Raw genomic sequence first — 136,410 nt, forward strand, 5'->3', positions numbered from 1 at the left:
AGAGTACAACATTACTCTCCCAAGATAGGATGCTTCTGTACTTCATGTTTCACCCATATGAGCTTGTTTGACTCCTGCAGGGGCAGAAGGCACAGAAAATAGCAAAAAAAAAAGAGCTTTGCTATGGTAAGCTTGGCTGCATACACATCTCTGTGCAAGTTAGGGACCACCACCATCGCTTACAACATTAGTTTAGCACAGCATGGCTGCTGCAGGTCTAAGAAATCCAGCTCAGGTGGCTGGTAAAGTAAATTCACTGGTGTTTAGGTTCCTGCTTCAACCATTTTAAGGGCAGCTTGCAGATCAAAAGGGTCTTGAAAAAGTGAAGACACAGGTTATTTGAAATACAATGTTGGTTGGAATAAGCCACTGCGGGGTTCCTTTCCTAAGGCAGGCCCTGCGTCCAGGTGTTGCTCTGAAAATGAGAACAAAAGAGGGAGGTAGCAGAGGATGAACAAAACCCCCCAAAGTCAAGGGAAGAATGAGGAGGAAAAGAGAAAAGGTTAATCATTCCATCACCAGCCTGAGCAGGGCATTTGTTCTTCCTGTATGAAAAGTCCTTCCTTTGCCATCCAAAACAATTACCTGGCATTTAGCTTGCCTTCAGCCCTTTCTCCCCATTTCAAGCATGTAATTATTTACACCAGGTGCATTGCTTCAACCCAACTCTTACAACGTCCCCATTCACAAGTAAAGGATTGTAATTTGCCAGCCTTCACTGAAGCTTCTTTGTACAAATCTCCTACCCTGGGTGTAACGTTACATTGACAAGAGGCATGGCACAATAGAAAGGGAAATAGAATTTACCCATTGAACAAAGGGTATTAATGCTCCCTGCCTCTAACCCCAGGTGACCGTACAGAGCTGCCTGCAGGGCCTCTGGTGACAGAAGGCTTGGGTCATATAAAACCTGTGAGCATGGCAGCAGTGCTGGCTGCTACATCTGCAGCAGCCCACAGCTGGGTGCAGCCATGCTGCTTTGTGCTGTTACTTCGGGTAGATGCTGCTGGCATTACTTGAAGTTGAAATTAATGAAAGATTTTAGCTGGCAGGGTCCTCAGTGCTTACGGTGAAGCAGCACTTACCCCCTCCCTCCCCAGCCACTAACAGAAGATTGCCCCATCGCTGCCTGATTTACACTGCGTGGTCTGGCCTTTAATGCATGGAGCTGCCCCAGACTCTGCTGATGGCTGCATTCAGGGTCAGGTGCAGTAATAGAAATGCTGTGAAAACTCAGGTGTCGTGGCACCATCTCATGATGCTGCCTCTTTGTTTCACTGAAGCTCCTGGAATTTGCCTGTTGCACCCACAACGGGCAGGACCTGTCCCTTTGTGTGCGGTCAGGAACCATCCCCGGCCAGGGCTGATCCATGACAGATGCCCTTGGGCTCTGTAAAACAAATAAACAGTACAACAATAACGAGGGGAAGGTGAGAAGAGGGATTATTTCGGTTTGCAGCTCTGTCCTTTGATTTGGTTTAACGTAGCAAGTCCAGGCATGGATGAACCAGAAGATGAAGGGAATCTGAGCGCTCCCCCCTTAGCCCTGGCTATGCAGTGTACGTGCCGCTGCATGCAAAGGTGCTTGTAAGCGCAATCCCTTTTCATGATCTAAATCAAAAGTGTCTCCTGTCTTTCCCTCACAGAAAAGATCCCAAGGTCATGGACCACACAGAGATGCAAATAAAAATACTGAGATGATGATGCCAGATAAACACTGACTCTCCTATCACTTCTCATTGCTCCTCTTCCCTGGAAAGCATGTGTGATAAGCTAAATAATAAAATGTGTGTGATAAGAGTCCTGGATGCTACAGGGGAGAAATTCCTGCTTATTCAACTTCAGCCTACATTCCCCAGCCCCTGCTGTTTCATCTAGACTTTGAGTGGAGGCAGGGGGAGCCCCGGTTGCTTCTTTTCAGAAGCAATTTTAGTTCCCAATTCATACGCTGCATACTCTGGCCATACTTCGTGATCCTGCCCCAGATTTGCCCTTTTAAAAATGGCAGTCCACTGTTTTTAGTCTGACCACCAACCAGGAGGCCAGAGGCCAGAGGAAGGTGCAGCAGGGAAGGGCCACCACACAATAACTCACATGCCGCACCTGGAAAAGTGGTGTACCCCAAGAGTCAATGTAGGGGCTAATACTGCTTAACCTCTTCATTTCCGACCTGGGTGACAGGAAGGAGTGCCCCTCATCAGGTTTGAAAATGGCATGAAGTTTGGAGGAGTGGTTGACACCCCAGAGGGCTGTGCTGCCATTTAGATGCTTGAAGATTTCCCACCACAAAACCTCTCCCGCACTGACAGCTGCATGGCCATTAAACCAGAAGCTAAAGGCAGCGTTGTAGGAGAGATTCCCAGGGGTGAAGGGAAGGTTCGGTTGTGTTCCTGCACATACACAATTTGATTTTTTGTATTTTCTCCATTTATTTGGATTTCTAATCTATTGCAAAATGAAAATTCAGGGGAGGGCAGCAGTGCTGAAGTTGCTTCCTCTGAACACACCTAAAGCAGCAGCTTACAACAAACTTGGAGAACATTATGTTGCTGGCTGCACCGGCAGGAGGAATGCCCTAAAGCCTTTTTTTTCCTGGCTTCCTCTGACCCACGGACTGGAGGATGAAGTGGGCAGATGTTTCAGATGGAGACATGACATCACTGGGTTTTTATACCCTCCATCTGTATGAACTGTAAGACGTAAGTGGTGCCAACCATAATTATTCCTGAAGAAATTAAGGTATGAGCAAGGCATGTGCACAGCTTTCAGTATGGGAGAAGTTTAGCTTCCTTCTGAGGTGTATGAGGATCTGTCCCTCCTTCCTATCACCTCCTCACCTTCTTTGCTTACCTATTTCTCCATGGTTTCCCCAGGTCACCCCCCAACTATCCTTAGAGGTTTTTCTGAGATGCTGAAGAGCACAGAAATGGGTAAAAGGTTGCACTGCAGCATTCTTGAAACCTTCGGGTTCACTTGGGTCCCAGGCATGACAACAACGTCTGTCTGTCCCACCCTACCACCTCTCACTGGCTGACTCTCCCAGAAGAAGTGCCGTTTTACAGCTCCAAACTGTTCTATGCGATTCTATGTGAAGAGCGAAATTAGAGTCATCTCCCCTTGGAAATGCTTTGACATCTCTAGCCGAAAGCTTTTGCTCAGTAATAAGCATTGCAGACTGAAGGTGTAGGTTTACCATATTGCAACACCCTGATTTTTGGAGCATACTTCAAATGCAAGTTTTTTATCAGAGACTACAGATTTAGCTTGTAGAGAAATAGGAGATCCCCAGATTTTGATTTTCTATTAATTTTCTATTAATTCTATTTGGTTTTCTATTAACTTTTTATTATTTTTTTTCCATTTTTTATTCCATTTCCTCTGCTATTTTTTCATCATTCTGCATTATAATCTGTTGAGGTGAATAGTCAGTTCTGGCCTCTTCCCATTCATTACATGGGATTGTTTTGTTTTTCATTCACTTGTTTCTCTCTTTGGTGCTTTTTGTTCTGGAAACCATCCACTGTCTGCTAAGAGAAAGAGAACACAAGTGCCGCATTTTAACCCTCACATTTTTGTCCAGATTTCTACTGCTGAGATGTCTGGACCTTATCTTCATACCAGCCGCATTTTCTGTTGCTCAGTTCTGCAGCAGCCAGACTTAGTGGCAACAGCCCAGATCCAGCATTCACCACTAACCCGGAGAAAGAGGCTGTCCTATTCTAGGACATCTCCCTGAGAACAGGCAGACAATTATGTGAAGTACAGGAGGAAAGAGAGTGAGAAAACTTCAGTAGTGACAATCTCTTTTACCAGCATTTACCAGTTTCATTTATAAAAAGGAAATTACTGCAGGAAAATCCTGTGTTCACATCAGGCTGGAAAAATCCCTCAAACATAGTGTCCTTTGACTCTCCCTTCTGCAACAGTTGGGACTCGGTCTGAAATTCAAATTAACTTTCATACCCAGCCTACAATTCCACTTTGTGCCCCAAAGCAAAATTTCCTGCATAATTGTGCGTATTTAGGTCACTTCTCCATTGTTTGCTTCTGCAAAGAAAATAGCTGATTTGCTAGTGGAGAAAATTCCTAATATAGTTTTCAAAAGCACTTTTGCAATTAGAGATTGTGCTGCTAAATGAGACTGGAACGTAGGCATGCATTTGCTTGGGTAATGCCTTGAGACTTTTTGTCTGTTTTTGACAGCAGGGTGACTCATTTAAACACAGACCATATTAAATATTTATACAGTTTGCCAAACTAAAAAAGTTTCACACTTCTACCAAATATTAACCATAAGTATGCAGCATGTGTAAATGTTAATCTAATTAACATTTAATCAAGAGAAATAACAATTACCACCTTTTCCTGTTCAAAGGTTCTCTTCACTGCAATTTTTCCCTACACTTAAGTTGTGTGAACTGGTTTTGTTTCTAAATTTCTGCTGTGAGAAGTATTCCATTAGTACCTTCTGTTTATGTTTGACTGTAAAGCACGGGCCACATGCACGGACAGATCCATATAAACATTTTAACTTGTGCAGGTATCAAATGAAAACAAAACATTTTGAGCTGAAGTGTAATGAATAAGAAAGCTCTCTAGAATGCTCAGTTAATTGGCTTAGACCAGGGATCTATGCGAAGTGATGCCTTTATGTGTGCATCTTTTAATGAGCATGACTCAAAATTGTATTTTCTTAGAGACCTTAGAGACCATCTTAGAGACCCATGGTCTGGTCTTCTGGCTTCCTAAGTATTTTTGCAAACATGCTGCCTGAACAGGTCCAGACAGTTTGAACACACCATGCGAAGGCCCGATCAGGGCTGCAGTTCAGGGCAATGACACTAAGGTTGGGGGGTGGAAAGCCAAAAGCTGCATGTAGATTTCTAGGCATTAATTAAAAAGTCAAATCAAACCTCTACCACTCCCCCCCCCACCCCCCCACCCCCCCCCCAGACGCTTGCAAGGGATAACAAAGCATGGCAGATCTACCTCGGGATGCTGGGGGAGAGAGGAAAAAAGAATCAGGTCAAAGCACACAATATACAAATCCTTGGGATGCCGTAGGGCACAGTATGCAATGACCTCAGACTGGTTTGAAAATCGATTAGAGGCAGCCTTCAGCTGTATGGAGTCAATGACCCTATCTATGCATGGCAAAAGGAAAACAGCTACATCTTCCCTGAGCCAATACGTACAAGGGTTCCTGGCCCAAGATCCTCACCATGGCTTGCAAAAGGGGCCCAGCTATTCTTCTTCAGACCAGGAGAGGAAAACATTGGCTTTCTTTTCATAAAGGATGGATTTCCATGAGATCAAAATAGATGAAACCCAGTTCTCCTCCTCCCCTTGGAAAAAATATCACCATCTGTGCTAGAGGTCACAATGTAATAGACAAAGAACGTGTGTAATTCTGGAACTACAACTGCCTAATGAAATACATGTCAAAAGAGACAGCTGGCCTGAAGGCCTGGGCTGCCCACTGTCTTTGTCTTAAGGACTGGTGGTATGGGGTGAGCTTTATCTAGTATATCTTATTGCCAATGCCTCCTTTTTTTGTGCTTTAACTTGCATCCTTCAGGATTTGTAACTATTGTCCAGTTAAAGCTGTTCTGCTTTGACAGTGTAAGCCATGACCAGCGCATGAGAAAGAAGGGTTTTGCTCCTGGTGAGTAGAGGATTCAAACTCCATTGAATGTGATTTGGGTAGCAGAGGAGTGGCAACATTAAGACTCATGATACTCCAACAGAAAAAATGAGTCTTCTTGTGTTACTACTTGGGAAAGACTGCTTCCAGTAGCTGTTTCCATCATCCTTGTCAGAGAAGGAGAATTAGTAAAGATCTTGGTTCAGTGACGTGCATTGAGTCTGCTCTCTCCATCATTGCTTAAAGCACAAAAGATATTTATGCTAACCATATAAACACATTTTTAAGCTGATAAGGATGAAGAAATTGCACCAGAGTGTGGTCAGCTGGACTAGAGAAGTGATTATCCCCCTGTACTTGGCACTGGCAAGCGTGCACCTTGAATCTTGGGCCCCTCACTACAAGAAAGACATTGATATGCTGGAGTGGGTCCAGAAAAGGGCAACAAAGCTGGTGAAGGGTCTGGAGCACAAGTCTGATGAGGAACAGCTCAGGGAACTGGGGTTGTTTAGTCTGGAGAAGAGAAGGCTCAGGGGGAACTTTATTGCTCTCTACAACTGCCTGACAGGAGGTTGTAGTGAGGTGGGGTCTGGTCTCTTCTCCCAAGTAACAAGTGACAGGACAAGAGGTAATGGCCTCAAGCTGCTCCAGGGGAGGTTTAGACTGGATATTAGGAAAACCTTCTTCACCAACAGAGTTGTCAAGCACTGGAACAGGTTGCCCAGGGAAGTGGTGGAGTCGCCATCCCTGGAGGTATTTAAAAGACATGTAGATGTGGCACTTAGGGACATTGTTTAGCTGGGAACTTGGCAGTGCTGGGTTAATGGTTAGACTTGATGATCTTAAAGGTCTTTTCCAACCTAAACAATGATTCTATCATTCTATGAATTGGGAATAAGGCTGAAGACCACTACTTCTATAAAATTGTAAATTGGAGCACAGGGATTACCTTGCTTAAAAGCACACACTCTTCAAATGTGAAAAACATGACAGACCAGCACCAGTTCACCAGACTAAACACATTTTCCAGGCACTAGTGCAAAAAAAAAATAATCTTTTGAAGTCAAGCAATACTGAAGTCATAAAGATAAAAAAGGGTCAAAACCAGCTCCATTAATTTTCTTTGCCTTAACTAATGCAGACTGTACAATTGTGTCTTCCTTTGTTTCTCTTTCTTTTCTCAGAAAAGCCCATAGCAATGACAGAGGAAACGAATTGTGGGTTCAGTGCCACAAACATATGAATGGGCTTACTTTTAAGCACGCAAGAAGCTCACTGGCTTCAGCTGGGATGGAATGTTCAGCATATGCTGCAGGGCTCTGCCAACGCAGAACCTACTTGAGTGGAAATGGACAAAATGTCTATGCATGGTCAGATAAGCTGAGACAAGGAATTCACACTACAGCAAGAACTAGCTGCCTGTAGACACAGTAAAAAGCATTTAGCTTTTCAGCAGTGCACCTAAGAGCCTCAAATCCTATTAGACCAGATGGTATAGAAAGAAAGCTTTCACTATTCCTAATACAAGAAGGTGTAGAAAATGCACAGAAGATACAAGAGGGAATATTACAACACCGAGAGAAGTTGAAGACTTTTACAGAATAGCCCAGCAGCTTCAGGCTAAAAGAGATAGTTAGGGAAGAGAAATCAAAGGGATCAGGTGTATGTGAGAGGTGGCAGAAGGAATGTACTTCTCTGCATGCAAAGCAAGAACCAACCACAGAACAAGACCCAACCGATTTGTGCACACAGGGAATATAAAAATTAGGATAAAAGTTCCAGTCTATCCAGGTGATAAAGTGAGTATAGCCCCTTATCAAATTTTAATATGAAACCTCTGATGAGCTATCAAAAGCCAGGCTGTGGCCTGGAGCAGCTTTCTTCTAGCACCGTACTCATGCCCATGCCAAGGTTTTCAGACACAGGTAAACTGAGACTCTCACCCTCAGCTTAGCATCTGAAATCAGGGTGAGGTTCAGCCTATTAGGCTGGCCACCTATTAATGTCTCCTAACAGAACAATGAAGTTTTCGTACTGAAACTCATGTAAGTTTCACATCTCAAAGCAATACGCTAATATATTTCTGTAATTAAATATTTACATGATTTCAATTCATGTTGTCCATTTCACCATTTTCAGTAAAGGCCCTCTGAAGTCAGCCTTCTGTTTTGTTGGGTTTTGTTTGTTTGAGTTTGTTTCCCCTCCCTGAAACTGATTCCTGATACCCTGCCAGTCTCCAGCTCATTACTGGGAGTCAACAGTAACCAACTAGAAGGTGACTTCACTTACTCCTATACCAGTTGTAGTCTTCTAAGATAGCCGAATGTGAGCATTAAAATCTCCTAAATAAACAAAACAATGCAACAACAGCAAAAAAATCCAAGACAGTTCCAAAGCGCACACTTCGGGATACTTAGTATGAAGCATATTGGGATTAAGACTGATTTAAGTAGGCCATGTAACTTCATATTCTTCAGGTGAGACTCCCACTATATCCGTGACGGAAGTGAGCACTACAAAACCAGGAGCTGACTCTTGCAAAGGCACACTTTGAAAGGCTTCTGGCCTTTTGGAAAAACTCATTTGCCTAAGTAGGAAATGCAGGTAAAAAAAATAAAGCAGAGTTACAAAAGACCTGGAGGACAGCCATGTCCAAATGCCCTATTCCTACTGTCTAGATTTTAGTCTAGAGCCTCCACAGATTATTTGAAAAACAGAGCAGAAAAGCTTTTGTTTCAGTAAATGTTTTTGGTTGTGTTTTTTTGCTTGTTTTTTGTTTTTTTTTTTTAAATGTTTGTAACATACAATTGTAACAATTATTTTGTTGAAGTACATTATACACAGCTGTTTTATCCTGTACCTTCTTATAATTTCTGGGACAGGATTCAGGTTTCAGAGGAAGGTGACTGTTCTTACCAAGCTACACTTGGTATTCATGGGCCAGCATCAAGCTCTACAATTTTAAAGTAGAGGGGATGAGCCATGATGCAGCTTTGGCAAGATGATACTTCCAAAAGAGAACCATCAGGACTAGACAGTGTCACAGATATGTCTACTACTAAGGAGCAGAGATGAAGACAAGAAAACACATACAGGTTACATTTATTTTATATTTACTTCACAACTGCTCTACTTTACAAATAATAAACTGGTTTAAATGTCTATTCAGCAAACTTTTAATTCAAGACACGTCTAAGCGTTAGGTCTCAGCAAAGCCTTCAGTCCTGTTTAATAGAAGGAAAAATCTGGCTAGCAAATACTTTCTTAAAATAGAAGGCAAAAACCAGAAGAAGTTGCTAATTGGGAAAAGAAAAGAAATCTCTCAGTTGTGGCTTGTAAAGATAATCTTTGAAGGGCTGCAGGTAATCATAAGCTCTCCCACTTTCAGTAAAAACATTGGAAAGTTAACAGTGAAATTGGGAAGCGCAAATTAACTGTGTCAATATATGAATTCTCATTATATTGAACTTACAGTCCTGCAAGCTCACAAGCGAGAGACACAGACCAAGTTCACTCAACTCACAGAGCCTCCCTCATGAACACGTACTTGCAGAGGTAATTATCTTAGTTCTTTCTATCAGTAACTGTAAGCAATTCTTCTTGCTACTCTTTGCCAAATTCACCTTCATTCCTTCAGAAATTCGTATCATAGGAAAATCTTATATTCTTAAAAATTGCTGAAATTAAAATTGAAATCAGTTAAATGATTTAACTGTGCTTCAGGGTTCTACCTCTTTTAATTTTGCCCATGCAAAAGCAGTATGATTAAATTTAGCCACAATGAATTGTGTCTTAAATCAGCTAAATATTTTTACCTAAACAGCTCCAATGATATTGTTACATGTCAAGAATAAAAAAAAATTAATTTCAAACCACTAATGCTATTCAGAGGTATGCTATTCTTTGGCTTTGATGAAAAAGACACTAAAATGTAGATTTTCAATTAGAAGGGATAAAACATTTATTTTAGAAACTTTGAGCTAGAAAACAAAGCAATACACTTTGTCTCTCATGTTTGCTCCACTAATGTGAACAAAGATAACAATCACTCATACCATAGCAAATTAAGTTTTTTAATCCACAGAAAATATTCCTTAATTTTGCAAAACAACTCAGAAGTTCTGTTTTTTAATCCTTAAAGGGATGGGGCTGAATCCTTAGAAAAGACGAGTTTGCTCCAGGTCACAGGTGACAGCAGAACACCCTCCTGTCCCCTCCCCTAGTTCAATTTGTATAGTCCATGTCAGCATCTGTCTATAAAGATTTCCAGGGAAGACAAATGTGAACAGATAATACATAGGCTCATTTTCCCTCAAAATCCTCTAGAAGTCTATCCTGTATTTCCTGGTCCTGAACCAGGGCAAAAGATACAAATATATTTTGCTTCTCTGTGACATGGTTCTTTCAGAAGTTGGGCACCCTGAGCAACCCTTAGCTTTCCCAAAAGCCCCAGACCAGGCAGCCTCTGTGGAATGCCATGGCTGGAGCCAAGTGCATGCTGCATTATCTTGGAATGTCAACGCTTAAGGGAAAAAATAATGAAAAGGGGAATTTTGATCACTGTAATTAAAAATGATCAAAATAAGCTCTCAATATTTCATTTTAATATAACTAACTTGAATCAGAAAACTGAAGGAGGCCTGACTAAGTTTGGAAATTAGTGATGGTAAAACAGGTGTGAAAATGGTTTATAGCATACCAGTCAAATACACACACATGATGTAATTGCCTGTTTTATTTGGTGGAATCACTTTTGTAGATTAGAAATATTTCCAATTCCCATTTTCTCCAACGCAAGCCTCCACCACTGACAGGCATAACGCAGTTTGTTCAACTGATTCCAAACCAAAAAAAAAAAAAAAAAAGAAAAAAAAGAAAAAAAAGAAAAAAAAGAAAAAAAGGTACAATCTCAAAAGTTAGAAACTAAGTTCACACATTTTCTTTGGGACCAGGAATCTGTACATAGTACAAAATATACATTTATTGAACTTTCTGTAAACACACAGTTTGAATTGTGTAAAACTGTAAATAGTGGGTGAACTACGTGGAGAATAATTTATTATATATTGTTATACATTTTACTTAAGGAAAATAGTTATGCTCTTGTATATTACTCTGTTAAATTTATAAATTCCATAATGAAGCTGTGTAATCTGCAAACATGCTTTTCAAGCTTAAATCTCTCAATTCGTAACACATTTATACAGGTCATCAATGAAAATAGTTACACTTTCCACAAAATAGATACAAAGAGGTCATGAATTTTCTAAAAAGACAGGCACAGCATGTCACTACAAAGGAGACTCTAATGATAGGATGTGGAGTCAATTCTGTGAGAAGACAGGTGAACACTCTCTAATTCAGCATGTTCGTACATGGTCGTAGTAACAAGACAGATGCTGGAAACCAGGATCTCTGCTTCGAAAGATTTATAAAGCAGCCACCCTGGAAATCAAACCTCACACTTTTCAAATATCCAGTATTCCCTGGCTAGGAAAATTGAGGCTTTCATCTTGTATTAACCCTTCACTGCTAGTAATTTAGTTTTCCGAGTAGTGAACTACCCAGCACAATTTGCCAAGGACATTTGCATAATTCAGCACTTACTCCAAAAAACTAGATTCCTGGCACCAAAGAGATCCAGTTAATAAATACAACTTAACTCTTGTACTCAAAGTCATTGCAAATCACACCATCAGCGATAAAACGCAGGATAGGAAATCCCATCTTCCAGCACCAAACTGTTGCATGGTATTAACCTGCAGAACACATGCTAACAGGTACTGCAACATCTTGTGTACTAGGGACTCTGTTGAGTAATGCCCAGTTTCCAATTTAAGAGTCTGGAAATCTCAAATTGCAGCAGACGTTATCAGTCTAGCTTCAAACACTCAGCAAGAATAAAAAGTCCCCCTAAAAATATCAACAAAGATCCCTTCAGTAGGTCCATCATTGGACATGGAAATAATGCTATGTAAATTCAGCACCTTTATTCCTAGATTTTTAGGGTCTCATTGTTTTTCTATCCTGGATAACTCAGTTTGTATTTCATCCTTTTATTTATTCTTTACAGCTAAAAGCACTACATCAAAGACCAAACCTCTTACACCATGTCCTTCTGACCTTTTACAAGAAAAAAAATGCAGACTTAATAATTTCATAATTCTTTAAAATGCATCTCCAATCAACCTAATACTCTGCTTTAACATTACCACCTTCTTCACTTTGGCTTTGAAAAGCTTTTCCAAAACCTAAACTGAATAAAGATTACATTTTGTTTTCATTCCAAAGTGGGACAGTTAAGGCTCCAACAATACATGTGCAAACTATATATTGTGAGTGAGGCTCCATCAATGTCAGTGGGATGCAAAGTTAAGTATGTGCCCAATTTTCCCAATTAAGATATTTTCTGTGGAAATTAAGATATTTTTCTGTGGAAAATATCTTAATTTGATTTTTTCCCTGTTTGGAAAAAAATACTGTGCTTCACCCTGAAAATGAAATTGCCTCTTCAGTACTTCCATTGCTCATATTGGGTTGAATTCAGTAATGCATATGAAATTAAGCTGTGGGCCTTAGTCTTACAGTCATACATGTACTGCACTGACAGAAGTATAGAATATTTTGTGACCAGCCAGTCTCAGTTTTCTCATTTTTCTTCTCAAGTAGATTTCTCTTTTTTTTTTTTTTTTGGGGGGGGGGGGGGGGGGGAGAGGGGGAAAGTAGATAGTGATATTTTAAAAAGGATTTGGGCAGGAATCAGTACAAGTTAAGTGTGAAAATCTGGCCAGCCATAAGCCAATATATATACTCTAGGAATCAGACCTGTCATTCCACCTCTGCTGCAGTTTTGACACTTTCAGAATAGAACTATTAATGTTATAAAAGGCATTTTTAATGTTAAGCCCACTTCCCCAAATTTTGGGGTTACAATGATTAGGGGTTTTGTCACTGCTGCATTTAAAGCAGGCCTCCCCAAAATCCCTTCCTAAGACACTATATAACACTCCTGTTCTCTTAGCTTGGAAGCAAAGACTATAGAAGGGCATCTACATGAGGATATCTGGTTCAATCCTGCTCAGAGGAAAGCCAAACACATAAAGCAAGGACTATGCATACAGCCTAGGTCAACAACTCTGACACAGTCACAGGAGATTAAAGCTCCAGACATTTTTCCACATATTAAGTAAATAGCAGAATTATTTGCACATTTTTCTGGAAATAAACCATCAGCGATAAATAACATAAACTCAACTTCCAGCATGTTGTATATTCCTCCAAAGGATTTAGTGGTCCATGAGAATAAAGACAAGCTTTAAGTTTTCCTACAGCTTCCTGAATTTCTTTGAACAAATGCCATGACCCATGTGACTGCTACCTCATTTATGAAGCAGCATTACTAAGCAAAATAAGGCTCAGAGTACTTCAGAAGGTGCATGCCTGTGTCCACAGACACCTGCAGACTGCAAGCACACCACAGAGATAGCTCAGAAAGAGCTCACCAACAGATCAGATTCTCTGATCAGTATTTCAGACAGGTCAGTCAAAAGTACTTAGCGCCTGTTAACTTCTGCTCCACTTCTACAGCCTACAGCAGCAATCACTTTCATTTTATGCACTGCAGCATCCTATAAATTCATGTGTGGAGCCTCTTTTTACTATTTAAAGAGTTAAAAAACGTGTCCAGCCAAGCAGACTCTACTGCTAGACCCTGTCCTAGTATTATATACTGGCTCAGTATATTATTGTATTTTATAACTTGTATATATATATTATACAGTATATACTAGCTCAGGATATGATCACCTCAGACACACCGTAGTGGTAGGAACAAGGAGCTACACTAGTTACCCAGGAGATGTTATTTCCACACCTCATGAAGCTTGGCACAGAGTAACAAATCTGTTTTCTACATGAAATATCAGGTACAGTTCTGTAGCTCTAACAAAGTTTTGCCATTTCTGAACCTATACAAGGTACATCAGGTTTATATTAAAATACCGTATTTGCCAAACGATGAGGAAAAGGGTAACATTTTACTAATGGTTAGCCCATTTAAGACATGGCCAAGTTTAAATATACCAAGTAATCTGTGTATAAAAGCAATTCAAGAAGGGGCAGGTAGAGCTGAAGGTGAACATCTCGGAATGATGAAATCCTGATGTACACTGAACCAAGGTAAACTGTAACAACCATATCATTAACCTTGTGGCAGCCATGCTGTCTATCCCACAGGACAGAGGTACTTACGTCTAGAGAAAACAGAAAGTAAGTTTGTCAGCATGGAACTCATACACAAGATGACATTAAAACCAGTCTTATGATTCCAATTTTAAGAAAAAGAATGTTTATGAATGCAAAATATTTGTCTTGAGTATAGAGTGAAAAAAGGTCTGCAAAGGCTTTGATACTCCCTATACAGGTCAATCACTTATCTGCTTTTAAGGTGTGGATTCCCAAACTGTGGCAGAAGGGCTGGTGCAACATTTCCTTTGCTCTCAGTCCTGTCTCCCCAACCCTGCATCTTGCCCTCAGACCACCATCCAGTGCCTGGATTATCAATTTACCCATCTGAAGAGTAGATTTTTGCCTTTCTCCCAGCTGCACGGCCACATAAGCATGAGTAGTGTCACAAAAAGGCCAGAAGGGGAAAACTGAGCAATAGTTTAGTCTTCATTATAAGCTGATCATGAAACCATATCCTTAGTTCATAAATTACTAAAAAATGAAATGCAATAGGAAGTGTATCCTATCCCAGTGTATCAAATTAAGATGGGATTCTTATCAGGGAATCAACTGAAAGGAAAACTGTTACCCAATTTTGTTAAATCACCATTTCAAGTATCCAATTCTTGAACTGAGCAAAATGGCTCTGATTTTAACCTACAGTTAAAATAGTACCAGCTTTGCAACAAATAACTTAATGGACATTAAAGTCAGTTTATCATAAGTACATGTTGAAATTATTTGCTTTAGCATCTGCATGAACTATTAAGGTAAATGCTACCGTTAACTCATCTGCTGCTTAATATTCATCAGGCACCTTGCTAGTATGACACAACCTAGGACTACCACAGTTCGGTGTAGTTTAACAACAAGCATATGAAATTCCTTTCTCCAATTTTGACTTCTGCTGGAAGATTAAAACGAGTGATGACCATGCATCGAGGTCTTTGTGGTACCAGCTGAAAGGCCCTGGCTTCATAATTTGCACTGGACCTGCACATTTATGCCCCATCACATGTCAAAGGGACTCTACAGACACAACCAGTTTACAAAGCCTTGCAAATCTAGGACCCTACTTAATGTAATTACATTTAGTTAATCCAATATTGGTTTTAAAAAACATTTTAGAAGCTTCTGTCTTGAACATATTTCAATGCTGAATTAGTGAGAATTATTTAAAACCGTTGTCTATAAAGCAGTACAGGTATTCTCCCAGAATGATCAGTGAAACATTTAATCTGACTATAACAAAACACACAGAAACTGAAGCCAGTGAAGCTGTCATATGTAGAGGGAAAACAAAGCTGCATGGCATATGAAGCAGAGTAGCTTTACAAATGTAATTTCCTTTTAAAAACAAGCAAATTGGGACCATCCTATTTGAACATGTATTTAAAAATACATCTTTTAACATCACACAAATTTCATTTTTGTCACACAGGAATCTTTTTCCAAGAGGGAAATAAATAGCACACAATACTTCAAAAAAATCGCTGCCTTGCCCCTGAGGTGCTAATGTTTTTAGTATTTAAAAAAAGTTTCTGGTGCAAGAACTAGATGCACAAAGGTGCAAAAGTGCCTTTTCCTTTTCAGAGCAGTGAAAAGTACAGCTTGCCTCTTTTCTAGGATACCTGATATACTTAATCCGTACATTTTTAATCAAAATCTGTATCTAAAATGGCAGTGTTTATGCATACATAGTAGATTCAGTGCTCTGACCTAACAAAATGCTGAACATAGGCGGGAGAGAGAAAGGCCTGAAACGGGCTTTCTTCTGCTACCCTCAAACCAAGTAACATCGCCTGTAGCAATAGCAGAATTATTTTCTTTCTAACCTTTAGGAGACCTCCAAGAAGAGGCTCCAAATACAACATTTGTCACTGAGACAGTTTAAGTGATTATTGTTTGAAGTATGGCTTTTCACACCACAGTTTTCCTTCAGATTTTAGTCTAAAACTCAAAGGTTCCACAGTCCAGTTCAAAGTTTTGCAGTTTCCAAAACTAAACTTCAGTCTCTACGTAAAAAAGACAGAACTTTATCTGCCTAGTCCTAAATTAAGTTTAGCGTTTTGCACTAATACACCATGTATTATCAAATATGCTTGTTAATTAGGTGCCTGTGAAGCTATAAGTTAACATTATTGTAGTTTTGCACTCTACAACAAAATTAGACATTTTAAGCATTTATTCATAGGTAGGTAAGGAACTGGTTCTTTAAGCAAAAAATGCTATAAATTTATAAATACAAATAGTGCTCATGTTTTCTTCATTCATGCTTGAACAGATTACAAACTGAATACAATGAAGTTACGTTTAAGCACCCCACATAGACAAGAGGGATAAAAGAAAAGTTTGCTGGTATATACTATACTTAGTTCCAAGACACTGTAAGTTACTTTTTCACTGTTCAGTTGTTCCCTAACTCTGCATTAGTTTTAAGGCTATATATACAAATATGTATATTTCAAAGTTAGGGAAAGACAAATATAGCAAAATGCATTGTACTACATTTTCCTATCAAAAAAGTAATTATACACCAAGTTCTGATTCTGTTTAACTGCAGTAAATGTTACAATCTACTTGTTTTACTGATTTTCCTTTTTGGGAATCTGCCTACTAAATGAGTAAACTACATACTAAATACAATATTCTCAACCAAAAAGACAATACAAGGTGCACGAAACAGCAGTTTTGCAAACACGACTGACTCAAAAACTTAGTTTTTGTATGCTTAATGGGAAAAAGCTAAGCTTAAATCAAATTAGTTTATTATCTTATAAAATTTTAAATTAGAATTTTAAACAACGAACAGTTAAATATTGTCAACATGCTATATCTCAAATCACAAGTACTGTTTAACCACTAGTCTCTCATTCTAAGTGGGTCAATTAAAAACACACACCATAAAATGTTAAAGATTGTCAGGCTTTGACAAATGTGTTTTTATCAAACAGTAGGCAAATTCAAACCAATGCACACCTTCAGTGGGGAAAAAAAAAACCAAATAAACCACCAAAAAGCCTGAAAACCCCCACACTTTTAAAAAATAGGGTAATGGATTAATCCCACATCATCCTTTAGCATATGGCTATGTCTTGGGCAATAATCAAAATCCTTCCCATTTTAAAAATGGGCTACCAATTAATAAAAATATTCTTCCACAAGTAAAATATCATCTACAATGGCACTGACATTTTAAAAGGCAGGAAAAAAGGAATTACACATTTATGGATAAATTTCTTGTTTGTTAAATCAAGCTTTATTGATAAAATGGAATTCAAAGTTATTTTACTTGGAACAGCAACAGACCCAGCCAATCAGGATTGTAAAAATGCTGCAGACTCCTACTGTGTGTAGAAAGCTGCCTGTTCATGCTCAGTGATTAGTAGTTTCAGGTAAGGGTTAATGAAAAAAGAGGTGCAGAGAATCAAGGCATTCTAATCCCAAGGTAGGTATGTAACACGATACTATTAATGGGGCATGATTTAACTCCCACTGAAGTCAAAATCAGAACTCCCTTTAACTCAATGTGAGAGCAGGAATGCATCCAAGAATGGATTCATGTTTGCTGAAGAATGTTCACTACTCTTAGTTACGTTTCCATCGCCAAGCAAATTCACACACTGCAGTTTCTCATAAGTTGCCCACAAGACAGCTTTCATATAAAACAAAAAGTTGTCTTTATAGTTTTGAGCACCTCTTGAACACCTAGCTGGCCAGGCTGCTGCTCCTTGCAATCGAAAACCACAACATGAATTAAAGGGATATATATTGTTGCATCACACAAGCCAAACATTTCTTCTAACCTTTATAGTGATTTAAAGCAGTTCATAATTAAATATGAGCATTTTGTACAAGACAATTGCACTTTACAAAAAACAAAATCATACAACATAAATTGCTGGAGTCTGATTTACAACATTAATTACGGTTTGAAATCACGTTTACAGAAGTCTGTTTTACAAAAAAGATCAGTTCCTGGGCTAGATGTCGCACTGCTGTAGTCCTCTCACCAACACATCATATTCCCTTCTTTAACCAAGGTTGAGGATGGATGTTAAGAAGGGTCACTGAGGTTGGGGTGCACTTTCATTTGAAGGATGAAACGTGATTTCCACAGCTAGATGAGCAGTTTTACCACATATCATCAGTTGAGGCAGAATCCTTAAAGAAAAAAGAAGGAACCCTTTAAAGTCTGGAGTGCCCATATTTACAGAAATTTCTGCATAATCCAGACTGAAAAGGGTAAAGACTTAAATCACTTTAGGAGACTCTTTTCTCCCCCCTTTCAGAAATAGCATTTAAGTATCTAAAGCCCACATATGCTTAATTTATGAAGCATTAGTACCAACACACTTTAAAATCTTACCAAGTGATTTAGGATAGCCTTATTAAGCCTCAAAATAATATCCCAGAACATCATTCAAAAACATTCCCAGAGTATTTAGAATAAAAAATAGTCCCCCTAACTACACAGGTGTGTTAAAAGAGCAGGATGTGCCTCATGCCATTTGTTATTATCAATACCATCTTCTGTGTTTTCAGCCCTCCCTCACTGCACAGGAAAATAGAGCCATCAACTGACACCCTGTTGTAATTCAGATCAATTTTAACACTTATAATTTCAAGTTAGAGAAGTGCATTTATGGCAACTGCAGGAAAACCTAATTTTGGATGCTAATAAAACTGCAAAGATATGCACCCAACATAAGAATATTTGAAGTGAAGACATGACACGCTCTAAATCGTAACTGGATGGACACACTATGTGGCATAACAACCATGCAACCAGTACCTGATTACCTCTAAAACTTGGTCCATTTGAGCTCGCTGGGCAATTGTGGATTTTGTGTAACTACCACATCCCTGAAAAAGTGTTTAACAGATTCTAGTGCAACTAGAAGCAAACTGCTTCTGTACAGCAATCCTGATTGTTTCAGCATTACCTGCTACTTCCCCTAAGTAATTAAGGGCCAAAATGGGCTTTAACAACAGCATATGAGGGTGCTTCCACAGTTACACTTCCCTATAATTAGTAAGATTGAAGGTGGTAGAAATACTACTCTTCTTCAAAAGCACTGCCTGATTCCTGTGAGAGAAAAAAGGCTAATTAAGTCTCTACCAAGCCACATATGACCATTTCTTAGCACTAAAGTTATGCACCTTTCATTCAAACTTGCACACACAATTCATTACAAATCATAAAGAACAGATGGCACAGAGGTACAGTAAAAAAACTCAAATCACTAAAATTACCCTTTGCAAAAGTACGACCTCCAGCTTTTTCTTCTGGACCAGAATTGGCAAAGGAGAGCAATTACATGAAAGACCAAAATGGTTATGTTTGTTTCAGGTGTAAGATGAAGAACAAAAGCAGTAGCAAGTAAAAACTCGGGAGCTGCATGCCAACTATTCAGTATGCAAATTTCTGTATCCAAGTTGCCAATATCATCACAAAACTAGTAGTTTGTATACTGTACATTTACAGAACAGTAACATACTACAGAATGTATTTTGAAGGTAAAGCATCTTTCAGCCACTATTTAGGATTATTTATGCTAAAGAGATAATGAGAACTGCCAAATAAACTAGCGCCCTGTTGTAAAGCCAACGTACAATTCATTATGTCTGGATGCATTTCACTTACATCACATCTAAGCATGTAATAATTTTTGCTGGTAGGTAAGAGAACTATTTAATTGTTTTATGAAAAACAGCACTTTTTGTGACAGAATATTGTTTCCAGTGATCTAACTGCAAACATATGATCACTGTTTGTATTTTAGTTTGTCGATATTTGTCACTTCTGCCACTGACAGGAAAGAACCTAAACTGTATGCTTGTTGCAAGTTGCTCTATGCTTAAGAATAAAAGCACTTATGCAGTCCACTTGGAAAATTAGTATATCTTTAAAGGTGATAGTTACAAATTTACTTAACCTACAAGTACAGCCATTTTATTATTGGTATTTGGGGGAAAATGTCTCCCTTAAGAAGGAATAAAACCCCATACATGACTGCACCATTTGGCAGGAAAGCATTTGGAAACCCAGACAGAAGACAATGAAATTCCAGAGAACAAATGAATCAACCATATTGGGGGTTTCAGACTATGATCAGCAGAAGGCAGGAGAAAACAACTAAAAAATATAGTCCAAAGAGTACAACACTGCTACTGCTTCTTTGGGGGAAGCAGTAACTAGCAATATGTTTCTTTACAAAACAGCTAAAATAATTGTGTGTGTGGTGAAGGTAATGTAAGAGAAAGGATACTTACAGTATCATCATTCCTGTAGGGGTTCAGTCTATTATAAACGGCTTCAATCACACTCCGTCTAGAGCAAAAAACAAACCCACAAGATTTTAAGGTGGTGCCATTTTTTTTACGTCAAATTCCCTAAGTACAATTTTTGCTTAAAATGTAAACTTTAGAATGTTTTAAATTCACATAGCCAAGTTCACTGCAAGTTAGCCCTTAGTGTCATTAAACACTGGAGACAGTTATGGCATCCTTTAAAAGCTTTAGGTTCAAGAAAAATAAGGCTGAATACCACTCAAAATTCAGCAGGAGAAGAGCACAATCTGACATCCAGGTGAGGCTGCAGTGCTGCCTGATGCTACACTTCCTGACTTTTGAGAAAGGGCATCAGAAAACTTGATGGACATTGAATACCCTCGTCACTTGTGTGTCTGATGAACACTCCAGTAGTACTTAATATATTATGGCACTTTAATAAATAGTAAGGCTTTTTATTTTCTGGATGCACAAAAATTGCATTCTGAAATACATTTTTGTTCGTATCACATTTCAAAATGTGCTTTCCATGAAGCAGTATGTCCAATACTCTCCTGCCACATTTCTCAAAAAAAATGTAAAATGCAAACAGCAGTTCTATGTATTGTATCTTCAGTCTTAGCAGAATTCCGTCTGGTAAAAAATACACTTAAAAAATTCAGGAATTTTGTCAGCTTCGTCCTTTAAAAAAAATTTGCTTAGCATATTTAAGGTAGCGTGGAATTAACTTTTATCTCTGGGATTCTTAACTTTTCTAATATTGATAGATATATTGACAGGAAAAAGACTGAGAAAATATTCATAGAGAAAATGCACTTAACACGTAAACAAGAAACACTTCATTCGTTTTTGCTTTGTTTGTGACACACGGTGCAAAGGTTTTCTTTAAAACTGACACTCAAAACCCCAACAATGTGAGGCTGAAGGAAGAGGAAGCCTTTGCCTTACCAAGGTAATAAGGAAACAACCTTGGAGAGGGAGCAGGGAATAAAAAGGGGAGTAGGAAGGAAAGAGGGGAGTAAAACACAGGAATTACAGATTGGAATTTAAAAGCAACTTTCTTCCAAATCCCTTTCTGCAGAACCAAATATGACGCAGTACCAGACTACAACTGTGATACAAAACCAGCTTCAAAGAACAACCTTTTAACTGCTCATGAATGCATGCAGTGCAATCACAAAGGAGTGCAGCAGAAGAAAAAAAGCAGATGACAGGCTTTATAATAATCTCATAACACTAAAATGTCAGGAACTACCATGCAGCAGTAGAAACATCACAGTGCATCTAGCAAATGATTATATGGCATGGAAGAAGAGACTGAATTTAAAGCAATAAAACCAAGCAATTACACACAAAGTACACTGCACATAAAACTTGAAAGTTTCCCTTATTTTTCAAGCAATATGTATCTTTGATTACAAATAAAAGGTTTCTTGAAAAGCATTATTTTTCTTCCAAATTGACAGTAGTGCTTTGAGCTAAACTAACACCCAATTAAATCTACACGTCTATCAATCCCTATTTAAACTAGCATCTCTAAGACACAAAATCCAATGGAAATCAGTCACTTCAGCACCACCTCACAACCATAATACTAGTGCTAGCCAGAGGAGACTGAGAAAAATCAATTTGTATGCCATACTTCATGAGTAAATGACTCATCAATAGCTCAAAAGTACAGCAACACATCCTAAATAGATGCTATTATACACAAAATTGACATCTCTTCCTGGTCAGTCAATTCATACAAGAACAATTTTATTCTGTAGAAGTCATTTTACAGTTATTTATTCAATTACATACCTAGAGTCTTCATGTTTTTTGTGTTAACAATACAAAAATCATATTCTGAAGGATTAAAAATAAGTCTGTAACATATGTGCCCAATCCATTTTAACACAGCACAGGTTCACAAAAAATCTTTTGAACCAAAAAGCACTTGGCCTGGGTGTGCAAATGAGCTAAGCGCATTGTTTCCTTAAAGACTGAACATCTATTTGAGAAGCCACAAAGCATCAATGCTGAACACCTTAAGGACAAAGCCAGCCCATATAAGGGTGTAAATTTAGCTTCCAACTTTTTTCATAGACTTCTATCTAGTTTTCAGATTTGTCACAGCAGAGAGATACAAAAGCAAACTTTAGGCAAGTACAACATTGCTTTAGCTACAGACAAGAAAAGAAAGCTGCCAAGCAAAACATTATACGCATGTCACTTCTTGTCAAAGTGTGGAACTACATACCCAAGGAGCTATTATGTCAGTGAATTATATCTGCACCTTCAAATGTAACCTCCCACCCAAAAAAAACAGTTAATTACAGAAAACAGACACACTCAGGCCACCCTTAAAAAAACCCTTGGTCCTTCCCAAAGCAACAGTTTGACATTTAATTTTAGTAGCGATTCAGTTAACTCTGTTCTTATGCTTGTCCTGTCCATTCAGAAAAACTGAGTAACACAAATTGAAGAACAGATCATAACCTTTTGTCCTCTACCCTTTTTCCCCTCCCCCCGCTTTTAAGAGTGGCCTTGCAGTTAAGTTTTGATTTAAATGAAAAACCACATTTATACCGATGTGAACTCACTTGCTTGCCAATTCACCCCCTGGCGGGAGGTTTGGGATGCTCTCAGTGGCTAATGTACGCATCACGTGGACTAAGTCTGGGACTCCTTCACCCTGCTTCTTTATGATCTCTGGGAATCAGAAGTACTTTTTTTGTAAGTGCAGTCCAAATTTAACTTAAAAAGATTGAAACACTCAGTTTTATAAAAAGGCAGCTTAACTTTAGTAAATATATATACATATATTAAAAAAATATGACAGACTATATTCAACATGGTAATTGTTAACTTTGGTTTGGTAAGAAAAAGAACATGTAACAGATTTGACATACATTCCTAATTGTTAACATGCACACTGGTTTTAGAAGTACATAGCTACCTAATAAAAGCAGGGAAAAAAATCTTTAATGGCTTTTCTGCTATACATTAGATATAACAGAAGATGCAGTATCTTCCCAGCAGAATACCCTGCGCTTTATCGCCGCAACAGAAGGTAAAAGACTATCACCATCTTACAAAGCATAGCACTTTCGAAAACCAAAAAGTTAAGACAAAAATAACTCCCATGACCGTATGTGTGTTAGCCAATACTCATACCTCACTGCATTACAGCAACAAGCTAATTTAAGAACTATTACATACAAGTTAAAAGCCGGGACATCACATCTAAGAGACAATTCTGTCCTCAACTCACTTCAGGGATATGTGAACATTGGGCAGTTGTTAAAACCTGATCCACTCCAACTTCTGGGTGAAGAGAATCTGTACTGTACCCACAGTCACATTTGCTAAGAAATTTAGTCTTTATTTTTAGCCTTTTTTTTTGGTAAGCACACAATTTTATTTGAACTCAAGAGACCATACCACCTCTGAGGACTTACACTTTAAATAGGGATTTTATGAAATTTGAGGAACATTGGTTTCTCTGTAAACGTGAGCTCTTAGAAACTGCAAGACAGATGAATTTTTAAGATTTGGCACTTTTGATCTTCAAGGGAATACTGCAGCACACACCATAATGTGCACATACATGCACACATACATACATATATGTAGATGCACACTATTCTTCATGTAATAAAGTATTTATGGAGCTTGAAGAGTAGCTGGAATTCATCAGCACCACTTTTGAAGAATAACATTCAGGTTTTTTCCCTAAATGATAATTCCAGAAAAGCATACAGAGTTTTTATTTTAATAATTTGATTTGTGAGATAAGGCACATTAAAAGCGTTAAAAACCAACATGTACCCAGTCCTTTTTTGTTAAAAAGAAAAAAAAACAAAACCAAAAAAACAAAACCAAAAAAATCAACCCACAATTGTGACTTACTTTCTGTACATGTAAGTTTTTCAGGGCTGTCTGTGTTTTAAAAAGCATCAGCTGTATTTTGCAGTCAGACTGTGTAAATTATTTGCCAGGTACAGTGGAAGCACTGTCTAGGCCTCAACAAGTGTCAAACTCCGCAAACAAAAAGCTTTAAGATATTTACTTCCAAACCTACTTTTTATATAAACGACACCACATACCATAGACACCTCAAAAATTTGCCATTTCCTCAACATCTATAGCCAAAATTTGTTTTACCATCTAGTATTCAGTAAACAAACTAACACTCTTAAATCTCAATAAAAAGCAAAGATCTCAGATTTGGTTTGCCAAGTTCCTTTATTGTGCAATTTTGAACATCTAATATATTCTACATTGTACTAGTGCTAAAGTTCTGCTGTACAAAAATAAGGAATTTATAGTTTACCTATACTACACAGTTTCACAACCTGTAACTGCAGTACATTTAACATACAGTCTCCACTAAATGAATACATTTATATTTTGATAAAACTACAGATACAGACTGAATGAACACTGAAGACACAACAAATGGAGTCGGTCTGCTAGCTGTGTTGAATTTATTGGAATTATCTTCTTTTAATACACCTTGTAACCCTCCCCCCAACCTTTAATTTACTTTTAAATCTTCTACACATTTTCATGGCATCAAGTACTGGAAAAATGTACTTACAACCCTAAAATAAAAGATTCAAAACATATCAGCTTTTTGATATTCTATATGGGAATCCTACACAAAGTTTAAGGAAAAGCCAGAGCTTTGATTTTGTGAAAAAATATGAGAAGGAACATATAATGGCTTACTTAAAATTATTTCTCTCTGTAGGTATAAATATTGCAAGGATTATGTATTATGGAATGTTTTTATGTAAAAAAAAATAATAGAAAAAAAAAGCTTAGACAACTTTCTTTTTAGAGTCCACACATCAATAACACATATTAGTGCAAATAATAGCAACACATTTTGGAATGACTGATTACTTCTACCATGAAATTCACACGATACTTTAGGAGTAACACTGATTTATTGCAAGTAATGGTACAAAGATGCTTCTCCACACTTGCTGCTTCTTCCATTATTATTTATTGCAGCTATGAATCCGGACCACAAACACATCAGAATTAGTAAAAGGAGAGTCCTAGGTGTGATGGTTAAGTAGAAAACTTTCCACATTTCTAAGCCTGAATCGCCTCTCTTTATTCAAGATGACCACCAGTACTAAACCCCATTCAGTCTTAAAATTTGCACTGCTTCTTAAAAGTATCAACTTATATTTTAGGTTGAGGGAATAAAAGAACAGCCAGGAAAAAAATAAAAAAGCACATTAGTAAGCATCAAATCTCATCACTTGTTGGACTACACTGAGTAGTGAAATGCATAAAAATACATGATATGCATTTTCAGTTTAAAGTTGAAACAGAAACTTGGTGAAATTACAGATCAGTGAGATCTTTATAAAAGTACTCTTTATATTTTCTAGTTCCTTCAGCTGTAGATTATGCTTTTAAAGTTAAGCACTGCCATTCTTAAAGTATCCTAGGATAACAGCAAGATTGTTCATTGTAGTGTTGAAAGCTTCAGATGCTGTAGCAGCCCTACCTCACTAGCCATACTGCACTATCCACTTACACCAGGAAACAATTAACTACTAAGAATTACTAAGTTCAATGTAACAAGGTTAATCAATTCCTGGTCTTAAAGTTCTGCCTTATTTCAGCCTCTCAAATTCCCTCATGAGTAAGACCTAAAAGGCCAAATTCTCCATTCAGCTGACATAAATCACTGACGGACTGAACAGTGTTTAAAACATATTAATTTAAATAATATCTTTGTGCAAGAATAGATAAGAGATTGAGGGTATCTCTAAAAACCCTTTTGGGGAAGTACAATATATTCCCTCAAACTCTTCAGACATCATCCCTATAAATTAGTATTAAAGTGCTTTACAGAATCCTTCTGCCTCTACACATGTATCAAACTTTGCTCATTCTTGAAATTCTGTTTTGTATAAATGCAAAGTACTGGCAGCCAAATTCATTGTACAGTTCCAGTGTTTAGGTTCTTCATGTACAAAATGAAGTGTGCGTACAAAAATGTCAGCTTTCCTCATCATATATTCCTCAGGTACAATAAGGCCAGCTGAAGATGCAGCCTTGAATGTGTTTTCATATTGTAGGTCATGGGTTTGTCTGAATTCAGACAAAATATCTAAGATACAAAGGTAACACTTGCCCAAATGAGGAGAGTTAGCATGCTGTGAATTAATGTGTGACTTTACAGCACACTTGCTCTTCACAAATTCTGTGGGTGGGCACACAGCTCTTCAAATGCCTGGTGCAAAACTGCTCACTGCTTTGAAATGGAGAAAGCCATCTGACACTGAACTCAAGCAGGGTTACCATGCCCTTGGATATTCCTGCTACGCTGTCAAAAAGATTCACACTATTGCTTACTGTGCACCAACTTCTATTAGGGAAGTGTTAGCTTAAAACACAGAAGCATCTTTCTAGACCTTTGTTCAGGGGCAGAACAGATGTAGTTTGCCAAGACATGGCGAATGAAGCCTTTAAAAAAAGGTGGTACTTTCTGAAGGAACACCTACACAGGTAGAAAGTGCTTTAAAACTGCACATTGATTTATCTGAACCCAGAACTCCCATGCAGGCAAGTTCTCTGTGAAATTTCTGAAGCTGCACTGTCATCTTCATGGAAGTTAAGGAGGGGAAAAAAGCACACAATAAATTCCTCTGGCCTACTAATCACCAATACCATACTTGTGAAGAACTCTGTGTATTGTGCCCTGTGTGTTATTAAGGACTTGTGCAGTAAATACACATAACTAGACTTGTAACATATGGGTCTAGAGGAGTCCACATCAAAAACAGACTTAACCTATGTAAATAATGCATACAGCTTGTCTTATGTTTCAGAAACAAACTCCAAGCTGTGGTTGTTTTTAGATATCAAAAGGCACTATAAATACAAAGATAATGAGAAATCTTTTAAATCAAATTGATTTCAAATATCATTTTCAGTTAGGTCACCCAAAATTTGTTAAGACTTGCAGTTTCAGTTTAAAGCTTAAGAACTCCTGCAATACAAATCTGAAGCAAAATTCTGCAGTTACTGCCAGCATAAGATGAGCTCCCAGCTTTTGTTCATCATGAATGCTTAAAGATTAGCTTTGACAGATTTCTGACGTACTTTCAAATAAATGAATATGTTAGCAGGTGTCTTAAAGATGACAGCAATCAAGCTGTAACCCTACCGTAACTGGATAATATTATGACTAACTGATTTGTTCATAACTATCCAGAAAAATGGCACTGAAATTACCATCTTCACACTTTGCAAGATATTCCGATTATTTAATTTAACTCATTTAAAAGGAACCAAGATTTACTGGTCAGAAGTTAGTGCTGTCAATTGCCTCATGAAGAACACAGAGCACAAATGCATTATTTCTCTGCTGTTCTGAGTAACTTTCAGAACCACAGGCTGCGGCACTTGCATAGCAGATTTTTTCAGGACATGCAGCAGGACTATCTGAGTGCCTTTTTCAGGGATGCACACTAGATGGCCAATGGCACTTGAAGGTCTATTAAAAAGCTTGAATGTGTTAAAAGTTTAGTTGCTGGAAGGGGAAAGGGGCCAGGGGGTCTGTTTAGAAACAAAGTTACTTATTTTTTTTTAAATGATCCACCTTCTACTCTGCTTTCCAGGTACTTGTCCAACTCTGCCTCTCTTTTCACCGCCTCTGGTGATACCTTTGGTGCATTCGGAAAACAGATCAATATCACACTCATGTTGTCTCGACTTCCCTGGTGGAAAAGAAAAAATTATTTGAGAATGTATAGACGCCAGGCTAAATACATATCAAAGCATTTTACACACAAAAATTCACAAGTCATAAGGTATTAGAATACAACTTTTACTACTATGGATTAATATTATCGTTCTCCTTAATTTCCTCCTACCGCCTAAAAAAACTCCAGAAGTCTGCCCACTTCTTCAGCACAATTTAAGCCACTTTGTTCCTTGATCTTTTATGGTCTGAAGACTACATGAGGCCAATGACACACAGCCCCATTGTCTCTGAAAAACAGACATTACTAAGGAGTGCTGTATAATTACAAAGTTGTGTTCCATCTTAATTTAAGTACTATGCAATCCTTTTCGGAAAACAGCTGAATATCAGATGGGTAAACAAAACCATTATCACTTAAAAGCTCTAAATACAGAAGTGCTGAATTGAGACAGTGCTTCCACCTAAAACCACAGCTATTATTTTGTTTGGGTTTTTTTCACCTCTTTTTTCCTCCCTTCTCATTTAAAACAAAAAAGTTACAAGGGAGAGAATCTGTTAAAAGACCAGCTGGAAGGGGCCCAGGCCTTTACAAAACCATTCATTGAAATGAAAACATTTAAAACTCCAAGTAAACAGAATACTAATACTTGAATATGTTAAAATACAAACACATTTTGCTTATGAAAAGTAACAGTTTGCTTTCAATATCCCTGTGCTCTCATCTACACGCATGCATCCATATGCTTAACTTTTAACACCAATTAAATCCGCTGAGGTAAGCAAGAACAAGCCAGTGTTCAAAACAAGTGTATATGAGCGCATGGAGAGGTACTGACAGTTGGCTACTGCAAAGCTTACAGCATCCATAAGCCACTGCTCCTTCCCAGGTTATTTGTTTTTGGGATTACCAGATGAAAATTGTAAACAAAAATATATGTATTATCAATCTGCCAAAGTGCTAGAAAACAATAACGTTTTTCCAAAAGGCAAACAATGACCCTCTTAGCCATGTTGCAAGAACGGAGATGCTGTCTTGTCTCTCTAGTATCAAAAATGTTGGCTTTTTTCATAGAGCACATACTGGCTTGGGTTGGAAGGGACCTTAAAGATCAGGTAGTTCCAACCCACTGCCATGGGCAGGGATACCTTCCACTAGATCAGGCTGCTCCAAGCCCAGTCCAACCTGGCCTCAAACACTGCCAAGAATGTGGCAGCCACAGATACGCTGGGCAACCTGTGCGAGTGCCTCACTACCATTACAGGGAAGAATTTCTTCCTAATATCTAAATCTATTCCCTTTCAGTTTAGAGCTATTATCCTTTTTCCTTCACTACTTGCTCTTACAGAAAGCTTTCCTTTGGAAAATCGGATGTCAAGCTATGAAACTCTGTAACTGCACCATCCTGTAACTTACTAATACAAAGTATAAGTTAGACAAAATTACACAGATGTGTTAAATAAAACCTTTCCAACATCTTCTACCTGAGCTAGTTTCAGAGTTGTACCACATGAAGCTGAATAAAAAAATATAGTCATAAAATTAGAATAAAAACTAACTTAGGAAGTCAGATCTTCATATAGTCAAGAAAAAATTTTAAACTGCAAAATGTGAAGTCACGGTTCATTCATTCTGCATTTATACTGCTGTAGTTATGACAGTAACGTTACTACTATATGCCCAAGAAAGGAAGGGAAGATTAGGAAGGGAGAGAATATTCTCTAGCCTGCTTAAGTCTTAAGAGTTAACCTTAAAGTATGCTGTGAAACAAAAAAGAGCAGTTACTGTCCTTGGGCTTGCCCATAAATTCTTATCAGCTTTTAGTTTCCCAGCGATCACAATGTAACTGCACGTGATTTTAAACTCATTAAGCAAAACCACCCAGAAAGCTGTACTGTTTCTGTCGTTCTTCTCTGTCACCATTTTTGTGGGAATCATGGTAATTACCATCAAAGTCATGTTAACATAAACCATCGGATACTTATAGAGTGGACTCCACACTTATTCTGAACTTGTTCATAAACTTCTAATAGTGAAAACACAGTAAACTTCTTCTCTCAAGTCTGGCTACCTTGTACAAGCAGGTGTCAACTATCTCATTGCAAACTTTCTCAAGGTCATCAGTGACTTCAAGTCTGGATCTTACAAAGTCACACAGCTCTTCATTTCCCATAACATCCCAGATACCATCGCAAGCCAGTATGATGAACTGATCATCTTCTTCTGATCTCTCAATTTCATAAACTTCAGGCTCAGGTGAGACTAGCTGTTCTGTAGGACCTTTCCCATGGACACACTTGTAATCAAAGTCCCCAAGTGCCCTTGAAACTGCAAGAGAGCCGTTCACACGCTGAATCATTACAGAGCCACCTGCATTCTGTATACGCTCTTTCTCCAGTGGATTACTTGGTTTGTGATCCTGCGTGAAGAAGTGAACCTTCCTGTTTCTACAGAGCAAACCTCTCGAGTCTCCACAGTTGATGAAGTATGTATGTTGGGGAGAAATCATGACACCCACAGCTGTTGACCCACTTCTGTCTGCACCATGTTTCTTCTCAGAGATGACTCTCATGTGTTCATCAATTTGCAGAAAACCTGTTCTGATGCCGCTCTTTACACTTTCCACAGATGGAGGCCCATCTGGCCCTTTAAAATCCTGGTTGCTTGTGATGTGATCTAATAAATGCTCACAGCAGTACTTGGCAACCTGTGATCCAGCGTGCCCATCATATACAGCAAAAAATGACCATCCATCAAGTCCATTTGGCAAACCAATCACAGCTGTATGTGCATCCTCCATTTCAACTCGCCAGCCTTGCATACTACTTAGACCGTAACGAAGCCCATTCCCTTGTCCCTGGGCATTATGCTTCTCCATCTTTGGCTTGTCTAAAAATGCTCCCATGATGGCCTTCCTTCAGTTCTAAAAAGAAAAAAAAAAAAAACTTTTTTAAACATTCTATTGGAAACTATTAAATAATAGCCCAACTAATGCTAAGATGCCAAAAATACACATATAAAAGGTGACTTTTCTGTGTCTCAAGTAAAATTTGCATTGTTTTCATCCAGTTTAAACAAGGACACTGCTACTAGCTGAACTGCACTTTTGATATTTTAAAAGTATTTTCAGCTGTTTTACTTGAAAAACTCACATTCCACTATCGTTCATGGTTCTGACAAACGCCTCTTGCCTAAGTATGTATGAAATCAGTTTGAAAGAGGACTTATTAACTGGCACACATCTGAATAGCTGTGATTACCGAGCCAATGAAAAGTTCAACGAGTCCAGGACAGTGGCACTCCCTAGATTCCTGCCTGCTGGCCATAAAGTCCTGGCTGACACTCCACTTCTCCAATGGAGATGTGGAAACAAAAGCAAATTGATTAGGTTTGGGGGTTTCTTGGTTGGTGCTTTTTTTTTCTTTTTTTTTTTTTTTTAAACACATAAAATGATCTGAATCATCAAAATGATGCCAGAGTCTACATAAAGGAAGAGGCAACACTGGATAACTAGAAGCAGGACTCGGAACACAGCAGCTGTCCCTTTAGGCATCAGCAAGCCATTAGTTTGTCTCAGCCATCTTGTGAAAGCTCATCCTTAGATTTTCAGTTAAATTACACAGCAAGCTTCTCAGATGTCTGCGCTGCAGATTTACCTAAACCCTTAATGTATTCAAACTTCACTGCCCCTGACAAGTCCATGGAAATCTGTTTGGAAATAAAATCACATGTGTTGTAAATTCATGCTTCTTTATTCAAGTCAGACCAAAATGTTGCACACCCCATCCTCCTGCACCTCCCTTCACTGGGATATGATGCAGCAAATATTCATGCTTAAGAGAATAAGAATTATTATTTGCAGGTAGCGTAAACTGATTGGTTTATCTTCATGGCTTTCACACCCTAACCATCCAACCCACCCTTCTAATCCACATCAGTTTATTTGTGCATTCATTATTAAAAAAAAAATCATACAAACTAGGTCACACATTTTACATACTTGCAAATTCGGCCCTGGGAAGCATCAAAGAGTGTGCAAATCACTGTTACACAATACAAGGGAATGGAACAAGATTGTGAGCTTTTCTATTTGAAGACAGTGGACAAAAATTAAATGTAAGAAGAGTCTCTGAAAGAGATTTTACCTGAGGCCCCAACTAAGCAGCTGCTCTAGCACAAAAAATACTAGGAATTTTAGAAGGTTTTAACTTCAATGTGAAACACATTTATCAGTTTTCTAAGTGATAACACTGCTTTTTGATAACATGCTTTTACTGCAATACAGCTCCAGCTATGACACTGTATATCCAAAAAAGCATTTACATCTTCCAGCCACTATCAACCTTTCAAAAAAAAAAAAAAAATCTGTGTTAGAATAAACAGTCAAGAAATGTTTATATTTGATCTCACCACAAAAATGATTCAAGTGTGAGGCATAGGGACTGGATATACACTCTTTGGCTCACATGCTTTGTTAGCAAAAACAAAGCCACACGTATTTCAGCTGTACAGAGAGATGTCAGCAGCAGTACATCTCTGCTACCTCTCACCCCCAACCCCTGCTCTTAAGTTCTGTGTTCTCAAGCAAACACATAACACCGATGCCCACACAAACTGTAATTAGCCAACAAAATATAGTGTTCGCTGGTCGTGGATCCTAAGCACATGCACAAGGTTCACATTACTGCAGTTGCTAGGAAAAAAATATGACTTAAGACTTTTTTATCTTCACATGCAACTCTAGTGAAGTCAGAGTGATCAAAATAATTACAGAATGCTGCCATAAGTCAAATGGGGAATTATTCTACAGAATAATAGACTTTTTATTAATTCCATGACAGCAGCAGAATTTAAACTAACACCCAACACCTTCTTATTGTCAAAGAGACCATAAAATAGAATGCAGATACTCAATTTTTTCTCCTTAATTTAGAGCTCAAAAAGCAGGATCTGCTCTGGCAATCACCACATTTTTGTGAAGCATTTTACATTATTGTGTTTAAAACAAAATAGAACAGCATTAATAACAAGATAATTAAACTGACCACAAGCACTGACAAATTTGGACTAAAAAAAAGGCAGTTTTCTTTCTCATTTATCACATCACTAAATACATAATATTCAGAGTTGTGCTTTCGAAGCTATCTGTCCCTCTCAGTAGTTTGTCATGTAAACCACAATTAAAAATACATAGTCGGGTCATAAGCAGTTGCAGCAACTCACACAGAGCTGCTGGCACACTTCAAAAGTTAAGAAATCCACTCTCCATTTAAAATCAAGTTGCTTTATCCCTCCCCAGAAGGTAAACTGAAAGTGGTTGCTATTCTAAATTAAGCCTAGTTGGTGAGATGTTGACACCCTTCCAGGGCGCAAATGACCCACCACAGATGCCCATACAACCAGACAGAAGGATAACCACAATGTTGTCATGTAACTTCTACTTAGGAAATTATTCACAGCCCATAAAGTATTCAACTTCTGAAAACAGCAATAACAGACTGCAGCTGTCTTCTCTGCAAACACTCTAGCTGACCATACTTCCACCAGAACACAGGTCTAAACCTGTAAGAGAGTAAGGTGAGGTTTTCAAAACCCTCATATGTACCTGAAGAGAAAGTATAGCTTACTCTGGGACATGATGAATATGTCAAGCCTTTAGTTTTAGCAGAACTTCAATTCTTGTTCAGAAAAATGTGAGTTTAATATGACCAATCTGTGAATTCTTATTAATTGGAAGGCTACCTACTACTTCTCCCCCCCATACCTTCATGTGTGGCTAAAGTCTGAGGAATTTAAAGAGTCTTGGTTAAAACAAACAAACAAAAAAGCACCACAACAAACAACCCAAACGCACCCCACCCCCCAAAAAAAACCCACAAACCAAAACAGGCCACCTTAAGACATTAGAAAGCACTGCCTCCTTCCTGCTAATGGTACCTTTTAGGCTGCTTTGGAGTACGTATCTACAGAAACATCTTTCACCCATCAGTCTCTACCTAAATCGCTGGTGTGTTTCTCGTTCTTTCAGGAGGTGGTTTGTGCACTGTACTGATTTAGTTGAAACAACACCTTTAGTTACACATATAACTGTATGCAAATCAGACTAACAGCAGTGCCAGCGCCTAAGTTACAGCATGACTTTATGTAATAACATGAAAGAGAGAAGTCAGACCCAGAACAGTTTGCCTGCACAATGTGCAGTAAAGCAACAGATTCCCCTCTCCCGTATTTCTTTAGTCATCTTCCTAAACAGGAGTCCTCATCTTATGACCCTTCTTCTCAAATAATTTTACTACCCCTCCCCATTGCGCTGCTTAACCCAGCCACACATTTCTGCAGTCATGTTAGAAAACTGCAGTCTTGTAGAGGGAGACAGAACCAGTCGTCCACTCTGAAATGCTCAGCTTTCGGGCTGTTTGAACGATGCACATACATACTAAAGAAGACATTCTTCCTACACTTATTAATGCCAAAGTAAGAGAAAATGCACTTTAACATGAAGTTTAGTGGCAAATGTACACCACATACTCTTAAAACAGAAGAGCTTTCAGCAGTCAGTTCCTGGATTTTGGCTCTGAAGAAGAGAGGCTTCTGAACAAAACTTAAAAGTGAAAACAGACCCCTACATGTAAAACCGACAAGTAAATATATATATTCAGGGGACCCATCTATGCATCTATGAGTACATCTAAACCATGACCTCTGAAACGGTGATTTTGTGGAGATCAAACTGAAGACAGTCTCTATAGCAAGTGCACCAAAAAAAAAAAAAAATCAAGTAGCAATTTGCAGACAGAAAAGTAATACTGTACCGGGCCTACAAAAATCAACACAAGTAACTAGATCTTGGATGAAACACAAGAGTGCCAAAATTCAAAGGACTGCAGCATTAGAAACAAAACTGAAATAATGAATGGAGCATGCCAAAGAGTCAGCAGCTAAACTCCTTGAAAATAGATGCCACTGGAGAACAGACTGGCAAAGAAAAGGAGGGTAATTAGTATACCAGACCATGGACAACCACGGACAACCACAGATACATCACTGGAATGCATGAAACCTCTTTGCCCCTTTCATTTGTTCCTCAAATTGTGCTATCCAGACAGCACAAGTATAAGGCCTCCTGATATACACAAAAATAATTTTGGCTGTTTTGCTATTTGCTTATTCATTTATTTGCATGTTCAAATGAAGATAAATCTTAAATTGCTCACAAATGACAGTTATTGTAACTCCATGTACCGCTGTAAAAAGACAATTTATTTTTCCAAGGAATTCAGACAGGGATTTGATCGCACTGCCCAAGAAAACCAAGCACCACCATTTGAAACTTGTACTTCAACAATCTGTAATTTAATAATCCTTTTAAAACAATGTTTGAGTTATACTCCTTCCACTAGCATAAGCTGCTTATATAAACCACACTTAAGTCATGGGTGCTTGTTCAAACTAAGCTGAGAAATGTCCCCACACTCCTATTTCCTAGAACAATGCTCCAACTGACATTATGCCCTGTGTGCTGTAATGAGCACCATAAAGAAAGATTACAACTTTTACTTGAACTACAGGATACAGATCAAGTCATCAAATTATACAGAGTGCTACTGAAGGGGGGGGCGGGGAGGATAAAAAAAGAGCATTTGATCCCTTCAACTTCCATCTGATTGTGATACTACCCCCCCACCTTAAGCAGACTGGATGCACTAACCAGTCAGCACATAACTGCGCAAATTACGTGGAACCATGTTCAGAAGCTAGTGCCCGTTGGATGAAAAACTGACAGTACTTAGTGGATGCCCCACATCAATTAATGTTAACAAACAACATGTCAGAGATCATCCAGGGATCAGAAGAATGACTAAAATAAAACAGAACACGCAGATGAGGAGACATAATTACACCACAGTCATGGGCTGAATGAAGTCATGAAAAAGCTTCTTGCCAATGAAACTATTTAAAAGCTATATGACTGAGTTCTGGCATTTATGGTTCAACAACATCAAAGTACTCAAAACTACAGCTGATCTTTCTGAATGCGTACTTTCAGACACAGAAATACATGGCCAACTAGAAAATGTGAACTGTCTAGGAAAAGAAGTAGAAGAAAATACATAAATTAAGCTATTTTAATAAACATGGACTAACACACTATTTCCTCATCAGAATTCTTGCTTCTTGGAGATGCAAGTGTAGTCTGCACTATAATTCAGCAACACAACTGTGAATAGAAGAACATAGAAAGAAACTACATATATTGGTAAGAAAGTTTGTAATAATGATTCTTCTGCTTTAGGACAGATGTAGGAGCTATGGCATGTGGTAGACAAAGGGAACAGAAAAAGGTAGATAGCTAGAAACATTAATTTAAAGAAAGTAAAGAGAAATACCCAAGCTCTCAGAAACAGGCCTTCAGACAGGCAAGAACGTCTGTACATGGACACAAGTGATATCAGCCAAAAAAACCCCACAGATTTTGAAAAGCAAGTTAATGACTCTGTGTGTACAAAGTAAAGTATGAATTGTTTCAACCTTTACCCACTTACCCTCCCTCTCTCCCTGTAATTAATATGCAACAGTGATTACACATACAACTTCATACCACAGCAGAAAACACTAAATCACTGTACCTCTGACACAGACAACTGAGCTCTGACCTCTTGATAGCTGCTCCACAGGCACTGCCATTTCACTGAGACAACTTGTTTTGTGAGTTTTGTTTTTTTCAGCATACCTCCACTTAAAATCTTTTCTCCTTGCTAAGAGCTGACAGATTTATGAACGCTTCCTAGTAGTAAGTGGCAAAATACTTTATCCCATTTGTTTTCCTATAATTATAATTTATTTTTCATCTGTCTGTATGGTAAGGTAGGTAGGACTTAGAAGAGCATTGCTGAAGTCTCCAAAAGTCTTCTGGAACACAGAAGGTAACCATTTCTAAGTTAACACCCTCCCTCCAACAGTATGTTTCAGCTTTCTTAAAACACCTTCTTCTGCTCCTATGTACCTTTCCTGCAGACACCTAAACTTGCTTCAAGGTTAAACTAGGAGCTGCTATTCTCAATATGAACGTACACTGTCCAAGTTTCAAACTCTCTTTGAAGGAGATGTACGTAATCTGAGTTTTGAAAAAGAAAGCCCTGGACATTGAAACAGGAAATTCATCTAACAAGCTATTCCTGAGGAAATCTAAAACACGGTGATGTAGTTTCAAGATTTCTTTATGGAGATGTTTTCATTTACATTAAGGAGGACATGGAGTTGTCAGAGCAAGTCCATAGGAGGGCCACGAGGATGATCAGGGGGCTGGAGCACCTCCCGTATGAAAACAAGCTGAGAAAGTTGGAGCTGTTCAGCCTGGAGTAGAGAAGGCTGCGTGGAGACCTCATAGCAGCCTTCCAGTATCTGAAGGGGGCCTACAAGGATGCTGGAGAGAGACTCTTCATTAGGGATTGTAGTGCTAGGACAAGGGGTAATGAGATCAATCTTAAATAGAAGTTCAGGTTAGATATAAGGAAGAAGTTCTTTACTGTGAGGGTGGTGAGGCACTGGAACAGGTTGTCCAAGGAACTTGTGAATGCTCCACTCCTGGCAGTGTTCAAGGCCAGGTTGGATGGAGTCTTGGGTAACAAGGTTTAGTGGGTGGTGTCCCTGCCTATGGCAGGGGGGCTGGAATTAGATGATCTTAAGGTCCCTTCTAACCCTAACTATTCTGTGATTCTCTGATTTTGAAATATAGTCAGTTACTGAAGAAAATAACTTCCTTCCAAAATCACTAGGACCACTGCTGGGAACAAAAATTATTACATTGATTTTGAGAGGAGATACAACTTGCAACCACAAGTATCAATTACTCATCTGGATTGAGAAGACAAATCACTATTTCTTGGCCCAGACAGAAGTCTTGCTTCTAAATATTTGCACTACAAATTTAGAGGTGGGAAAGCATAAGGAAAAAAAATTAAAACAAAAAACCCCACTAGACAGCAGCATCAAAGTACAAGAAGCCAAATCACTTTAAAAAAATGCATAGACAATCCAAATGGCATTAACAAGTACTATGAAAATCAATGAAGTAGCTCTGCATAAATTCATATGCTGCTGTCTGAACAGCATGAGAATGAAAAAGCCAAGGTCCTTGCTTGAAAGCATTAATAAGCAGAAAACATGCCCATGCTGGTGTTCAGCTCAGCACCTTTCTGGTTATACTTAATTTTCAAAAAAATTTCTTACTTAAAAGTGTTGAAAGATAAATAAAAGATACGCATTTTAAACAAAGAGATTAGAAAACTTGTGCTAATAGCACACAAGCTCCTGCAGACCCAGCCAAAATTCAAAGCCCCATTGAAGCAAGCACTGTAAAAAGGAACTAAAAGATTCAAAGAAGCTGCAGTCTATGTAGACAGAAGCCAGGAAAAAGGCCTTTCTTCATTCTATGCATCAATGAGATGCAGTAAGATTCAAATTTTGAAAAACAAAACACAATACGAACAAGTGAAAAGAAGAATTCCAACCAAACTGCTCATGTCAGAAAGAATATACAGTGCTATGCAGCTATTCCAACAGAATATGCACAGCAACAGTTTCAGCAGAAAAACACATGGGTGAAAAGGAAACAAGACAGCACAGAAAAATGGAGTTATAGTAAGTCATTAGAGTTTAATTACATTTTTTTCCAGTACTTGTAATACAGAGAGTACTCTGCCACTGTCATCTACCATCATAACAGAATAGTAGCCCACTCCTAGACATCATGGGCCTAATGGACAATTCTTGAGTACTAGCTACTGTAAATCCAGGAACTGAACAGATCTGAATATACCAAATGCTTAAGTAGCTGAATCCCCCTTGTTTTGTTTCTGTTCTTCTGATCTCTCGTTTACAGCTCAAAGCCTCAGCATCTTTGTTCACTGCTAGTATTATCAACCAACCAATACCATTTAAAAAAAAAATAAAATTAAAGCTTCATAGAGTAGTGCTTTATTTAGTAGAAGAATCGCACAGAGGAAAGTGAAGTTACTGGGCAAAACACATTTAGACCAGAATGATTGATTAGAATGACCAGAACTGTTCAGGTTGTTCAAAAGCTACTGGAATGAAGTCAAGCTATTGCAAATCTGTCTTTGTCAGGTTTTTACCTGAAGTGTTAAAACTAGGAAGAAGATGCTATATGGAAAAAGGTTCCAATGGGACTATTCACTGAGACTCCGAAAAACAAATGGAGGCTTAAATAACAGTTATTTAAAAAAACAAGAGAACACCAAGTGCATTAATCAAACCATTTCTGAAATATGGCAAAAAAATTACTCACTCTCTCATCTGCGGTGATGAAGTTCAGCAAACTGCCACTTTTTTTACAGTTGGCATGATTCGGTATTGTCACCTTTGGTAACATGTACAAACTCTTACAGAATCCCACCATCCTTCTGTCATACTGTTTTACTAATAACCTTCCCACAAACATTTTAAAATCTAAGTTAATATAGTCCCATATACCTTAAAGAAAATTGAACGCATGGAATCATCACACCATCTCCTCTTCAGTTTTTAGTTTTCAGTTTTTAGTTTTCAGTTTTTAGTTTTCAGTTTTTAGTTTTCAGTTTTTAGTTTTCAGTTTTTAGTTTTCAGTTTTTAGTCTTTGCAGCTCCAGCTGTTCACCAAGGTCACTGTTCATTAAAAATAATTATTTAAAGCTTTCAAACTTCAGATCTTCCTAGCTTCAACAGTAAGCATCAGCCACTATTTCTGATATGTCTTACTAGTAATTTATTTATCACTATGGAAGAATAAAACCTAAATGAAAATGTTACTAAAGATAGTATTAGTTAATACAGATAGCTTGGGAATAAAATATTCAGAGAAAACACAACCAGCATGCATGTGCCCAGTGACTAGAAGATGTTTGCGTGAAGGCTCCAAAATTTTCTGTTTAGCCAAGTACTCAGTACCAGAAAAATAATTCAAAGACAGACACATAAGCAATTGCCCATATCCTTCATTTTAGATGAAAATATTTGTGGAGTTCTAGTTCTAATCTCAGCAACATTACCACTATTCTAGTGAGAACATAAGAAAAGCAGCATAAAGAACATAAAAGGCCTGATGACTACACAGGGAAATAATGCAGGAATAAAATAGGAAATGTTCTGAAGTGTACAGCTGTAACCCGGCTTTACTTGCGAGAAAATGACATCAGAACTATGCCAGAATCACATTAAGACCTGGAAGTCAAATCCTCAAAGCTTAGGAAAAGCCAGAGTTTGTTCATTCGTACACACACAGAGCTTTTATTTACAAAGCTATTTTGCCCTCATGTACCCAGCATTCCTATCTCATTAAAAGAAGAAGGAGATAGGATGACTGCTGCAATAAAGTCTAGTTCCCCTTCCCCCCACAAGGCTACATAAAAAACCAAGGGAAAAATCCTACTGCTTTAACCTTTTATGCATACAGTAACTTTCATGACAGGCATTCTTCTGAATTTCCAAATTCACTTCTATCACTATCAGTGCAGAGTTGACTGATTTGCCCATGATGAACAAGGCAGTAAGGTGCTCTCCTGAGTCCAAGGTTAAGACCACTGCAGCTCGAAATATTCTGGCCACCAAATGAGGACATTGACAAATTTATCTGTTCTTCAAAATACAAGCACTACTAATGACAGCATTTCCTAAGCATACAGGGCCTCGTTCTGCAGCCTCAGAATGGTTCTTTACAGAGAGAAGAAATACTGTATTTTTAAGAAGGGTCTGTCCAAATACTTACTGTAATTAGACTACGGGAACCAACAAATTATTTACTCATAGAAACTGATTCTTTCTTCACAAAATGTTCCTACAATTTAATACTAAACACTTACATGCCCACATTTTTCTGCATTGTGGACCCCTTTCTGAAGGCTGGGATTTACTTAATTTAGCAGACAGCTGGACAATTCCTTAAACTCATTTCCAAACAGAAAGAGCTTAAGCACAGTTTACAGTTCTCATGGCTACTGCATTTAATGGTATTTTATAAGTAAAAAAATCTACATAATTTTATGCACAAATAGCTATGATATATGGTTAAGAAAAATACAGACTACCATTCAAATTCCAGATGAAATTTACAGTTGGCAGTTAAAATGAACTGTATACACAGGTACAGAAAATCTATCAAGTTACATCTGAGACCCAAACATGAAAGCACATTTCATCCTCTAGGTCACAATCCAGCAAGGCATTTAAGCCTGAGAGCAACATCATACATCTGAGCAGTCCCACATAATTCAGTTGCATGTGGTGTATCAGTATAAGCACATTCAAGTGCTTTGCTTTATTTAAACTGCAGCTATCAGAATATAAGTCATGTTACATTTGAGTTCCTTGGGTTTGTAAACTATTATCTTAAAGACTTTAGAGATCTTTTTATCTATGAAAATATTTTTACCTGAAATGAGAACTAAGATGTTAGCAATAAAGAAGCTAACATACTTTTTCCTCTATGCGTAAACTGTCAGGATTACTCTACATTTCAATATTGAAACCTGATTAGCCAGGCTTTTTTTTTGCTTTGTATCACTCTTAGATGCTCTTCTGCTAGCACACTGCTGTAAAGTTTACATTCTAAACAGTGTTAAGTGTACTGCATCGGAATGATGTGTAGATGAAGGCAGTTTTTATTCTGTTATTTTAGTCACATATAAACATCTTTTCAGAAGAGCTGTTTAAAAAAACTAAGCAATTGTTTCACGTATTTATAAGCACTGTGCTTTGTAGACTTCAGTTAGCAAGCTGAACTAGCCATTAGTTAATTTTACCAGTACATGAAAACAAACAAACAAACAAAAAATAAAATGAACACTCAGTAAAACAAAGGCTTACTTACTTCAAACAGAAAAAAAATAACACTGACTTGACAGACATCTGTAACTTAGTATGCAGTTTAATATAGAGGAGTTTAGCATACAGAAATACAGCAAAGCAGACCTTCCACAGCAGACAGAAATATAGAAAAGCAGGCGTTATACCAGATCGAAATATAGAAAAGCAGATCTTGCAGCACTGGTTTAACGCCAGTAACAGTCAGATACTAGCTGTAGCCAGAAACAAAAGTCAGTCTACTCACGCTCATGGTATCATGCTTGCTTTCTTCTCCTGTCCCAGTTACAACTTCCTTGGTAGAAACATTCCTCCTAGTCTTAAGATTTAAATTATTTACTCTAGCAGTGCTCCATCTTAATAAACCCTAATTTGTTCCAGCACAGACAGCAACAGAGGCAACCTAAAGAAGCTACAAGGAGATAATGCTATCTCCACTGTGATCCACACCACATCATGGCTCAAATACATGAATCCTTCTTATGCAAGGCCTAATGGCATGTGCACAAAATGCCATTGAAAAAAAAATAAATAAAAAAATCACATTTTAGGTACATTCCCTGGATCTTCTAAATATCCCAAGAACACTGGTGTTTTTTTTCCGGGATTACATATTGTTAACACAGACATTATAGTTTGCAATTTTCCATTCTTTCAGCGAGAAGCACTGTAGTTAAACATGCTTAAATTTTATAGAAGTTTATTTCTTACCCTAGTATTTTTACTGATATTTGGATCACGTGACTAAAACTAGCGAGAACACTAAGAATTCAGCAACAAAGCAGCACACAAAAAGAGCTTTCTTTTCCAAAGAACAAATAAGACTACAGGTTGCATCATCTAAAAAAGTTACAGATGACATACAAATGTTAAAAAGTGAGGTACAATTGATGAGAAAAGATGAGCAAAAATTACAAAAGGCCACACTGCAATAGCAAGAATGTTGTTTGGCTCAGGTGTAGCTATAAGTCACAATTGTCTTGACTTCAAACATTGTTACTAATCAAGTCTTTGAAGTGAGCTGGTTTGCAGAGACTATGAATACAATTATTTTACAGTACATCTCACTCCAAAATTTGATTATTTAATACCACAACCTGCATTATTCAATCACTTAATTGAAATGTAGTTCTGCTGAGCCAATTACATCGGAAAAAAAAAAGTATTTTTACATCAAAATAGTCTTGAACATGTAAAAATTAAGTAAATAGTAATGACAGTATTTTAGTAATAATTACATTATTGTGAAATGACTTATATTTGGGTCATCTGGTGAAAGCAGCTGTTTTATATTCCTAGTTCCACTAAAAAGGAAAAGTGCAATAAGATCCCCTATTGACAGCTGCATTCAAAAACATACCAGTTACATAAGTTTGCAAATTATTCTGTGCCAGAGTTAAATATCTAAGCATTTTAACGACAGCTCTTAAAATGCTATCTCAGCAAGAATGACTCAACTTCACTGCATAAATTGTGCTCCAGATAAGAAGCAACCAGCTTGATTTTATAGAAAAAAAAAACATTTTTTTTATTCTGCTTTAACTCGAATTGCTCTGAGTTCTGCTTGTTTAGACCTGCAAGTTTCACCAGTCATTTGGCATTTCCATCTCTCAGTTTCAAAAGTATCTCAAGTTCACCTATAGACAGTTAATACTTGGAAAACAGGTATAGTTTTCTACTGTACATCATGGGGAGAGATTTACCAAAAAACCACCAACCAAAGCACTAAACCCATAAACCAGAGCTAGGACTTGCCTGTATCTGAGAAAAACACTCTTCTGCGCCAGATTGTGAGAGGACAGACCAGCTCTCTCCAGACAAGCTACATTCATCTGAGGGTTTTATCAGGAATCTGTCCATGAGGAAAATATTAATAACTGGCACAATGGATCAGCAAGTCTTAGCCCAGTCTCATATACAAAAGATAGGTCCAGAAAGGCCTGAAGAGAAACCTTTAGGAGTTGTCCCCCAACAAAAAATGCTGGTATACCTATCAGAACTGTTTTCCTTTCCTTCAATTGCTACTTTGATTTAATAGTTAAAATGTAAAACATCCCTGACCCATGTTTCCCTCCCCCTACCCTGTGTCTCTGATGTTATTCATAGAGAAACTATGAATAGTAACAGGAGGGAAACTATCAGAGAAGAAATGCGGCTAGAACTTGCATGATTTTTTGTCATTTGTCAATTCACAGAAGGTCCTGAGTACCAGCAGCTGTCTTTAATTTCACTAGCGCTTCACAAATCCTGCTTCAGCCACCTAACCACTAAACCAGCATAAATACAGGCTCAAGAAAGTGCTACATCAGCTCCTATTTGGAAAGTAATTTCGTAGAATCACAAGAGTTAGAACTTCTACTTTAGAATGTTTCTACTTGGTCTGATGTTAAACATCACAACCTAAGGAAAACGTATCAGCTACTGCTCTCATGATCTAGAACTGCCTTCTGCTTAAAAACAACTAAAAAATTCCTTTGTATGACACACAGGACCTTAAACCTTAAGGCTACCATGCTGGCCAGCTGACTGACCAGCACCTTCTCATTGAGGAAAGGTACTACTAAAAAGAATAAATTAATTCCTCACAAGTACTATGGTAAACCTTAGTTTTGCAACTGCAAAACTTTGCCATACACAGTACTGAAATATTGTAATGGTACTAAATAAATAAAAACACCTTATCGAACAGATGTCTACAAAATCAATTCTTTTGAAACTATTAACCTGCAGCCAGTCTCAAGGCTGTATCATATCTACTATGACATAAGCTAATATAATAAAAAGGTTAGACATATGCTCAGAACCTCTGGCATTTACCACGCAAGACCAATTATCCAGTACATCACTGGACAACTTTTTATTCGAGGAAAGCGTTTTACTTCTATCTACTTTGAACATGCAGGCTGTTAGATCACAGCTCATCAGTGTAACCTTTGCTCACGACACTGCTTTCAAAGACAGAGAAATGTCTCTCAAAACTTTAAACACGTGAAAGGCATTGGCAAGGGAAAACCGCCCGCTGCATAGTAATGTCACTATCTGGGGAGTGCTTGATGCTCCGACCCTCGCTAGGGTGGGGTGCTTTATAAATAGATGCGTGTTGGTTGTTTTTTGTTTGTTTCCCCAGTGGCGTGCCCCAAGCGTTTGGGCGGTGATGGGAGAGAAAATTGTTTATAGCCATTATTAAATGAACTCTGAATCGGTCACGGAAATGGGGGAGGGGGTAGCTGCTGCTACCTGAGCCAGGCCCAAAATCCTCTGCTCACTCTTCTCCACCCCTGCCCAGCCCCGAGGGGCTGCCTTGCCACCCCCCCCACCCTTCGGTCAAGCCGCCTGCAATGCAGGGGCTGCGCAGCGTGGCCAGGCCACCTTCGGCCCTGGGGAGGTGTGGGGGGACAATGGCTCCTAGCAGCAGCATCCTACATCAGGTTCGAACCCGCACCGCCCCCCTTCTTATTTCCCTCCTTTTCGCAGCCTCGACCCGGTACCGGCTGCTGATGCCGGGGATGGCGCCTGCCTCCTCACCAGGGCTACCGAGGAGCCCCCACCCCCTCTGGGCCTGCCCCCTCCAACCGCGTCCGCCCCCACATGTTTACAGGCCCCATGGCCCGGGCGGCGGTGGACGCGGCCCCCTCCAGCTCCGCCGCCGCCCCTCACCCGCCTCAGCCCGGCCCGCCTCAGGCCCCGCACTGCGCAGTGCTACTTACCTCCCGGCCGCGGTGGACGGCGCCGGCTGCGGCGGGCAGGGCCGCGCTCCCGAAGGTGCGTGGGGGCACGGAAGCCGGGGGCAGGCGGGGACGGCCCCGGTGGGGCGCCGACGGGCGGGCAAGCCGGGGGAGAAGGGGAAGGAGGGGAAGGAGAAGGGGAGGGGGGCACCCGGCGGGCGGCCTTGCCTCAGTTCATTCACAAGCGGCGGCTGTTGAGGGCGGCTCTGTGCCCAGGGGGAGCCTAGCGCTCATCTCGCCTTCACTCCACTCCCCCCCTCCTCGCTACCCGCCGCTCGGCCGCCGCCGCCCCCCCCCCCCCCCCGGCCTCCGCGGGCCCCCTCCCGCCGCCCGAGCTCCGCGTCCACTCGCGCCCCACCGCGGAGCGTTCTCCGCCCCCCGCGGACGGACACACACATACGCGCGCGCACTGCGCCGCCGCCTCTGCTTCCTCCTTCCGCGCAGGCGCGCCGCAGAGGACGGGGAGGTGGGAGTGGGTGCTCGCGCACGCGCTCCTCTTCGCCCATTCCCTCCTCGCCGTGGGGGCGTGTCGGCACGCGCCGGCTTCCCCGCTCCTCAGCCCCACTCTCCTCCGTTAGCAAAACCTCAGCCAGCACCAAAGCGCGGCAAACACCGTTTTTCACGGCAGAAACCCGCCTCTGGCGCAGCGGGCGGGATGCCCGGATGTTAGGGCTGCAAATGCGCGGGGGATAGCGGTGGCGCCGTTACTGGTATTACATCACCCTCTGCCCCGTGCCCCCTCCGTGCTGCGCCGCACCGAGCATGCGCGGAGGAGAGGCATGAGCTTGGTAGGGGTAAGGGGCGAAGACGTCAGCGGCACTGCCCTCTTTCCTGAGGTGGGCCGTGGAGGCGTGTGTGCTCGGTCCCGATCCCGGTGCCGTGCTGGTGCTGGTGGCGGCGGTGGCGGCGGCAGCATTATTTCATTGCCGCTGCTCGCCTGAGGTCGAGGAAGGAGGCAGGCAGCGGTGCCCAGGTGATATCGCCCGCAGTGGTGTGCCTCGTCTCCTTGAGGAGGCAGCGGGCGCGGGGAGGAGCACTTCTTGCTTCTCGGTGGGGGTGGGCTGTGGAGGAGCCGCCCTGCTCGTGTTCCGTTCCCGAAGCCGCGGGCGCAGCGCCACAGGGATGCGCTGGGATATCCTCTTAGCTGACTAAACCAGATCTCTGGAGGCTGCCCCACTGGAAGCAGAACCGCTGGCAAAATCAGCAGCGGATTACCACTAATGAACGCATAATGGGTTTAATAATCTATTAATCCCGCGATTTTCAGTGACCCTTTGATGAAGGCTGGCGCGTTGACAAAAGGGACGGGAGTGTATTCAGGGAGCGGCTTCCCCGCCAGCCTGCAGATAACAAATTCAGAGAAGAAGCTGTTACACAAGCCTCTATTTTGTTTGGGGGAGCGGCAGGGGGAGGACGACGAATGCTGGGCTGTGGGAGAGGATACTCAAGGAGGCTGCGAGAGGGGTGGCTGGGGGGGGGGGGGTGGGGTGGGGGGACGGACGACGACGGACGACGATGGACGACGATGTCCTCCGTGCGGCTAATTCCAGCCCGCTAGGGTTAAATCATGGGTCTGGGTTTTTTTTTTTTTTGAGGTGCAGTGAATGCGAGGAGTGCTTTTAAAGAGAGGATTAGGAATGCATGGTAGTTTTTGAGGGTGTGAAGAAAGAATTGCTTCCAGAGGGAGAGAGAGTGAAGAGGACCCCCGAGGTGAAGTGGGTACTTAGCTAAAGAATCAGAAAGGTTGTCTGCTTTAGATAGTTTCCATCGTTAGCAGCAGTCAAAAGAGTAAACAGCCCTGTGATAAGGTTTCCCTAAACGGAATGTCTGGAAAGCCCCAAATTGCTGGTTATGTTCCCTTAGCCTTTGGAGAAAACAATCGGTGCAGCTTCATCCCGAGTGTGCCGCCGGCTGCAGGCAGTTAATCGAGGGCTCTTGTGCAGGTAGGGCTCCAAAAACAGCAAAGCCCTTCCCGGAGATAGCTAAAAAAGCTGTAACAGATACAAGAAAACCTCACCCTTGTAGGGCTTTCCTGTAACAGATAAATCAACTCTGTTTCTGTGTGATTACAAAATCGCCAGTTTCCATTGCTGACTGTGACGGAACGGTATGTTGATATCCCAGTGGCGTTTGTTAGCTTGGTACTGAACACCACTCGGTCGTGCCCGATGTTGTGTCGTTTGTTCCAGACCTTTGAATTCTAGTTAAATGCAGCAAAGTTTGTTAGCGGAAACAAACCTTTAGGGAGATTTAAATGTAAAATATTCTGAAAATACATTGTAGGAGAGCAGAATGTATACCGTGTATTCCACAAGAAAAACGAGACTTTGGAAGGTCATGAGTAGGTAATTCCCGTAATCTTAATCAGTGCAATTTTGAACCTCTCTTGGTATCCACAGGTAATTGGTTATAATCTGGATGCAGTTCAGATTTTAAAAACTACATTTCCCTCCTATCCCCAGCAAAAAAAACCAAAACCCTTCTACAATGTACAGCCAAGGCAGAGGTTATGCAGGCACGTGCCATGTGTCTTTAACGTCTGCACTTACATTTAATTTTTTACCCTCTTTTTCCACTTTAATAAATCTCTCCTAAGACTTTGAGTTGTATTGTGGATTTCATTTAGATTTTGTTACCTTCAGCTGTGTTTTTGTATGGTTTGTTGTGTTTTTTTTTTTTTTAAGTAAAAGTGAACGAAAACATGGCCCAGGTTTGTTTGTTGTTTTTTTTTTTTTGTGATGCCCTAGTTTTACACTACTGGAATGTAATGACAGCAGGGAGTTTGCTGCTGTCATTTTGTATTTACTTTTTTTCTTGGGAAATTGGATGGAGTCAAATTACCACAGTATTTTATTAAAGTGTAGCTTTTATTTTAGTTTGTTGGTTTTGCCTGGCCTGTTGTACTGGCAATGAGAATAAATATTTACAAGAAATTCAAACATCACCTTTAATTAGGATACAACAGCTGTGTATGAGGCATGTCTCTAGTATGCATCTTTGTAGCTGATAAGACTACATATCCCAGCATGCAACTATACTTTCTCCTTAGATGTAGATCCAAGACTGGATACAGTTGTCCGGGACCTGTGGTCACTAGTCGTTACAGTCAAGGAGGCTGTAACAAGAACCACTGTTTCAACCAGTGTTGAAACTTTCAACACTGCATCATGAACCATAACTGAATTATTGAGAAGATTCTTATTTCACTGTTTGGAACAAGAAAATCCTATTAGCACAATAACGCATATTTAAAATGACCTGCTCTTCTGTGGTATATTTTTAGAGAATATTATTTTTAGAGATTTCTTTTTTCCCCACTTCCTGTTACAGCTTTAAAAAAGTCTTTAAATGGATGGTATTTGCCAAGAGTATTTCTAAACAAAATCTATGTATCTAAATAAATGCATATTTACCACCTATGCACACTTGGTTATTGCAGGCAGGAGGATGATTTTGTCCAATGCATTCATTAAAACTGTCAATTTAGAAAATTTCACACTTTTCCGGATAAAGCTGTTCCCAATAGCATCACTTCCCATCAAAAAAGAATATGGGACTGCAGTTGCTACTGGTATCGAATGGCAGTTTACTTCCAGTGTAGAATCAGTTTCCATTGCAAGGGCCATATTCTGTCTGAGTCTGCTGTAATCTCTGTGTTGGTATTGCCCAAAGCTCCTTTTAACTCTTCAAGTTTTAATACCAGTTGGTTAAACTTCTTTTATTACAAGGCATATCACGAGGTATGGGAATTTTGACTGTATGTTCTTTAAACAGGGGACATTTAGTACAAATATTAACTGTCATAGAATCATGGAATAGTTTGGGTTAGAAGGGACCTTCGAAGGTCGTTTGTCAAATCTTCCTGCAATGAGCAGTGATATCCTCAACTAGATCAGGTTGCCTAAAACTACATCCAGCCTGTGCTTGAATGTCTGCAGGGATGGTTGCATTCCACAACCTCTCTGCGTAGCCTGTTTCAATATTTTATCACCCTCACTGTAAAAAATTTCTTCCTCACATCCACCCTGCATCTCCCTTCTTTCAGTTAAAAACTATCACCCCTAATCCTGTTGCAACAGGCCTTGCTAAAATGTCTCTCCCCATCTTATAGGTCCCTTTTAAGAACTGAAAGGCTGCAGTAAGGTCTCCCCAGAGTATTTTCTTTCTCATTCTGAACACCCCCAACTCTCTCAGCCTTTCATCATAGATGTGTTCCATTCCTCTGATCATTTCTGTGGCCCTCCCCTGGACCTTTTCAAACAGATCCATATCTTTCCTGTACTGAGGATTCCAAAGCTGGTTACAGTACTCCAGGTGAAACTGCAAGATTTAGATTTCTTGATTCCTAATTGAAGAAGCTGTACTTCTTTCAGTGTTTCACATGTAGTTCATTCAAAAGGTCAGAAAAAGCACAACCTTTAGGTTTCAGCTTCCCTTACTTATCATCCCAGTTTCCCCTCTCTGTGTTGTCTGATGTAGGCAGGAAATAGTACATTTGAAGTTACTCTGCACTCTAAAGAGCTAGTAGACTGGGGGGTGTGTGTTTTGCTTGGAGTAGGAGTTGTATCACCTAACAATACTTATCTAAATATTAGCTATATAATTAAGCTGTTGTCCAGGCTCTCGTGGTCCAGTGGAAGGAGGCAGGCGCCTTCGTGTGGTTGTTACTGCAATGCTTACACTGGTGTCCGCAGCAGGTTGGATGCATTGCCTTCTGAAGGTGAATTTTCTCTCCTATGGTTTTTGTGACTACAGAAGATTCTGAAATGACCACCTAGACTAAACCCTTAATCTTTAGGTGGCTGAAATTAATTATCTGTGGTGCTTAGAGGTTATCTAAGAAATCTCAATATTAATGATATGCATGGCTTGTCCTAGTGTGATCATGAACTTGCCAGAACTTTATACTTGACTTGTGAAATACTAATGCCCTGCCCTATCTTTTCTCCAGTGTGCTGTTCCTACTTTTGGAATCTAAACGCCAGATGGATAACTTGCTGCAGGCTTTACGTCTTCTTGTTACTATTCCCACAATGCATTTGTGTGATGAGGTGTAGGTACCTGGGAAGGCAGTGTGCCATTGGAAACTCCATAAAATGCCAGTACTGTAGCTATGATTAATAATCACATGATGTTTAAATCATCAGAAGTACACACCTAGGGTATATCCTGTAACCAAACCGAGTTTACCTGAGAGATGGCACAAAGACTTTGGTCTTTTGAAGAACATGATATGCAAACATCCCACATTCTTGAAGTGCAGCAGTTCTGATACAATCCACTTTCTGCTGAAGTCTTGTAAAGTGTGCAAACTGCCACACTTTGGACCTTCCAAGATAAAATTTATGCTCTCCTGGTAGCTTTTTAAAACAAGTTTCAAACCATTAGCACATTTGTCAAAAAACAAATGCTAGTAATTTTCAATCTACAAAATTAGGTACAAAATTATTAGGGCATCGCAACATGGTTTTCTTACTCTAGCAGCGAGAGAAAGAAAGCAATTCTTGGTCATGAGTTTTATTTTTCCAGTGAGAATTGGCTGAAGCAATTCAGGAGAATCAGCAGGAGCAAAGTACAGTAAAGACCAAACTATCACTAGAGTGGAAATCCTTTTATGCTGAAAATTAATATAAAGCTTTATTCTAGATTATTGCTATTATTTTTGTCCCACTATTTTTCTCTTCCATTTTTCTATGTGAAATACAGGAAAAACATGGCACTCCCAATTTCTTCAAAATTTTCTGCAAAGATGTCCAAAGTAAGATGACAAAAATTCAGGCAGCTCAGGAAGGTAACTGCGGTTTCTCTAGGTTCTCAGATCTGATCAAATCACCTGCATTTCACATGCTTCTTTCTGTGTGTAGCAAACTGAAGACCCTGTAGCCAGGAAACTTTGCTTTTCATGTGGAATGGCAAAATTAAAAAATAATTTCAATATAGTCTACGAGCATTTTAAAGAAAATGAAAAATGCGGGGAAAAAAGAGAACCATTTAAATACTGAGTCCCCCTCCCCTTCCCCAGAATTTCAGCTGCCTCAGTAGTTGAAATGGAAAGGTCTTGCCTTTTTGTCCTGTTTGTCCTGAACTTGTCTGGTTTGCCCCTTTTTATATAACATGTCTGATGCCTGAAGAAGTGTTGGCATGGCCTGCTACAGTAAGCCAGTTCATTTTGGCTGCTGTGCATCTACCGCATTCATGATGGTACTATGTAAGTGGTCTTGTTAGGACTGTCTGCTTTGCTTTTCAGTGCAAAAACCATCAACCAGCTTGAAGCAGCATCAGTAAAAAACAGAAGTTGGTTTGAAGTACTCTAAGGGCTGGGTTGATCGACGCATGACAGGACTCCAGCATAGGTACCTTTCTGCGGTTCTTTCCAAGCTGAAGGGGATACACCTTATTACATCTTCATCTATCAGTGGTCAGTGCTTACATCTTCATGTTCAATTGCTGAAAGTTTAATTTTCTTGACAACATCTTCTTTTGCTATAAGACGAGCTGTGAAGTAGAAAACAACGAGAATATTTTATCAGCTAGGCTTTAGCCCATTCTGTTCACTAGATGGTTCTGTTTTAAAACTGTGAGGGTAAATGTAAGTTGCTGTCTTCATTTGCTATTAGTAGTCTGTGCATGAAGGCCTGTATCCTCACTGAAGCTGGGGACAAAGCTTCCATTGACCTCAGCGTTGCAGGATCAAACCCTTAGTCATTAGCATATTGTAAAAACAGCTGTTATTCCAGCCAATTTTAATGGACCTGCCTACAATTGTCAGTTGTTTAATCTAAAAATTAGCTTAGAAATCACAGCTAGAATTACATATCAGACTGTTGATGCGTAAGAATACTTCATACTGAGTCATCGAGAGTCTTGTGATGTTCTTAGAGTCTTATAATTATTAACATTCGAGCAAGAGATTCTGAAATTTGTTAAAGACTGAAATTTCCAGATGTGAAGGAGATTAGCTCTGATGAGAGGATAAAATTTATATTCTGTAAACTTAATTTTTTTCGTATTACTAGTCCTTTTTGTTAAAGTAGCTGGATGTCGTTGCCTTCTTTGTACAGCCAAACACAACTTACTTTTTGCTATGTTCATTGATGTAAGTCTGCTGAATCAGTTGTCTCTTAACAAACCTGTTACTTGGGACACAACTGAGGAGATAATTCCCTGTGTGTGTTAATTAAACAGTTAAATTACACTAAAAGCAGCATGTCAGAATCAAACAGCCAATGTGTGGAGATATTTGAAATCTGAACCTTACTTAACATTTTTCAAAATAGGTTTTCCATAGTGCCAAGGATTCTGGAGAGTCCAGGATTTAAAGGTTAATCCTGTTCTGGAGCTGGATTTTACCACTTACACCTTTTTTTAGTTGACAACATAACTGAAGTTTAAATTTAGTTTCATTACATAGGTGCTGATGTGGTATGACTGTCAAAAGTAGAGACATCGTTTCATGTTTGCTGGCGTAAAGGACATGATAAAAATGGATATGAGATCACAAGCTATATTTGATGGTTTTCTTAGAAAAGCAAAACAAGTATAATTTGGATTTTTAGCATTTTTGTGACAACCCATGATGGTGTGTTTCTTTACAGATGGTGCAGAACAAAATACTAGCAAAGCAATACCACTGTGAAAAGAATATGCTTGTTGTGCAGGTCAAGGTCAGAGTTTCAGGAGGAGGAAACTATCACAAAAAGATGAATTGCAGGTCACTTTAGCATATGTTCTTTTGTAGAACATATAAGTGCAAGTCATATGATACAGCTTTGTCTGAGAGTATTACTAAAATCATGAATGCTACTTAGAGATGATCCAAGTCTCCACCCTAAACAGAAAGGTATCCTTCCATTTTGGGAAATTTCAGTTAATCCACTGGATTAGGAGGCCAGCTACTTTTTGAGAGGTTTGGGAATGTGTTTTCTTTTAAAGACATGAAATATGTTTTCTTGATTGTTTCAGTTTATTGTATATCACTCATGTATTTATTAAGATAAATCTGCGTTTCCATTATATTTGTGTGTGTAAAGGCATACATTATGTTTTTACAAACACATTTTTTAACCTTTATAGGAATAATCAAAATATTTGGCTAGTGCTTGACATTTATTGTGTTGCATTCTCATTACTCCCTTGTGATGTTTCTGTGATGGGGCTGCAGAGCTGATGGACAGGGGTAGAGCAGTTGATATCATCTACCTGGACTTGTGCAAAGCGTTCGACACTGTCCGACACAACATCCTTGTGTCTAAATTGGAGAGACATCAATTTGATGGATGGACCACTCGGTGGATAAAGAACTGCCTGGATGGCCACACACAAAGAGTTGTGGTCAATGGCTCAGAGTCCGGCTGGAGACCAGCAACGAGTGGTGTCCCTCAGGGATTGGTGTTGGGACCAGTCTTGTTTAACATCTTTGTCGCTGACATGGACAGTGGGATTGAGTGCACCCTCAGCAAGTTTGCTGATGACACCAAGCTGTGTGGTTTGGTTGATACCCTGGAGGGAAGGAATGCCATCCAGAGGGACCTCGACACGCTTGTGAGGTGGGCAGATGCCAACCTGATGAAGTTTAACCATGCCAAGTGCAAGGTCCTACACCTGGGTGGGAGCAATCCCAGGCACAGCTACAGGTTGGGCAGAGAAGAGATTCAGAGCAGCCCTGCGGAGAAGGACTTGGGGGTGTTGGTTGATGAGAAAATGAACATGAGCCGGCTTCAGTGTGCGCTTGCAGCCCAGAAAGCCAACCGTATCCTGGGCTGCATCAAAAGGAGCATGACCAGCAGGTCGAAGGAGGTGATCCTGCCCCTCTACTCTGCTCTCGTGAGACCTCACTTGGAGTATTGTGTGCAGTTCTGGTGTCCTCAACATAAAAAGGACATGGAACTGTTGGAACAAGTCCATAGGAGGGCCACAGGAATGGTCAGGGGCTGGAACACTTCCCGTATGAAGACAGGCTGAGGAAGTTGGGGCTGTTCAGCCTGGAGAAGAGAAGGCTGCGTGGAGACCTCATAGCAGCCTTCCAGTATCTGAAGGGGGCCTACAAGGATGCTGGGGAGTGACTCTTCATTAGGGACTGTAGTGACAGGGCAAGGGGTAACGGGTTCAAACTTAAGCAGGGGAAGTTTAGGTTGGATATAAGGAAGAAGTTCTTTACTGTAAGGGTGGTGAGGCACTGGAATGGGTTGCCCAGGGAAGCTGTGAACGCTCCATCCCTGGTGGTGTTCAAGGCCCGGTTGGACAGAGCCTTGGGTGACATGGTTTAGTGTGAGGTGTCCCTGCCCATGGCAGGGGGGTTGGAACTAGATGACCTTCAGGTCCTTTCCAACCCTAACTATTCTATGATTCTATAATTCTATGTTTTACTTTATGTCCAAAATAAACAATATAATACCTTGTTAGAGCGAAGATGAGGAAGAGGAAAAAAGCTTGTCTTACAACCATGAGAAAAATGATGAGGTGAAAAGGGAAAATAGTGGCAATGTTAATTCACAGCAGCCTGCTGAAAACAGGATTGAATCATTAGCTCACTCTACAGAGGTCACAAAATTGCCATTCTGTGACATAAATTTCAATTAATATAGACAGTGTCTCAACACAAAAGTAGCGGTTGCCCTGAGCTGAACCCATGTTACATGAGAAGCTCATGACCAGTAACAGCAAACATGAATTTTCCTGCAAGTGCAACCTGAAAAGCAAAGTTACGTACCTGCAAAGCACTAAGCAAACATTTCATTCTGCTGCTCTCTAGGCAGAAATTGTGAATCCTCAAAAATAGCTGATGTGCAAATGCTTCATTCTTCCTGTGAAAGCAACCTGCTGAGAAACCTACAGTAAAAACCACCACCATCCTAACGCAATTTCTAGTGTTGCTGACAAAAATGAAGTTTAGGATCTTTTCTGAACATGAATCCTAGAAGCATTGAAGTTTTTCCAGTGCCTTTCAAGTTAAACTCAAGATTCCCACTGACATCAGTGAGTCTGGATTGGGTTTATATTTCTTATTTGCTGGGGGAAGAATTAGTACTGTCAAAACAACTTCCATCAGTTTAAGATGGAGTAATGATACAGCAGTTGCTTTTCATAAAATCATAGAATAATTCTGGTTGGAAGGGACTTCTGGGGGTCATCTAGTTCAAGTCCTGGCACAAGATATGTACAGTGAGATGGACTTACTTAGGTCTTTGTCCAGCTGAGATTTTAGTATCTTTGAGAATGGAAATTCCACCTCTCTGGGCACCTGTTTCCAGTCACAACTTCCTGCATTGCCGTTTATGTCTGTTGTCTCTTTTCTTACCATTACACACCTTGAAGAGTCTGCAGTTGAAGACAGCAGTTAAAATCCTCCCTTTTCCTTCTTTTCTTACAGCTCAATGAAGATGGTTCTCTAAGTCTCTTTTCATCTTGGTGCTCCTCCAATGCACTGTCTCCAGTATGTTGAAGAATCTACTTACCCAGAAAAGGTACCAGAATTGCTTAAATAGCTTTGATTTACATACTTGTAGCTAGTATTTTGCCTGTGGCTGTGACATATAACATTTTTTAACCTCATTAGAAGACTCAGCTATGCAAAATAAAACATTACTATATTTTGCAACTCTCTTGAACCTCTTTGTGTTGACACCTGCGCTACTATACACAGAAAGCCGTATGGATCCTCAACAAAGGCTGCTTTTACTGAGGCTTAATGTCAAGTAAAAGTTGGCTTCAGAAAGCGGAATAGGTGAACTGCTTCTCAAAACACATATACATCTTGGGTTTGTGTTCCTGTAGATTTTAAACAAAACTTCTTGCAGCATACCATCCTACACACTTTGAAGAGGAATAGGGCCCTCCTGACAGGCCTGTATCTCCTGTCCTGGGCAGTGCAGGAGATTTGCTTAGATGCTGGTAGTATTGAAAGTGGTCTTAGAGCTGCCTTTTCTTGGTTTTAGTATCAGAAAGAGACTGTTAGAGTACCAGGTGCACCAAACTTTCCCAATATCAGCATGTCCTACCCTTCAGCCAGTTAAGAAAGCACTAGGCTCTTATTTACCTTTTTGACACTCGGAATTTTCTGAGATGAATAATTAGATCAGCTTTTTGTTTTATTGTGTTGCTGGAATGGAAGCTAATATTTAGCCATGGTATTTCCTTACCGCTGACTCCTTAAAATATGTATTATCTAAGCAGGACTACTGCCCATGACTTTTGCTAACTGAGATACACAGGGAAAAAACCCATCCACAGTAGCTTATGCTTCTAGAGCTCCTTGCAGAACATCATCATTAAAATGCCGATCACAGGGTTCTGCTAAGAGCCAGGTCAGGCTGTGATTAGATTTTTAGGCCATGTTCATTTTTGGACTTTTTGCCTAAGAAATTCCACAGGTTCACATGCTTGATTATGCAATTACTTTCATGAATTCATTAAAAATCTCTCCCCATGCTCAGTTTATAGGCCCAAAACTGATCTTTTTCATAATTTATGTTCTGATAGTAAAAGGTTAAGAAACTGAAATCTGGATTTTCCTCTTTAAAATGTTGGCAATGGTCATTCTCTGTTATTTTGTGTTCTACTTTGGTAGAACCAGCAGAGGGTGCCTGAACTAGAGAGCAAGTCCGAGATTTGTGCTGGAATTCATAATGTAAGTGTAAAAAAGGAAATAAACTTTAATTTCCTTCTCTATTAAAACCAAAGAGGAGTATGTTAATGAAAATGAAGATTGAAACTAACTGTGTTAGGGAAACTGAACTGTTAAAAGCCTGTCAAAAAAGTAGTGCTAATAATGAAGAGAAAAAAGTATCTGGGGACTAGGAAAGGATTTTTCATTATCTGATTCTGTCATTGGCTAACAGCTACTAAAGGACTGGTTTCCTGTGTTTACTGAACACATAAGCTACTCCATAAGATACCTCTGTGTAATGGGACGGAGCAAGAGAAAATCTTTCAGTGTAGGATTCAGAGCAGGTTCCTAATTTATGTTCCTTGGCCACTCCACAATGGAGTTAGTTTCTGCTGACTACAGTGGGTGCTCAGGGAGGCAAAATTCAGCAGAATCAGACTTTTGGACACCACCTTCTCCTCCTTCTGTCCCTCACTTAATATTAAATGTTGCAAGAGAAAGTTTTTGGTAGTTCCTTTCATGAACAGTCTTTTCGGTACCAGTACAGAGAGTCCATGCAGAAAGAAACATTTACAGATTCATCACAATATATTTAAATTGAATAAATATTGTTTTACATTTCTAAATATGTAACTGGAAAGTTCCAGATGTGGAAGGGGGACTGACTTCGGTGACCTTGGAACCCTTAGCTCAGGAGGACAGATTCACAACAGGGGTCTAAGAATCAGAATGTACATATCAGTGACAAAGTCTGCCTCTTCTTCACCATCAGAAGAGGTTTGCTCTACATGAAGAAAGCAATAAATTTTTTTTTTCTTTTTAAAGAAAAACATTAAATACTTCCCTCAGTTATCCACCTATGATAAGATTCAACTAACATGGTTTGTTCAGCTATGTTCTAGCCTTACCTATAGCTATTCCTCTGAGGAAAAGTCCTTACATATTTGTATCTTGATGACTTCTAATATTTCACTTGTTTGAATAATCATGAGGCATTATGTAGAAGTAATGTCACACAATGGCATTATCAGCAAATGGAATTTTGTTCAACCTACCTGAACGTATTCTGTATTTCTGTTATTCGTATAAACACAGGTGATGTAGTCACACCCCTTAATGTAAACTAGCAAAAGTATGTTATGAAAAGGGAAAATGGGTAATACTACTCAAGGAATCTGGGTTCCATCACTGCCCCGTTGTGCTAAATAAATCTTATCTTCATATAAATGGCCCATCTCCTGCAGCAAAGACTGGAGTTTTTCTGGAGTTTTTCATTATTTCTCTGAGTAAAATTGCTTTTAATGTCGATAAATAGAAGGAGAAGTCAAAGTAGTGTGGTCTAGAGGAATGAGCAGAGCTCAAGCAGGCAGACCTGAATAAAATTCACCCTTCTGTGAAGGAGAAATCTGGAACACTAAGTCACAGTGAAATACCTGGTTAGGTCAGTGTGGGAGACTTGATGCCCAGGAGCTCTTTGTCTGGAGGTAAACTTCCTTTAAAAAGTAACATGCCCCTTTTAAGCAGGTACAATTACTGCAGTGTCAGTAAAAGCTTGTGGAGCACTTTGCAAATGAAAAGTGAAGTTAAGCGTTTGTAATCTAATTGAAAAGTCATGGATCTGCAATTTAGAAGAAGGGCAGGGCCAAGTGTCACTGCAGGTGGCTGGGATCACTTTGGAGTTCTGCAGCTTTAAACACAAGTGTCACACTGTGTAGAGGGTGGGAAATGGCTCTTGCCTCTTACATTGAGGAAATCCTTTCCAGGGGATGCCACATAAAATCACTGACTAACAATTAGGAATCATCTATTTCTGTGTCTGAAGATGTTTCCTGTATTTGTCCTGGCTGTCTGAATAAGAATTGTCTTGCCACGGTGTGTTTTTATATTACTATTTTGTGTTTTTTTGTGATTCTCTGTTGTTAGATGTTTTCCTATGGTTTTCTGAGGGAGGAAACAGTGAGGTGTAGGGTGAACCCAGGACAGGAGGGAAGAGGAGGAAAGAATTATTTATTCACAGTTACACCACTTTAACTTGGTATTTACTTAACAGTTGCAAAGACTTGTGTAACCATCTTTACTATGTCTTTGCTAGTAAGTAAAACAATCTTTGGACTTTCTATTCTTGAGACCAACTGGCCTACTCTGGCTTGTGTCTGCAGCTGATGCCGCTCAGACATACATCACCATCCTTGGGACACTGTTTATGGGCAAAGCCATACCATGAACCACAATAACTGTTTAAAAGTATGGATGATCAGCTGCCACTGTCTGACTCCTTGCCTTAGCCCTGTTTCATTTACTGGTATAGATGGAGCTTACTCTGGCAAAAAAGTGATTTTTCTGGTTTACCTTCTATTGCTTGGGAAGAGGTTGTACTGAACTGTAATGCAGTGGCCAGGAAGGCAGCACTGACAGCTTTATTTACGGTTTTAAAAATGGATAGCAGACATGGTAGCTCAACTTGCCCTAATTAGAACTAGACTTCAGGTTTTGAATTAATGGGAGCTCACACACAAGACTTAAAACAGACTGAAATGAAAAGGATGCAATAAACAAGTAAGATTAAGGAGAGATTTGAGCATTGGAAAGATGGAAGTTATTTCCTTCAAGTCTCTGTAAGTAGCCTCAGTAAGGAGGGGGGAGAGGGGGGAACTGTGTGTGAAAAATGATGAAGATAGAGCAACATGCTAAAAGCTGAAATGAGAGATAAGGGTACGTAGGAATGCAGAGACTTAAGCACACAAAAACTCAAGGCCTTGAACTCAAGAAGGTAATGCTGAAAGCAGACACCTTGTGCTCTGTCCTGGGTTCAGCAGTAGCAGTCATTTTTCTCCTTCTTAGTAGCTGGTCCAGTGCTGTGTTTTTGACTTCTCAGCCTGGTATGGAGGTATGGAATACTTCTTTGGCCAGTTTGGGTCAGGTGTCCTGTCTCTGCTTCCTCCCTGACAGAGCGTGAGACTCAGAAAGTCCTTGGTCAGAGTAAACATTACTGAGCAACAACTAAAAACATCGGTGTTATCAGCGTTGTTCTCAGGCTGAAAGTCAAAAACTCAGCACTGCACCAGCTACTAAGAAGGAGAAAAATGACTGCTACTGCTGAATCCAGGACATGCTCTTTGTAAGAAACATGGAAACATGTCACTGACCTAGTGACAGAAGAATTGTACCTCAAACCAGCATTGATCAAAATTATTATTGCATTTAAAAGGCTCAAATGGCTGTCCTTTACCTCAGATTATTTTTTCAGTTTTCAGTAAATGTTACTACAAAAGAGACATTTTCTTAAATAATCTGTGGCGGTTAAACCAGGTATGAAATAAAAACTATAGAAAGATGGTACTTACCTACTGTCTAATCAGATAGATGCATGTAGGAAGGATTTTTGGCTCTCCATTACATTTATGTGGGACTGTCTTTGCCTGGATGTGTGTTTGTTGTTCTCCTCTTCTAGCAACACTAACCCATATGGCATAGGTAGCATTCTGAAGCAGATAGCCTTATTTCACTTGCACTCATTTTATGATGGGCTCTCCCTAAGGTTTTATTTTCCTAGATAAAGCAAAGAGCTTTTCTCCTTAGAAGCTGTTCTGTTTTCCTCACAATGGATAAGGAAATATAGGAAAAGGGAATATAGTGCTCTTGTACTTACTGCTATTCATTTTAATGTTATTGTACCCACATAATTTAGTGAAGTAAGAGATTTTTCAAATCTATTTTACACAGACACTGAAATAATCTCAGGTAATTGCTCTGGAACTTTATTTACTCTAGCACAGATCGAAGAAATTGCATGGTGGTACTGTGGAAAATATTCATACTCATGCTCCTGCAGTATTATTACCAGAGCTGGCATCAAGTCATCTGAGGCCCTCTTGTGAACAAAGAAGAAGCACTTCACCCATACATCTCTGAAAATGTACTCATTCTATAGAACTATAGAATGGTTTGGGTTGGAAGGGACCTTAAAGGTCATCCAGTTCCAACCCCTTGCCATGGGCAGGGACACCTTCCACTAGACCAGGTTGCTCCAAGCCTCGTCCAACCTGGCCTTGAACACTGCCAGGGATGGGGCAGCCACAGCTTCTCTGGGGAATCTGTGCCAGTGGCTCACCACCCTCACAGGGAAGAACTTCATCCTAGTATCTAATGTAAGTGTATCCTACATAAGGTCTGCATGCTTTTCTGTTGAGTGCCTGGCAAGGAGGCAGGAATTATTATGGGCTCCCCTTTTATATTTGTACCCTTTGATGTGAAAGACTTTTAAATATTCAGGTAATAGAGAGTTTTTCTTGTCTGCACATAAACACTAGCAATGCAGTGGTGAAGAGCTGTAGGTGACCCCTGGGTTTTTAGCACTCGTGGGTCTCCAGCACCACGAATTTTGGAGCCCAGGGTTTAAACCCAGTGTCTGAAACGCTGGACAGAGCAGGTGTATGTGAGAACCGGGTGTGCCTCTGCAGGCGGCGCCGCGGGAGACATGTCCAAGGGCAAGACTGCTGCAGGAACACGGGCGGGGAAGGGCTCCACGCTGCAGAAGAGGTGCGCATGATCTGTGCCCGGAGCCGGGGGTGCTGCAGTTAGGCTGGGTGCCGCCGCGGAGCTCCGGTGTGACCAGAATCGCTGCTGTGCCCAAGGGTCAGCCGTGAAGCTTTCCCCAGTAAGGCCGGCACTGGCTTTTGATCTCTTGACATCAGACGTGCAGCGGCCAGCGTTGTTTACAAGCAGAGAAAGGCAGGGCAACGCTCCCCTCCCCTCCCCTGGGCCACGTCCAGGGAATATCAGAGCGCCCGAACCCCGAAAGCGACCTTCCCCCGTCACACGCATGGCCTCTCCCCGGCAGCCTTGACTCCTCCAGCTCCGCCAGCCCTGGCCGCCTCGGCCTGGACACCGCACGGACAGCGGGGCTGTCCACCCTGCCCGGCGGGGAAAGGGGGTGGAAGGGGAAGCGAGAGGCGGGGAAGGGGCCGGCGCTGCTGTGGGGCCGGCGCTGTCTCCAGGCAGCGGGGCGGCTCCCTCCGCGTCGCGGCCCTGATAAAGGGGCCCCGCGGGCAGGTCGGTGGTGTCGGCCATGGCGTGGGGCTGCGCTCTGTGTGTGGCGCTCGCGGGCGGCGCGCTCCTGGTCCTGCTTGTGCAGGTGCTGCGCTGGCTGCGGGCTGATGGCGACCTCACTTTGCTGTGGGCCGAGTGGAGGGGCAAGAAGCCAGGTAAAGCTGCCCGCCGGCAGCCGCCGGGAGCATGGCTGTGGCCCTGGGTGGGGTGCGGTGGTGGGTCTGTGGCGACCCGTGAAGGAAGAGGGAATGGCGGCATGTGGGGAGGGGAGGAGAGGGGACCTCAGCGATGGCGATGAAGTCTCCTCAGGCTCGGTAGAACCAATCCTCAGCAGCTGGCCGGAGGCTCCTCGGTAGAAATAACCCCAAAGCATAGTTTTCCTGCCGTTATGCAGCCAGGTGTGTGGTGTTTATCATGCCAGTAAAGCGGTTCTAAAAGCAGCTTGAGAGAGTAGTGAGCTCCAGCAGATTTATGGGGAGGGCTGGTTTGTTTGGCCAAAAAAGGCTTGTTTTGTACTGTTCCTGGGCAGATATCCAGTTCTGGCATGAGCATGCGGAGGAACTGAGGCTGCTTGGTTTGAGCACGTGATTGACGGAGAGTATTGAAGGAAGGACTGATACGGGCGTGTAGTGATAATAGTAAGATATATTGCTTGCTGTATTGTGCATCTGCTGTTGGTAGCCACAGTCATAGTTACTGCATCTTGGGCTTACAACCAAGTGACCCTCTTAAAACAATAAGGAACTTATGGGCCCCTCCAGATTTTGTGTTTGAGGGATCAAAGGATAACATCCAAAGTGACCATTCACTTGACTAATTTGACAAGAGAACTAACATTTTGAATTGTCCAACGGTGACCTGTCTTCATTATAATAGTAAAAATCATGCTCACAGCTCAAAAAAACCCTGGCCCAGGTGGAGACCCTTCCCCTGAGCATGCGTAGGAACTAGAAATATCACACCAGTACTAAAATTATATGTAGATTACAAGCAATCACTGTAACTGGGATTGTACTACCTTTTGTAGTAGCTTTTGTGTGTAAGTGTACAGAAGAAAGCCAGCACTGGTGTGCTTGATTTGTGGAACAATCCATACTTGGGCCTGGATAAACAGTATCTCTCCTGAGTGTGTGGAATTGGTTTACTTCACGCTGGGCACAAATCTGTTTTTTGGACAACAATAGGGTGAGGGGTAATGGCTTTAAATTGAAAGAGGATAGATTTAGATTACATGTAAGAAAGAAGCTCTTTACTGTGACGGTGGTGAGACACTGGCACAGGCTGCCATAGAAGCTGTGGCTGCCCCATCCCTGCCAGTGTTCAAGGCCAGGTTGAATGGGGCTTTGAGCAACCTGCTCTAGTGGAAGGTGACCCTGCCCATGGCAGTGGCATTGGAACTGGATGAGTTTAAGGTCCCTCCCAACCCAAACCATTCTGTGGTTCTGTAGTTCTGTCTCTTGTGCTGTAAACCGTAATTATGGAGAAAGGTCTTAATACAGGTTAGACTGGTTTTCACAGTATCACAGTATGCTAGAGATTGGAAGGAACACCTAGATAATGTTACACAGGAATGTGTCCAGGTGGGTTTTGAATGTCTCCAGGGAAGGAGAGTCCACAACCTCCCTGGGCAGCCTGTTCCAGTGTTCCGTCACCACGTTTTATTTCAATCCTTCAATTCTAGAAGGAGATTTCAGTTCTGGATTGTATCACTGGCAGGTGCTGTATTGCTTCCCATCTTCTAAATACTTGTGTGGACAGGAGACAAGGGTTTCTGGGTGCTGGCTAACTTTCCTTATGGGTTGTGTATTTCATTACGTGAACAGCAGTCACTCTAAATGGTGTGCTTTTCACAGGCAGAGTAATATTATCAAGACAAGGAGAATCCTTTTATCTGTGAAAGCCTACATATCTGAAAGCCAACTCCTAAAGCTGGGAATAATGGTATGATTCTTTAGGCCTGTGGGGACGATGTTCTCCTTTAAACGTCCCCACCCCAAAGTTTTCTCATAAATGAAAAGGACGTGGCAACCTTGTGCTATAGGAGCTATAAAATGTTGGGAAAGAACCCTAAATAGAGCTACAAAAGCATTTCCTGGTTTAGTTGCAGAACTACTCTGTTCAACCTCTTGTGTGCTATACCCTGTAATACAGTAGTTAATGGTTAGTATAATATGTTTTTATTTTTTAATTTGGCAAGGTTAATTTTTAAACTTATTTTCAGTAGCAACAGGACATTAATTGTGGAGCAAGCTGGTGGTTTGATACTTGTTCTACATTGGCATTTGAGCTAGTTTTTCCGTTATGTTAGCTCCCCGTAACTCAGTGCTTAGTAACTGTCAGTGCTGGGGAATCAGTGGAAAACTTTCCTTATCTCAGTTAATTATTCTGCCCACACAACAAGATCCTGAATAACTGCAATGAAGCTGCCCAAGACAGGTTGGGAACAGTGAAACTAAGTGGTAGAGGGGAGTGGATTTGTTTTCAGTAGCAAGAGGAGATAGATGAGTGTGGTAAGCAGGGTTCAAAGTATGTCCACGTATCGTTTTGTTCACATAGTGTTTTGTCTACATGGGTTTTCTGCCAAAAAAGTAACAGGAGAGGTGAGCCCTCATGTTTCTTGTGGTTAATTCGATGAATTTGTAATGTATTGGAATAAAGCTGTAGGAAAGGGTGTGTGAATAGGATTTACAGACAGCAGCTGCTTGGTATAATGAATAATACTGTGATCATTCCTACAACTTCAGCAACACCCCTTTCCACTTTGCAAGTTTGTAACCTTAGAATACAGCTCTCGCTTAGACAGTGATTGTTGTTGCTGTTACTGTTTTGGGAAAAAAAAAAAAAGAACCCCAAACCATCAAAGCTTGGTTTTAGGAGGGGTTTTTCTGTGGCTAAAATACAGTCAGCTTAAAGATGAACAGTACTCACTGTCAGTCCTGCAGACTCCAGCTGAGCTGTGATAGTCTTAAGTGCTCTCTCCTCTTGTCAGAAGGGTAGAACATTTTGGTGCTGGTCTCTTCATGGGATTTGTGTCATTAAGAATCTGAAAGTAGAAATTTGAAACACACTGTGGTGTAGAGAGAACCAAGAACTGATTACTGAAGTAAAGCAGGAAGTAAAAGCACTTCCAGCCTGTGGCTGCAGTGAAAAAGGAGTACTTCTGCTAACTTAAAAGAGTGGGTAAATTTCAGTGAGCTGAAAAGTGCTGTTCTGGCCTTTTTTTAAGAATAGAGCTGGCTTTAATTCTCAGGAACTGCATTTGGCTCTGCTGTTTGAATTATACCATGAAAACTGTCTTGGTATACCATTGTTGGAATGCTCTTCTCTACAGACTTGAAAAATGGAAGAGCTCCTGTCAGTGCTCTGAGTACTTGAGTCAGATTTTCAGTAAAACTAGCATTCACTAATCTTGAACACATACAGGTGTTAGGCAATGATGTGTTCTGGAAAGTGCTCTGGTATTAGTGATCATTCATCATAGAATCATCAAATGGTTTGGGTTGGAAGGGACATTAAGGATCATATAGTTCCAACTCTCCTGCCACAGACAGGAACACCTTCCACTAGACCAGGTTATCTAAAGCCCTGCTTTGAACACTTCCAGGAATGGGGCATCCACAAATCCTTAAATCATGTTCTAGAATTAAATGGGTGTTATTCAGGCATCTGTTGTATTTGATTATTTTGGATGTGTGTCTGGAAAGCTAAGCCTCTTCCCAGTCCCCAGGTGTATCAATAAGTGGGGAACATTGCAAACAAGGGGAACAGGCATATAAGCAGAGGAGTAAAAGGAGTAATTTTTACTACCAGTTGAAAAAGCATGCCTGGGCAGAGACTATGAGTACATGGAAAATTCACACATGAGCTTACACCTTGGGAGCTCAGCGTACTGTACTCTGTCCAGTGCGAGAACTAACCTGCATCAGATACAAACCAAAGTGGATGAGCACCCTTTTGGTTTGTTATGGTTGATTGTCTTTGTTCAGAGAGTTCTATTCTGTTGGCAATTACTTGGGAACGTTTTTGAGGTAGAATGTTGTTGCGAAAGGTTTGCATAGGCTTTTGTTTGTATTTGTGATACAGTAACTGTTTCCTGTCATTTTCAAGAATTCTCTTGTCCCTTTTCCTCTGAAGCTCTTCTTGATGAGGTTAGCGAAAATGCTGTGTGTGGATGGCTTGCAAAAATGCCGTGCTACTGTCAGGTCAATAAGCAGTGTTTATTCAGGTTAACCTTGGAACAAAGTTCAAGTGGCAACAGAACAGCTATGAACAATTTCACAACTATGTGTGACCAAAGCATGAAGAAGTCAGGATTTTGTAATAGGCCCTCCAAACAACTATATTTCTTAAAAACATTATCAGATTATACCCTTGCAATGACTTTGTGTTTCTTCTAGCATTGGCAGTGTGTGAACTGTTGTCTTGATTCTTTCAATAGAAAATGAACTGCGTGGAAAGGTTGTCTGGGTGACAGGAGCTTCAAGTGGAATAGGAGAAGAACTGGCTTACCAGCTATCAAAGATAGGAGCCTTGCTTGCCATCTCAGCAAGAAGAGAGGATGAGCTTGAAAGAGTGAAGAAGAAATGCCTTCGTAAGTACAGCTTACTACTTCATGAGAGAAGTTTTGCTCTTGCTGTGATGAAGTTGCTGCAGAGTTACTAACCCACATATTGCAGGAATGAATTTTATGGTGAAAGTGAACTTTATACATAGCTTCACTGTACATATGAAGCTGGTGTTTTCTTTTTGTGAGTGAGAAGCCCTTGTATAGCCTTGCATTATGAGTTCCTTCATAAGCCAGTGTTAACTAAATATGATCATTTGCAAATGGTCTTGTAAGATACTAGATTAAGAAAAGGAATAAAAACTGTGGGGAATGGAGGAAACAGTCTCATGGGTATCTTCCTATTAAGAGCCAAGCCATATGGCTGCATGCTGATAAGAAGTCTTCTTTCTTCAGGTTTTTGCCTGTTACAGGCAGACTGGCAACTGACTTTCCTTTTTGGAGAAGGAATTCATAGAAATGTTCAGAAAAACTTGTTCTGAGCAAGTGCAAGAAAAGATCTGAGGATCAAGAGGAACGAATGTAAAGCAGAATGTTAAACTGTTCCAGTTATCTTTCATGTGCCTACTGAGTCGGTAGGCTTTCCTTTCTCCTATCTCTTTTTCCTTTTGGTTTTTGTGCTCAACAGTGAAGGAGATAGTTAATTCATGCTGATAAGCAGAGGTTTTGAATGTGATTAACATACCTTTATCAATCTGTTTATCCTCCGTAGCTCAGTATGCAGTGTTTTATAGTGTTTATCACAGTTCATTCCTGGTGATGTTAATAGAATGTCCACAGTCTGCTTGGAATGTATGCTAATGAATAATGAAGTGTTTATCTTGGGTTAGCATCTCAGTATTTCTAGAAATCTAAAAGTTGGCATATTCCAAAAATCTGTCAGGGAGCTTTCAAAACCATGCAGCTCCTTAGTTTTATTTTTTGATGCTTAAAAAGCTCACTCAAGTAGTTAGTTATTATGTGGTTAAGTGGTAGTTTGTCAGGGCAAAATTCCAGTGCTATATGGTGCAATGTTTCGTGGTCAGTAGAAGTATACAACTACATTTGTGCCTGTGGCTGGTTTTGACATTGCAAAAAAACACTAGGTAGGCTGGCAGGAGTCATAATTCTGGCTATGCATTTTCAGACAACACTTGTATGAGAGTGCGATGTGCTAAGGAATACTCAGAAATAGTATCTAAATACATGTGAACCAATTTATCAGAGATGATTTCTGCCTCTGCTGACTTTTAAGTGACCCTGTGAAATGTCTTAGCTATGGTATATACTGGCTTTACAGTCTTACATAGCCATGTGTTTTGCAAGTATATGCTACTGAACTGTAACTATAGGTCAGATTAGCTGTATTGAAACTCTTCAGTGGCATAGTTATTCCACATTTTCTATAGCCATCCTTTAAGTAGTGGAAGGGAGTAATTGAGGCCACTTCCCCTCTTATCATTCTCAAGACTGTGTAAACCCAGCTTCAACCCCTTTCTTTGATTATTGTGTGCAGTAGCCCCCTTAGCCATCTTAGTGGCCCCCTATGCTACCTCCAGTTTATCAGTATTTGTCTTGAGCCAATGGTGTCTAAAATTGCACACAATACTCTAGATGCAGTCTTAAAATGCTGCGTAGAGGCACTTAAAAATCACCTCCCTCAATCTGCTCTCGCTAGTGCAGCTGACTAACATCTATAATTGCCAGAGCTAATTGCTGAATTACACTCGACTTGCTGTTGTCCTTCCATCTGGACATCACGTCTTGTCTGGAGAGCTGGTAGGTAGCCATTTGGGTGTTGGCCTGCAGTACTGCATAGCATTACTCTGTCCCAGGTGTGAAATTTTGGATTTGATGTACTGAGCTTAATGAGGTTTGTCAGACCATTCTTGCAGCTTGTTAAAACACCCCTGAAATGACGGTTGTACCTTCCAGCACAGCAGCTGCTCCTTTGAACTTGATGTTAACTGAAAGTTTGAAAACCTGTGTTTTGTTCTATCATCTGGGTCATTAATCAAGACATTAAAAGATGCTGGTCATGGAGGGATACCACTGGCCACTAGTTAGACTTTGAATGGTTGGTTACTATTTTTTTTTCTCTGGTGATCCAGCCTGTTTTTCACTGGCATTGTAATCCACTCACCTAGAACGCTGATATTTCCCCAGTATAGCTTCCAGGATGCTGTGGAAGGCAACATAGAAAGCTACTTAGTCAAGGTGAAGAACCTCCATTGCTCTCCTATTGTCCTCAGAGCCAGTCATCACATAAAGCAGTTAAGTTGGTCAGGCATTACATGTTCATGCTAAATCTATGCTGGCTTTTCCCATTCACCTTCTTGTCCTTCATGTACTTGGAAATTGCTTTCAGGAGGAACTGCCACATAATTTTGCCAAGGACTGAGGTTAGGCTGCGTGATGGCTGTGTGAGACTTGGTTTTCTCCAGTTAATGAGGGGCTACTTGACTTACCAAGTACCTTCCAAAGATGAGTGACATTGGTCAGCTCTTTTGAATCTTGGATGTGTATATTGCCCTGCTTGTATGTGCAGTTTGTCCCTAACTTGGTCTTTCTCTGACACTGGTAGTATTTCTTTCCCCCAGAGTGCAGGAGACGTGAGAAGAGATCTTGCCAGTGAAGACTAAGGCAAAGAAGAGAATGAGTACCTTGTGTTTTTCTGTGCCCTTTGTCACTTCCTCACCATCCTATTCAGCAATGACCTCCCTCTCCTTTCTTCCTTTTGTTGGTGCTGTACCTATAAGTCCTTGTTGCCTTTCACATTCCTCACCAGTTTCAACTCTGAGAATTGATCTTCTTGATCCCATCCCTGCATGTTTGGGTAGTGGGTCCATGTGCTTCCTGGGTGGCTTGTGTCTGCTTCCACCTGCGTGTTTTGTTTTTGCAACTGAGTTCAGGAGTATGCTGTAAGGTTTGAGTAGTGCAGGATGGATTAAGATTGAGCTGCAGCATGTAACATCAATTTGAATTTGGCTGAATTATAGGGCATAATTTGAGCTAATGGGCTTTAACATGCCTGCTGTAGATGCTGTACACAGCAGCAATTTAACTAGGGGATTTTTGTATTAATGTCAGAAACTAGCACATATATCTTGGTCCAAATTTAGAGACACCGCCCTGTGATACATGTTTACGCATTCTGCACTGCTTAAAAGCTGAATGAGAGAGAGAGAAGGAATGTACCATAAAAGTACATACCTGTTGAGTCATGCATATGCCAACTTAACACCTCATTGCACTTCTGCAGGAGGGAGAGAAAACAGCTTGTGTAGCTTGCATGGTTCCTGCAGGTGGCTTCTCTGTTTCCCCCAGCCCTCTCTGAAGCATGAGTTGAATTTCACCAGTAATGTTGGAGGCTGTTTTCTCTCAAAAGCCCTAAAAAGTAAAAAAGTAGGTGGGGGAGGTGTTCCTTGGTTTGACAAAGCTCAAATAGGATTTAAATATGGATAGGCCCAATGAATGACAGTCTGTAAATTGTGGAATTACATAGTAATTGAGGTTGGAATGGACCTCAGGAGGTTATGTTGTTCAGCCTCTGCTAAAAGCTCATGATCTATTAAAGGGCATTATACAAAATAGAAATAAAAGGTAGAAAAAGAAGTGCTGAAGAGCTGGAAAATAAAGGCCCTATGCTAAGTAATACCAATCATGTTACAAGAAACTGCTAACTTGGATTAGCATGTATATTGTTAATCTGCAAGCCTCTAGGGGATCCTGGGGGAAGGAGGTGTATGCTTGATGTTGTAACAAAATACTATTCTAAGTCAACATTACTTATGCAGGTTTTGAAAAACAAGTTGGTTTTGGGTGATTATAATCATTTTTTAATTAAAAAGTAACTAGAACTTAATGGACCATAAGCAGGGAAGAGGCAGCCCTTAATTGCTTTAATAGGAGAATATCAGAAGGTCTGCTGCTTGGTGGCTGGGCAGTTTGATCCCAACCAGAAGCCATGTAGTGTAGAACTGCTATGTAAGGAGACTTTAAAGGACCTCCAGAAAACATAAAGCTGTTTCACAGCTAAGTGAAGGTGGCCATTGTTCTGGTTAGACTGAGCTTTGAGAGCTCAGTTTCAGGTATGTTGCGCCTGAGAGCTGGTGGCTGTGTGAAACTGACACTGCAGCTGAAACACATAGCTAAAGGGTGTTTGCTGAAGTATGTTAGCATTTGTGTAAAATGATGAACTATAAGGTCTGGAAGCAAGTGTTTTTCTGAGTTATTGTAATTGATCCCTTAAAAGCATTGGTTTGGTAACAGGCAGAAAAGGAAATGGAATACTAGGGGTAAAAGGAAAGGAGAAGATAACTTTGACGATGTATAAATTGGAACATGCATATTCCTTCAACACTGTGCACAGTTCAGGTCATCTGCCAGATTAAAAACAGGATGAGTGGACAGTACAAGTATAGAGAAAGGATAACAAGAATGTCAGAATTTTTGTAAAAGCTGCCTGTGAGGAATGACTAGAGCAAAGATTCCTCACCCTAGACAAGAACTACGGAAAGTGATAGAGATGTACAAGTCTGAGTGTGTTGGGGATGGAAGTCATATTGGACTGCGGATTGCTCCAAAAGAACTGTTCTTCTGGTTTGATATTTCTGGAAGTTTCCTACATCATGTAAAAGAGCATTTCATTCCTTATCAGCAGTCTCTGTCTCTTCCTTTGCTCTTTTCTCCCCTGCCTGTATAACTTTATTGGCTGAGTTGATTATGTGGTCTTGTTAATCCACAGCAGAAACATGCCTTATGTTAGTAGGTTTTAACTGTGCAGATCTGCTTGAGATAGCATGAAGTAGAGTTGTGTCTCTCAGAGAGGAGGTTAAACTACATGGATTTTAGTGGTGTATTTCTAGAAGAAATTGAGGGGAAGATGGACATGGAATGGTTGGAGGGAGCAGTAAGTGAAAATACTGGCAGCTTTAAACCAGACAGATGGTTTTATTTTAACTAATAGCCTAAATACTAATAACCTTTGAACAGAAGCAACTAACAGATTTAACTGACTTCCTTATTTGTACATCACTGTAAAGGTAAAGTTCAACCTTACCTGTTTATGTGAGAAGTAGTCATCAAAAAGTCAGAGCCCTTGGCTCATGAAGGAGGGCAGTTGGTTAAAGGGGAGTAGGTACACTTTAGTTGTGGACAGGAATCAATTCAGAAACAGAAGTAGCACTATCAAGCTAACATAAAAAAAGTAGAAAAAAAGAATCCTGTTAAATGTAGCTTAAAAAAACCCTGAAAAGATAAACCTTAAAGATCTTATTTTTGTGAGTCATCTGCCCCAAAACGCCAGGGTCACACATCATTGCTTAGGAAATATTTTCTGTGGAAAAGGTCAGTTGTTCTGAAGGGACAGTGGTAAAACCACTCAACATGGAGGCTTGCTGACAGCTGACTTTTATTTCAGGAGATGGATATATTGAAAGCTGTCAGTTAAACAAAACCCTTTTCCTTCTACCTCCTCCAGTAACTCTTCAGCGGTCTAACTTCTCTGGACTCTGCCTCATAGCTACTCATACACATGCTTGACCAGCTAACATACAAGCTAAGTGCCAAGGTTGCCAGTACATCATGCTTCTGAACGTCTCAGTGAAAAATTTCAGTTACATGTTGCTCCCAAAAATTGTAATTTATTTGGGGAATTGAGTGAAAAGCTACACAAGGTCAAGCTTTTCAGAAGCAAAAACATAATGGTGAGAAACAAGACTTGTTAGGAACAGATTAAAAATGAATTCTATGTGGAGATCAAAATGAAAACAAAGCAAGTATTTCATTTCCAGCTCAATGTTATGGCTTCTTTTTTTTTTTTTAGTGAAAATTTAGTATTTAAAAGCACATTACATTTCCCACAGTTGTTACATTAGTAGTCTTACTGGTTCCCATTTACTTTCTTTGTTTTTAGAGATTAGCAGCTTGGATGAAAAAGATATCCTTGTTCTGCGTCTTGACTTGACTGATAGAAGCTCTCATGAAGCTGCAACCAACAGTGTTCTTAAGCATTTTGGCAAGGTAGGGTGTGCTTTTGGGGTTAAACTTTTTTTTTCCCCTATGCCCTATACTTGCATTTATGTTCATGTTTCACTTCTATTCTGTCATATGGTAAATTCACTTGCCAAAAAGTACCTGAATTTTCATCCCTTCTGTTGCTTGGTTATAGGTTTCAACAGGTTTTGCAGAGGTGCAGCAATGAACAAATAATAACTGGTCATTGCCGAGAACTAAAAACTTGATGTCACTGAATTTCTGGGCCAACTGGAGCAATTTAGGGCTTAAAATTGTGTTTGGAAGTCAGAACATTTATTTTGTGATTTCAATAAGGCATGTAATTTGGGCTTAGAACCATGTGGAACAAAACTGGTTGTCAGGCACAACTGTTTGCCTTCTTTGGTGCAGAGTTTTCTTGCTTGCTAGTCCAGAGTGCAGAGTTAAGGCAGTAGCAGTCAGATCTAGCCAGTATTAAAAAAATAATGTACAAAACTTCAAGCTAAAGCCTTTAGATCACTTGATTTTACTGTGAAATTAGTGGCACCAGATTTGTTTCTTCTGTTCTTTACTTTAGTTGGTTTCTGCTTTTGCATGAAACTTTTCAGAGGTCACCTTGCAGGATCCAAATGTTAAATGTTATTTGCTGCAGTGCAGTAAGGTTAAAAAGATGTTGTGTGGAAAACAAATATTCAGCTGCCAGTGTTCTTGTACTAGGAATTAACCTTGTTTGGCATCAAACACTGTATTCCTGGTGTGTTGACTCACTCAAAATGAGCCAGCCTTCAATTCAAAGGGGATATCTAGTCGGGGAGGGGGTGGGGAGGGGAGCAACTGCTGAAACTTCGTCAGCAGCTGATACCTCTTATTGGCGTACGGTAGAGATGACACCAGAGGGAAGGGAACAGCCACTTAACAATTGCTTGAGAAAGCACAGGTATTAAAGGAGATGTGTTCTCTTAACTTATCATTGTATCTTTCCTGAGATTGATGTTTTGGTCAACAATGGTGGACGTTCCCAGCGCTCCTTGTTTGTGGATACAAACCTGGATGTCTATAGTGCCATAATAGAGCTCAACTACCTGGGTACAATCTCTTTAACAAAACATGTCCTGAATCACATGATCCAAAGGAAAAAAGGAAAGATTGTTACTGTGAGCAGTGTGATGGGTATCATGGGAGCTCCCCTTGCCTCTGGGTACTGTGCCAGCAAGCATGCTCTGCAGGTAAGTTAAATTTCTGAGGTTAACTAAATCTTGTGTAATAGACCAACATAGGTCAGTGCCATAGCAAAGGACTTCATTCTGCAGAGAGAACAGAAGTGTCACCTGTAATTGCACACAGCATTATGTAATTTCTTCAGGTTTTGAAAGTTGTTTGGAATTTATTTGTGCTGAAGTGTGAAATATGTCTGCTCCCAGTGTAAATTTATTTTACTAACTAAAATTCAAATGTCATCTTAGTTGGGCTTAACCACTACATAGTTAAATACCAATGAGAAACCCAAGACCTTAGCCTCTGGCTTTCAGATGAATACCTAAATCTGTGGATTATTCTGTTGCATCTAGAAACCCTAATGTTCTCATCTTAATTCAGTTGGTGAGAGTTTTAAGACTACTGGCAGTCTTTAGGACAGTAAAGCGAGAATGGTGAGTGGTAAAGCAGACTATTCAGAGATTAGAATTCCTGATCTGGTGGGGAACATCTGAATGAGTCTTCCCAACAGTTCTGAATCTTGCTGTGGTGTGAAGGACCAGCAGCGCATTGCCGCTTAGGGAGTTAGTCCTGTGCATAACGCTTAACTTTCAGTACTGCTTGGAGAGAGTTTTTGACAGGAGTCTCACTTGTGCAGAAAAACATTGAAGAGCTCAAAAAAGTATCTGGGGAAAAAGACTGCCTGCATCACAGAGGAATTGCTTATTTAAACAGCAGATTTGTTCACATGTGTCTTTCATCACTGTTTGATTTCTGGCTTATGTACGTTTTGATCTCGGTAAAATAAACTCTCGCTGTTCTCAGGTTTGAAAAAACAGCACTTTTTTACTTCCTGCTGGGTTTAAGCACATAATCTGAGTAAATAACATTGCTTAAGCTATGGGATCAATGGCCTTTGATGGTTTGTCTAACAGCAATAAAAATGTAACAACTGGCTGACACTGCAAAGCCACCAGTCACTTGGAAGAATGAAGAAGTAAAAGACAGTGACAGGTATCTGCTAATAAACAATTTTCAGTTAGTGATGGGGAGAGAGATCTGCTGCTCTACATTTGAGTGCCAGTGGTGAAATTGCCCATTAGAGGTCAACTTTTGGGTTTAGTAGAAGTATGAATTCCCCTTATGCTCCTTTATTTATTATGTGTTCTTCTGGTTGAATTATCTTTTGGGTGTGGTGGGGCTGGTTTAAGCATGGCTCATCAGTTGCAGAGCACAAGGAATTCACATGTTGCTGTAAAAAAAAAACCTAAAACAACTCGGAACTCTGTTGTTAGGGTGGAAAATATGGGCAAAGCTTTAACGGGATAGTTTCTGGCTTAATTAAAGTAAGCTAACTGAACTGCTTGTCTTTTTGTTAGCTTCTACCCCTGCTCAGTAACCAGGCCAGACCCCAAGCTTCCTTTCTTGTTTTTCTTTCAGAGCAGTTCTGCTGTACAGAGTTGCAGGTGTTAAAACGTGATTTGCAAAGTAGATTTCAGAGAGGCTCTGTCTGAGAGTCTCTTGTCAGTCTGGAATCATGGCTGATGTGGGCGTGGAACCCCCAAAAACTAGAAAGGCTTTTTTTTAAACATCAAACTTCACCAGTAAATTCAGGGAAGGGAAATCTGTCGGAATGGGAGGCCTCTCCAGAAACCCAATGCTCAGCTCTGACAATGACCAAGGAGAAATGTCGAGAGAGAGTAGGGGAAAGATGTGACAAAGCATAAAGTGATGCTTTTCTTGTTGCTTTTTCCCAGCATGGGTCAGCCCATATTCTGAGATCTTACTGAAATGAAGATTGCATTTTGGCCACCAATTATTAAATATGCAAGCCTATCTGACATGAATTCATCTATTATGGTTTTGGGTTTTCTTTAATTCATGCTTTGGAGTTCACCACAGCCAACACAGTTACTGCTGCAGTCTTATACAATCTTAATCATGCCTTTTATGAAAAAAGTCCCTTCTTTCTTCCTTTTGTTTGGCTTTGGTTGTGGTTTTTGGGTGTTGTTTAATTTCTTTTAAAGGGCAGTTGGAGGAGGAAGGAAGGAATTCTTTTAAGAATTAAAGTTTGTTCTTGATACAATTGTGCTTTGATTCATGCCAACTGGAATTCTTGATGACAATGTTCTGTTGATGAAATTACCCTTTGTTTCGGTTCTGGGAGTGCCGTAAGAACACGAGTTGAGGCCATGGGAGTCTGCATGTGACTGGTGCAGCTTCTCTCCTGGTGTGATGATGCTCATGGAGGTCATGTGCCATTCATCTAGTTGCAATTCATGTAATTGGAAGCATGTGGGGTGGATCAGAAATGGTGGCCTTCAAAATACTCCTTAATCACGAACTTGTCTAATAAGCACATGGACTGCACTGAGCAGCAGCCACTACTCTCTTTGTTTTCTGGTCATTAGGGAATCGTTTCTGAATGTTTCTGTCACGATAGAAGTTGGCTCAGCCTTACTGCCTTTAGCATCTCCTAGGATTTGGTCACAAAGCTGGAAAGGCCCAGTGGAAGGAGGGGCATGCAAACCTCTTGAAATGGTGTGTTGGGGAGAATATCAGAATGGCCACAGAGCAGAAATGGGAGCTTGCTGTGATTTCTAGCTACATGCATTCCATGTTTGCTGGCTTTGCACCCCTTTAATAAAATTGCACTGACTTTTGACAGTGCAACTCAAATGGCACTCTGAAAAAAGCCTCAGCAGCCCTGTGTGCTCCAGCTATTGTGAAGGTGATTTCCAGAGATAACATAAGCTCACTGAACCAATGCTCAGTTTTTGGTACCTTGCAACTTGCTCAGGTGAGCAGGGCTCCCCTTGGAATACTGGGAGAGTGTGTGTGCTGCAGCCAGTGCCTTCTGCAGGAGGGTGTCTGAGGTTGCCTGCATGACTGTGTGCCTCTGGTGGCTACTCAGGGCTGCAGGCAGGTGCCTGTTCTTAGGTAGAACTTGGATGCCAGAAGCCTGCCAGCATGTGAGGTAATGTAGTGCTTTGTCACAAGTGACCAAGTGATGTTTCTGGCTTCCTTTTCTATCGCAGCATTCCCAGACATAAAACCTTTCAGCTCCTGGAAGCAGAATCATAGAGTAGTTAGGGTTGGAAAGGACCTGAAGATCATCTGGTTCCAACCCCCTGCCATGGGCATGGACATCTCACATTAAACCATGTCACCCAAGGCTCTGTCCAACCTGGCCTTGAACACCGCCAGGGATGGAGCATTCATAACCTCCCTGGGCAACCCATTCCAGTGCCTCACCACCCTTACAGTAAAGAACTTCTTTCTTATATCCAATCTAAACTTCCCCTGTTCAGTTTTAACCTGTTACCCCTTGTCCTTTCACTACAGTCCCTAATGAAGAGTCCCTCCCCAACATCCTTGTAAGCCCCCTTCAGGTACTGGAACAAGTACATCTTGTGTTTGTGTTCTTCAGGTAAAATGGGACTCAGTTCTGTTCCTCATCACCCCAAATCCACAGGGTGTGACAAGGGATTGTGGGCCGGGGAGCTCTCACTCAGTCCTCATTAACTAACTATTGCCTAAAGGAGGGAGGACAGCTGCATAGGCCACTGTTCAGGCTGTTCTTCTAGGAGAGCCTGGGCTTCCCATCAGTGCTGGGTGAGGAGGATATAAAGCACTTGTGAACAAGGAGCAGCACCACGTCCTCCCCTTGCCCATGTGGCCATGCTCGTGACACAAGCTGCCTCCCTCTCCCCTTTGGGGTCTGGTGTCTTTACACTTGTTATGTTCTCCTCAGCAGGACTGGTGCAGTCCTGTCACAGAAGTTGTGCTGTGACTTGAGAGCTAAGGGGGCTTCCCTGAGATAAGTGGGCTCAGGACCCCTCAGGGAATGAAGGGGATGTGGGTAGTGCAGGTCAGGGCTGTAGTATTAGCCTGGAGACAGGAATAGAGCCCAGCGTATTGGTGCCATGTCTGAAGGTGTGCACCAGGACTGGAGGAAGCTCCTTCCTTTCAGTGTAGGAGGCAATCTAGGGGAGGGCCTGGGTTTTTAATTCAAAACAGCTGGGTGGTTGGCAGGTCTCCCATGCTTTCCCGTGTGTCCAGAAGCAGACTCCTGGTCATATGTATCTTAATGTTAGCATTTAATCCTCTGGAATTTGTGCATATCTAGGCTTTGATAACATGCTGTGAAGGTCTGATACCATAGAGTCAGGGCCTGCAGGTACTTTTAACTTTAAATACACACTGTAAAGAAGCTGACCATGTATGCAGTCTGTAAGCTAGAATTAGTCCCCAGCAACTGGGAAATTAGGACCTGTGTTCTTGGTTATACGTGTGCACCAGTGTGCAACCTGGAGCCTGGCTTTAGTGTGTAGCTCCAGATGATGACTTGTATGTCAGCACAGGAGTGTTTCTGGCTGATGTTAGCCCTGTGTTGCAATTTCTGAAGGGCTCTGCGTCAGCCAGCCCTCTTCCTGAGCTGTATGGGAGTACAGATTACACATTTTTAGCAGAGTGGGAGAGGTTCATCAGCCTGTGCTCACTCTCTTATGATAAAAAAACGTGTGAGAATAAAGAGGGAAATGTTATTACCCAGGTCACAGATAAGACACAGTATGGTATTTGCTGAATCGTATCTCTGCAGTGCTTGACCAGCAACTTTGGTAGGAAGCACCTTCCTGAACTGGTCACATTCCCTATAATAGTTGCTGTCTAAATGTGAACTTCTACAGAGATTAAAAAAACTTTTATCCTGTTAGCTTAAAGGAAAGAAATACTTGCAGCTTTTGCAATTATAGTTTAACCTAGATATGCTGGTAGCATATTCCTGAGCTGAAATAAAATTTATAACTGCATGAATGCAAATTTCAAACTCTGCAGTGTGTTCAGCAGTGTAGTTACCTCCTAAAAATAATTGGGATGCATCTTTGACTTAATATGCTGAAGTTTTCCTTCTCTTACATGGAACCAGTGCCACTTACTCAATAGAAACAATTGAAAATAGAAACACCACAAAGAGCAATCCACCTGCAAAAGGTAATTTCCACAATATTGTAGTTCTTGAAGTTGGTGGCACTTCCACTGCCAAGGCTGTCAGGGTTGGCCTCGGTACAGGGACAGCATCTGGCTGTAGTTCAGAGAAACTACTGTGTATTTGAGAGGTTGGCGACACATATCGATGTCTGTAATTGCAGATATTAGCCACTGAATGTGAAAAGCCAAAGAAAGTAGTAGGAATTGCTTTTAATGGAATACCATTACCTTTTCAGCATAGAGTCACTGTGTAAATATATAGTCAGTTAAACCTTGCTACATGTGGCAATATGGCAAAGGTGGATTACATCCTAGTCTTTTCTCCTAGGGCTTCTTTAATTCTCTTCGGACCGAGCTGACTGACTACCCAGAGATCAGTATTATCAACATATGCCCAGGGCCTGTACAGTCCAAGATTATACAAAATGTCTTTACGGAGAATCTTGCAAAGGTAAGGACCCAGTTCTGTTTGAGATGAACATGACTTTTGCTGCAGGATCAGTGATCCTTTGTTGTGGTTTAAGCCCAGCCGGCAACACAGGACCACACAGCCGCTCGCTCACTCTCCCCACTTCCTCCCCCTGCTCCTGGAGGGATGGGGAGGAGAACTGAAAGAATGTAACTCCCATAGGTTGAGATAAGAACAGTCCAGTAACTAAGGTATAACACAAACCACTACTGCTGCCACCAATATAATAATGATAAGGGAAACATCAAGGGAAGAGAATACAACCGCTCACCACCCACCAACCGATACCCAACCTGACCCAAGCAGTGATCTAGCTCCTCCGGGTAACTGCCCCCAGTTTATATAGTGGGCACGACGTGCTGTGGTATGGAATACCTCTTTGGCTAGCCTGGGTCAGGTGTCCTGTCTCTGCTTCCTCCCGGCTTCCCCTCCTCCCTGGCAGAGCATGAGACTCAGAAAGTCCTTGGTCAGAGTAAACATTACTGAGCAACAACTAAAAACATCGGTGTTATCAGCGTTGTTCTCAGGCTGAAAGTCAAAAACACAGCACTGCACCAGCTACCAAGAAGGAGAAAAATGACTGCTACTGCTGAACCCAGGACATCCTGCCATGGTTTTCTTTATCTCCTCCTAGCATACACTGACCTCACCTTCTTACCAAGAAATGCTTTGGTCAGTGCAGAGCTGTATATGGTTTTGTAGTTATTCATGGTATCAAGTCCGTATCAAATGAAAATAAAGTCTGAGAACTGTTCTGCCTTCTCTTTCAACACACAGAGTCCTAGTCTGGTAAAAATTGCCATACTACTGCTGTTCAGTGGAAAAAGCCAGGATTTTCTAGACACAGTTCTGCATGCAGAATACTGCCCTTCCTGCCCAGGTGGCTTTTTGTTTGCCCTTTTCCTGACAATGCCCTACTCGGTTGACGCTGCTGTTGGCAAAGCCACTGCAGTCAGCTGGGGCAAGGCATGCATTCCTTTCCTTTTAGTTATTGTTCAGGGAGAAAAAGCAAAACCTTCCAACTGCACAGTTGCTTTTAATAAGCAATTTAATTTTTTGCCTAACAAAATAGCTGGCAAAAAATGGCTACTGTGATACATAAAAATGTAATCTGTCTTAAGTGCAGTCAATTTAAAGCTTGGGATAACCCACCAGTGAGGGGAGTAGGGGTGGGGGAATCTCCTATGGTTGAATTGAGTTCTGAAAGGATTTTTTGGCTTGCAAAACTTTATACATCTGTGAAAGACAAGATGTACTTTTTGAGCAGTCTGGAAAGCTTGCAAAACAAATTCCTCAGATTTCAGCATGGCAAAAGCCCTAGGAGGAAGACCAAATCTAGATGAGAATTGCTTTTGCTCTGGGAAACAGAACAGATTGCTAGAGCAGTCTGTTATTACTTGAGTGACATGTACATGAATTCACATGGCTACGGCTTAAGTCCACCAAGTGATGTGCATGCACAGGACTTCAAGACACCCCTGTCACTGAATAAGCCTGTTGCTTTGCTTTTGTTTGAGGTTGCTGCCTGCACAGCAGAGCTGGCAGGAATATTTAAGATAATGGGGAACATGGTCTCACCTGCTAACCCAGTTACTCAGCAACTTGTAGCATATAATGGAAACTAGAGCATGGTGAGGGCTGGGTTCCCCAGAGCCAGTCTCTGCTGTACTGGCTGGATTATTCTACTTGTGCCAAGTGAAGAAGCTGGGAGGAGCGTGACTGTGGCATTTAGCTCAGCCCTTCCTTTCCCTCTGTTGCTCACAGAGATCCAGGTCTAATCCCTCCTTGCTCTCTCCCCTCCAGTCCATAGAGAACAGTGGTGATCAGTCCCACAAGATGCCGACTGACCGCTGTGTCCGGCTCACCCTGGTGAGCACAGCCAACGACCTGAAGGAGGCTTGGATCAGCGACCACCCCTACCTGGCTGTTTGCTACCTCTGGCAGTATGCACCCACTTGGGCCTGGTGGCTGATGAACAGAATGGGCAAGAGGAGGATACAGAACTTCAAGAGTGGAATTGTAGGTTTATTCCTCTCCTCTCCTTGCTTATTTGCCTTTTTTACTCTGCTGATAGACTCTTTAGCCATGGGAATATTGGGATTGTATTTTGGATCAGTTTCTCTTTTCATTCCTCACTTCCCCAGCAGCTGGTGCCAGGCCAGACTCCATTGCCACATGCCTGCTTGTCTAGAGTTACTGCAGCATGGGCAGCACACAGCCAAGTCAGAACATCTTGCTCTGATCTTCCTCACATGCGCTGCATGTTCAGAGCTCACCGTTAATGCAGAGCTGAGCTATAAGGCACTAGGATAAATTATTGAATGCAACTTGGCTTTAAGACCGTTGAAAACACCTCCCTGGTTGTAGCTATTTTTTATATCAGGCATGTAATCTGAGCACCTCCCAGGAGTATGTTAAGTGATACCCCTGTCTATTGGGGCTCTTCACTCACATTTTCCTCCCTGAAGATGGATGTGTAGTGCAGGGTTTTGTTCTTTTGGAACAGAATTGGTATTTTTTCCTACTGTGGTTTAGTTGAACTTGGCACAAAACCCCATGTTCAAGTACTTCAGAAGCAGGAAATACAAAAATAAGGGTGGCACATGCAGCTTAAGACTTCCTGCTTCTACACTGTAACTGCCCACTGTCACAAGCCATTTCAAGCAAAATAACATTCTGGGTGAGGGACGTAAATGCTGAAGCAAGCAGGGTGGGAAATACTGACTGGATGTACTCTCACTCTAGGATGCCGATGCCTCTTATTCAAGAAAGAAGAAGTAAGGAGAAGCTTGTACAAAACCCTGTTGCTCTTCTGATAAGGTGGAGAAACTGTTTTCATGTTGTGTCACTGGAAACAGCAGCTTTTTTTATCTGTTGTACCTTTGTCATCATGTAAGCAGACAAATCTATCAAGCTGTATACACACTTGGCTAAATAAAAGTCTTTTAAAACATACCTGTTTCATGTTAAACTACCACAGGGTGAAGTTTTAAGCTTATAGGAACAGAAGCAGAAGAGGCAGTTTTTCTGCTATTACGACACTGGTAAACTTACTGTGCAGGCTAAAAATTCTATGCCCTCAGGATCCAGTTTCTGTCACTTTCATTTCTAATGGACAGAGAGGAATGAAAAAACAGCCCACACCAACAGGTGAGGATATGCAGTGTGTATCTGAAGTGTTCCTTTGGGAAAGGGAGATTGTGTTTCCTCTTTGCTGAGAGCAAAATGCATATGTTGGACATGTGTGTTAGACAGCAACAGCCAGGAGGAACTGAGGACTCCGCTTTTAAAAGATTTACCATCCCACTGCCACCCAGTTCAGCTGTCAGCAGGGAATACCTCTTGTAATGGTAACTCACCTGTATCTACAAGCTTGGTGATCTTGCTGCTGACAGTGTCCTCTGAGGTATGTTTGGACATGGCTCAGGCCACACACTGTCCAGGTAAGAAAAATTCTTACTTCTATCATTGATAATAAAACAACAACAGCCCGTTTAGAAGTTGTTGACACTTTCCAACTACAGCAAAGAGTAAGCCAAAAGTGATGTTTTCAGTGTGACACTTGACAAAGATGGAAACAACCGTCTAGGGACAAAACTAAAGACTAATGAAGTGACAAGGATCTGGTCCCACCTCCTTCTGGGAAAGAGGAAGGTTCAATTCACATGCTGTTGTCTGTGGAACATGCTAAAGAGGCAGTAGCAAGTCTGCATACAAAACGCAGTGACTTTAAATACAACACACATGCTTTTGTCTCCATCCCCTAATCCACAGAAGATGTGGCAGCACTGCACCCTACAGATGGCTTGTTTGCAGTTTACATCCAGGTTTTTCTGTTTTTCCTTTCCCAAACAGCATGAGTCTTTGTGCCCAGAGAGGAGCTCTGGTGCTCCTGGAGCTAGGTGCTGCTGGACACGTTGAGTGGAGACCTGCTGTCATGGACCATGCTGTGGCCACCACCAGCCTGAGAACAGAGATTACGGGAAGCAGGGGATGACAAAATTACCTGTTGGAGAGGAAGCTGATGTTCAAGGAAAATGCCAAAAGCAGAATCTACAAAAAGAACAAAAGCATTTGCTATTTGCAGATGTCATCTCCCTAACACTTCATGCCGCTAAACTGATTCCTGTTGCTTTATGGTACACAAGTGGGACAAAGGCAGTCTCCAGTACTTCATGTTTTTGGTAAAGGCATAAAAAAAAGGGGTGAAAATCCTCCAGTCAGGATTTAAAGCTCTTTAAAACTGGTTCTCCAAAGGCATGATGTTGTCTCCTCCTTACCTTTGTGTGATAAACACTGCAACCTGTAAAGCAAGTAGATGTCCATGAGAATTAAGTAAAGCTGATGCACATACCTCATTAGAAAACAGCAGTTCTCAGTGGTTACATGGGAGAATGGTGGGGTGGGCTGTTGCCAGCTTGGTCCTAGCACTAGTACTGCGCTGGTAATCTGAAGTGCAGCACATATGAGAGACAAGGCCACGTTTGAAGGTGCTCTAAATTCCTGATAAATCAAATAAATGTTCCAGAACAAAGCAGAAACAGTTCAAGAACACACAAACAAAAGAGCATGTTTAACAGGGGCACTTGGTTGCATGTATCTGTGATACAGAATAAGAGGCTGTAACTCGTGTTTCTGCCAAAATAAAGAATCTGAAGAGGGTTCCAGAAAATCATAATGTCAGTCGGGGTCATACTGGAACATGCAAACTGGACATGCTGCCTGTGACAGCAGGGGCCAGGATGTTATGCTGCACTGGAGCCTGATGCCACATTCCTGTGCACAGACAGGAATTCTGCACATTTCTAAGTCTGTTCCTCCATCTGGTACCAACCAGGATCTCTGCTGGAACCCTAGGGCTGGTTACCAGCAATGCTCTTCAAGTAGTTTGGGTACCAGATGGAGCGAACCAGAGGAAAACGAGGAAAGGATCACAGCACACTCCAGTTTTTTCTCAATTAGTTTATTCAGTTTACAGAAGAGAAAGAATGAAGGCTGAAATACAGCTACCTTCAAATGAAAGGCTGCTGCTGCAAAGAAAAAAAGGTAGTAAAATTTTCTGTGACCATACAGAAGACAAGTAGTAAGAGGCTTACAAAGAGCCAGGGAGGTTAAATTAGATTTAGGAAAAACCCAACTGCTGCAAGAACAGCAGCAAAGAAGCGGAGTGAACTACTTGACAAGTTCATGATACTCCTGGTATTGAAAGTTCTAAATCCGATTATACATTTCCCAGGAGTAGCTCCTTTTGAGTGGGAGATGAAATGAGAGTTTTCTAAAAGCCCTTCCAGATCAGCTTCCATGAGTCTCTGTTTCTAGACAGAGCTCATGGCCAAGCAAGGTGATTTTAGGTTACCAGTGCTTTCTTATTTACACTCCTGTATGCCAGACAATCACATTCTAAAAGCTGCTTACACTAATGTTTGGTGTGGGTTTCATCCTGTACCTCGGAGTGCTATACCATGGAGTTTGACAGGGGTTTCTTCACCACCTCTGAAGGCCACTGCACCATCTGCATGTTTTAAAAAAATCATTTATGGTTACTGATCTAAAGAGCAGCAAACAGCTGAGTACACAGTCCTGTGATAAATGTTACCTGATACAAAAACGTCTTAAAGGTGAGGAGTAGAAGTCATAAACATGCTCCAGATAATACAACGCTGGGTGTTCTAAATCAGTACTAGTTCAGTTATGGAGCAGATCTGATTTATATTGATTCTACAGGTTAAAGACAGACAACAACCTACATCCCAGGCAGCACATGCAGCAGTAATTATGCTGTAACTACCAATCTGTGGAGAAAACACTTATGTGCTAATGACTGGTGGTAAAAAACAGGATAAATGAGCCACTGGAGAGATGACCCAGACCTGTTTTCAAGGAGCCCTGTAATGTTACAAACCAACTGCCAAATGATGTTTTAACCTGTGGTAAGGTTAAAAAACTAAATTACTTCTGGCACGGACAGCTGCATTTCCATCCTGCCCCCATTATCAAATTCTCTTAGTGTTTGTGGAAGACAGGTTAGTGCTGTGGACACAGGCTGCAAACAACATATACACCCACCCACACACCACACACATATATAAAATATATGGATATTGGAAGAAGAGATAAAGTTAATGCATTTGGCCTTAAATTCCTTCCCTCCCCTAATTATGTTTACTTCATCAGTAGGTCACACAGGTTAACACAGTGTGCATTCCGACACATTAATATATAAATTCTCTTTGCCCCCAAAACAAGTACTTTGGTACAAATCGTCCTTCACAACTCACTTTGTTAAAGCACAGAGATAACTTACTGCAGCCAAGGAAGATCAGCTGAAGTCATATATTATAACAAATGCTAAAACTGAACTCAGTACAAAATGGCAAGAATAAAAAACCCGATCGTATAAATAGTTGTATGTACACCTTGGTTACCAGCTCTGCGGTTGATGGTACTACGATGAGCTGTAACCTGTCAGTGCAAGTCACCTGTCTTGAGAAGAAGAAATAAAAATAACACCAGAATGCACCAAAAATAGTTAATGATCAGAATCATTCTGCTCTTCTCTAAACTGGAGAAGAGAATTTTAGCATCTCCTGCCTCATCAGCCACACAGGCAATGGTGTCTCACATATTCAGCAGCCAGAAAACTACTCGAAATTCCCTGCCTGCCGAAGGTCCTGGCTAGCACCACTTCTGTGCAAATCATGTACACTGGCTTGGCACTGCCGCCCAGCGCCACTGCAAGAGCAGTGTATAGATGTTACACAAACACTGGATTCCCAACATGCAGATGGCAAATACAAAATAGCAATTAAAAAAGAAAGTGCTACTAACATTCTAGAACAAAGGTAGATGCAGAAGTTCAGAGGAATACACGGGGTAGCCAAGAGGTGGGTCTGCAGCTTGCACAGTCAGGTTTCGAAGGAGGACAGGGTGTGCTTGGATGCTGTAGCGTTCTTCATCATCGTTTGTAGCATACAGCAGCTCCCAGGACAGATTTGCCCACTGACCTCGGACAGCTTCATCATTAAGTTTTCCCACTTGTACTAACAGCTCCTGAAGCGTGAGGACTCGCCCAGTGTAAATTCCCTGTAAGAACAAACAGATCAAAACATTCAGCACTCAGTACATTCTCCAAGCATTTTGCTTCCAAAGCACTAAATGAAGCTTTAGGGCTACATACTATGAATATCATCCCTTTAAAAATGGCAAACTAAACCAGTCTCCTTCAGTTCTTCCGCCTAGAAAGATAATCAGGAAATATAGCTGCAACTGAAGAACAAAGTGGTGTGAACTTTCAACAGCAGTGATATGAACTCCTCTCCAGTATGAACCTGAACTTCTTTGTGCAGCCTTCGTGTCTTGGAACACACAAGAAAAAAACACAAAAGTGGTGGAAAAAAAAATCCCGAACTCTGACCTTGCTTACTAGTAATTTTTCTGCTTACCATGTTTGGGTCATGCCCCAGTGAAAAAAGGTATGGCTTTTCCTGAAGAACTGCCTGCTGCCACTCCAGATCTGATACCAGTCCAATGTACCAATCGTTCTCATATTCTTCCAGATAGTTAACCAGCTCTTTGAAGTTCTCAATCGGACCCAGGCTTGCTTTGTCAACCATCAGCTTAAAAGTGTATCTGGAAGGTACCGGAAGTCATACAGTAAGTAGCACAGCAAAAGACAGGAGGAAGAAAAGCCTCTTCAGGCTACAGCGGGTAGAGAGGGACCATCGAATGTTACCAAGCACTAGCGACTTTGTCAGTTACTGCTTGTCAGCGGAGTCACTGGAACTTGGTACAGGTATGCTTTTAGCTGACCCAGATGTAAAACACATTAAGCTTAAACATCTTTCATTCACCTCAAATGCTGTTCCTGCTGCCTGATAATGGAAAGTGCCAAACATCTGACTCCATCACAATTTTCTTAGATTATGGGGAGAATGAAAACGGGTTGATTTTTCCCCACTTAACACAGCGGATTTCCAGTGCTGGAGGCAGCTTCTGCAGCAAAGGGAGGAAGGAAAGAATCTCCATATCCCTCTCTCCACTGCCTGGGGCTACAGGCAGTATTTATGTAGGAAGAAGCTACAAATGTATTTAAATAATAGGGTTTTAATATGAATTACTCTTAGTGAAGTGTTATTTACTTTCACAGCACAGGACTCTCTATAATAGTTTTTATAATCTGAGGGAATGTTTTCTTTTACCTGAATGCTTTTAACGCAAGTTGAAAGAGCTCTGGTTTGCCAGTTAGCCAGTCCAAACCAACAGACCATGGAATACCACCAGTGTATGCTCTGAACACATGGCTTGGGGCAGGCACGGTGTTATCCAGTCCAAACAGACCAAAACAACACGACAATACTCCATGAATGTATAAGTCTTTCAAAGCTTTATCTTTCATAAGGGCTTCAGGTAAATTGTAAGGCTTTTCTTTCAGATGAAAGAAGTCCAGCTGACTCAAAATGAAGTGGTACCATTCTTCTGGAAACCTCTGCCTCATTTCATTTACTTTGGAAGGTGGGACCGGGGCTGTTCTCCATTCTTCAGGGATGCTCAATAGCTCTGAGTAAGAGCAACTAAATTCAACCCGAGGTAAAACTTCTTGCTGTTTCCCTTTGTCTACAGCAGGAAGCCCCAGCACAACAGCCCTGTATAGTTTATCTTCTGGTGACATTTCCTGTGGGACACCTTGGCCCTGTGTTTCTACAGATCCTGGAATAGACAGATGTACTTCTGGTACATCTCCCAGCAGCCCAGGTTCTTTTCTGTCCTTCATTCTGCCGCTGGGTTCAAGATCAAAAACGTCACTATCATCAGTCCAGTCCTCAATTGTATCAACACTAAAGCTGTCTTCTTCCCTCAGAGGCCTGGATCTTTCTACTGCACCTTTACGCTGGTTTTCTGAAAATGATCCTTTTTTGCTCTTGTTGACACTGCCTGGGCTTTCCCATGTTTTTGATTTTTTATAACAATACTGGACAAGCATCCATACAAGCACCTTAATGAAATCATCTTTCAGATGCTTTAAATTCTCATGAGAGTCAATTATTCCAGATAACACATTTCTGGCATCAGAATACAGCCGCACGGGTAGAACAGTACAAGGAGTCAAAATGTGTCCAAAATGGTGATTAGGAGAGAGAATCTTTGTGTGTTCCTGATGTTCAAAGGCCATTTCAAAAATTTCATCGACTCTGTGAGCTTCAGCTGCATGACAGGATGTTTCCTGCAATTCTAACCCCTAAAGCATAAACAAAAACAATTTGGTTTTAGCCTTCACCAGTTCATATCCTTAAATGCTAGCAAGCTGGTTTCTTACAGTGATTTTTTTCTGAAGAAGATACATTCCACTGTCAGTATTTCCACAACTGAACCTACAAATCTAACTAGAGATAATAGTAATAGCAAAGCATTCATTACAATAATAGACACAGCTCAATATCTAAAAATAAAGAAATCTTTGCCTCAAACAGATCTTATTAGCCAGCTTATTAATGTGTCATGAACCAGGTAATAACAAAATTCACATCTGCTAAGCTCATGTCAATTGCAAGACTAGTTAGTATAGCAATAACCCACATCTTAAACAATCAACTTTAACATCAGGTTAATTATTTACACTGCTGACATGTTATACAGCAAAACATCTGTATGGTTCAGAAACATTAATGTCAGTCCTCAGCATGCAGTTACCTTAATGTTAACACCACAGTAAGTGAAGCCTTTTTCTAGCACCAATATCCACATCAGTCTATCCTGAAAGCGGCACAAGTAATGTGATCCAGGTAGAGAGAGACCTAGACAAGGAAAGAAAACAAACAACTCAAAACCTATGGTATTATTGTGGTATTATATTGATGAAAGCTCTTCTACAGGCCAACTGAAGAATTCAATTGCAAACACAAAATATTTCTGCATCAACACCAAAATAAGTTCAAACCAGCTAACTAGTACCCTGGAATCTTAAAGAAAGTAGCTGCAAAGCTCAATCTTGCAATTACAGTGCTATGTTTTAAAAAGTCATGGAAAACTGGGAACCCCTTTGAACTGGAGGACTACAGGATTCACACTGCACTGGGGTTAAGTCACCCCACCCTCAGTTCCCTTTGTAGATATGACTTTAATGATTAAAGATCATCTTTGGTTGCATTTCCAACCACACAGTTCCCACTGATGTCACCTAAAGATCTAAAATTCTTACATATTAAAGAATCATCATGGCACATGAGTATCTTAACAGTCCTATTTGCTGTGGAACATGAAGTTCATTTGTTATGGAAGAAATAAAACTGCAACTCAAAGGGATTTGTTACCTACACTACCAGTTCCTAAACTGGCTTGTCTGTATTCTGGAATGATGGAAAATATCCCTTAGGATGTGAAATCCAGAGTGTAAATCATTCAAGTGTCAGCTTAACAGCGACACAATATAACACCCATTTTATGGATACATAAATAGAGGCAAAGCAAGAGCACCTGCTAATCTTTAAAGATGTGTGAATTAGCAGCATACACATTGAACACTAACAGTAGATACAGTAGAAATCATCTGTAGTCTTTCTGAAATACCTCTGTGTGTGGGAATAAATTTGATGCCACTGTATTGTTTGACATCACCAAAAGTACAGCCACACAAAATAAACTAGAATTTGACATCAAGTCCTGAACAATTTCAGATCACACAAAGTAATTAGTACTCAAAACCCCCACAACCTGACTCTCACTGTAAAAATCAGATAACACGTAAAAAAAAGGTACTTTTTTTCTCTTCTATTTCAGTAGAAGTACAATGATGAACTTCCTAGCAACTGGTGTATTTCTTAAGTTATCCCTACTGTCAGCTTCTCCAAAACAATGGTGGTGTTTTTAAGCACTCCATTTGCTGCCAGTTTATGACCTATTTCTGCTGTCTGTCTTATCCAAGAGACCACTCAATTGCACAGAGAATTTTAGATTTAGAATGTTGTAAGATGAAATCAGTGAAACCAACCATTAAGCTGTAGTTAAAATTTAAGTAACCTTTTCTGTCCCACTGAGCTAATGAAGTGCATTTTCTTGCTAAGATTTTGCAAAGATTTTAATTATTTTCTTGCTAGCTGTTAAAGCTACTAAAACTCCTTTACACAGAAAATAGGGCGGTTTTAGAAACACACAAAGTGGTACCTCTTCATTTTGAGCTCATTTGAGAACACCACATTTTTTCTTGCTTGAAGACATTAATTCACAGATTTTCCCATTAAAGAGAAGACTCTCACCCCCTCAAGACTAGTGGTTTAAATTATTTATTCTGGGGCATACATGCCGCCACACTCATGACAGCTGTGGTGTCATGATGGGGATATATATTAAAAATATATATATTGAAAATATATATAGATATAACAGATATATATAAAAACCACACCTAGGTTTCTATTGCAGTAAACAAACTGAAGCATCTCTCTTCTTTAAGAGAAAAGCTTCTTAGCTTTACTTTTTAATACCTTTCTCTACACCAGTAGTCTTCAGAATAATGTCATTAAGGTTCATTTCCACTCCCTTCAAGTATTAGTCCATTTCTCTACTCATAGGCCATTTTCTAAGAGGCTTATGTAGATATTTACCCCTTGTCTAAGAATCAGAATCCCAGAATACCAGGTTGGAACGGATCTCAAAGATCATCTGGTCCAACCTTTCTGGGCAAAGCATGATCTAGACTAGGTGGTCCTGACACCTGCCCAGCCAAATCTTCAAATGTCCAGTGTTGGGGAATCCACCACTTCCCTGAGGAGATTACTCCAATGGCTGATTGTTCTCATTGTGAAAATTTTCCCTCTAATGTCAGATCAAATTTCCCTGGGAGCAACTTTACCCCTGGGAATGTCCATTACACCTTGCCTTTTCCATGTGACTCCTCGTAAAAAGGGAGTCTTCATCTTCTTTGTAGCCACCCTTCAAAAAGTGGAACATGGTGATAACATCTCCCCTGACTCTTCTTTTCTTTAGGCCGAACATCTTGGTTCTTTGATCAAGAGAATTTGATTTATTCCCTCCAATTAGGTGGGATGAATGTATACTATTGTTTTTATTCTGTATAAAATAATTAGGACTGATACCGTTTAATCACCATTTAATTTCTCCCTATTTTAATGATAAACTAGAGGTGTTTTTTTTTTTAAAGAATGAAACAAATGGAGATATGAGAAGGATGAAAGTACTCACTTTCTCCTCAACTGAACAATCTCTGAACATCAGCTTTAACCTATGCCGTGAAACATGGTTTAAAAAAGATGCTATGAATCTCCCGGTCTCCAGTAAAATTGTTTCCTAAAACATTTAGCTCCATTCCTTCACAGTGTTGCTAGTGTACCTACCTAGGCTACCGGCTGCCAGTGCAGACTGCAGAGCAACTGCCAGACTTGGAACCATCTGCTGGTAGTACACGGTATCAGAGCAAACACACGCTGTAGTGCCCACAGGTCCCGGCCAGCTTCGGACAGGCCTGGGAAATCCGATCAAAAACACCGGTAGCGTGAAGAGCGGCAGCAGGGGAGAAGAAAGGAGCGCGGAGATGGCAATGAAGGTCAGCAGGATTGGGAAGAAAACGACATTGAGTGTGATTAAGGTGGCGGTAGATTTACGGCGTTGTTTTTTCTCTGTCCACGATGTCAAAAGAATAGCAACGGCAAACTGCAACTTTGAGAAAAACTGGAGCAGTCGATCCCGTAGGATGCCAACCTGCAAGATACATACAACAAGAACGTTTACTTGTATCCTGTACCATAATGTATTCAGCACTGCCAAAGCTGCCTTATCAACACTAATTTTAAAAAAAATGAAGCATGATTATCACTGTCTGGTGTTAAGAGTTTATGGTGCAGTTTTTTAGCTTCTATTTGCCAGGTTCTGGACTCTAATTCTCTTATAGGGGAGTGCAAGGAAACAAAGGCTGTAAGTGACATCTATCAGCTCAAATTTACATTATGACAATTACCAGCAAGAGTCTGATTCCTGTATCAAGGCTCCTGTTCCACCAGAGGTCTGGATTAAACACCAACATTTGTGCTACTGACACAACCACTATGTCCATTAGGGCATTTTCTGTATTCTGCCAGACCTAAATAGAGATACATTAGACATACATTTAAAAATGTATTTATCTATCTCTGCTTTCATGACCTGGAATATTCCTTCCAAGTCACCTTAATACTTAAATCACATACAAGAGAATTTCTTAGGCTAATGTATTTAAAATTCAAATTACCATCCTAAATATTCTTGTGAATCCAATGCAAACAGACACAGAATGAAGATTTTGTAGCGAGCGGTCTAGTGCCAGGAATGCTATCATAGCAAATGGAGACACTGTAATTAAAATAAAACAATCATTGATTTCCTTTCAAATCCATAGTTAAAGAATACAGAGGTAAGCAGTCTTATTTCAGAATGGAAATCTTAGCACAAAAAGAGGACTCTTTCCTCCATTATTACAAACTCCCCTTTGTATTACGCTTTGAGGCTATCAAACAGTGTATTTGCGCTAATGGCCTGAGATGGCAAACATTTATATTGATGCTTAGTTGTTACTTGCTACTACTTTTTTGTTGTTGTTTCCCCAAGAGAATGGGAAGACTTGAACAAGTAAAAAACAACAAATATGGGAACAGCACTCATCAATACACTTCCCCAAACTGGTCCTTCTTTATGAAATTAAATAATTCAGATCAAACCTTGATTCCCTCAAAGTAGATACGTTTGTCCCTAACCTACCAGAAAGAAGACTGTTCTTTTTACTAGTAAGTTGTAAGAACCAAGTCTTCAGTCACCTTGAAGATTCTCAACTGTTTCCAAGTGGCTTTTAAAAAGATCTACAAGAGCCATTTTTTCAAAAGTGATTACTGATGTTATTTATAACTAAAACTCTTTAAAAGGCCTTGGTTTCTGAGCTGGACTTTTTAAAAGCTCAACTTTTTTGGCTTACCCTTAAAAAAGGAATAAATAACATCACTGACTACTTTTAAATATTCTGATCCAGTAATTTCAACCTCAACGCACAATTGAGCAAAACATCAACAAATTATTTCCATCTACTTGTTTTTTTCTCAGGTCATTCATAGAATCTTGCACATACAGTAATTCTAGTGTTGTTTCAATCTTCCTACAAGCATTATCTAACAAACAACAGACAGTGCGTATTCCTACCTAGTGTTAGCAAAATCCTCCTGACAACACCAACTTTCATTAGCCTTCTTTGCTTCTCCATGAACACAGTCACAGTCCTGACATCCTTTGGATAATAGGGGTTTCGGAAGACTCCAAACAAGTACACTCTCTGAATCTCTCTAAGAATCCACATAATTATAAGTAATATGATCAGAATGTAACTTGCTATCGCCTGAGGACTGCCTTTGGAAAATGACGAAAAGCCTGCAAATTGATGCAGCAGGCTAGCTTCTATGAGAGCAAAAGTCAACACAGTCAAATAAAAAATAAATTCCCTCCACCCAAATTGTATTCTAAGACCTCTGTGCATATTTTTAGATTTGCTGGAGGCTAAATGGCTGACCATGGTGTGTTTGAAGGCAAAACCAATCTCACTTAGGTTAAGACTCAGTATGAACCCAAATCCAGTCATGAAGAGGATCACACCGAGAGTGCTGGGAATGAAATACGATGCTATTGCTGTTCCAGCAGAAATGAGAAACATTACTAATAACCTGTGAAGGAGAAAATAAAAAAGATTTGCTTGAAAAGAAAAAGGTTATAAACAATATTGATATATTTTACAATTATATAAACAACATTTACTTTGTATTACTTGACATAGGTGAACCTCCTAGTCCAAACGCCAACAGTTGTTCCATTCCCCACAGAAAAAGTGCATCAAGCGGGGGCAGAATTCCCATTGCCCATAAGAATGGCAGAAAGAGAAATACAATGTGTAAAATCTGGTTTGTCTGTTCTAGAACGGGTGCGTTGACAGCAAACCTGGATAAAAGAAGAAATGTATTTGACTTCTGTGAAAGAAATATAACCAATGTGTGGGAAGACTTTTTAAGTACTACAGCAAATCCAGAAGTATAAACACTGCATATTCAATCTACAAAACCTCAATTATTATCTTTTACAAGCAAAAATAAGGACATACATTTATGCTTGGGGCAGTAATATGCCAATTAGAACACCAGAACACAGGCTAATTTTTCATTCAAAAGATCTGAAGCCTTCCCTTAACTCATCTGCATAACCTGATGTAAGTATCATAATTGTTTTGATACTGTTGTGATAATACACTCAAGAAATACTTGTGCAAAAAGGCTTTCAGAATTACAGAATTACTAAAGTGAAACTTTATGCAAGTCCAAGACACAAGACGTAAGCCTTAACTCTGATAAAAACCGGCATGTTGCCTGTACATCAAGGGATAAACTCTCTTTAGGAATATAAAACATTATTTTCTGCATAAAGTATTAAAATATTCCTGTAAAAATACAAAGATCAGTATTAGAAATCTGCATAAATTCTAAGTCATACATAGTTTACCAGCTAGCTAATTAAGTTAAAGGTAAGATATTAGGTTTCTGTCTACTTCTTAATAAATAAATAAGCAAGCTTCAAAGGAATTTTGTCATGAATTTAAATAATGTCTGAATTTTCTCCTCAAGAAATTAAAAGAATCTGGGGTCCAAGGCCACAGGTATACTGCTCAGACTATGGTCTGAGGCAACTAGGATAAAACCATTAACAAAGACATCTCCAAATGCAAGACAAGTAAAATAAAATATGCTTTTTCTTCTTTTTTTTACATGCATTTGAAGTACCTCAACCATGAAGTATGCATATGACAAAGTGATATAAATATCACCTGACAGGGAGAAGGAATGCATAGAGTAAATCTAAAAGCATTTTGCTTTAAGAGATTCTACAAAAACTTCGTCTAGGACACTCATCTGAGAAGTGGAAATATAAAAGTCTCCTATTTGTAGACTGACATAGTTCTTGTGTATTACAAAAGCATTTAAAAATCCAAGTTCAAAATCCATATAACAAGATATAGCAATATTCACATTTGCTTATCCATTCATTGAAACCAAATTCACACTCCTTTTTGTCTGTAGTTTAAAGGCCTCTGCAATTACTTTGCAGAGATTAAATCAGAAAATATTCCAGGATGAAATCTGGATAAAAACTCAGTAGTCCTGAAGTTTGCGGTGTTTGGATCTATGATTCCAGGTCAGCAACATGTTTTTTCAAAACACATGCTTTAAAAGGATGCTGATGCAAATGCTCTGGTACAAAAATACTGGAACTGACATAGTAGAAGATAATTTTAGTTGTCCCCTACTTAGAAACTGCTCTAACCACTCTTCTTAATTTACATGGAATGCTATAAAAATTTAAGAACCACTTTTCATGCACACTGTAATGCCTCAGTTTTTACCATATAGTCTCCTTGCTTCTTTCTCTGGAGTTCCTACAGTTGATGAAAGTACCAAAATAAATTTTCCTCAGAAGAATAATTTTTCTCACCAAAAATACATGGAATACCCATTACTTTAATTAGCTAAATGCTGCATTAGGTTTACCTGTGTGCAAGATCCACTGCAATAAAGACAAAAATGTAGAAAGGTCTCATCAGAGCAGTGATTTCGTAAGTGTCCAGTGCTTGGAAAGTAGCTGTTTCAGTAGCGGTATTTATAATTAATGAATACTCTCCTATACATATAGTGAGCCATCCAAATACAAAGATCATAACAGTTCCTCCAATGTTGCTGTACAGCAAGGTTATTCTGTTTGGCAGCAAATACCAAGTTCCCAACCCACACAATACCCCTGCCAGAAGGGAATGAAATACGGTGTTGATTATATACTTCTTGCCAGGAACAATAAATTTTACTGTCTCTGAACCTATACAGCTGGAAAATTCAAACTCGTCTTCATCTGTTAGGGTATTCTGAATTTGCATTCTTTCTACTGTCACTGTTTTCTGCTTTGCATATAGATTTGTCATCTGAAGAATAAGTGCAGTAACAAACATCAGTCCTCCTGAGAGTGCTGCGGTATAGTAGTCTTTCATAATGCCTAATTGGTACAAAAGTGTTCCTACTCCTCCCAAAACCCATGGTATCAAGAAAAGAATAATCTGATTCACATATATGTAAGGAGGGGCACAATAGCCTAATTTAAACCGGGGACCTCCCAGCACAGTCTGTGGAAAGCGCTTCAAGAAGAACTCCTGTTTGTAATCATTCAGCAGAGGTACATCTGGACCCATTCTTATTACTCAGGAATGCTGGATAAATATCATTTTTCCTGTAAGAGAACAGAAGGAAAAAGAAGGAAACATTACTGAATCTGGAAGTCAGAACTTACCCAAGGAATTATTTTGTGCTATCTTCATTTACCAAGTTATAGTGGAACTCTGACATGTTAGACATCATCCTAAAGCACCCATAGAATCTGCTACAATACAACTACAAAGCAAACACTGAAACTGGAAAAAGACTCTATTTTGAAATGTGAACATATGCTTTAATCTGAAGTTTCAGGCAACAAATAAAGCATATAATCTATTCTTGGGAGACGATAAAACAAACTCATTTCCACACCACAAGACCTTCCTAAAATTGAAATTTTCTTCCATCTGGTCTGGTTCTAATCATACCTTGCCATAGACCTTTAGTCCCAATCAATCCTGGTAAGGATCACAATATACAAACAGAAGAATCAGTGATTTCAGTAAACAGCCATGTGAGTGTGTCCTGGGTTCACCCATGAGTGGGAGGGTGTGTGGGACTGTATGGGCAAATACTGAGTCCACTGGGCCTCTCCAGTGCTTTGGAAGTGTCAGAGATGGAAGGCAGCTGTATTGAGTGCCTAACGACAACTTGCAGAAACTGCTGAAGAAGAGGGTGAATCGAGTCAGTTTGCCAAGGTGAAAGCCATCCAGCTGGCCTTAGACATTGCTGAACAAGAAGAGTGGCCAGTACTTTTTCTCTCTACTGACTCATGGATGGTGGCAAATGCCCTGGGAGGGTGGTTGCAAACCCATCTGGGCTGCTGCACTGTGGCAAGATATTGCTGCCCAGGTGCAGAACTTGGTGGTGAAGGTACGCCACATAGATGCTCATGTACCCAAGAGTGGGCCACTTAGGAACACCAGAACAACCAACAAGTGGATAAAGCTGCTAAGACTGAAGTGGCTCAGATGGACTTAGATTGGCAACATAAGGGTGAATTATTTTTGGCCCCGTGAGCCCATGACACTTCAGGCCATCAGGGCAGAGATGCAACATACAGGCGGGCTCGTGACTGAGGGGTGGATTTAACAATGGACACTATTGCCCAGGTTATTCATGAGTGTGAAACATGTGCTGCAATTAAACACGACAAATGGTTAAAGCCTCTTTGGTATGGAGGACAATGGCTGAAGTACAAATATGGGGAGGCCTGGCAGATTGATTATATCACGCTCCCACCAACCCGCCAAGGCAAGCGCCATCTGCTTACCACGGTGGAAGCAACCACCGGATCACTGGAAACATAAGCTCTATCCCACAGCACTGCCTGGAACACTATCCTAGGCCTTGAGAAACAGATTTTGTGGTGACACAGCACCCCAGAGAGAATTAAGTCAGACAATGGGACTCATTTCCGGAATAACCTTATAGACATTTGGGCCAAAGAGCATGGCACTGAGTGGGTATATCACATCCCCTACCATGCACCAGCCTCTGGGAAAATCAAACGATACAATGGGCTGTTAAAAACTACACTGAGAGCAATGGGTGGGGGAACTTTCAAACACTGGGATACACATTTACCAAAACCCACCTGGTTGGTCAACACCAGAGGATCTGCCAACAGGGCTGGTCCAGCCCAGACAGAACTTTTACATACTGTACAGGAGGACAAAGTTCCCGTGGTGCATATGAAGAATTTGCTGGGGAAGACAATCCGGGTTATTCCTGCTTCAAGTAACGGCAAACCCACTCGTGGGATTGCTTTTGCTCAGGGACCCAGATATACTTGGTGGGTAATGAGGGAAGATGGGGAAGTCCAATGTGTACCTCAAGGGAATTTGATTTCAGGGGAAAACAGCCAATGAACTCAAATGTATGCTGTTGCCTGTTATGTAGCACTTTTAGTGCCCACCAACTAGATGTCTTCAGGTCACCAGCAGCTGGCCCTGACTTCCCTCCAACCATCGTCCCAACAAAGAATGAACTTTAATGAAACCAGACGAGTTCTGCGGTATCATCAGCAGGCAACAATCCAACACTTGCACACAGGCTCTCCTGCTCTGAAAGGCTGTTACAAGAGATGGAGCCTGAAATCATGGACCGGATGAACTCAGCAGCTTTATAGGGACTGGTCCATTCACTAAGGAATGATCTCTCTCTCTCTGTGTATGTGCGGATGTATATATACGTATATGAGACAGGAGTGATGGTATATTGAAAAATGTGAGATCTGAGCATGATGGAAATGGTATGGAATAAGGGGTGGATACTGTCCTGGGTTCAGCAGTAGCAGTCATTTTTCTCCTTCTTAGTAGCGGTTGCAGTGCTGTGGTTTTGACTTTCAGCCTGGGAACAGTGCTGATAACACCGATGTTTTTAGTTATTGCTCAGTAATATTTACTCTGACCAAGGATTTTCTGAGTCTCATGATCTGCCAGGGAGGAGGGGAAGCCGGGAGGAAGCAGAGACAGGACACCTGACCCAAACTGATCAAAGAGGTATTCCATACCACAGCATGTTATGCCTGCTATATAACCTGAGGGCAGTTACCTGGAAGGATTACAACACTGCTTGGGTCGTGCTTGGTATCGGTAGGTGGGTGGTAAGTGGTTGTATTCTCTTCTCTTGTTATTTCCCTTAGGATAAGGGGTAACGGGTTAAAACTTAAACAGGGGAAGCTTAGATTGGCTATAAGAAGGAAATTCTTTCCTGTGAGGGTGGTGAGGCACTGGAATGGGTTGCCCAGGGAAGTTGTGAATGCTCCATCCCTGGCATTGTTCAAGACCAGGTTGGACGAGGCCTTGGGTGATACGATTTAGCGTAAGGTGTCCCTGCCCATGGCAGGGGGGTTGGAACTAGATGATCTTAAGGTCCTTTCCAACCCTAACTATTCTATGATTCTATGATTATTGGTGGTAGCAGCACTGGTTTGTGTTATACCTTAGTTAGTGGACTGTTCTTATCTCAACCTGTGGGAGTTACGTTCTTTCAATTCTTCTCCCCATCCCTCCAGGAGTGGGGAGAGGAAGTGGGGGGAGTGAGCGAGCAGCTGCATGGTTCTGTGTTGCCGGCTGGGCTTAAACCACGACAGAGTGCAAGAATATAGCCACACTGAGGTCCCCCTAAAAAGCAAAACCTTATGAAATAAACAAAACAAAAAAAAAAACCAAACCCCAAAATATTAGTAGAAACATTAAAAACCGTCTTCCACATGAGCATTTTTACTGTCCTCCTTACACAGCCTAGCTGCAGAACAGGATCTCACAGTACTAAGTACTAACAAAACATAAACAGTTTACTTTCCACTTCCTAAAACATATAAAATAAAAAAATAAACACAATACTGTGAGTTTTGGCAGAATTGGCATATATTCTTCTATATGTCAATGGACAAACCTGAAAAAAGGGAAAAAGAAAAAAAGATACGTGTAGCCATTTACAATGAATCATCAAATAGAAAGCAGATATGAATACTCATTTAGAGGATCAGGCAATGTAAAAATAATGAATATAAATGGCAACTATGATATTCAATTATAACTTTATTCTTCTAGTCACAAAAGTAAGAATCCATGAATGACAGGTAGAAACTCAGGCTAAGAAACAGGGTGAAAAAACAGCACAAAAATGCAGTGCTAAAGTACTCCAATAATAATTCTAAAAAAAGGATTGGTTGGGATGCAGTAGATGTGCAAGTATTGAAATTCTGACTTTCTTCTACTGCTCCTGTATAATCTGATGGACATGTACTAAACGTAATTGCTGAGGTATTAAAAATGAAACATGCGGCTGACATGGAGCTTCGAAACTATTGTAATCCCTTCTTTCTACAATACAAATTGCATTTAGGTGCTCCCAAGAACAACTTGGTCCTTACATTTAAGCAGGTATCAGTCATTTGACTAAAGGTAGAGACTGGTCATCATGTGACTAAATTAAAAACCAGCACAAGTAAGAGATTAAGGGCCATTCATATGCGTTATCACAACTGGAAATTTGCATACAGGGTCCATCCACTAAGTCAATCCACTGCAAAATGAAAGCAGGGCCCCTCAGCCTATGTAACGTCTCTCCTTGCAGGCTGTGAGTTTTCTATTTTCATTTTGGAATTCCATTCCATTTTGGAATTTTTACACACAGAATAATGAACATGGTATATTGAAAACATTGACGGTTTTTGGTCATACTATTAAAAGCCACTTAAAGTTTCCTAAGAGAAAAAGAAGGCAGCTCAGTCTTAATGGAAAAGACACATGTTGACAATGGAGAGAGAATTCATTACAGTCATCTCAGGAATTTGAAAATGTAACAGGGACACACCCAACTAAAACCAAATTTCAAATGCAATTAAAAAGAACAAACCCAGAACAATTCAGCCAATCTTGTTTAGAAAAAGAAACACTTTATTAGGCATGAAAATAAGTTGCTGCGAAAGTTACATGAAGTAGAGTATCTCTATGTGCGCAAATGCTAGAAGACAAGTTTTAAAGGAAACAGACCCAATAGATGCATAGCTTTCCTTGAAAAAAGAGTTTTCTGGCAGCTTTGTTTTTCTGATCTAGGAAGCACTATTTTGGTTTCAAGTTCTAGTCTGCATTTGTGTTTGTCAATCTATATTGCTAACAAAAAGTTAACAAAACATTCCCCTTACAGTTTCTGTGTAAACAATAGACATTTTTGCGTGAGACACAAACAGCTACACACGTAAACAATATAGTTCTTCTTGGCTATGTTCCAGAGCAAGCCATAAAAGAACTGCATTTATTTACAAATGAAAATCCCAAGACTGAAGTTCACAAACTATGGAAACAATATCCTCGACTATCCTGGCTTCCAAATAGTCAGGTAGCACATTAGGATGTCAGAGGCACTCCTGAGTGTCTCACTGTTTCTATGCAAAGCCCTAGCAACAAGACTGCACTTGGTGAGCATTTTCAGGACCTGGCTTCAATACACATTCCTAACATACAGGCCTGGCCTGACTTTGACAACTTGCCTGGTTACCCAAACAATCTGCACAACAGTTTGTCATCCCCAGCAGGGATCCGTGTGAGATACTATCGTAACAATGATGGCAAAAGGACTTAATACTGTAACGTAATTTAGTAAGTTCCCCCTTGCAATATCCTCTATAATGTCCTCATCACAAAAGGGAACAAAGCTAATCTTCCTCAAATTCACGCAGAAATTCACAGGAGGGCATGAATTTCTGTCTAAACAAACATCATCCCTCGCATCCACTGCTGGTGGATCAGCTCAGTGCAGTTTGGTTTTACTTCAAGGTGATTACAAAACACATGTACAGCTCTCAGCCATCTAAGCTGCTGAAGCACGTAAGGCTTAAAAATACTTACCTTGGTCTTCAGGTCTTTTCATGCAACACTAAGCAACGGTTATAAACCACCTGCTAGCATGGGAGGGAGGAATCAAAGCATGGGAGGCATAGGGGAGCCCTGTCCAGACACTCTGGTGCACTCCACGCCCACCTGCATGCCAGACATGCACCTCTACTCCATGGTTGAAGTTCAGAGGTGCTGCAGGCCGGCTCCCAACCCAGGAGGCAGATGGAACCCAGGAGGCAGATGGAGCAGGCTGAGGCCCCTCCTCATGGCACGGATGCCATCCTCCAGGGATGCAAAGTTTTAGGCCAACACGCTCCATCCAGTTCTGGGAAGAGCATCCCACAGCCACCTTTGGGAAGGGCAGCAGATCATCTCCTTCCCGAGACACCTTTGCACCTTGCCAGAGGGACTCCCACCGGAGCCACTGCGCTTCCCACCCAGGAAATCAAAGTAATCAACCAAGCACAGCCTCTGCTACTGTCAACCCCGCAGGGGAAGGCAGGCCGCCGGCGGGCAACCCCGGGAGCGGGCAATGCCAGACGGGACAGGCTGCCCCCCCCGACCGGCCCCCGGCTGTCCCCTCACCGCCATCTCCCCACTTTGGGGAGGCCCTGCCGCCTCTGCCTGCTCCAGTGAAGGGCCCTGCGGCGCCCCGGCCCCTGCTGTCCCGGGCAGAAGCGAGTGCCTGCCCATTACGGTGACCGGTCGGGGCCAGCGAAAGCCAGCCGCGGTAAAGAGCCTCTGCGAGGCGGGCACCTACCTCTGGCCCGGGCTCGGAGCAGGTCAGGGGCTTTGCGGGGCGGGGGGCGATGAGCAACAGGGCTGAGCCTGCGGAGAGAGGAAGGACGACAGAACACTCCCCGCCACCCCACGGCTGTCCTGAGGGAGTATGAATGGCACAGGCCACAGCCGGACGCTTCTCCTCCACGGCCGTGCCCCTCCGCCGCGGCGCTGCCGTTGCTGCTGGGGACCGCAGGGCGTGCTAAAAGGGAGGAGGCGGTGGCTAACGGTGACAGTGAGTCCCGGTATTGCCGCGGTAGTCCTCTGCCGGAACCGCCCCCTCTTCTCTCGGCTAGGTCAGGGCCGCCATTTTGCCCGCCTGAGGCAGTCGGTGGCAGAGAGGCTCGACGGAGTCCGCGCTGCCTGCGGGAAATGGCCCCGGTCCGCGGGGTGCTGGGCGGCCTCCGGGCGTCTCTTTGGCGGAGTCGGTGCAGGAGCTGCGAGCGGCCGCCAGGAGGAGGGCTGGCCGACTTCTTGCTGCACTCATCCTCACGGCGGCCTGGTGCCCGAACCCGGCGGCCCCTCGCCGCCCTACCCGCGCGTCCCTCAGCAGTGCGGGTTTTCAGAGCTCGCCTTTCCACACGTAACCGTCGTCCTTCGGTTGTAAAATGAGGTTTGAGGCATTTCTGTCGCTGTGGCCTTCCAGCAGGTTCCCGAAGTGAAGAAAAGGGAAGGGTGAATAAAATGGCTGTCCGCAGAGGCGCCAGCCGGACCTTGTGAATCCTGGGCCTCCTCTCTCCGTTGGTCCGCGTTCCCCCTTCCTGCAGGGCTGCTCTTCGGGTTTGATCCCTCTTCAGCTGACAAATTTCTCACCCAGACGTCTTTCGTTTCTTCAAGTTTCCCAGTGTCCTTCTGAGAGGTGGAATGGATGTGTCAGTGGCTGTTTTTTTTCATCGCTTCTTAGGTCATTTGCGTAGGCTTCCCACATAGCAAAAGTGCAAAACCAACCAAATCAGTCTGTTTCTTTAATTATTACAACATTCAACATTAATATGCAACATTCTAATACGTTAAAACGTTTAGCACAAATACTCAATCCACAGCATTCTGATGTGATACTAAAACAGTCTTTGAATGTTAATGGTCTTTCTGTGTTTATATGTAGCTAATCCAGCGTGAGAGCAATGGTTCTAGCCACAGGTAGGGGAAAATGCATTCTCAGTTTTCTTCTAGGTTAAATAAACAAGCATTCACTGGCAAATTGGAATGTAAATCCAAATATTGCTATACTGCTTACCCCTTCAAATTGCTCCCATTAAACATTGAGAGTGTTTAACAGAGTGAGCATGCTTAATGTAATTCATGTCTAATAATACTAAAAGGTATAACTCACTATATTCATTAGAACACCAGGGTGTGCATGTCTACCTTAATATCTGTGTTACATCAATCACCATATAAATTCTTACAAACAGTTATATTCATTTTAATGTGAATCCCTAATTTAACACACAGGCATATGCTTAGAATTGATATAACACAGATAATAACCCTAATGAATACAACTATAAAAATTTATATAGTGATTCACTGTAATCAGTTCTTACCAGAAGCATCATAGCCTTTTTATAAGTCTGTTAATGTTTATTCTTCAGAAATAATAAAAAGGCAGTTAGATTGAGGTATCCAGTGGAAACACTACCAAAGAAAAATGCTAATTTACTTTTACTGTATTTTTTTTTAAATGAAGCTCATTGGGGCAGCCTCCTGGAAGACAAATAACAAATATCTCAAAAAAAACCAAACATGCCTTTTTTTTTTTTTAGGATCATTGAGTTAAGATTTACTCACCTTGTCCTTCAAATGTATCTGTTGCAATCCTGTTAAATTTAAAAGTTTATATGTCTCAGATATTCCAAGGTAAATAGTGTACCTGTACAGTTCAGTAAAGGTCAGCAGCAGGTGTTTACTTTTTGATTGCTAGGTTTGATCCTGTCCAAATTTACGAAGTCAGTTACAGTTTTGTAAAGATGATTCTTTTCTGGAATAGGTAAATCCTAAATGACAATGCTGGGGGGGGGGGGGGGGGAGCAAACAGGAGATTTATTTCATTGCAAGCTCTGCCACTTGTATTACAAATCTCAGAGGAGGCTTCTTACCTGTCCTCGTTTCCTGTGATTTCGCTTTTGCTCAAAAAAATAAACCTGCATTTCAGTCAGTGCAAACTCCGAGCTATTTACTGGAGAAGGGAGCATACTGTTTTATTTCTCTTAAAGAGTTCTAAGAATTTCCTTGGTCATATAAAATAAGTTAAAGCCTGCTAATGGAGTAAACTGTTCTAGGTAAATTCTGCCAACCTCCAGGTCTCCTTGGCAGATGTATCGCACAATGTGTAACTGCAAGTATGTGAAGTATCCCACTGAAATTAATAGAACTCGTCATGTCCTTAAAATTATAATACACAAACTATTTGCACACCTGGGACTTGGCTTTTAGCTTGCTTGGTTTTAGTTTGTGAAAGGGCTATTAGTCCAGCCTCTCCAAATAATAATTTGGCATGTTTCCATATTTTTAATGTTTACTTTGTTTAGAATGATATATGCAGGAGCAAATATTTTCTTACTGGCCTTTCTCATCTTAAAAGATAAACCAAAAAGTGATTTCTGTTCTGGAATGCATCTTTGTGTACAGTTATAAGGGTAGGAGAAACAGATTATTTTTCTTATTTACTGATTATTAGCGAAGACAGAGCTTGTAGAAAATTATTCTTCTAAAGATAATTAGTGCTAGGTAAAAAAAAAGATTACTTCCAAATCAGATCATGGATGTTGGTTATTATCTTTTTTTTTTCTGATGCCCAAAGTTATAATTATTGTCACATCAGGGTCTGTAGGCTGACATTCCCAAAGTCATGTCAGAGTGAAATCTTGACTCCTTGTTTTACTCAGTCTTTTTGTTCTGCATCCTGTAGGAGACCTATCTGGCGTTTACCTGTGTAGCTGTCTGGAAAGCTGTGTACAGTGGATGTGTGTTATCCATGACTACTTTTCTGTGGCTCCCTTGGAAGTAATGCCTTTCAACAATATGGCCTTAGGTTGGCAGGAAAAAAGACTAAGGAGCTTGTTTCTTTCAGGATGACTTTATCCTTTTAGAATAAACTTAATGAAAAAGTACTCCTTTCCTCTAAGTATACCTTACTGAGGGCAAAGGCTTTTGATGTCATTTCTGAGCTACCATTCAGAGCTTAAGGGTAACAGTCATCCATGTAATGAGTTTTATCAACTGAAGTGTCAACACCCATTCAGCTATCCTTCCTGTATGGGGGCTGAGCATAAACTTCAACTAATTTCAGAATTGATAACGTAGACACTATGACATTTAAAGCAATATTAAAGTATTTCTTATCAGTTTTGTGTATAATGTAGTTTGGATTTTAGGAGAACTGTATTCTTCCAATATTGCTCCCAGTGGAGTATAAAGCAGTCTGAGTTTACAGGGTTCCTTTTAATTTGCACAAGATATTCTTACAAATGAGGAGCTGTGAGCTGAATTCTTTTTGTTGTTTTCTTTTTTCTCTTTAAATTTAGTGCTGAAAAATTCCTGATTAAGAAAGCAATCTAGTCAAATATTTTTGTTTTGGAAAGACTCACTTGCTTTGGAAGTCTCTTTGAATTGCTGTGTTTTGGGAATTTATCACTGATCTGAGGAGAAAGGGACAGAGAAAGAATTACACATTGCAAATTTGTTTACTACTAGAATCATAAGTGACAACCCAGGATTGACTATGGGATATTCTGCATCTTTAGTCTGACAGGGTGCAACAGTCCTGTGGCCATACAGACTTCACAGTTGTCATTTATACCATAGTCTGTGGCCTCATGGATGTTGTGGTTATAAATGGAGACAGATCGTGTGCAAGATGCCCCACTCCAGCGACAACCTTTTACACAACTTTTTACTGTTGGAGCTAAAGGACCTTAGCAGTCCTTGAGCACTTCACCCAATTAAGAATGGTCATATGCTCTCGTGCTAGTTGTTAAAGACTAGGTTTAGATCACCACTGTTCTGCATCCAACTTTGCAATGACTTAAAAAAATATTCTTGACCCAGAAAATTAATTCAGAGATCTAAGTGAGACATCTGGGCTTTGTGCAAGTTTGAGAACAGAGTGAAATAGGTGTCTCTGGAGGATAGTTCGATGCTCTTTAAATGGCTGCTGATGTTAGCTGTTAGGAAACATTGCTCCAGGAGCAGGTCTGAGCTGCTTAGTGCATCTGATTTGTGGTTGCGCATAAAATGCCTTGAATCCCTTCAGGAAGTGATGCCCTGGACAGGGCCGGTACCTGCTTAAGAAGGACTAAAAGGCAGTGGTGTGGTGCCAGGACCTGCCTTTAGTGAAGTAGGCAGGTGGCTGCCCACCCCAAGAGGAAGGAGGCTAAGGACCTTCTAAGCCTCAAAGAGTCCAACTCAGTGTGCCATTCTGTAGATGTCGTAACCATGAGCCTACAAACAAGGCTGTGGAAGAACTTTTATCTGCTATTATCTGCTATTCTAGTAAAATCAGACTAGAGAAGGAGCCTGATCCCATCACCCAAGGATGATCATTTCCCTTGTGTGCCTGGCTGAAAGTATTAGTCCTTACCTGTTGTTTCTAATTATGTCTTCAAAAAAGCAGACTAGTGAGGGAAGATCTCAGCGTGAAGATTCTCACATGAAATTCCCACAGTATTGTGGAGTTCACCTATGGTGTCTTGGTATACACCAGAATCATCACTTGCTTGTACAGCATTACAGGTTAGATCTGCTGATAAATCTCCCACACAGCAAAGAGATTCGCTGCCAGACATCAAAATGCTTCCCCAGAGCAGAGCTGGCCTTTCAATGCTCTTGGGTGGCAGCATTGAAAAATCAGCTTAGACGGGAGAGGTACATTTGGGGTGAACCAGTTGCTTTTGAGAAGAGCTTGAGAGCATGCTTCTGTTTAAGCCTGTCCAGCACTTTCCTAAGTAGTAAACCAATAAGTATATATAGATGCAGATGGTAAAATAGTGTTCTGTGCTGGTGCTCAGCACCCTGCAGTACTGTTAATTAAGCTTTGTTAGTTTGATGTCCAGTTTTTCTGACATAGGTTTTTTGATTTACTCTTGCAGAATTCTAAAAGTCTGCCTTTTTTATTTTTAAGTGCAAGTACATTTAAAAAAGATTTTCATAATTTCTTTGTGTCCAGCTTCTCTAATAAGGTTGGACAGATTTTCACAGTTTCTGCTGCTAATATGATTCCTGGCAAATAGAGCAGAAGGTTCAGGAGAACAAAAGAAATGATCTAATTTTAGTAACGGTGCAGACTGAGTCTGTCATTTTTCTCTCTGTTATCTGCCTACCCTTTCTGAATGTCAGAACCTCTCCCAGTACTGCCTCTTTTCAGTTTGAATTGAATTCTTGTTCTTCCTCAAGCACTGGGCATGATAAATTTTTAGATACTCCTGTGAACAGAAAATGGAGTATTTGAGCAGCTTATCAGTGAAATTCTGACTTGTCACAGGTAATTTGCTAAGAATGAACCACTTCTGGTGAAGTTGTTTTTGCAAATAAGAAGACCTTATACCTGAAATTTCGCTTAATATGTATGTCCAATTTTTATTACCCATTTTAAATCTTAAATTGAAGCTTGAGTCTTTTACCATATAAAGATAGTAAAGAAATTTAATTTCTGAAAGATAGAGGTTGCATTTAGTGTAGTAGGTCTGCTCAGCTAAGAAGGTGCTCAGACTTCTTTCCAGTGAAGTTCTTTAGCCTATGCATAATTGAAGTATGAGAATTAACATAAAACATATTCTTTCAAAGGCAATGGAAATACTAACACGTTTAAAATTGAATATATGCTTACAAAGTTTGCTAGGTTTGGATCTCGGGGGGGATTGTTCCATTGAGCAACAATTTAGTCAACCTTTATTCTTGTGCTCTTGTTTTGGATGTGAGAAATAAACAGTATTTGCAGCTTGGAGGAAGAAAATTACAGGCATCTGATGTGCAGAACTGGACAAGAAAACAAAGAGTAAAGAATAGCATGGTTTGAAGTGAAAATTGCTTGAGCAGTAACAAAATGCAGAGGACGTCCTTTCTTAGATCTTAATTTATCGTGTGTACAACAAAAATGCTGTTGTGGTTAGAAATAAATTACAGTTCAACATTGAGAGACATACTATATTACAAAATGAAAAACAAAGCCAGCCTAAAGATTAATTTTGTTCCTGAGCAGGTCTACTTAAATAACCTTGTCAAACTTGATTAAAAATATGCAGTCATTTTTCAAAATAAGTCATCCCTTAGTATCTAGCTCCAGTTTGTTTAATTTCATGTCATCTATAAAGAAGGGGGCAGGCAAACATTGCAATTAAATCTGTCAAACTTATAACCATATTCATATTAAAATACCTTCCTGTGATTAATATAACAGACCACACTATTAGGCCTAAAACTTGGCTTTGGAATACACTTGATGTACTTCAGAATAGTATTTTCATCTACAAATGCTCAGTAAATAATTAGGCAGACCTCCTCCCCTGACTTACGTGACAGACGAAAAAACTAGGCTGAATGGTTTTGAGATGGGAGGAGCCATGCTTCTCATCTTTGTGTCCTTAGGAGTTGTATCTACGTTGTTTTTTCTGAAGTCATTAGGCCTGAAAAAACTGAAAGTTAAAATGTATTCCAGGAACTGGAGCTTACAAAAGCCCTCTGCCAAATAGGCAAGGTTTGTAATGAAATCTCCTGTATCTTGACCAAGCAGCTCATCATGTAACCAGGAAATGGAAGGGAAGGACCATTCTCTCTCCATTCCTGTTTCCCCTGCATGAAGAGGTTTGGATGCTTCCATGCTGAGGCGCAGCTGAATGCAGTGTTCCAGCTGGGACAATGTCCTGTACTAGCCTGAGGGGCTGGATGCAGCAAGTTGAATGGTGGTGGGGAATGCATTGCATCATGCAGTGTGAAGACGAGTCAACTGCCCCCTTTCATCCTCTCCATCTCCCGCCATGGTAAATACATACATAGCTGCCAGCCTACCCCTTCCCAGCAGTGCTCGGTCTTGCTTATGCCTTACCTTCTTCTGCCTGGCCATTATTCTCCTTCCACCTGCAGTCATGGAATAGCGCAGTGATTAAATGAATTTTCATGAAATGCTGCTTTTCAGGTGGAAGAATAGAAATGGACCAGAGGATCTGGGGGTTGCGGAGACTTTTCCCCAGAGTACAGGAAAATCAGCTCTCCCAAGGCTCACTGTTGGATGTTGAGCCGGCTTCAGTTGGAGCTCAGCTCAGATGCCTCTATACAAATGCCCGTAGCATGGGCAACAAACAAGAGGAATTAGAGATGTGTGCACATCTGTGGGGGTATGATATAATAGGCATCGCCGAAACATGGTGGGATGGCTCCTACGACTGGAGTGTTGGAATGGAAGGTTACAGGCTCTTTAGAAAAGACAGGCCTGGTAGTTGGGGAGGGGGAGTTGCCCTTTATGTTAGGGATAGGTTGGAGAATATGGAACTCTGTCTGGGGACAGGTGAGCAGTCCACAGAGAGTTTGTGGGTCAGGGTTAAAAGGAATACAGCTATGGGAGACATTACTGTGAGGATCTGTTACAGACCACCTTATCAAGGAGAACCTGCGGATGAAGCACTCTGTAGACAGATAGGAAAAGCCTCACGCTCGCAGGCCCTTGTTCTCATGGGTGACTTCAACCACCCTGACATCTGTTGGAAGAACGGTATGGCCCGGCACAAGCAATCCAGGAGGTTCCTCGATTGTGTGGAAGAAAACTTCCTTCTGCAAGTAATAGAGGAGCCGACAAGGAGAGGTGCCGTGCTTGACCTCATGCTCACCAACAGGGAAGGGCTCGTTGGAAATGTGATGCTTCAGGGCAGCCTTGGATGCAATGATCACGAGATGGTCAAATCTGAGATCCTCAGGACAGTGAGAAGAGCGTGCAGCAAGCTCACTGCCCTGGACATCAAAAGAGCAGACTTTGGCCTCTTCATGAACCTGCTTAGTAAGGTTCCATGGGATATAGCCCTAGAGGGCAGGGGGGCCCAAGACTATTGGTTGATATTTGAGGATAACCTGCTACAAGTTCAGGAGTGTTGCATCCCAACTAGAAGGAAGTGCAGCAGGAGGGCCAGGAGACCTGCTTGGATGGATAAGGAGCTCCTGAGGAAAATTCAAATGAAAAAAGAGGCTTATGAAAAGTGGAAGCAAGGACAGGCGGCCTGGGAAGAGTACAGGGATGTTGTCTGGGAAGCTAGGGACCAGGTTAGAAAAGCTAAGGCCCAGTTAGAATTAAACTTGGCTAGGGATATTAAGGATAACAGGAAGGGATTCTACAGGTACATAGCAAATAAAAAACAGACTAGGGAGAATATAGGCCCCCTCAGGAAGCTCTTGGAAGAACTGGCTACACAGGATTTGGAGAAGGCTGAGGTTCTGAATGGCTTCTTTGCCTCGGTCTTCACTGGCAAAGGCTCTGACCACACCACCCAAGTCTTGGAAGGCAGACACAGGGACGTTGAGAATGAAGACGTTGGGCCCACTGTAGGAGAGAATCTGATTTGAGACCATCTTAAAAATCTGAACGTGCACAAGCCCATGGGTCCTGATGAGATCAATCTGCGGGTCCTGAAGGAGCTGGCAAATGAAGTTCCTAAGCTGCTGGCCATCATATTTGAGAAATCATGGCAGTCAGGTGAAGTTCCCGATGACTGGAAAAAGGGAAATATAACCCCCATTTTCAAGAAGGGGAAAATGGATGACCCAGGGAATTACAGACCAGTCAGTCTCACCTCTGTGCCTGGCAAAATCTTGGAGCAGATTCTCCTGGAAGGCATGCTAAGGCACATGAAAATCAACAAGGTGCTTGGTGACAGCCAGCACGGCTTCACTAAGGGGAAATCCTGCCTGACCAATTTGGTGGCCTTCTATGATGGGGCTACAGAACTGATGGACAAGGGTAGAGCAGTTGATGTCATCTACCTGGACTTGTGCAAAGTGTTCGACACTGTCCCACATGACATCCTTGTCTCTAAATTGGAGAGACATCAATTTGATAGGATGGAGCACTCGGTGGATAAAGAACTGGCTGGATGGCTGCACACAAAGAGTTGTGGTCAATGGCTCAATGTCCGGCTGGAGACCAGTAATGAGTGGTGTCCCTCAGGGATCGGTGTTGGGACCGGTCTTGTTTAACATCTTTGTCGCTGACATGGACAGTGGGATTGAGTGCGCCCTCAGCAAGTTTGCCGATGACACCAAGCTGTGTGGTTCGGTTGATACGCTGGAGGGAAGGAAGGAATGCCATCCAGAGGGACCTTAACACGCTTGTGAGGTGGGCTGATGCCAACCCTATGAAGTTTAACCATGCCAAGTGCAAGGTCCTACATCTGGGTGGGAGCAATCCCAGGCACTACAGGTTGGGCAGAGAAGAGATTCAGAGCAGCCCTGCGGAGAAGGACTTGGGGGTGTTGGTCAATGAGAAAATGAACATGAGCCGGTTTCAGTGTGCGCTTGCAGCCCAGAAAGCCAGCCGTATCCTGGGCTGCATCAAAAGGAGCGTGACCAGCAGGTCGAAGGAGGTGATCCTGCCCCTTTACTCTGCTCTCGTGAGACCTCACCTGGAGTATTGTGTGCAGTTCTGGTGTCCTCAACAGGAAAAGGACATGGAACTGTTGGAACAAGTCCAGAAGAGGGCCACTAGGATGATCAGGGGACTGGAGCACCTCCCTTATGAAGATAGGCTGAGAAAGTTGGGGCTGTTCAGCCTGGAGAAGAGAAGGCTGCGTGGAGACCTCATAGCAGCCTTCCAGTATCTGAAGGGGGCCTACAAGGATGCTGGGGAGGGACTCTTCATTAGGGACTGTAGTGACAGGACAGGGGGTACCAGGTTAAAACTTAAACAGGGGAAGTTTAGTTTGGATATAAGGAGGAAATTCTTTCCTGTTAGGGTGGTGAGGCACTGGAATGGGTTGCCCAGGGAGGTTGTGAATTCTCCATCCCTGGCAGTGTTCAAGACCATGTTGGATGAGGCCTTGGGTGATATGGTTTAGAGTGAGGTGTCCCTGCCCATGGCAGGGGGGTTGGAACTAGATGATCTTAAGGTCCTTTCCAACCCTAACTATTCTATGATTCTATGTTCATAGCTCTTGTTTTTCACAGGATGATTTTCTGGCTGGTCTAAGGCATTTTCACCTCTTCTGGTACACCTGTGGCACAGGTTCAATCACCATTTCATCCAGCCCCTCCCACTGCTATCACAGCTCTTATTGGGGTGCTAATACTGTGGTACTGTGGTAATGATGTTTATGTTCTTGAGGCACATTAAGAAGTCTGGCATATAGCCCACAGCTGGAGCTCAGATTCTGCAGCAATAATGTTTATGTTGGCAGGCCTTCAAGCAGAAACTCACATTTGCTCCAGCTGGCTGGTGCGATTCTAGCAATCAATTCAGCATTTCCAGTGGCAAGAGTTTGTTGATACAGCTTGTTGCTCTTCCTGCAGCAAAACACATCAATAACTTGGGAAGAGAACTAGCTAGGCAGTCACAGAATCACAGAAGCTTTGAGGTTGGAAGGGACCTTTGGAGGCCATCTGTTCCAAGCCCTGCTCAGAGCAGGGTCAGCTACAGCAGGTTGCTGAGGGCTGTGTCCTGTCAGGTTTTGAATATCTCCAAGGATGGAGACTGACATTCTGGGCAACCTGTTCCAGCATTAGACCTTATACCCAGTAAAAACTTCATACGTTTGAATGGAGTTTCTTGTTTCAATGCATATCCATTGCCTCTTATCCTCTCTAGTGAGAGGCTCTACTGAAAAGAGTCTGGCTCTGTCTTCTTACTCATTCACATCAGGTGTTTATATACATTCGTAAGATTCTCCTGAGCTTCTTCACACTATACAGTCCCAGCTCTTTCTCATACGAGAGATTATCCAGTCCCTTAACTCTCATCCTGGCCCTTTGCTGGACTCATTCCAGTGTGTCCATGTCTCTTCTATACTGGTGAGCCCGGGACTGGATTGAGCACTGTAGATGGGACCACACCAGTGCTGAAGAGTGGAGAAGGGTCACTTCCCTTGACCTGCTGAAGAACCATTGACCTTCTTTGCTGCAAGGTCAGCTTGCTGGTTCATGGTCAGCTTGGGGTCCCCTAAGACTCCCAGGGCTTTTCTTTCAAAGCTGCTTTCCAACTGGTTATTCTCAGCCTTTGCTGGTACTTGGAGTTATTCATCCCTCAGTGCACGACTTGGCAATTCTCTTGGTTGAACTTGGTAAGATTGCTGTTTGCCTGTTGTGAGCCTTTATGAAGAACTACCCAGGATAGAGCTGGAGTGATGGAGATATAAATACCTGAGGTTCTCACAAGATCCACATATTGTTAGTTGCCTTATTTTTTAACTCATGATCCTCATATCTGTAGGAACCTGTCATCAGGATCTTATCATCATCAGGATATCATCATCGTGAGCTCTGGAGGCTTTCAGAAATCTGAGATGCGGACAAAAGCAATCCATACAATGGTCATCTTTGTAAGCCTATGCAGAAGAAAGGAAATGCAGTTATTTAATTCTCCATGTTGTAATCTGAGTCCTAAAATTTTGTTTAAATGATAGCAACTTTGCCCAAAAATAAATGGGTGTAAGTAGAATCCTCTTGGTTATGAATGAACCACTTATTTTCTTATATTTATATAACTGAAATTCATAGTTTCCTCTGTATACTGTGTTTTTTCTGGAAGGTTGTTCTTTCCAACAGCAAGGCCTTACTGCCTCTGCCCTCAGTTCACCCATGATGAGGAAGTAGTGTTCATGTGGTTTCCTGAGTGTACAAAATATAGGAAACTGCTGGCTGTGAAATGTCACTGACTGAAATCACCAGAAGACTGAAAAATGTTCTGAATTTATAAATTGTTTTCTTTGCCTTTAACATGTTGCCTGTTATTTTGGGGGCAGAGGGACCTAAAGCCTCACAGAGCAGTCTGGTAGAATTTCCAGTTTCTTCCTTTGCTTTTGTCATTCACATTGGACAGTCATCAATTCACGATGTGAATGTATGCCCAGCTGTGGAGATTTGTTACTTCACGCTCTACCTTGAATCTAGACTTTGAGTCTACAATGGATGGCTCAGACAGTGCATTAAGGACATCAGAAGCATAATTCTGGTTTCTGGGGAGTCAGTAATGAATATGCTTTTATGCTTTTGTGTTGGAGGCAGCTTGTATTTTCAGCCTATTTGGAAGTCAGGAGTACCCAGGCCTGTTCTTTTAACCACACTGAGAAAACTAAGCCCATTCAAAACCCTCTACCTCCCTTTCTTTACCCAAACTCACTGAGTAATTTTTAACAGATAAAGATAACCTACTTACTTTTAATTTACTACTTTGGTTTGAAATTGCTTTGGTTTTCTTCAGGTTTTATGCTGCAAATTTATCAATAGCACCAAAAATCAGATTTGACAAGCAGGTATGCAACTAGAATATCAACATTATAAAGACAATGTAGCAAAGAAAGGAAGTAGAAATGTTGCTAAAATTCATTTTTGATATTTATAGTTAATCTCCTCACTTCTGCAGGTCATGGCATAGGGTCTTCATGGCATGGCATGAATCTCTTTGGGTGCACAGAGGTCTGGACTGCAGGTATTAACCCCTCAGCTCCATTCCTTCCACGGCCGGCTGTAGCTGAGTGCCTTGCCTGGGACTGCCTTGCTGTCTGCATGTCCTGCAAGTACAGTGCCCTGCACCTTTCCACTGGGATGCTTTGAATCAGAGGGTGAAAGAATGGCCTTGTGTTTGTTACCAGACTGAGATGCTTCCAGGATAAAAAAGTGGGCATTTCTTTAAAGAAATGGGGTTTCATTTAACCTTCATTAAAACTGGTAACTTCAGCTTTCCCCCTGGAAATTAGGTACTGTCAGGCTAAGTTGGTTGGATACCAGGTGGTAGGAGGGAAACATAATTATTAAAAAAAACAAACCCCAAATCCTGCTTCATAAACAGTGTTCATCTCTTGTAAGGAGGTCAGAGTTGCTGCAGAAAATGTAGTGGTAGTCATACTAACAATGGGCTCTGGTTTGCTTAATAGATCCTGTTAACATTTTAGACTTTTTTTCCCTTTTTAAAATTTCGATTTTGAAGTCAGGTGATTCATGATAATATGTTTTTCCTTTTGCAGTTAAAACACCGGGCAGCAGCTTTGGGAAGCCGTGGTGGTGAGTCCAGGTCCTCAGGTCTCTGAAGGAAGCACCCATGAACCAGTCCCTGGGATTAAGGAGGAAGCAGAGGTTTTAATGAAGCAGACTCCATTCTTTGGAGGGGTGACGGGAGGTAAGGGAAGCTCCTGTTGCTTATGTGGTTATTGCTAATTACTGTAATTGAACATCCTCATGACCGAAATATTTGGTGCCTGAGGTAAAGCTTGATTGCTTCTGTCCTTTTTTCAACTGTCTCTTGGTGCCCTCTCGAGGTAGGAGAGCAGCCAGTTTTATTTGCTATTTTACAGCAGCTGGAACACAAGCTGGAAACACAGACCCTGGCGAAGAAGCTGAGAAACTGAAATTGCTGTTTGCTTAAAGAAAAAAAAAAAAAGAAAAAAAGGAAAAGAAATTTGCTATAAATTCATGCAAAATCAGATTGAGGTTTTTTTATTCCCATTTGAAAAAAGTACATAAATCTCTTTGTGTCCAGCTTTTCTGTGAGATCAAGCACTAGAGAAGACACAAAAAGCACAGGGGATGCTACTTCATAGTGCCTGAGGCTACAAAGGTGCATATCCCTGCACTATGAACAACAGATCATCGCAAGGTCAAAGGAGGAAGGAAGCACATTTCCCACAAAATGCTCTCATGGCCTTGAAGCTGAGCACAGAATGCATCAGGAAATGCTGACATATTTGGAAACTAAAATGGATTAGTAAACCTTGACATATTAGAAAGGCAAACCTTTGGGCTCAGGATATTGTGCTTGTGGGGAAAGTCTATGAGTGAAGTGTCTGTCCCTCCTGTTCGAGGAAGCCAGGTGCTTTGGATTTGATCACCACCTTACTGTGAAAGACTGCAAACTGTAGGTTTCTCTTTAAAAGTGACTATGAGGTGTTTGGTCTTGAAATATCTCTTGCCAGGTGACAGCAGATTTTCCTTTCAAAATGCCTCAACCTAAATCCATCAAGGAGCAAGGATTGGCAATACTGTGGGTCCTCAAGAGTCAGTGGGATAGGGTTGATGCTGAGTGTTTGGGGCAAGAACATCCTCTCTGAGAGATGAGCATGCCATGGGTGCACAATTATTTATGAGTAGTTTCCCTTACTGCTGAGCAGGATATATTTAATCTCACCATGCAGCCCCTGCATTCCCTTTTTCACAGGATCCTGAGTTGCTCCAGGCTGTTCCTGTCTGATCCCATTCAATGCTGGTATGGGGGTTTCAGGAGTATAGACACGGAGGAAATTGCTGTCTGTATTTTATTAAAGTATGTGTCCTTTAAGACCTCCTGCTCCTTCCAGGTTCCTAAACAGCAGCAGTCACTGTGAAATCTGCTGTGTCCCTTTGACCAAAAATTGTTTGTTTGTTTACAGTATAACCTTCAGACTAGATGAACACAGGGTCCTTGATCCATACTTAGTCTGAGAATGAGTGGAGGCTGTGGCACCCTGTGGAGATATTACACTCACAGACTGTGCACCTTCAAGGTCCACCAACATGGTGGGGCAATGGATGCAACTCTGCTTGGCTGTCTCAGTGAGTGGTGTGACACCTTTTCTCCTCCTGATGGCACAACAGATGTGATTTTTCTGAGTCACCTGGACTAGTAGGAACCTGGGGAGCAAGATTTTCTCAATGAAGGGTTTTGTTTTGCTCTGATTTTCCTCTGCTGCTCTTACATACCGTGGACTTTGTGAACTAGTCGCAACAGCCCCTCCTCCATCCCGTCTTTCATGTTCAGTTTTTAGAGTTTGGAAGGCTTTTAATGTGTTGATTTTGTGTCCAAATCAGATACATTGTAAAAGTTTTTTTAAATATCTCTGCTTCTCATAGAAAACTTTTGAAATAAATGGAAATAAATGTAAACAAATTCTGAACAACATGCTGGATCTGCAGGCATAAATCCCCGCCACAGACCTGCAAATCGAAGACTCAAAGCTCCTGTTATGTCGAAAAGAGGAACACTTGGGCTCAACAAGGGGTACGATGTTAATAAAATCTTTGTTCACTGTTACAATAGGGAATAGCTAAAGTGGTTTGGGGTTTCTGCCAAGTTAACACTGGCTTATGCCCATTCTCACAAGTACTGCTAAGAAAACCCTTAACCCTTATTCAAGAATGCAAAACAATTAATACTTTTAATTTTGAATGCTGTATTTAAAGCAGAAGTTTTTATTTTAAAAACATTCCTTATTCCCTTTGCCTGTTGCTAGACCAGGAGCTTTAAAGAAAATTCACATTTTATGTGGCATTAACTTTGTGAGTAAAACCCAGTTATCTTAGGTGGTTTGAAACTAGCCCTGCTCTTAATATTATTGGAGTCCTATTTTTGTTAAGATGAAAGTGCAGATGTTCTGAGTCCCCCTAAACAATGCTTAACCCAGATTATGTGACTGTTTCCTTCCCTGCGGTCTGTTGGACTCTGCCCATCTATGGTCTCTTCCCTGTTGTTGGTAGCTCCTTGGGGCAGTAACAATGTGCATGGAAGATTTAGATCCATGACTGAGCAGAATTGTTGTGGTAATTGGAATAATAACAACAAAAATAATAATAACATGGAAAAGTAAGACAACATTCAGTCAACATTTCAACTTTTTATTTCTTCAATGAATAAAGGCAAAAGAGAGACAGCTTCTGTCTTGCCTTTCATTTGCAACTGTGCTGTTAGGGACACAAAAGCTACTCAATAAATGGTCTTGGAAACCCTTTTGATGAGTAGGAGGTTGTAGGAGATGTTGTTTTAGGTGCATCTCCACAAGAAGCTGGTAGTGGTACAATGATAAGTAGTATTACCTTGACAACTAGAGAAGAAATGAAGGAGAGAGGTAGCAGGTGTACTTGGGTGCTCTCTGGTCAGATCAGGATGTCTTGAGCATTGGGGCCATAGAGCTCCAGCAGGCTGGCAGAATATGCTGGGGTGATAGTCACATTTTTTTTCCAGCCTTCATACCCTCCTCTGCTCTCCTTTGTGCCACCCACTCATCTAAGGAAAGGTGATTTCTTTATTCTGGTAGAATTAACTAATCAAAATACACTATGGTGTTTCAATTATAAGTGTTTCCTCCCATTCTTAAAATGTTTCCACTTGTTTTCTTGGCAGGACCTTGAGGATCTCTCCTGAGAGTTCCTTTTACATAGATATGCGCAAAATGAATAGTTTATCTCCACCTCCTGCTGACTTTATAAATAATTTGATGTAAAAAGCTAAATTGGACTTCTGCTGTGTCGAATAACTAGGAAGTATCAGCTTCTAATATTCCAGCCACAGACCAGAACAGACTTTCCAGTTTTAGAGGCCAAAGTGGCCTCTCTGGCTTCCACTCACCTGCAACCTTTCTTGGAAATTTCTGATACCTTTCCCTCCTGGCTGCTTTGGGCTCCCCAAAAATAAGAGGCTTTAGGACTTCCAGCTGGCAGAACTTCTCTTGTGAATGAAAGCTATTTACTTAAACAAAGAAGATATGGTGGAACACAGGACTGTGATTTTTACTGTTTCTTGTTCACCTTCCCATGTACATGCCAGAAAATCCTGTGCTCACTTCTGAAGGTGAGCAGCTTGTTTTTTTGGGGTGTATTCATCTGTGCAGTCTCATTGAAGGCAAACAGAATTGCTTCTCTGAGTCATGTCACACATGTGCCTAAATGATTGCAAAAGACTGAAAGGAGTTGGGAGTAGAAATAATAGCACTACTTCATCTCTCACAGGGCAGCGCCAACAAAATAATGAAGCCATGTGAATAAAGAACCAACATAATAATCAAGCTCTAACCATTTTTGGAAAATTAGCACTTCTTCCATAACAGTAACGGCTGCTGGGAAAATGGTACAAAATATTAACTGTCAGGTTAAGCACACCTTAATCAACATATGCTGAGTCCCAGTGATGTGTCCTCAAACCTGTTACTTAAGTACTTGTTAAGGCCAATTAAATAAAATTTTAAAGCCTAATAGCACAAACCACATAAAAGCATAAAAAGAGCCATAATGGTTGAATGGGTGGATGTTTAGCCCTTCTTGATTTAAAACAGTGAAGTGAAAAATGTTGGAGCCCTTGAAGATGATTTTGAAGACGGGGAAGTGACTGTGCTACACAAACAGCAATCAGAGACAATTAAGAGAACTGGGACAAGTGCCTCATTCTCTCTGCAGACTGCATGGGAAACTGCGCTTTACGTTTCAGTCTCGTTGCATTTCAAATAAGGCCCCCAGCTATGTCATTTTTCAAGTCCAACTCAAATCAAAAGATACTGCTTAAAATCTTCCTATTACTCCAGAAGTGAAAGAAATGATTGCCTATGCTGATGAGCCTGGAAGATTGTCTTGGAAAGAATTTGACAGTTTTGTCTCCAAGTCCCATTACAACATTATTAGTGCCCCTGAAGAAGACTGACAGAGCCTGAATACCAGTGTAAGTATGAGGGTAGTTTAGGATGACTCTGCCGCTGCAGATTTCATGTTGTTTCTCTGTACTGTAGAGAAATGGTGTGCTATGCTGTGCATGTGTTTTCTTTTAAAGCTTAATCTGATGAAGAATCTTAGTGAGACCCTATAGTAACAAAAGAACAGAGAATACAAGCAAGCTAAAAAAATCCCATAAAATGGAAAGAATGAAAATAGGGAAAGGGGGAAATAATTATCAATTTCTAATTATAACCTTATCCCTATGCAGAATGCATAGCTCATGAGTGATACTTTTTCAAGAACTTTCTGTTAAGCATGGAGAGATTTCAGTACATGGTTCAGAAGTCTCCTGAAGTACAGAAGTGGTCTCAGTTTTGTAGCCTTCTTCACAAAGACAGTAGTGCAATGAGCTTTCAGAGCTCTTGCAGCTCTTTTGGTTTGTCATAATATTCTATGATGCCTAAAAATGAGCACCTTAGTTTTTAAGCATGCTTCAATACCAATGTAAGTGACTACCTTTCCCCTGCTGCAAATGTGCATCTGCAAGTCATTTGTGTAAAGCTTTTGCTGGTGTTTAATCTCTTAGTTATGAGTAAGAAGTAAATGGGAAGTAAGATGAACATACGGAATTAAGTTCCTTACTAGAACATCAGTAATTTTTTATGTGATGCATATACAAGACAGACTGTGTACTTAAACCTAAGAACAAAACAGAGGGGCTGGAGATAAGGGATTTGTGCTAGGGGCACTGCCTGGTTGTGCTGTCTTGGACGCAGTGCCCAGCTAACTGCTTGTGTCTCTTTCCTCCTTGCTGCAGCCTAGGAGAGCCAGAACCCTGAGGATGCCCAGTCCCAAGTGCCGCTTGCTTTCTCTGGGCTCCGTGGAGCCACTCTGCCTTCATCTCTCTTCATCTCTGGCTGCCTGCTGGGGAGCAAGCAGTGGCCTAGCTACTGCTGTTGCCCAGTCAAAAGTCGTAGTGCAGAGGCACACAGGGGAATCATGCACTTTGGCTGCCTGCCTGTGTGGTGCCCAGTAAACCTTTCCCTAACCAGTCCTGACTTCTCTGCTCACTGTCATGAAAACTGTAAGATGAAGGGGCTGTGTTGCATACACTGAAGTGATGCAAGCTTTGCCTTACAGCAGTTTCTCCAAGGAAGTATCAGCGTCAATCTCATCTTACTGTTTTCTTTGTGTAAGGAACTTCTTTCTTTGAAAGTAGTTTTGTGTTTGTGGAGGGTTTTTTTTGGTTTTGTTTTGTTTTTTATTTATTTATTTTTGAGGTGTGTGTGTGTTTTGTTTGGTTTTTTTTTTAATTAAAAAGGCTCCAAATGTAAATGTGCTATTATGCTAATTAATAGAAAGTTAGTATAAGACCTCTCCAGTCAGATACAATCAACTCTGCTTAAACCAGATCATCTTAGAAAACAAGAACCTAAATCAGTTATTTCCAGATTAAAGATTTAAAATTTTTACATTTCACTATGTAACAACTGATTGAGAGATAAATTATGGTTATAATGATGATCCAGTACTTGCTCTCCCCAGTTCAGTGCATAAGCCACCCAGATCTCTGGAAAAAACAAAAAAGCAATGTCTTGTTGATTTGTGAGGGCTGCAGAGCAAATGCGCTCACTAAAATGAAGCGGAATTTGAGAAGGAAAAAGGCTGCTTCTGAGTCAGGGATTGTAGAAGTAATTTATAAATTGTGGTGCCCCCAAAAGAAGTGTTTCCCAGTGTGGTGTCAGAAAGCAAGTCCAGCTAGATCATTCACATATGGAACTCCTGCAAAACAGCATTCACTCTATCGGGATAAGGAACCTTATCCTGATACCCAGGATCACATGTATGTCTCTAGCAGAAAGCTCATTAATTTCAGTGGGACTTCCTTGGAGCATGGTACTGATCAACTAATGAGTACAAAGTTGGGTCCTAACCTGATTGTTTTAAAACGGCTTTATCAGAATTACATTTAGGGGCAAATCCTTGTCACACTAAGATGAGAGTTTTGTGACTTAGTTTCTGTATTACATGATAATTAACTTTTCTTACATTTTCATGTACCTCAAATATTTAAATCCTAACTGGAAGGAAAGCATTTATGTACATTAAAATGATATATCTAAAAATGCAACATTTTGTATTTTGTATTCAGTAGTAACTCTATGGCTCTGCGTTAATATCTCTGTGATGGCTTTTAAAACAGAGCCGAAGGGCCAGTGGGAGTGAAATACCAACCTGAGATTGCAGTCTAGCAAGAAAAGCAATGCTGTCACTGCAGAAGGACTTCCAGCAGAAGAAGTGACACTTGCAGTTACTGAGACTGTCAGTTCAAATCCGTGTTGCTTTATTATCCTGGATAAAGATCAGGCCAACTTAAGAGTGGGCGGCGTGCCATGCAGGCAGATGACAGATCGGTGAGCAATGCAGAGACTCTGTAGGAGCAACAAGTGTGGATTCCAAAGGCAGTGTTCCTTACTGGGAGACTCCAAACAGCTGGCCAGCCAGATGTTCTTAAAAACAATTTTTGTTTTAGAAAGTGCCACAGTTTGTTTCTTTCTAAATGATATAACATGCTGAACAAACCAGAGCTGAGGGGGGGTATTGTTAGTTAATGTTGGTAAAGTTGGTTTGAGATGCACAAAAAGAAGGAAGTGGAAAAGGGGCATTCCCTGTGCTTTTCTGTAGTAGGGCAAAACAGATCCCACACACTGATGAGTGGAGCAGCAAGAGGGAGTGCCATAGCTGCTACTGCTTAAGGATGGGAAGGAGAAATCTAACCTTAGATTCAGGAGCTGGAATTCATCACAGACTCACACTTCAGCCTCCCTCTCCAAAGAGGATCTATGTTGGGGTAGCTGTGCTGTGGCACTACGAGACATTTATTAGACAGGATAAATTTGGATTCCTCTTACGAACTGGGAAACTGAAACCAAAAGGTGAAAATCTGATACCAGTGCTTTTTGGTTTTGAAAAAAATAATTTAAAAGAGTTTATCTGAATTTAAATATTTAGCTTTAAGCACTGTATTTCTTAGCACACTAAACTTTAAATGGTTAAATTAAATGATTCAACTCCAAGTAGAATATGGGCTGCATATAGGAATGTGAATGATTTGTCTTCATGTACATGAGTATCCCTTTGACTTACAGTATTATATCTCTTTTGTTTTCAAAATGGAGAGGGTATTCCCAGAAAGATACTCTCTCCAGATTGTAGTTTATTCTGTATTATGGTAATCAGTGCAAGCTGCAAGTCAAACACCACTTCTACTCCATCTTCTGTAATTAATTCATTATTTCTTTCAAATTACTGTGTTGTCCTATGTATTTTGCCAGTGTTGATGTGTATCGGGCAGTCAGCTCTAGAGTCTCTTGTTTGTGTTGCACTTGTTGTGAAGTTAGTTTATATTTAACCTGGGAATAAAAGTTATAAAAGGCCTGCACAAAAAAAAAAATAATAAAAAAAGAGAATGCATCTTTTGCAGTCACTGTCATATCCAGTCACAATCTGAGTTAGAAAAGGACAGGATGAATGAACTAATAAAAGGCATAAGTTTCTAGTTTTTGGAATTACTTTAGATTTGCTACATTAATAATTAGTAGAAAAATATTACCAAGTAAGAGCACTGATGTATCGCTAGATGCATGAAAGGAAAAAAAAGAAATTACACCATCAGAAACCCTGGTTTCTGGAGTATATTTACCGATCTGAAAGTTTTGTTCTCACACATGCATATGATCAGGTTAACGCTGTGGGATCTGAGTGGGGCCATGCATGGGGCAATTACAAAATAACACACCAGGAGTGTTATTTTGATGGTGAAGGAAAAGTTTAGAGCAGCATCTTTAGTGGATACTAGTATCTCACATAATTCTTTAAGTTCATGGAAGAAGAAACACTTTTCCCGTAATGCACTTACCTAAGACCTTTGTTCTTCTCTCAGACCAGTTTCTGCTAATTTTGCATTGAGGTGGGCATGCAGCTGCACTCTTTGGGCTTCTACAGTTATGCTTACAAGCTTAATAGCAATCATATTATATTATATTATATTATATTATATTATATTATATTATATTATATTATAAATAAAAGAAATACATTGAGGGAACATACAGGATGAGGATGTGAGCAAAACAATCAAATTGTTTATACCTTACAGTGAAATCCTAATCTGTAGATTTACAGCAGTATATTTAAACTAGCATGTCTAGTGTCAATTTGGGACAAGACTTGAGGACATTCCTCCATTTTCTCACATAAAGGTAACATGCGCAAGGCTAGGTGGGGGTTGTGTTGTATTCAGGAGGTCTCTGTTTGGGGTCATTGGTAGCCTGAGACCACAGCTGTGAAGTGTAGACGTTACCTAACTCTTGCCCCTGTCCTGGCTTGCAAAGATTGAGCATAGAACATTATGCACCTCTAGCAGAGAGAAAGAAAACATTGCCACAATCCCAGCTCTAAGTCAGTGATGTTACAAAAGGGTGAATTGGGATTTAAGTCTGCCTTGTCTTTTTTAAGGTCACTGATGCTCTCTAAAAAAAACAAACCAGCATATAGATTGTGTTTTTACAAACACACATGCAATAATTAAAAGAATTAACACGGGACTTATTTTGTGTTGCAAACCAAGGTTCCTGTTAAGTGGAAATTTGCCATATGCTCTCCAACACTAGACACAAAGAGCTATTTTACCAACTTAAACCTCAGGTTTGCTGTAGGATTGGAATGCCCATTGCTATTGATGAACTTGTTTAGTTTAGAGCATTGATGTTAATTTTGGGGACTGTAGGTCATGGTTACTTAAGGAGGAAGTAACACAATAAATTGCGGAGGTGCCAGTGAGCTTAGTGTAAAGAAGACTTGGAAGTTTATGTATCTTCCTTTTTTTTTTTTAAACAGTCCAGTTATATACTATAGCAGTAACTGGGCTAACAACAGCCATATGATGGAATAGCTTGTAATCCGGTTGTGGGTCTAGCTCTGTGAGACAGACTCCAAGTAGATGAGTTTTAAATCTCCTTAGAATTAAGAAGGGTTTGGCAACCAAATTAATTGTTTTGGAAAAATCCTGCTTTATGGATCATGAAGCGGATAAAAAGGGAAAAAACATGTCATCTGTAGTGGTTAGTCAGATGTTCTTTTGGAGTTACAACGATTTCCTCTCTAATTCCTCTTCTTGTTGACATTCCCGTTAAAAGAATAATGAGTACTATGTTCGTTGCTGTAGTGCTACTCATCCCTGTGTATGTTGTGAAATCTTTGCATTAAGCTACCCAAATGGATTGAATCACATTGCAAGGCAGACATTAAAAAAACAACTGCACTCAACCGTAAGCATGCATAAAAGCAAAGTAAAATCTAACTGATACACCACGAGATGGGTGATAACCTCTGGTACCCTGTACAGTAGTTTGTGTGGGGTGCATGCAACCGAGAGCGTGCATCAGTCTGGTTTAGCAGGACTGAGTTATTTTAGTCTTTCGATTTTTAATATTTATGTAGTTACCCTTTTACCAATGAGGCTGTGATGCTTTGGAAAAATCTGTTATATGTATTATTAATGCCATGTTTAAATAATGGGAGACAATTAAACAATCGCTGGGTAATAGTTTCCCAGGTGTATTCCTATTTTATATGTTTTGTAGCTATATAATGTATTCCACAGAGACTACATTACTTAATTACGCAATGCTTTTAAAGTATTTCAGTATAAAGAGGTATGCAGAAAAAAGGTATTATTATTTCACAGGTGGCATAAAAGCAGCTTCATTAAGGAGACTGGTACTAATAGTCCTTTAATAGATAAAGCCAGGAGATGGTTCTTCACATGGTACATTAAACAGTGAAATATGGCAATTTTGACTTGATTTCTATGCTGCTAAACTACCCCACGTTCATTTGCTTCAGCTTTAAGCCCTTCCATTCTAGCATTCTCTAGCCCCAGTTACAGAATTGCAGCTTGCTTTTCACCTATCTTCTAGCAGTTTAACATAGATGTCTGGGTCCAATCCATTGTTCCAATTGTATATAGTTTAAAAAGCTCTGCAGTATTTTACTCTTTCCATTATATCTTGGCTTCCCTGAGCGCTCTGCTCGCTGCATTTTGCTTGTACTGGCTCTGTTTTCTAAACCCATTTATGGCTTTTTTTCTGTACACACAGTTGTTCATTGGGGAGCTTAAATTGACTTCTCTCCATTCTGTTTCCTTAACTAAAAATGCACCATTAAGGTTGATTGAAGTCTTTTGAAAACACTTCATAAAAAATGAAAGGCCATAAGAAATTAGGCTACCAGTGTTTGCAAATACCTATTTTCAGCCAAATTGATGGGAAGGAGTAAGAACGGAAATTTAAAGATTCTACTGATAAATATTTGTTTGCTACTTGTTTTTATAAGGGTAGATAAAGGATGTGCAAAACATTTTGAGGAATAAAATGTTGAGACATTAACAAAATACACAATGCAGTAGCTTTTTGTTGCAGAAAGCCTTTTCCCTGAAATATAACAAGCACAGTTCTGAGGAGAGAAATGGCAGAATGAACAGAAGATACTGGATCAGTTATTTTCATCATTTTCTGTAAAAAAAATATTTTTTTTCATTCCCAAATATTTATATTTGAAGAATACTGAAAATTATTTCTTTTTGAAAGTAGCACTTGAGCCATGGAATAACATAATTATCAGGAATAAGAGGAGTTCTTAATAAATTGCTTTACACATGGGAGAAAAAAAAAGGTTAATTAAATCAGCGAGACTTTGAGTGTCCTTTCAGCACAAAAACATCTGTGCAGTGGTTGAGGATATTAAGTATGTTTTACATTATGTACATGTATACTTAATAAACAAAGCAGCCTCATTTGACAAATTGCCCACCAGGAGTAAGGGAGGTCAGTCTGAGCAGCATGCTGTATTGTCAGGGAAACTTTTATGGACATATGGAAATGCATCTGCTTTAAAAAGAGAAATATCAAGAGGGATTTGCCCAAAGTTAAAAGCAAAGCAAGGCTTTAGAATCAAAAGTGATTACATTGAAAATGGCAGCTTGCTTGTCAGAGCAGCTGAGGCGGCTCCTCGCCGAACAAAATGCTAATCATTCCAGCTATTTCCAGGCTCTCCTAATACTGCTGCTTATCATTAATATATATATATTCTTTAGAAATGTGGAAAGCTCTAAAAGAAAAATTATTTGATTTTAGTTTATTTTTAGGTAATTTCTCAGACAACTGCCAAGCGTATTTTATTTACAAGATGTATTACTTCTACGGCTTTTTCATTTCAGAAATAAAGGTATTCATTCTGACAGTCATCTCACTGAGACATCTAAAATGCAGAAGACTTCAAGACTTCTGTTATAGAGCAGTAGCAAAAAATCTGCATAGCATGAGTTTTACTATTTTGATAGACTTTTTCCAACAAAAACTTCTTAATAGAGGGGAAAATCCCCTACCTAGTCAGCAGATCAAACTCAGGTTTGAATTCAAGATCAAACAAACTTGTAAATGAAAGCTGTACCCAGGCTTTGCATTTAATAATATGAGCCATTTAAGATTTTTGCTCCTTTTTATTTTATAGAAGCAATAGAATAAGCCCACCAGACGTCCAATGAGGTGGTATTTGATGGTGCACGAGAACACAAAGTGTATCATTCTCTATCACTTCCTTTAAGAATTCTCCTGTTAATGGAGGAAAAGAGCAGTGAGATCAACAAGAAAAGAAGCTCAGTACAGGAGGCTGTGCAGCAGCAATGAGTTTTGTAGCAGAGATACAAGGAAACCCTGCCAGTTTCCATCCCATTAAACAAGCTATGAGCTATGTGTTGGACTCACTGGGATTACCAGCAAACGCCTGCCAAGCTGTGTGCTAGCTCTTGCTCACATCCTCTATCAATTATTCAGTTCCTTTTATGCAAATGTTTCATAGAAGCAATGGAGATCCATAATGGGAAGAAGAGCAACATCCATTTAGAAGAATTAAATGGTAGATGAAAAACGTGATACTTTGCAGGCAAAAGCCATTGAAGTGGGGTAGTACTGGTAGTTTTCAAATGTCTGCATGCATGCACAGATGAGGAGGTTCAAAGTTTTGCTTGCTTTTTTTTAATGATCAACTTCATACAAAATTAAATAAGAAGGCACTAGACAAAGACTCCAGCATTCAAAACTCTGCCCAGGGGACAGTTGCAGAAGTGAGGCCTCTGTAGCAGATCTGCCTGTGTTCTTCAGGCTCTAAGCTTTCATTTTGTATTTTACAGGGAGTGTATGCAACATGCCTGGATGCAAATGGTGTTTATGCTAAAGAAAGTTTTCACTGTTGTCCTGGGTTCAGCAGTAGCAGTCATTTTTAAACCATGACAACTGTTCTTTAGAAGTCAGTCTAAGAAGGAGTCAGAAAAGACCTAAGGGTCCTCCTGCATCCTTTTATAAGGCAAAACATCCCACTGATTCCAGTGGGATGACATATACAGGGTCAAAACTTCTCTGCTGTAGCACTACTACAGTTCACTGGGCCAAATTCAGTAATGGTGTATGCAGAGACAGTTCCATTCCCATCAGTGGGAGTAAGCCTGCTGAGTGAGGTTCAACAAAGATGCTCCAAGGGTTGCTTGCTTCTGGGATTCTTCCCACGGAAGAGACTGGTAAGTAAATGCAGACAATCCTGGTGCATCCAGCCAAAGAACTGATCATGTCTCTGTTGCGAGCCTAAGTCCTTTGTCTGGGATTTTACTTGAAGGTTTATCCCTTTTCTTACCAGTAAACTAATGACAGTCTTCCTGCTGAACTGTCTGATCACTGGTGTCTGGGACTGCTCTGGCAAGTTTAGAAGTGATGATACCCCACTAATGCCTCTTCACTGCAAAGGCTGTGGTGAAGCTGCCCCTCATGAACATAGGTCAGGGGGTGTGAGAAGACCTCCACCATCGTGTGTGCTCCAGCATCAATTATAGAATCTCATAATAACCTTTAATTTTATAGCAGAAAATCAGTGTTTAGTAAGGCAGAAGCACACGAATGTGACCACAGTCTCAAGGCGTCTGTCTGTCCATCTGCAGCCCCTTTGCCACACTTGGATAGCAGTACTCTGTGTTTGCAAGAAGTGTGCATCAAAAGCAAACAAAAACTTATTTAGTCATAGAGTCATTGAATCATTTAGTTTGGAAAAGACCTTTAAGGTCCTTGAGTCCAACTGTTAATGTAGCACTTCCAAGTCCAATAAAACATGTCCTTTTCTTTCAGTCTTTCAACTTAATACTGGGAGATGACATCTAAATGCTAAGAAACTTCTCATGGCTTGTATCTGTATTTCATGGAGTTCACGTACATGGTGCAGTGTGGTAGCTATGTCTTCTAGACACAAAGATACCTCCTGTATAAGCTTTGTAGGGTGATTGCCCTGAATATTTATGGTGCTTCTGCATTTAACTATTGTTAACTGTACTATTATTTGCAAAGGAAAAGTTTTGCTAGACCAGGAGAGACTGAAAGTGTGTTTAAATGTTTAAATGGAGTGCAGTTAGCCCCTCAAACAGAAATATGCTTCCATTATAAAATTCTACTCTTGAAAAAGTCCTGGCAATAGGCAAAGGTGGAATTTTAAAACCCGGAAAGAGATGGAAATTTGAAAAAGTATTATTCACAAGCTGAGATAAGTTCAGAGAATAAAAAAGAAGCAAAGCTATAAGGGGCACACATATATTTCCTGTTTTTGTGTTGATCATATTGTGATCACATTGCTTTTACAGTCTGCAGAAATGAGAGCTATCCACCTGCAACAGGCTGGCAAAGCATGTAAGGTGGAGGTAGCATCCCACAGAAACCTCAAGTTGTTTAGGAAACTTTAAGTGCTTTGAGGCACAGAATATTTCTACTCAGGATTATACAAGGGGCTTTCTGTAGGGTTCAGAATTACATGGAGAGCACAAGAGCAAAAAGCTGCACTGAGCAGATTCTGCAGAGAACTATCTGAGCTCACTCATCTCTTTCCCCTTATACCTAGTTAAGGCCAATTGTTCAGTCTTGCCTTAAAATTCAGTTGTTACCTATGGGGGTCTTGTATTGACCTTGTACAGAAATCAGTAACATGTACTCATGCTGTGTGAGAAGTTCTACTTTTATTTTAAATGCATAGTACAACCAGTTCACACATGAGGGGCTATCCTCTGAGCTCTGTGTGCTCAGGTAAACAGAGGAACATGAGTTTTTGTATCCCCCAGCCTCCCCTTAGAAGTGCCTGTTTTCCCTGAAGGTACCGTGTCCTTGCTCAGGTCCCTCTGGCTCTCCTGCAGTGAACAAACCTGACTGTTAGCAGGTAACAGCTAGGCAGTGACCTTTAGATCCAAGTCATCTGTATGAAAACCAAACCAGTCACACTGAGACCCATTTCCCAAGAAGTCAGGGCTCCAAATTAATCAGAAAATGAAAAGAATCTGACCCAAAGGCTGTGCTGCTCTCACATCAACCTGTTCATCTCCGGAAGTGGTCTTCCATTGCCTTGAAATTTCAAGAATTGGATGTAAATCTGATTTTTTTCTGGTGCAAATTTGCCATAACCCCAGGAAGTGAGGGGAGAGCCTCTGTTGCTCAGTGTAATCTCAGCATGTTTTAGTAGCTCTGATGCAGAAAATCAGCAGTACAACAAAGACACCTCGTGGCTGTCCTGCAAACCGCATCCAGACAAGATACCAGCCGGAATAGGGATCTGACCCCGGCGTGGATTGTCTGTGGCCAGGTAATGGTCTTCACACTTACTGCATGCCATCTAATTGGAAGTAATCCTTTCAAATCACCTAGGAGAAACAAAAAATAGTAAGTGCAATAATATCTTAATTGTAAAAAAGAAATCATACAATTCATAAAAAGTTGATGATAGCTTCCAAATTAAGCGTGGAAACTCAAATTATTATATTTAAAAACCTCAGTAACTCTAGTAGTCATTTAATTTGATCTGATATATGAAGCGAATGCTATGAAAAATTTATCAGGTCTGGAAGAAAGTTCTTATATTAGAAGTAGTACTCTAAAGTCTTCCAAGAACTTTGATTTTGTAGTAACATGGTAAGTTATACAAAATTACTTTGAATATAATTTTATTAGAAATCAGCAGATACAACATGTTTATATTTTTTTATACAAGTATATATTTTTAAACCCTATATAATCCTATATACTATAGGCCAAACCCTATATTTAAAATATATAGTTAGTATGAAAAGTGTTGTGTTTTTTTTTTGTTTTTAATACATGGAATAATAAAGTCCATAATTACATTCCAGTGTGTTTTCATTGCTATTCCTTGCACTCGCTCAAACACACACAGATATGAGAAAAGCTCTATAGGTGCAGTAAGCACATCTATTATGATGAAGTGGCAATCTTTATGATTATCTGAACTATATTACTGAACAGCAAAACAAAATCATGCACAGTAGATTTAATAGCATAAAATCTTGATTTGATACATACTGGTGTTGGTTTTCCTTCCTCAGCTTTCTGTGAAGATTCATTGTACTATAATCCATGATATTTTCCCAGTTCAGTACAAATGAATAATAATTAAGCCAGGTCATGGAGCTCTTGGAAAAAAGATCAACCCACTATATAGTAAAGGTGCAGAGATCAGATTCTGCCCTCCATTTTTCCAGAACAACTCTGAAGATACCATACTGAATTCTGGCCTATTGTCAACTAAATTCTGAGATCTTATTGCAGATTTATACCGGCGTGAGTAAAAACAGAGCAAACCAAAGGTATCTCTTTGAGTCTCACAGGATCCAGATATTCTGCATGTGCATAACTGATTGCTTTACTGAATTAAGTAATTTCATTACATAAATATTATACTAGTTTTAATCCTACTGTAAATCAGCTGGCGAATGTAGTTGCAAAGCCGCTGGCCATCATATTTGAAAAATCATAGCAGTCAGGTGAAGTTCCCGATGACTGGAAAAAGGGAAATATAACCCCCATTTTCAAGAAGGGGAAAATGGATGACCCAGGGAATTACAGACCAGTCAGTCTCACCTCTGTGCCTGGCAAAATCTTGGAGCAGATTCTCCTGGAAGGCATGCTAAGACACATGAAAAACAACAGGGTGCTTGGTGACAGCCAGCATGGCTTCACTAAGGGGAAATCCTGCCTGACCAGTTTGGTGGCCTTCTATGATGGGGCTACAGAACTGATGGACAGGGGTAGAGGAGCTGATGTCATCTACCTGGACTTGTGCAAAGCGTTCGACACTGTCCCACACGACATCCTTGTCTCTAAATTGGAGAGACATCAATTTGATGGATGGACCACTCGGTGGATAAAGAACTGGCTGGATGGCTGCACACAAAGAGTTGTGGTCAATGGCTCAATGTCCGGCTGGAGACCAGTAACAAGTGGTGTCCCTCAGGGATCGGTGTTGGGACCGGTCTTGTTCAACATCTTTGTCGCTGACATGGACAGTGGGATTGAGTGCGCCCTCAGCAAGTTTGCTGATGACACCAAGCTGTGTGGTTCGGTTGATACGCTGGAGGGAAGGAAGGAATGCCATCCAGAGGGACCTTGACACGCTTGTGAGGTCGGCTGATGCCAGCCTCATGAAGTTTAACCATGCCAAGTGCAAGGTCCTACACCTGGGTGGGAGCAATCCCAGGCACAGCTACAGGTTGGGCAGAGAAGAGATTCAGAGCAGCCCTGCGGAGAAGGACTTGGGGGTGTTGGTCGATGAGAAAATGAACATGGGCCGGCTTCAGTGTGCACTTGCAGCCCAGAAAGCCAACCGTATCCTGGGCTGCATCAAAAGGAGCGTGACCAGCAGGTCAAAGGAGGTGACACTCTGCTCTCGTGAGACCTCACCTGGAGTATTGTGTGCAGTTCTGGTGTCCTCAACATAAAAAGGACATGGAACTGTTGGAACAAGTCCAGAGGAGGGCCACGAGGATGATCAGGGGACTGGAGCACCTCCTGTATGAAGACAGGCTGAGGAAGTTGGGGCTGTTCAGCCTGGAGAAGAGAAGGCTGTGTGGAGACCTCATAGCAGCCTTCCAGTATCTGAAGGGGCCTATAGGGATGCTGGGGAGGGACTCTTCATTAAGGACTGCAGTGACAGGATAAGGGGTAACGGGTTAAAACTTAAACAGGGGAAGTTTAGATTGGATATAAGGAGGAAATTCTTTTCTGTTAGGGTGGTGAGGCACTGGAATGGGTTGCCCAGGGAGGTTGTGAATGCTCCATCCCTGGCAGTGTTCAAGACCAGATTGGCTGAGGCCTTGGGTGATATGGTTTAGAGTGAGGTGTCCCTGCTCGTGGCAGGGGGGTTGGAACTGGATGATCTTAAGGTCCTTTCCAACCCTAACCATTGTATGATTCTATGTTTCTATGATTCTATAAATCAGCTATCGCGTTCCCCATATGAGCAGAGAATTCACAAATGACAGGCAGAGGAATATGACATTAGTGCTTCATAAGCATCCCCTTGCATGTTTTAACTCCAATCTAACTTGATTTCTCTGGATAAGGAAAAAGCTTTTAACCCTGTTCCAGTTGTGATAAGATGAAAACAGTACCGAGCTAATACTAGGGAACCCGTGCCCCAGAATGAGACCTGAAAGAAACTGGAAGATAACAGCATGTTATCTTATTATCAGTCTCATCTACAAGCAGCTGATGGATGAAGTGATTGACTACAGCTTTGTGCCATCAAAGGATAAAAAGCTAACACACTTACAATATAGGTGTTTCCATTTGAGTCCAAATTATCTTTTTTAATCCTATTTTTTTAGTAGATTTTGTCTTCCATTGAAATATAATGTAGAAATGTTTTAAAATTAACAAAATGAAGCGTGGAAGATCTTAATATTCAGACAAGCAAACACATCATACTCAATTTCAAGCAGGGACTGTAGTGGAGACTCCAGTGGTAAAGTGAAACTGTTTTTCACATTATGCAAGGATTCAGACTCCTTTTGTGCATTGAACAGCACATTACCGGCTCTCAAATAGAATGGGAAAATTCAAGCAAATCCAGTTGTTACTTTTTGAAATAAAATGAGCTGAAATTCTGTCTTTTTAGAGCTTTGCCTTCCTGTGTGGGGTGTTTCTTCTGACTGTAACAGAAAATACACACTTTAAACTTTAAAATATCTGTATTTCAAGGGAAATACGTATATTAGACATAGACTGCACTTGAATAAATTACTTGGCAGTAAATTTAAGTTACTTGTAAAAATCATACAGAAGTGTTGTGATTCACTAGGTCACATACAAGCCTAGGACAAAAAATCAGTTAAGTCCTAAAGATAACTGTCGTATATGCATCCACCACTCACCCATCCTGTAGCCTCCACTGCTTATTTTCATACAAGAATTCTACATGCAGTTGCTCACTAGCATAAAATTGTTAATTGAATGTTAGCTGTCCCAAGAAATATCATGGTTGTATGAGATCAGTGGAGCAAAGGACACTGGGCTGATTCTGAGCATTGAAAGAGCTTTGTCAAAAGACCTGAAGCAACCTTAAAACCTTAAAACTTTCTGGGCTCAAGAAACTAGGATCTTCCTTCCTACATAGATACACAGTCAAAGCTGAACTTAAATTACTATTCAGACTAACTCTTTGTCTACCAAAAATTAAGGAAGAAATGTTTGGGTTCATATGCTTTCTGGTGATAGAATGCAACTATAAATTTAGCTTAAATGACTACTGTAGTCATCTTCCTTTGATGTGTCAGTGAATCTTCCTTGAAATTCAAAAAAAACAAGTATACTGGTTAAAGACAGATCCTGTAAACAGAAATAGTGGAAAGTATCATGTAACAGCATTCTTGTTTCATTGTTATTTTAGAGTTGTGTGAAGAATTTCTGATTATTAATAAAATAAAATAAAAATAGAAATTAATAAGAAATATCAGTAACACCTGTAAAATGCTACAAATATCATCTAAGTTAAGAAATTTAGGGAAGGTAATACTTCAAAGAAATTTAACCATGGTAAGGTAAGAGTTAGGTTGTTAACACACCTGAATAGCTTAACTCTGCCTAAAGAGGTGTCAGGAGGTGAAAGGCTGAAAAAAGGCCTCATTTAGCCTAAAACATCACTTCATCTAATCTGGGATGATATGACTAGTGTTGCTTCATTAGAGGCAAACATTTCTTTCTTACTATCTGGGTGCCTTTGCACTGTTCTAATTTTAGCATGTCAGATTTAGTAAGAAGTAAGCTTAAATTGGAAACACCCTGACACGATGGGACTAATCTTACATGAAAAGCAACTGTGCATACCGATTCCAGAAAGAATCACCTCACTGACTTACACAAGTGATTTTGGGGGAATCTCTTTAGGTAGTAAATATTAGTAATCAAGATGGAAATGCAGAAGTCCCAGTGCCAGACCTGTTTGTTCACTTCACTGTTGTGGAGAAACATTTGATACAATAAAAAATGCTGGTTTAACATTCAGTCACACAGTGGCTTGTTCCAGCTGCGGGTAGTCAGTAAAATAGCAGGATAGTGCTGTTTGTATCACGATTGTTAGGTAAGTTTCATCACAGTAACAACTTTACACTTGCATTTCTGCTTCCCTACCTAATATTTTTAATTATTAAACAAAACTAGACTTCATGCAACAGAAAGTAAACAAAGCAACCAACGCAAAAGTGGTAGAATAAGTTTTATCATGGATCTGGGAGGTACCAGCTTATTTCTGTTAGAACAGCTGGCTCCATTTTATAGAATAGTCACTGTTCTAATTGCAGAATTTTAAATTCTTGTCTAGATGCTTTCTTAAATGCATTCCAAGTTTTATCAGAAGAAAGAGAGTAAACACATTTTTTGGTAGATCTGAAAACTGAGGTAAAGACAATGTGGCAGCATTCAGAGAAAGAAAAGTAATGTTTGAAGAAAAGTGCTTTGGCTGCACCTCCCCTAAAAATATGGTGAGAAACATCAGCAGTGTTAAGGGCTGGTAACAGCCTCACTGTCCTGTGTTTTCTGTGCTGCCCTGATGCAGTTGGCTGGTTCAAGAAGTAGCCCTAAGATGCACCAAATGGTTTAGGAGATAGTTGCTGCTCCTTTGGCTTGCCTCAGAGCTCTTTCTGCATGGATGCTTCAAAGGTTACTTGCTATAATTCCTGGAATTTTAGACTTATCTGTAACATAAGATGCACACAGATATTCCCCCTAGACAGCCTCATCCCAGCTGC

At 40.7% G+C, this 136,410-nt stretch overlaps 3 protein-coding genes and 3 long non-coding RNA genes across 13 annotated transcripts; 3 read left to right on the top strand and 3 right to left on the bottom strand.

The window, feature by feature from the left end:
• Window positions 1-16,037: 16,037 nt before the first annotated feature.
• On the bottom strand, window positions 16,038-45,868 carry PPM1A (protein phosphatase, Mg2+/Mn2+ dependent 1A). Of its 3 annotated transcripts, none has more exons than XM_062630774.1 (6): window positions 45,446-45,868; window positions 29,954-30,805; window positions 27,780-27,897; window positions 22,750-22,858; window positions 20,147-20,204; window positions 16,038-18,106 (listed from the first exon to the last, which is right to left on the bottom strand). In XM_062630774.1, the coding sequence occupies exons 2-6, from the start codon at window positions 30,785-30,787 to the stop codon at window positions 18,059-18,061; spliced, it is 1,167 nt and encodes a 388-aa protein (XP_062486758.1). In that variant the 5' UTR covers window positions 30,788-30,805; window positions 45,446-45,868; the 3' UTR covers window positions 16,038-18,058. The 3 variants fall into 3 exon arrangements, with proteins under 3 accessions (XP_062486758.1, XP_062486759.1, XP_062486760.1); XM_062630775.1 differs by having other exon boundaries at window positions 16,038-18,034; window positions 45,446-45,867; XM_062630776.1 differs by lacking the exon at window positions 22,750-22,858 and having other exon boundaries at window positions 16,038-18,034.
• Window positions 45,869-50,964: 5,096 nt separating this feature from the next.
• On the bottom strand, window positions 50,965-61,400 carry LOC134169883 (uncharacterized). 3 transcript variants are annotated; one of them, XR_009967052.1, is made up of 3 exons: window positions 55,640-56,545; window positions 55,173-55,282; window positions 50,965-51,958 (listed from the first exon to the last, which is right to left on the bottom strand). It is a non-coding gene; the product is annotated as an uncharacterized LOC134169883 (long non-coding RNA). The 3 variants fall into 3 exon arrangements; XR_009967050.1 differs by lacking the exons at window positions 55,173-55,282; window positions 55,640-56,545 and adding an exon at window positions 60,413-61,400; XR_009967051.1 differs by lacking the exon at window positions 55,640-56,545 and having other exon boundaries at window positions 55,173-55,423.
• On the top strand, window positions 55,843-57,161 carry LOC134169884 (uncharacterized). Its single transcript, XR_009967053.1, has 2 exons — window positions 55,843-55,926; window positions 57,030-57,161. It is a non-coding gene; the product is annotated as an uncharacterized LOC134169884 (long non-coding RNA).
• A 683-nt stretch (window positions 61,401-62,083) lies between the features above and the next one.
• On the top strand, window positions 62,084-82,267 carry DHRS7 (dehydrogenase/reductase 7). Its single transcript, XM_062630787.1, has 7 exons — window positions 62,084-62,272; window positions 66,556-66,708; window positions 72,578-72,684; window positions 73,644-73,883; window positions 79,172-79,294; window positions 81,116-81,331; window positions 82,058-82,267. Exons 1-7 carry the CDS (start codon window positions 62,137-62,139, stop codon window positions 82,091-82,093), a joined length of 1,011 nt encoding a protein of 336 aa, XP_062486771.1. The 5' UTR covers window positions 62,084-62,136; the 3' UTR covers window positions 82,094-82,267.
• Window positions 82,268-84,279: 2,012 nt separating this feature from the next.
• On the bottom strand, window positions 84,280-102,768 carry PCNX4 (pecanex 4). Of its 4 annotated transcripts, none has more exons than XM_062630781.1 (11): window positions 102,631-102,768; window positions 95,872-96,598; window positions 94,094-94,273; window positions 93,488-94,002; window positions 92,550-92,650; window positions 92,280-92,402; window positions 91,660-92,023; window positions 89,000-89,103; window positions 87,511-88,547; window positions 86,755-86,941; window positions 84,280-86,395 (listed from the first exon to the last, which is right to left on the bottom strand). In XM_062630781.1, exons 2-11 carry the CDS (start codon window positions 96,558-96,560, stop codon window positions 86,144-86,146), a joined length of 3,552 nt encoding a protein of 1,183 aa, XP_062486765.1. In that variant the 5' UTR covers window positions 96,561-96,598; window positions 102,631-102,768; the 3' UTR covers window positions 84,280-86,143. The 4 variants fall into 4 exon arrangements, with proteins under 4 accessions (XP_062486765.1, XP_062486767.1, XP_062486766.1 ...); XM_062630783.1 differs by having other exon boundaries at window positions 84,281-86,395; window positions 93,488-93,627; XM_062630782.1 differs by lacking the exon at window positions 94,094-94,273 and having other exon boundaries at window positions 84,281-86,395.
• A 13,024-nt stretch (window positions 102,769-115,792) lies between these two features.
• LOC134169872 (uncharacterized) lies at window positions 115,793-120,928 on the top strand. The gene is made up of 2 exons (XR_009967040.1): window positions 115,793-115,956; window positions 116,317-120,928. It is a non-coding gene; the product is annotated as an uncharacterized LOC134169872 (long non-coding RNA).
• Window positions 120,929-136,410: the final 15,482 nt, after the last annotated feature.

The sequence above is a fragment of the Pezoporus occidentalis genome, unplaced genomic scaffold (genome assembly GCF_034315485.1).
Source record: "Pezoporus occidentalis ecotype Australia unplaced genomic scaffold, CSIRO_AGI_Poc_V1 ctg36, whole genome shotgun sequence".
In the NCBI taxonomy this organism is placed as follows: domain Eukaryota; kingdom Metazoa; phylum Chordata; class Aves; order Psittaciformes; family Psittacidae; genus Pezoporus; species Pezoporus occidentalis.

What these genes read in the sequence shown, in the direction of transcription:
- PCNX4 (XM_062630781.1), bottom strand. Translation starts at nt 96,560, where the DNA reads ATGGGTCCAGATGTACCTCTGCTGAATGATTACAAACAGGAGTTCTTC. An exon ending in TCACAAGAATATTTAGGATG is followed by an intron (nt 92,403 to 92,549) that starts GTAATTTGAATT and finishes ATCTCTATTTAG; the next exon opens with GTCTGGCAGAATACAGAAAA. An exon ending in ACTGTGGTGTTAACATTAAG is followed by an intron (nt 88,548 to 88,999) that starts GTAACTGCATGC and finishes TTTATGCTTTAG; the next exon opens with GGGTTAGAATTGCAGGAAAC.
- DHRS7 (XM_062630787.1), top strand. Translation starts at nt 62,137, where the DNA reads ATGGCGTGGGGCTGCGCTCTGTGTGTGGCGCTCGCGGGCGGCGCGCTC. An exon ending in CCAGCAAGCATGCTCTGCAG is followed by an intron (nt 73,884 to 79,171) that starts GTAAGTTAAATT and finishes CTTTTCTCCTAG; the next exon opens with GGCTTCTTTAATTCTCTTCG. An exon ending in AGAACTTCAAGAGTGGAATT is followed by an intron (nt 81,332 to 82,057) that starts GTAGGTTTATTC and finishes CTCTCACTCTAG; the next exon opens with GATGCCGATGCCTCTTATTC.
- PPM1A (XM_062630774.1), bottom strand. Translation starts at nt 30,787, where the DNA reads ATGGGAGCATTTTTAGACAAGCCAAAGATGGAGAAGCATAATGCCCAG. An exon ending in TTGACACCTGCTTGTACAAG is followed by an intron (nt 27,898 to 29,953) that starts GTAGCCAGACTT and finishes CTTTTCCACCAG; the next exon opens with GGAAGTCGAGACAACATGAG. An exon ending in GGGGGTGAATTGGCAAGCAA is followed by an intron (nt 20,205 to 22,749) that starts GTGAGTTCACAT and finishes TTTTTGCTCTAG; the next exon opens with ACGGAGTGTGATTGAAGCCG.